The 144,179-nt window shown below is 42.1% G+C and overlaps 2 protein-coding genes across 2 annotated transcripts; both read right to left on the bottom strand.

The window, feature by feature from the left end:
* Positions 1–13,236: 13,236 nt before the first annotated feature.
* LOC136714163 (NACHT, LRR and PYD domains-containing protein 3) lies at positions 13,237–59,497 on the bottom strand. Its single transcript, XM_066691488.1, has 11 exons — positions 59,407–59,497; positions 57,925–58,043; positions 47,623–47,736; positions 40,485–40,830; positions 38,058–38,145; positions 34,749–36,609; positions 30,302–30,475; positions 24,948–25,121; positions 21,451–21,624; positions 20,994–21,040; positions 13,237–14,413 (listed from the first exon to the last, which is right to left on the bottom strand). The coding sequence occupies exons 2-11, from the start codon at positions 57,981–57,983 to the stop codon at positions 13,881–13,883; spliced, it is 3,570 nt and encodes a 1,189-aa protein (XP_066547585.1). The 5' UTR covers positions 57,984–58,043; positions 59,407–59,497; the 3' UTR covers positions 13,237–13,880.
* A 9,959-nt stretch (positions 59,498–69,456) lies between these two features.
* On the bottom strand, positions 69,457–142,750 carry LOC136714162 (NACHT, LRR and PYD domains-containing protein 3). The gene is made up of 13 exons (XM_066691487.1): positions 142,660–142,750; positions 141,976–142,094; positions 130,511–130,624; positions 122,317–122,430; positions 116,617–116,962; positions 112,076–112,163; positions 106,198–108,094; positions 98,945–99,118; positions 91,028–91,201; positions 83,689–83,862; positions 80,485–80,658; positions 80,027–80,073; positions 69,457–70,732 (listed from the first exon to the last, which is right to left on the bottom strand). Exons 2-13 carry the CDS (start codon positions 142,032–142,034, stop codon positions 70,203–70,205), a joined length of 3,891 nt encoding a protein of 1,296 aa, XP_066547584.1. The 5' UTR covers positions 142,035–142,094; positions 142,660–142,750; the 3' UTR covers positions 69,457–70,202.
* Positions 142,751–144,179: the final 1,429 nt, after the last annotated feature.

Here is a 144,179-nt window from a genome sequence, read left to right as displayed (position 1 = left end):
CGTCATTATATTCATAAACAACTGAAACAAAAAACAAAGGTAAAGAAAATCTGTAAGTGTAAATTCCCCCCTTAGGCCCCCCAAAAACTTAGCTATGGCACTGCGCCAAATGGGCACAGTGGGGTTCCCTCACATCACGTCCGTCAGTATTGGAGCTACGCTGTATCAAAACATAAAGATATGTTTCTCCATTTGAAGTTCTACCAAACACACACAAATGTAATGCTAAATTAAATTAGTAATGAATGCAGTCATTGCATGTAGCCCATGAAAAGGGTGATTCACCCGAGAGAGCACGTAACAATGTTAGCCAAAAGTATAAAACGTTGGTGCTAGCTATAACTTAAAGTTCATCATCAAGAGGTGATTTGTAGGAGCACTTTGCCTTTTAATTACCTTTTTCTAGATGCTGTATATATTTTTGTTTTATATACAGTCCATAGTAAAGAAAAAATGAGCTGAGATGCACCGTTTTGCAGTGTTAAACTGCAATATTTAGTTTGAATTCATAACGTTCAAGCAACGTGTTTGCTGCTGTTGCGCGGGGACTGTATAATCTTACAACTGACAATGAGGATAATGCTTTTATCCATTTTATACATTTATATTGTATGCTATTTAATTGTCTCGTTGTGGTCCTAGTACATTGTATTTATATAAATGCATTTTAACCAGATTAATTTACTACTGTAGGTCAGAATTGGGCTATAAAAATGAAAAGAAAAAGTAAAAAGGGAGATATTTCCAACTTTTTCAAAAAGAAAATGCTCAAGAGTGGACAGGAGGAGCAAGAGAGACCAGAAGACTGGAAGAATCCAGAAGATGAGGAAATGAGTGAAGGGGAAAAGAGAGAAAGCAAAATGAATGTGAGGGACGAAGATGAGGAGGTGTTAAGGTACAGTTGAAGCAACCCTTCGGATCCCAGTGAATCAGGCAGTCAGGCCAGTCAGCGTTTCAGCTACAGGGGAGACTGTTCAGCAGGAGACGAGCGCTCGGGAAGAGAAATGCACAGACACAGAAGTAGTCCAATCGTTTATCTTCCGTTTATTGAAAGTTTCACACAGCCTTTATACAGTCTAACAAACATCTTCAGTGACAGTTACGGGGCAGTCCCGATACGTAGTTACACAACATAATAGTACTGATTCATTGGCTAATGCGTTGGGAAGAAAACGTTTTGCAGTGTTCCCACAAGCAGGTGCACGTCATGCCTCATGCGCACTGCAAAACGTTTTCTAGTGTAGCACACACTCTTAGAAAAAATGGTTCTTTGGGGTTCTATATGGCACCGAAGGGTGCTTTGCCCATATTTATAGAACCATTGGCTGAGAGAGGCGCTATATAGAACCCGTGTGCAGACTGTCCGCAGCTGCCCTGCTCTCATTGGTCCAGATGGGTTTCTCTGCGGATGGACAAGAGCGGTCAACAGAATTTGCACGAGGCTGCCATTGAGTGAAGAGCTTCTAATTTCTGAGGTAAGTATGAACAGCGTTATATTTAAGTTTTTTTTTATTATAATTTGTATTAACATGGTTAAATTAAGCTACTTAATTAGCTAGAATATCGACTATGTAAACTCCCTTTCAATACACATTAGGTCAATATCTTGTTTACCTATCTATGGATAACGTATTAAAGTGAAAAGTGATCATATACGGCCTGACTTTAAGTTAATACTAAGTTACAAGATGTTGGTGAGATTTATTTTACAGACCTAATTATGAAACCAACCATTATTCAGAAAATGGACACAGTCTATTTCCTAGCATAAAAACGGTACGTGATGTTACTAGAATGACATATTTCTTAGAAACTGGCTGATCGTGATGATCCTGGGCAGGTATCGAAAACTATTCAGTTATAGTTTTGTGACGACTATTTTTAAGAATCGTTTTATTCGCTCTAGAAATGTTTGTATTCCCTCTTCCAGTATTCCCACCAGAAGTACTTGATGCTTCACAGAGGAAGGATCAATAATGTAAAAGGAAAGAAGTCTCACTTGCGTGCAACATTAATTCAAGTGCTTTTTGATGACATTGCAAAGCACACATGGTAAGATACACCACTGTATAAGTAACCTACATTTAATATTCTCTATTGGAGAGGCATGGTGATATTAAATTGCAGGTTTACCAGTATTGATTTCAATATATTAATGTATATGACATCAGAACAATACAGAGGCTTATTACATTACTTTCACAAACATTATTTATTCTACACACCTATTTAATATGAAATTATGGCACTAGGAGTCATCAGGTATAATACCTACATGGTTTTAAAGCTATTATCCAACGTCTTAAAATGCACATATGTCCGTGGTCCAAAAACTAAGTTTGCCAGTGGGGTTGGGAGGCGAAGATATTGATTTCCCCGATTGACATATGTGCATTTTAAGATGTTGGTTTAATAGATTTAAAAACATGTCAATGTGCAGTAGCACACTGCCTGTCCCTTTCTTTGTGTCTCCTGCCAAAGTGTAATACAAATAATTTACCCAATTATTTGAACCTATAGGCTTCACTGTAATTATCAAAGAACACATTTCCCTGTGGTATTAGCCTACATTGTTTGAATGAGATCAGGTCAGTTTTTGTTTGTGTTAAACAGCACAGTAACATAATGCTAATCATATTTTGGGCACAGTGGGTAGTACCTGTTCTTCCTCTCTCATCTCCATCATCTTCTCTTTTTCTTTCTCTCAGTCTCCTCTCGTTGTTCCCTGTTGCTTCCCTCCCCAAAGCTGAACTTTAATTGATAGTCTTTTCATTTTCGTCTGCGTCAGTAAATAGAGTAAACACGGCAAATGTTACCGGCCTCTGCTTGGATAATCTTGCAATGAAAATAAAAATATATAGTAGTACCTCATCATTTTAACATGCATTTCAACCCTACACAAACTGATATGAAAGAAACGCATATCATAATATCAGTCCGTCGTTGGACGGATGGAGTTTTAGCTGGTAGCTAGTTTACTCATTATGGACGCCACTGTTTAACGAAGCGCGACTGCGCACTGGAGCTATTTGTCACATGATGTGTGACTGGGTGGGGATGAATCATGGCAATGAAATACAAGCAGACGATTAGTAAACTTCTCTAGTTTCCTCATAACGCTTGGGCGGATTAAGGTGCCTGCCCTGCCCGGTGTGTTGACATAGTTGATAGTCATATAGATAGTCATACCCTACGTGCACACTGCCCGCTCGCTCAACTCGCAAGTCGCTCAAGGTGCGTCACACTGCCCGCCAGCTAGCGCGACAGAGCGACTCGCTCCCATTCATTTCCAATGAGAGCCGCGACTCCCGGCAACAGGGGGCGGGGCTCCGCTCGGACACAAAATCTCCCGGCGGCGACAGTGAGAGTTGCGCATGTGCAACTTTATGCAAATGAGCAGCGAGCGCGCAATGACGGAGGTCGGCGATAACCAATGGGAGGCAGATGTGCTATGCATATTGAAGTGTTGTTGTTTTTTTCATAAAAATATGTCGGTTCAGAAATATATATATATATCGGTTCTGATTTTCAGACACGCACTGCGACAGACACCATAGTACGATTTGACTCTTCTCATAATATTACTGTATGCCTTTTGAACATGTACTAAAAAAAACATTTAATATTTGACCCTTTAAAGTGTCCACTAATGCAGTGTGTAGCGAGTCTGCTTTGATGCGGGTCCTCACTTCGCTCAGGACCCGCGAGGTTTAACGGCCGTGTTTTTGTGATGGAACCGCATAACAGTCTGGCTCTGGCAGTTTGAGCGCTAAGTATAGGCATATGACGTTGCAGTCTTTTATATTCATATTCGTAGACGCAGACGCTTAAATGTATTGGAATATTGTTATCTTAAATAAAAAAAATTAAACATACTAAAATTGAAATGGATGAGGTGAAATACATTTTTAGATAGTTTAGACATGTATCATTGCAGAGACTGAGAGAGGGAACTTCTATGGTATAACGGGTTAACTGATCAATGGGGGAGCACATTACTTAGTTTAATGTATCATGTTAATTACGAATGTAATTATCGGTTCATTTGATTGTTTTGGTTATGCATGGGTATTTTAAAACGAACTTGTAAGAAAGGCATCGCTTGCAAATGAAACAGAAAACATGTGTTTTGTCTTCAATGTTTCCTTCCGATTCCAGTTTGAATCTATCTAGACTGGAGTTTTCCATTTAGCGGCTTGTAAACCTCAAAATATATCAACATATTTCCAAGTCTCAATGTCTACCTCACCTGTCTACAGTCTTTGATGCGCTTAAAAACCACACGCATTGGACAGCATTATAAGTGTCTTCTAACAACTATGAGATTGAGTGGCCACTGAGCGATTACGCCACAAATAAACACTTGTTTGATTTGTTTTGACAGCTGTGCAATGTACCCGTTTAGAACAAAAAAAGAGATTTGATGTTATTTATATCAATCATTTTAATGTTTTATGTTCATGTTCTCATTTAAATATACTTCTAAATTTGTGCTAGTTGTATTCGGTCGTTTGCCTTTCACAGCGTTTAAAGCGGTATCGGTTAAAACGAGGGGTTTTGGCTCCAATCACCAGTCATTTTAATGAAGAAAACATTTAATACAAAATCTGCACCATTAAATTGAGAAAATATTGATCGTCTAACGAAATCATTAGTTGATTAATAGACCCGATTAATCGAGGCAGCCCTAATAATAATTGATAGGCAAGATAATTATCTTCAGTATATCCTAGTTCTTCTCCAGCTGCCATACAGTGCCGCCAGTATACATGTGCGTTTTTAGATGCAATATAAATCTGCTGTTCTTACAATTATTAGTATTTATTTACTGACAGACGTCCTTATCCAGGCGACAAAATACTTGTGCATGTGGTAATTATTTGTGTGCATGTGTCTTCATGAGACGGAGTCAACAGCTGTAAAATAATGATACATTGTTTATTTTCTTTTGAAGTCCACAAGTAAGCAGCCATTAACGAGAGTGAAACATTGTAACGAACACAATGGGAATTGAATACGAACACCAAGAGAACTAATTCACCACACCTTTACTGTTTATTCCAACCAGTTAAGTCTGGTCGTTAGGATTTTTTATAAAGTAACATTAATAAACCATACTATTATGTATCCGGGATAATCAAGGCAGTGGTTCACATTGTGTAGGGAAAATACAGTATATTTTGCTTCATGTTCAAACTGAGCCCTCAATTACTTCAAAGAACATAAATGAGCTTAAACAAATTTATAAACCGGTTGGATATTTAGAACATAAGGAAGCAAACGAGAAGAGGCCATTCGACCCACCGTGCTCGTCTGGTGTCCAGTAACTAAGTCATCTAAGGATCCTATCCAGTCTGTTTTTAAATGTTCCCGAATTATAATATATAATATAATAAATATATAATAATAATAAGCCACACACCTCTAATACACATCCGTATAGATCAGCATGTCTTGAGTTAATGGCTTCCCTTTTTTTAAAAAAAAAACAATTACTCAAACTACCTTTTGAGTGTGGAGGAGAATAACGTTTTTTTTAAATGATAATATAATATATAATATAAAAATATCTACTTCCTTAACAGAATAGCACAAGGACAGAGAACCGTTGTGTTAAATACTGTTCATATAGGACTCCCGTATGTATTGGTTCAGAAATATACATCGGTTTAGAAATATGTATTGGTATGAATATATTATGTGGAATCCATTTTATATATATATAACTGAACCAATGTATATTTCCGCAAACCAGTAATTATTTCCTGAACGGCACCCCATATAATACATACTGACAAAAAGTAACACACAATGACCCCCAGTAATGTCACCCATGTGACATTAATACTTAATTAGCTTGGTTTTATTTATTTTGTTTAGCTTTATATTTATTACACGTATTTGTTTATATACATTTAACACGTTTGTTTGACTATCTTTTGACACGTGATTTTGTGATCTATACACCTATGACTTTTTTGGTTGTGCACGAGTTTTGTTTATTGATTGATTGCATTAAATGCCTTGTTAAGTATTAACTACCGCATTCCACTCCAAGCCTTCTTGCGTCTTTTAATTACATAATTATTGACCCTTTTAAAAAAGGGCTTGCTCAACTGGAGAGGGGAGAGCACGACCGAAGAGAAGCGGGGATTGCAACGAACAGAGGGAATAGCAGAGGACGGGCAGGGGAGAAAGGAGAGGGGAAAAGAAACGGAGAAACAAAGACGGAGAGAATGCCGAGAGCGAACGAGAGAAACCGGAACTGAAACTAGGAGGTTTCAAGAGACGCACATTTTTGTATTTGGTTATCTTTTTTTATATGCATTTTTGTATACCCCTGCCTGCTGCTATCCCTGCTGCTATAATTGGGTTTTAACATTGTTTTGTGGGAGTAAGTTTTGTTCCAGAGACTGTATTATTTTGGGGAGTGCTGTTGGTTTTAACTTTTGGATTGTCTTGGCTTTTAATATTTTTTGGACTTTATTCCTATTGGAAGTTTGAGTCCTAGTGCGCAATTAAAACACTAGGTGGTGTAGTCATTCATCTTTAGTTTTCCTGCCAGCCAGATCGAAATCTACCCCCTCACATTTGGCAGTAGATGGCAGGATCTGGGTTTCCACAGCAAAGTTGCAACATGGATGAACAAGGAGCACCAGAAGTAATGCCCCCAAGCATGCCAGCAGCTATGGTAATGCATTTATTTATGGGTTCCCCTTGGGTTCCAAAATTTAAAGGGATTTGTAGTGAACTTAATTTTGGGGAATGGGGAAATCCAAATTCAGGCTATGCTTAGACTACAAGGTTTAAATGAAGAGCAAAAAAATCGATTTTATTTTAAACACTCTAGATGGTGATGCAAAGTGGGAGGTGCTGATTTTTAGGACCGGCAGAGTGGGCTACTAGTGCACAGGTATTAACAGTGCTGCGAGGTTTATATGGCGACCGAGAACCAGTGGCCAATTTACATGTATGTTTTATTTATTTGTAGACAGCGCCGTGGGGAACAGGTGGGATCTTTTGCTCTCCGGCTCCGGGAATTGTTTAATAGGTAATGGCGCCGGGACTCTGAAGGAGTGGCTCTTAATGATGTCCTGTGAGAGAAATTTCTGGGAGGCCTGCAAGAAAGCATTATACAACAGGAATTGAAAAGGCAGGTGAGGAGAACTCCTGCAATGTCCGGTCTCCTGGTGGACCTGAGAGAATGATATCTGGAAGAAGACCTGGGATCCCCAAATAAAGAGGAGGGTCTGTGTTATGCCACTCAACACTCTGTGCCTTCATCAAGACCATTGGGTGATCTGGAGCAGTGGAAACAGCACATGTGCAGTGACTTATTGAAAGAAGTACAGAGCCAGACTGCTACTCACTAAGTCCATTGTGGAAGAAGTCTGCAGACAACTTTCTACTTCTCCTTCCCAGATAACTTGTGACTCTACCCCTATTGTTCCTACAATTACTCCCCTTGTACAGCCCCAGAGAACAACTGTCCCAAGATGGCAGTGGGATGCTAGGGGACTGCCATAGAGTGGCCATATAGGCAGGCAATGCCCTAGAGCCCGTAGGAATCCAGCTTTAAACTCCAACGCTCAGCTACTGTAGGGCAAGTAGCTGAGGAGACAACCCCAAGTGGGGTTGGATTATGGCCCTCTATTATAGGAAATTGTCCACAAGTAGAAGTGGAGAGATGTATGGAGTTAAAATGCCATGTTTGGTAGATGCAGGCTCACAGGTGACCTTGTTTAGCCAGTCTTTCTTTCAGAAGTGTTTGGGAGATCGCCAACTGGAAGAGGTCTTCAATGGCTTACTCTACGGGCAGCGAATGGGTTGAAGATCCCTTGTGAGGGTTACGTGGTCCTTGACTTGGTGGTGAGGGGTGTGCAGGTGAAGAAGGGAGTACTGATTGTAGACGATAAATGTATTGGAATTGAAGTAGGCATACTTGGGATGAATGTGTTTTCTGCTTGTTGGGAAGAGGTTTTTCAGGGGACTGACTGGTCTAGCAACCCAGAAGAAGCACCCTTGAGATGTACCCTGGGAGTGTGTCGAAGTGTGGCCGTTGAGAGATGGAATCATGGGGAAATTGGGCCAGGGGAGGCTGGCTAATCGAAATCCAGTAGAGCTCCCTCCCAACAGCGAGAAGACTGTGGGTAAGAATCTCTGGTTTACACTAATCGGACCTGCTGTGTGTTGGTTGAACCAGCTTCAAAAGATGCTGCATTTGAGGTTTGCCATACATTGGCCATAGTTCAGCAGGGGAAGGTGCCAGTGCATGTACAGAACCCTCACCCCTATCCAGTCTTCATTACTAATTGTGGCTGTTACCCACATAGAGCCCCATGAAGTGTGGAGTGACCACGATGTCCACTTGGAGGAGGTTCGAGCTGGAGTCCTAGAAGTGGATGTTCGGAGGATCCAGATGCCAACAGAAGATAGAGGAAATGAAGGTTCAAGTGGATGGCTTGGATCCGTCCCAGCAGCAGAGATGGGATGAACTGGTGGCAAGATGTTCATCAGTGTTTGCTGCTCATGACAAAGATTTCGGCTGCACTGATGCAGTATTTAATCAAATCCCCACTGGCAGTGCCCCTCCCATCAGGGAACCTCCCCGGCCTATTCCCCCAGCCCTGTACCAGGAGTTAAGCATATTGTTGGCTGATATGCTAGATCGTGGAGTAGTGCGAGAGAGTTCAAGTCCCTGGGCTGCACCTGTGGTTTTAGTCTGGAAGAAGGATGGTAGTTGGAGATTCTGTGTCGATTAAAATGCATTGACGCATAAAGATGCACCCACTACCATGCATAGAAGAGTCCCTTACCAGTCTAAAGCAGGCCCGGTGGTACTCGACCCTTGACCTTGCCAGTGGATATTGGCAAGTGGAGATGGCTCCACAAGATCGTGAAAAAACTGCTTTCACCACTCCACTTGGCCCGTTTGAATTTGACCATATGCTGTTCGGGTTGTGTAATGCGCCTGCAACTTTTCAGTGCTTAATGCAACGCTGCCTGGGGGATCAGGTATGTGACTCTTTGCTGATCTACTTAGATGACATAATTGTATATTCATCTGATTTAGACTCCCATTTACAACACTTGAAGAGGGTGTTTCAACGTTTGGCACAATATGGTTTGAAATTGCAGTTATGTAAATGTAATTTCTTCCAACAGGAAGCCAAGTATTTGGGTCACGTGGTGAGTCATGAAGGAGTTTCTCCCGATCCAGAGAAACTTGTAGTAATCCGAGATTGGGAGCCCCCAAAGACTGTGAGACAAGTGGTCGTTCCTGGGATTGTCAGGATATTATTGACGGTTTGTTCCAGGTTTTTCTAAACTGGCTACCCCACTTAATGCCCTTTTAGTGGGCACAGCATCTGGGAAGAAGACTGCCCCAATTATTTGGACCCAGGAATGTCAGGTAGCATTTGATGCCTTGAAATCTGCTTTAACATCTCCCCCTTTGTTGGCCTCTGCAGAGTTTAGCCAGCCTTTCCATGTATATACAGATGCTAGCCTGGGAGGGCTATGGGCAGTACTCTCAAGTCCAGGAAGGAAAGGAGAGAGTGATCGCATATGCTAGTCGGAGCCTACACCCTGCTGAGCGTAATGATCAGAACAATAGTTCTTTTAAATTGGCATTGCTTGCTCTCAAATGGGCTGTTTCAGAGAAGTTTAAGGATTATCTGTGGGGAGCAACTTTGACTGTTTGCACTGATAATTACCCTTTGGTCCATCTGAAGACTGCGAATTTAGGAGCTGTAGAGCAACGCTGGGTGGCGCAGTTAGCCAATTATAATTATGAAATAAAATATCGCCCAGGATTGACCAATCAAAATGCTGATGTACTTGCTAGGATGTCCCAAGATGCACAGATGGAAGCCTGTCTGGTCCAGGTTTGCCCTGCAGGAGAAGAGTTAGACCATGTCCAAGGAGTGGGATGGGGTGTGCCTCATTGGAAGGAATGGCAAAGACGGGATCCAGACCTCTTGTGGATTATTGACCAGGTGACGTCACAGAAGTTGCCTCCGGTTAGTTAGCGCCAGACTGCATCGCTCACTTGCCAGCGATTGCTAAGGGAATGGAAGCGTTTCGGCTTAGTGAATGATCTGCTGATCTGAAGGTGGCATGACCCTTCCATTGGAGAGGATCACCAACAGATTGTGGCACCCTCAGGACGGACTCGGGCTATATGGGAAGAGTACCATCAGGCCTCGGGACACTTGAGCTGGGAGAAGACCGTCTACTCTGTGTAGAAGTTTCGAATGACCCCGAATGAGAGAAGAGATGCAAGACTGGGTTGGAGAGTGCCCTTGCTGTAGCCTGTGTAAGACTGGGCCGGAGGTAGGAGTCCCCCTGAACCCCATTAGATGCTCTTCCCCCTATGGAAGTGGTTGCACTAGACTATCTTTTCTTGGGTCGCCCGAATGATGCCAAGCCTTATGTGTTGGTAATGACTGATTTATTTTCTAGATTCGCATGGGCTGTTCCCACATGAGATCAGATGGCTCTTACCACAGCTAGAGTATTGTATATTGTATATTGACTGACCGAGGGGCTGGGTTTGAGTCTGCGCTGGTAAAGAATTTGTGTGGGCTCTATGGATGTATGAAAAGCCGTACTACTGCTTATCACCCCCAAGGGAATGGGATGTGTGAACGTTTTAATAAAATGCTTTTGAGTCTTTTAGGCACCTTGGAGGAAGACCAGCAGCATAAGTGGGAGGAACACTTACCAGAAGTGGTACATGCCTACAATAATGCAGGCCATAGTTATGGTTATGCTCCATTTTTTTTTTTTTGGTAGACATTCACGCCTCCCTGTAGATATGGTAATGGCGACTGTTCCTGCTTCACAGAATAGTACTGGTGGTGGGGGGGGGGGGGTACAAATTCAGCATAAGAGATTAGCTTGTGCCTATGAACAGGTTGAGAAGGCTTCTAGACAAAGTCAAGAAAAAGGGAAGCGACTGTATGACAGTCGGGGTAAAGAGGCCCCCTTATTACCAGGTGCCCGAGTCCATTTTCGGAGAAGGGACAAAGATAAGTTGGGCCCCCTACTGGGATAGTAGGCTATAAATTGTTGTTGCCCCTTTAGCACCCAATCACCCTGTGTATAAGATCAGGCCAGAAGGGAAAGATGGCCCTATTCGGACCATACACCAAAATAATTTGAAAGTATGTAGATTTTCTCCCCCTGCCTGCTGCTATCCCTGCTGCTATAACTGGGTTTTAACATTGTTTTGTGGGAGTAAGTTTTGTTCCAGAGACTGTATTATTTTGGGGAGTGCTGTGGGTTTTAACTTTTGGATTGCCTTGGCTTTTAATATTTTTTGGACTTTTTTTATTGTTTTTAAGACTTGTTTTAAACTATAAGAATCCTCATAATAAAACAATTGTGCTCCCATTTGATTCTCGGTGTTGCAGATATATGCTGTGGACCCCTGTGATTTCCCTTTATTTTTTTTATTCATATTGGAAGTTTGAGTCTATAACTGGGTTTTAACATGGTTTTCTTTTAATAACTTAAGCTTTCTATGGACACTGGAGGTACTTGTTGAACTGTGAGCTGAGATCGCATTTGTATCTGGATACAAGCCAACCCTTCTGACTCTAGCAGTGGACTGGACCATTTTTGGGGGAGTGGGTTTTGTTCCTGTTGCAGAGACTGTATTTTTTTGGGCAGTGCTGTGTATTTTAACTTTTGGATTGCCTTGGCTTTTAATATTTTTTTGACTTTAAGACTCGTTTTAAACTATAATAATCATCATCATAAAATAATTGTGCCCCCCTTTTGATTCTCTGTGTTACAGATCTATGCTGTGGACCCCAGGTAAAAGAACCTGTGATTTCACTTTTTTTATTCATATTGGAAGTTTGAATCCTAGTGCTCAATTAAAACAATAGGTGGCGTAGTCATTTATCTTTAGTAATTCTGCCAGCCAGATCGAAATCTACCCCCTCACAGAAACACAGTGTCCACACTGACACACAGAAATGCACAATGACAGTTATACATACTGACTGACAGTAACACACACTGACCCACAGCATTCACTCTGACCCACAGTAAAACACACTGTTTCACATCACCGATTTGTGTTGGGGGAAGGGGGAATGTGACCTGATTTGGCTTATTCTCTTGGCTATGGGAATAATGGTCCGGACCTGGCTCCCGACCGTGGTATTGGCCAGTTGTGCAGGTTAATGTTTTTTTAATTGGAACCCCAAAAAGCGAGATGTTCCGAGAAGACCGCACGATGCATTGAGGTAAGAAGGAGCACGAGGGGCAGCATGGGGAGTGAGGGAGAGAAGAACAGACGGAGCAGTTCGGGGCAACTAGGGTCAGTGCGGCAAGCGTTGTCTGCTAAATGACAAATAATGTAATATAATGTAATGGTTGTGGGTGGTGGCAGGCAGGGCAATAGGCGGAGAGAGCACCATGCAGGGCTGCGGGAGGGTAGGGAGACGGCGGAAGCCAAAATGGGCTGCAGGAGAGGGGAAGAGAGAGGGCCGCATGGGGGCTGTGGGAGGGGGGTCAATGGTCTGCATGGGGCCAAGAGCACCACAGCCACAGCACCACAGCCACAGCGAGGGGGGGAAGCAAGCAGGGGGAAGCCAGAGACAAGGATGCAGGACAGGAACAAAGAAAAGCAAGAAAGCATGTAAAACAGTGGCGGTGGAGGACAGTGAGCAGGAGTCACCGTGGGAGGAGGGAAGGGACGTTTTTTTAAATATTATTAAGCAAGCTGGGGGGGCTGGGCCGAAGGAAGGATTAAAACGTCATCAGGAGGGGATGGCTGGTGTCCAGGTGGTGGGGGTGGGGGTGGGGGCGGGGGGCGCACAGGCCGAGTGTCAGTGAGTGTACCTGTGTGGAGGAAAAGACCTGAGGCAGGGGAAGACGTCGAGAATGCTGGAATTGCAAAAAACCCGGGCAGGCGAATGATGATCCAGTCCTCTGGAGCCAAGGAAGTAAAAGCGGGAAAGAGACAGTGGAGGTCCGAGGGCAGGAGAACGAAGCTGGGACCGGAGCTGGACAGCGGGGGAAGAACCAAGAATTGGGCTCCCGGTGCCGAAGGATCCGGAGGTAGAGACATGCAGAGGATCGGGGGCACGGCAAGGTGAGAAGGCGATGGAGGAACTCAGGTTCCAGGTGGAGAAAGGTGACGAATCCATGGTGAAGAATCCATTGGCGTAAGCAATCGTCCGGGTGAAAGGCAGGAGAGCAGAGCAATAGGCTGACAGGTGTGTGGCGGAGTGCTTCAATGATGCAAGAGAATGAAGTGTTGATGAGGGGGTATTTATACTCTTTGACTGGAAGGGAAACTTACCAGTGCAGTGCAACTTACATTTATACCCATTTATACAGCTGGGCATTTTACAGGAGCAATCTAAGTGCAGCACTGCCCCACCCAGCGTTTGAATGCGCAGCCTTCCAGTTATAAGTCTAGAGCCCTAAACACTACTCCACAGTGCTGACAATTCATGTTAGTAATTCCTAAAAACAAACACTAAATGATTACAATAAAATTACAATTACAAAGAGGTATAGAGTTCAGTTAAAAGACATCTGTTCAATTAAAAAACACTCTTCAGTGAAACACACTAACATTTTATTAATTGTATATTTATATTCCCCTCTGACATCATCTCCGCACCATAAACCCTGTGTGTCTGAATGGACACATCTGTCGTCCTGCTGTCGCTGCCTGTCCCTCCAGCTGACTCGCTGTGTCAGTGTTTTCATTGGTCAGTATTAACACCTCTGGGAGGACAGTGCTGCTGTGCAGCTGATGCGCAGGTGACTGTTACAACACAGTGTCACGCACTGTACTGAGGAGCTCAGAGGACAGACAGGCTGCAGACAGAGGCTCTTACAGGACACAGCAGCTACTCCAGCTGACACAGGGACACACTGGAGTGAGAGCCATAAATCCCAAACCCTGGATAGAGGGGCTCAGTGAATGTGCTGTGGAAGGTGTGCAGGAGGGTCAGTGTGTCAGAGGAGATGCTGTAAAATGACAGAGTGCCGGCTGGCCAGTCCAGATACACTCCTACTCTGTGGCGGGGGGGGACAGGTATGGCAATGCGATTGTTATTGTGCCGGGCTGTGCAACTGCAACTCCTGCAGTACAAACTCCAGGACTTGTCATTGTTTCCAAGGCCACAGTCATCACCACCTCCTTTCCTGCTGATTCCTTTATATGAGACTCCTATATCAGCCCACTCCCCACTCCACTCAGCCTCCCAGTAACAGCGGCCAGTCAGACCCTCTGTGCAGAGCACTTGGATATAGCCGTCAAATCTCTCTGGGTGATCAGGGTGTGGCTGATCCACCGTCCCCCGTGTGGCCTTTCTGTTCCCCTCAGACAGAGACAGGCGACTGTGCGCTGTGTTGGGGTCCAGTGTGAGTCGACAGGCATCTGCAGACAAGAGGGAGGAGAGAAGAGAGAACATTAGCACTGGAATCAACTGGAGCACAACTGGAGTCCAGTAATAATAATAATAATAATAATAATAATAATAATAATAATAATAATAATAATAATCAAAACAGAGGGAGAAGATGAACAGTGAGAATAGAGGAAATGGAGTGGGGGGTGAAGAAGGGAAAGGTAGGGGGACAAGATGAAAGGAGATGTGAAGGTGGTGAAGATAGGAAAAGCAGGAGAGGAAGGAGAAGTGATGAGGGAAAATGCAGGGAAGAGAGGAGAGGCAGGGAGGAGGAGAGATTGAGTGAGGAGATAGACGGAGACGATGCAGGCTGGTAGGGTGGGTAGAGAGAGAGGGAGGGGAGGTAAGTAGAGGGGAAAGGCAGGGACAGAGAGATGGAGATATTCAGGAAAAGGAGGAAAGTGAGAGCTGAGAAGGGAGGGTAGAAAAGGTGGAGAGATGGAGGGATGAAAGAGGACAGGATGGATGACCGGGGAGACAGGAAACAGAGAATGAGTATTTAGAAATAAAGGGAAAGAACGAGACAGGAGAGCAGGCAAGGAGAGAAGGGGTGAATGTGAAAAACTGGGGTAGAAATGAGAGAGGGAGAAGGGAAAGGATTTGCAGATGGAGGGAGAGACGGGTCGCAGAGAGGAGAGCGGAGAAAGAAGGGAATAGTGTAGAGAAGGAAGATGGACATATTGGGGGGAGGGGGAGAGGAGGGACACCAGAGTACAGAAGTAAGAAATTGAGGAATGGGGAGGAATATAGAGGAAAGAGGGAGAGGATGAAAGGTAAAGGAAGAGATGGAATGATGAGTGGTAGAGTGAGAAGGGTAGGGGAAGAAAAAGTAGGGAATATGAGGGTGAGAGGAGAGGAAGAGGTGCAGAGTATAGAGGGAGAGAGGAGGAGAAGAGATGATTAAAGAAAGGAAAGAAAGGAAAGGTGAAACTATTGAGAGGGAAAGAGGGAGAGAGATGGGAACTGAGAAAGAAACAAGGAAGCTGCAGAGAGAAAGCAAGAAGGGGACACAGTAAACAATAAGAGGGGAGGAATAGGAGAGGGAGAGGGAGAAAGAAGAGTGGTGATGGTGAGGAGGGAGACATGAGAGAGGGAGAGAGTGTTGAAGGAGAGGCAGAGAGGGAGAGAGTGGAGAGGGTGAGGGTGAGGAGAGGGAGAGGAGTGTGGTAGTGGTGCCTCTGACCTTCTCTCTTATTTGAGGATTGTACTGGTATGTAGCAACAATAAGCAACACACTGACATTTTATTGTCATCAATATGTGAATGTTTGGGAAGCTGAAGGACAGATCGAATTAATGATTAACTATTTACCACTAGAGAGTGTGGAGCAGAACAGAGAAGAGGAGAGAGAAGAGGAGAGAGGGAGAGAAGACTAGGATGGAGGGAAGAGAGGAGAGGGGTGATAGGAAAAAGAGGAAGGAGGGAGGAGCTTAGGCTGAGCGGGAGGGAGCACACAATGGGAAGGATAGAGGGAGAGGGAAAGAGAAGAACAGATCAGATAAGTGCCTCCCTTCATGATGAGAAGTGCTGATGAGGAGCTGAACAATACAGACCATGTGGCTCTGAAACACACTGACTGGCAGCTGTGCTGTGCAGTTTCCCTGTACTGTAACAGTGCACACCAGGAAGACTAGAGAGAAGACGTCTCCTGATCCCACTGGGGGAATGATAGGAGCACATGGCGCATTTCAGATTGACATCCTTTCAGAGGAGAAAGTAAAGAGCTCAAGTCTAAAGATAACTCTGCATGTTTTTATGTTTGTATTAATAATGTATTTATTTCATAATTTGGTGTGGGGGATACTGAACTGATATTGAAATGAGTATTTCAATATGAAATATGGGGGGGGGGTATGAGTAGAAAGAGACACCTGCACTGTATCTCTATCTGCTCACATTTGCCGTGTAGTCATGCAAGGAAGAATATTGAGAGAGAAAAAATGGGAGAAGAGAGAGGGACATAGGGACAGAGACTGCAGGGACAAAGGAGAAGGAGGAGAGGGTTAGGGTTAGACAGACAGAGAGAGGAGAGGGTGAAGGAAGAGAGAGTAAGTTAGTGTCATGCCCACAGCTTCATTCCCAAGTCCTCCACTACATGCCGCCCCAGTCCCAGTTTTCCCTTCTGTTCTCCTTGCCTTTTTTCCTCATTATTGAATAATTACCTTAACCTATCTCCTGTTTCTCTGCCCATCACCTCTGTGTGTTTAAACCCCATCCAGCTATACCTTTATCGCAAAGTCTTGTCTGCATTTAGCAACATTTCCGAGCCTGTATTCTGATTAGTGTTTTGACTAATAGTGTTTACTGACCCTTGCCTGTTTTATGAGACCACGTTTTCCAGATTCCCTTTGTTATTCCTTCTGACCGATCGACCAACCCTACGCCTGATATAATGACCAAGGTGTCTTGTTTTGCCTGCATTGCCCTGTTCACTGGTATTCGACCCACAACTGTTATTGACCTGTCTTTTGCCCGCACCTGAGTCCTCCAGTCCCCCAGCTGTTCCTATGACCCGAGTCATCACAGTTAGAAACAAGAAAACAGAGAGTTGAGAATAATTTGAGTCTGAGAGGAGAGGCATAATGGGGAATAATTACACTTACACAATTAAACATATGTAAAACACCTGTCTACATACTGGTGAAGAGAAGAACAGGAGAGAGAGAAAGGAGAGAGGGAGAGAGGAGAGGAAAGGACAGAAGAAAATAGTGGGTTTGGGAGAAGGGAAAGAAGAGCACATCTGCAGGGAGAGGGAATGCGAGGAAAGAGAATAATAATAATAATGTCAGTGTGACAGATGGCTCCTGTCAGGGCTGGGGGCTGGTGGGTGTGTGGTTGGATTGTATATACAGAAGGGTGACAAATTAAAGGGAAAACCTGAATAAATTAGTGGAGGAACATAACGAATGCAGATGCCTCCAAACAGGTGTACTGCATGGTACAATTAAGTAATTAACATCCTATCATGCTCTGTGGCATGTATAAAATGCTGAGCAGGCTCAGCTGACCTCAATTTTGGATCAAGATGGCAAGAGGAAAGGATCTAAGTGACTTTGTAAGAGGGGGGCATTATTGGGGGACAAAGCTTCAGGAGCTTCAGTCACAAAGACGCTCAACTGGCTCGTGTTCTCGAAAAGTGGGCGAGTGCATGTGTGGGACACCAAGAGAACGGAACAGGCCTGACTGCAGGACCCCTACAGTGAGGGGGTCCGGAGGCTCTGTTATGCTGTGGGAGGCATTTTCCTGGCATGGTTTGGGTCCACTTGTCCCCTTAGAGTGAAGGGTCACTGCAAATCATTACAAAGTTATTCTGAGTGATCATCTTTATCCTATGGTGACACATTTCTATCCTGATTGGAGTGGACTCTTACAGGATGACAATGCCCCCATCCACAGGGCACGAGGGCTCACTGAATGGTTTGATGAGGCTATGGCCTTCGCAGTCAACAGATCTCAACCCAATTGAACACCTATGGGAGATTTTGGACCGACGTGTTAGACAGCGCTGTCTACCACCATCAAAACACCAATGAGGGAATATCTTTTGGAAGAATGGTGTTCATCCCTCCAGTAGAGTCCAGAGACTCGTAGAATCTGTGCCAAGAGCATTGAAGCTGTTCTGGCAGCTCGTGGTGGCCCAACACCTTACTGAGACACTTTATTTTGTTTTGTCCTTTAATTTGTCACCTGTCTGTATATACGGGGCTGCACGGAAATTAATGTAACTTATGGACATCAGTGTTTACTGTGTAAATAGACATTGTTGTAGCATAATCAGGAAAAATGGGGAAATGTTTCAAATGTGCATGTATTTATTTCTTTATTTGATGCTGTAATTGCCGGTTTAAATGATAAAAGCAAAACGAGCACTTGTTATCTTAATTTCTGGGTGCACACAGGCATTATAATAACATCGATTCCTAACCTGCTAAGGGTTAAAACAAAAATGGTTGAAAACATACTTTGTGTAACTGAGAGCCTGGACACGCAGTCAGGCAGCTGATGCAGTAAGTGTTGCCCAGAAACGTTTTATTTTGTATTTTACTATATTTGAATGCAATATAAGGGGACGTACTTATTTATTTATTTGTTTAGCTCTGGGCCTTGGTAGTGGTAGTGGTAGCTTATGGGAGGAACTACAGAACCTTAAATGGATATAAGCTCAGCACAGAGCTCATTCAAGGAGAGAGTGGTGATAGGACAAGATCCTCAGTGTGTTTCAAAGTTAATTTGCAAAAATATCTTTATTAGTGAATAGTTTAAAATAATTCTCTATTGATTGTTTTTGTTTTGTTAATGATTTGATTTTTTTTGTCATCACCACATGTTGTTGGCCACCACTGACCACCTGGACATCCTTACACAGAAGTTAGACATTTCTCTAATTACTGGTCTTAAACAGAAGGCGTCTAAGGATGTGGAAAAATTACAACTTTAAAAAAAAATTCTGTCATAATTACTGACTTTTGAATGACCTGCAACAAAGTGTTTTGGATTATAATAGTTGCATTGACAAAGTCCATATATGCACAAGCAGTGGAATTTGAGAAATCTATGCTACAAGAATGCAACCAATGGCTTCCTCACAGAGAATTTCTGCATGGAAATACTTTGACAAAGTAAATGAAGATACTGTTAAGTGTATAATATGTGAAGTGCAATTAATATACACAAATCTACTGCTGGTATGTTAACCCACCTAAAAGCTAAACACCATTCTGCGACACTTACAATGACAGAAAAAAGAGCACCAAAACAGGTTAAGGTTATCAATGGTTTGGTCCCTGCATATTTGTATATTTTGGTGGTAAAGAATAGCAACGCATACATGCAAGGGAGAACTGTCTTGCATATCAGCTATCAAAGACTTCTCAAAGGAATTATTTCCCCAACATTCTGAAGAGAGAACTTGATGGACTATCCTTATCTGGTTTTAAACATGTCATCAGGCAATTAACACGACATGCTTCTGCTTTGTAAATAGGGCAAGTTAACTGATTGAATGATCATTTTATATTTAGTTTATTGTTTTAGTATTTGGAATGTTGTACCACATATTCATTAATGTGTTGACTGTTTGTTTGTTTCCAAGGACCCCCTTGTAAATGAGGCCTCAGTCGCAAATGGGTACATTTCCTGGTGAAATAAATACATAAAATAAACAAACACATTAATATTGTAACGATACAGGCTTTTTGTTTGCCATATTGCTGTTGGACTTCACCATTAAGGCAGCAATGATGGAGAGGACGCAGGGTAATCAGAACAGGAACTTTTATTGAACACAATCAGGCTGGAGGACAGCCTCACTCACTACCCTCCACACTCTCGCTGTCACAGTTCCTTAGCCCTGACCCTCTTTCCCCACTAGAGGCCGCCACTGTTCCCTTGCCTTTTCTTTCTCCCTTCACTGCTTTCCTTTGTCACTTTTCCAATTAACATTCCTCCAAACCCATGTGCACTCCTGTTCCTTTCTTCTGTTCCCATTGGCCCTGTACCTGCCTTCCCAGTTTCTGCTTCCATTCATAAACCCTTCACTGCCCTCACTCTTTGCAAAGTGTCGTCAGTTCTACCTGTGTCACCAAGCCTAGTTCCTTGTTCTCCTAGTTCCTCTCTCTCTCTCTCTCTCTCTCTCTCTCTCTCTCTCTCTCTCTCTCTCTCACGCAGTCCTTTCTCCCTCCCTCCCTCTCTCTTGCGCTCCGGTCTCTCACTCAGCCTTCTTGTTATTGACCATCGCCCGTGACCACGACTACGTCCTCGTTTAGCCCTTTTGTCCAGTCAGCTGCCTCTACTAGCGTTGCACCTGGGTCCTTAACTCCAGTGGCCTGCGGTCCTCCTTGAGAGACCGTGACACTCGCACACTCCCGATTCTACTCCACTCCTCACTCTGCTACCTCTCCCCTGGTGGGAAACGGGCACCCCTATTTATGTCTTCTGGCCCAGTGACTGTCTCCCCAATCACGGCGCCTCCCGTGTTCCCGCGCACAGCCAACCTTTAACCTCGAAACCCCACTAAACTAACTAACATGCAAACAACCCATCCCCAATGCACAGAACCCAACACACACGAACATGCACCACCCCCCCAGTCCCAGATCGCTACAATATTATTAAGCTACATACACAGCCAGCTATTGCAATTTATTTTGTATTCACTGGAACTTGAATGCACAGGTATGTTTCCCAACTAAATCTGTTGAGTGTGGTCTGGAAATGTGGAAAAGTAAATTGCTTAGTTAAGTAGATAGATAGTCTAATACATTTTGTATTTCACCTATGACCAGAAAACACACTGGTCAGAACGCAGATGATGGAGAGAAACAGACATTTTACATTATAGCTTATAAACAATGACTTTTAATGACAACAACAGGGAGAGACAGGGAAAGAGTGAGGGCAGATGGTGAGAGAGAAAATTCAAAGTTACTTTTCATCCCAATCTATTCCCATTTTCTTGCCCTTTTCTCATTTTCTCTCTCTGAGTCTATTTTTCTCTTCTGAATTAGTATTTTGGGATGCATTTTGATTCCTCAGTCCAAACAGACTTACATTTCTGAGGTCCTGGTTTGATCCTGTTCTCTCCACTGTGGTCGACTCTGTAAGAAATAAAAAAAATTTAAATGATTACATGACATTTTCTGGTTGTTTTTAATCCTGCATCTTAAACGGACCACAGAGAACACTGACTTGATGAAAAACAGGACAAAGGAATGAAATACAGTCTATGATGCACACTTAATTTTTACAGTGTGATAGTTTTCATTTTGTCAGTATGATGGATTTATCAAGACTAAACCACAGAGCAGCTCTGGGACTCCCACTTCCAGTCTGTCTGTTAAGAGACAGAGAATGATATTAAACAAACACAGAGCTGTGACAGACAACAGGTGTGAGGAGGACTAATGAGAGGAGAGGGAGAGACAGGGGGAGAGCAGGGGAGAGGAGCAGAGCTGAGAAACCACAGTCAGTGGATGAATATTCACACAATCACACAGCCTCTACATACAGCAGTTTCTCTAGTTTACACTTGGGATCCCTCAGTCCAGCAGAGAGCAGCGTCACTCCTGAGTCCCCTGGGTGATTGTAGCTCAGATCCAGCTCTCTCAGAGTTGAGGGGTTTGAGCGCAGAGCCGAGGCCACGGCTGCACAGCCTTCCTCTGAGACTTGACAGAGAGACAGCCTGTGGGGAGAAGGAGACACTCTCTCACTCGCTCAGCTCTGCAGTCACCACAAATCACTCAGGCAGTCTATTTATCTCTGAGCATGAGATTATCATGAACGTTTATTGACGACTCTTCCGTTCTCCGTCTTCACTCTCAGTCTGGTCTGGCTGTCCCTACATTAGTGCCAGTAGTCTAGCTACACTGTGTCCAACTGTAACCATCACTACAGTCACCTGCCAGTACTGAGGATTAAGGGAAATAGTGTTCAGGCTCAGTTGTGTTGCAACTGTAAGAGCAGCTTGTATTTCTATCATGCTGGCCTAACTACTCTCACATTAAGGGAAATATAATCTCAGATGGACAACAAAAATGTACTCCAATGTGCATGCAGATTTAAAGCAATTCAGATAAACAGCAGGAAATAATTTAAAACAAATCTATATAACCCTGTAGTATGACCCTGGACACATCAGGAACTAAACAAATCCTGTCAGTCTCTTCTCTCTGCAGATCAACACTGTGGTGCAGCACAACAAATATATTGTAGTGATCTCAAGCCTCACTAAGAGGCATGGGCCTTTTGGTGATGAGGTAAGATCGCTGCATTGTGGCGCAGGAGAATGGGGTTTGAGTCCCAAGTCGTTACAATACACACACACACAAATATATATATATATATATATACACACACACACACACACACACACACACACACACATCAGAGTCATCCCCAGGATTTTCTGTAACTGCAAACATTTGGATGGGTGACTTAGGGTATAATCGGAAATTGCGATTTTCTCGTCAGCTAATGGTGGCCCGGGTCTTGAAATCTAAATGTAAACACTGAAAATGGTGATATGTAGGGCTGTCAATAATGACTATTTTGGTAATCGAGTATTCTGTTGATTACTCTGATGATTAATCGAGTTATTCAGATAAAGAAAAGTTTGCAAAAAAAAGAGGAGATAGGAAAAATGGCGGTACACTGAAAGTACTCACTGCATGAGAGCACTTTTAAAAGGAGTCAAGTGAGGGATGTTTTGAACATTTCACTGCTTCCAAGGACAATAAAACTTAATTAAGCAATTGTTTTAGTATTGTAATCTTTTAATTGGGCACATTGTTCAGTGTTGCAGACAGTTATGACAGCAGAAGAGGGGGAGACAGAAGTTTATCGCGAGAATGCAGATGCGAGGGGGTGAAGGTACAGATTAAGAAGTTTCTAGTTTATTTCAGCTGGTCAACCTCAATGTCAGAATCCCCTTTTCAACCCAAATTACAGAATTGACACAAAAGAAAAATGCTAAGATTAAGAAATACACAGAAGTAATAGTCTTGAGATGTATTCAACACAGCAAACCCGACCATCTGATTTCTCAGCAGAGAAGAAAGATCACATCTGCACCGAGTCGAACACACGTGTTTAAAATCAATGCAAAGTAAGCAATGTACTTATTATTGTTATGATTAAATATTACTGGTAGTAATAATGACAACAACAACAATAATAATAAGTACATTTAAATATGCTTTTATATTTATTCAACACAGCTTAACCCAACGACCGATTTGTTTAGTTTTTGTTGTTTTGCCTGTAGTTCTGACGAGTTTCTAGACAGGTGCACTTTTAGCAAAACTGATGATATCTGTTGAACAATTATTTGTAAACATCTGTGTGTTTTTGAATTTAAAGAAGAACATTCTGGGGATCCGTATATATATATATATATATATATATATATATATATATATATATATATATATATATATATATATATATATATATATATATTTATTTATTTATTTATTTATATTTTTAAGTGTTTATGAGCCGGGTTAATTTTGAAAACAGCATTGTTTTGAGAAAAAAAAAATGGTGTCTGTATAACAGGTTTCTTTGCTAATGCACATTTCTGTATTTATTCCAAAAAGAAACACATTATTGAAAGTCTGGAAAACTTCAGTGTATTACGTTTCTTGTGATGTATAGGTTTCATATGATCATTATATTTATTTATGTAAAATGAAGTAATTTGCTGCGCTATACCAAGCGCTGTGATTTGTGTGAGAGCACTGTAGTGCTGATGAGTAGAGCGGTCGCTGTGAGTTCAGTACTCTGAGGGTTAAAACAGTAACTGACTATTTGAATGGTTTGACTGTTATTGTGTACTGTTATAACAGGAGTTAAAACACAGCACCAATACACCTAAATGGTATGTCACATTAAAAGGGAGTGAGGAGAGCAGAAATAAAATGGCAGTGCACACAAGGGGAGAAATATTAAATGTATCCTTGGTTGTTTTGTGAGGGAATTTGGGGGGCCATGTTTGGTGAGGATAAGGAGGGTATTACAGAGGCAATTTTTCTTAGGGTTTTTATGCAGCTCCAAATACCAAAATACTCCCAGTAGACCAAATATATTTTTCTCTGTTTCGAGAGTAGATTCTCTGTACTTGTATTTATTTTGCTCTTCGGTATGTATGATTTTGAATGACCCTTTCCCCTTATTTCCCTTATATGGGGAAATGGCTTGTGCTAAGGCAGGGGCCATTGAAGGAAAGGAAGAGGAAGATGAATGTGGTCAGTAGAACAGAGTAACACAACTACCACAATTTAATCAATGCCATGTAGATCCCGTCAAGAATAAAAACAACATGATTCAGACAAAGCTACAGTTGTTCGGATAAACGTCAAAAATGGAGTGTATTAATAACATCTGATATTATAACAGGTTCAGGTCCCTTGATCAATGAGCCAAGGTTGATTCAAAAATATATAAAATATTGCACCTTTCTTTTCTTTTCAGATAACAATTTACATCCAGTAATGTTTAAATTATATTCAGTAATATTATATATTTGAATGAGTACCTTACACTTTCTTATAATGAGTCTGATAAATCACTTTCTGTGGAAAGTCTTTTCTTCAGTGCAGAGAGAGACCCAGGGCAGAATGTATTGTCTGACTTCATATATAATACTTAATTGAAGGGTAATTGATAACATTGCAAAGGGTGTTTTAGACTAACGACAAACAAAATTTGAATAGAAATGAATTCCATGTAAATATGAATAGTCTTGAGAACATATTGGTCATTTCAGCTGTCTAGCGGTGTCTGTAGGAGAGTACAGCACAACAGAGAGAGTTCTGGATTGAGCATATATTCAAAATGTGTCTGTTTCCAGAGGAGAAATGCACACAGACTCAAGAGCAACAGTTACTTGTCTTGTCAGAAGATTATATTATACTGAAGAAAATAAAAACAACACAGAGTGGTCTCTATGAATGACATATTGAGTTTCTTGACTTGCTCCTCAGTGCACAGCGCAGTGTTCCTCACCCCAGTCTCTGTAGTTTACAGTTGGGATCCTGCAGCCCAGCAGAGAGCAGCTTCACTCCTGAATCCCCCAGGTCGTTGTCTCTCAGCTCCAGCTCTCTCAGCTGGGAGTGGTCTGCCCTGAGAGCTGAGGCCAGAGCTGCACACGACCGCTCTGTGAGATTACAGCTGCCCAGCCTGTGGAGAGAGAGAACATCAGGACATCTGCTTACAAAAACTTTTTGTTAATTTAAAACGCAGTAAAAGTTTTTGAAAATTACATTAAGAACACGTTTGTTCACCTATGTGCAGCGGCATGGTGGAGGGGGGGAGGGGTGATGACGATTCAGGGGACCCTGAGTGGGGGGGAGGCTGCGCGTCTTGTGGGTACGTAGGCCCATGCAGCAGGGATGTGCCTATTTGTCGCAATCTCCCCTCCCCCTATCCATGCTGCGTTACACAGCTTGGTACTTGGACCACACCACGGCAGCTGTCCAACCCCCGGACCACGCTTCGCCAGAACCCCCCCCCCCCACCTCCCCAACACAAGTGACTGTGGCAGCTCAGGTGCTGCAGGTTCAGGGTGTGAGCTGCTCCATCTGGATTAAATCCTCCTATTAGTGTGACAGAGGCGCTGTGCGGAGTCAGGGCTGGCTGTGCTAAACAGTGTGTTTGGCAGCATGTGTAAGACACATCCATTGTCCCATTGTCCCTCCTAAATAAGCACAGAAGGCAATCCAGTGAGCTGGGCCCGTATGCATAAAACATCTCAGAATTATTCCTAGGAATCACGCTAAAAGTGAGTTTAGGAGTAAAATTACTCCCCGCTCAGAGTAGGAGGTAGAAGTCAGTCATAAAGTCTGTTACACCTACTTTTAGCTGGGAGTAGGATCCAATCATTTGAAAAGCTTTTAGCTAATTTTCACGACAGTTTAGGTTAGAATACGGCTCACTGTGCGTCATTGTGCAGCAATTTTTTTTTTTAATTTGAGTTAAAAATTATCAGATATAGAATAGGTGTAATGTAAAACCCTTGATGAATATGGGCTAGCAATGATTATGAATTGATTAGGCTAGCATTGATTATATAAGCATAATCATCGATTATGAATGTGTCTTGTTTTGGGGATATTGCCGCAGTGGTGGGGAAATCAAACTGTCGGACGATCTCGGATGCTGTTCATGCTATTATGGTTTGATCATCACTGCTACATTGTTGCATTTTCCCTGAGGCCAGACACCGCAACATTGTCACTACCTGTATCTCTGCTGACAGTGATGAATTTCTGACAGTGGCGGACAAAACTGCATTGCTGACTCGTTCAGTAAGAAACAGTGTCAATTTGTGTTCAGTTTATATCGTCGCAATAACTCTTGATCATCACACCCCTGTAACACGTCTCTCCTTTCACTGAAGCTGTGGCGACGCTGTCTTTTCATTGCTGCCATCTCCAACTCTTAATTCATGCCTGTAGACAGGGGGGGATCGGGTACTTCGAACGACCCCCCCCCGCCCTCACTGCTGAAGGTCCAGAATTTAAGTCCGTTTTTTTGTATTCATCTACTATCATCCTTTACAGGAGTATTACATGCGCAGTAACTGATGTTATGCACTCTTAGCAAAATCTGTGAGGCCAACGACATCCAGCTGGATAGTGAGAATGGGGCGAAAAGAGCAGGAGAGACGGAAGAGAAAGCAGGCAGCAGCATCATTGTCGCAGAATATTGAAGACATTATATTGAACAAAGACTGCCAAACAGGGTAAGGTTGTTATATATACTGCCTAACCTAACAGTTGAGATCGCTAACGCTAGCTACGTGCTAGCTAACAGTTGTCAACCCCACAGGAGCAGAAGGTAGCTAATGTTTTCACTTGTGTGTCTGGCAGGATTACGCAAAAACTACAAGACCGATTTTCACAAAACTCAGTAGAGGGGTGTAGCATGGGTCAAGGAAGAACACAGTAAATTCTGACCATTATCCATCCAGTGGAAATAGCTAGCTAAAGTGACCGATTCAGAAGGTTTTTACCCTGCATATGTGTGATGTGTGTTCCTCTGTGTCAGAAATTTAGTATTTGAACCTCATAATTAAATACAAACTGAGGGGAAAAACTGCAAAAAGGTCCACTAGGCTGGCTACGGGCCTCTAACTAGTTAGTGGACTCCTAAATATTGGTCGAGTATTTTTAATTCTAAAGAATCTTTATGAATAGCTTTTACTTAGTGCTGGGCGATACATCGATATCAATAATTAATGAAGGTAATTACTTCTCTCAATAACGATATAAAAAGTTTAGATTAATTTACAATAATGTAGATATAGAATAAGTCGGTACAGCAGTCCAATTCACCTCTGTGACGCAGCAGGAACGTGTGGAGCATTGACAATATGCACGTGGAGAGGTATACGCCCACTAGGTTCCACTGGCTTAGGCGTCCGTGCCGTGCCATGCCGTGCCAGAGTCCCAGAGCTTTTTTTGGAAAACCAGGCCGTTGTGAAGTCCGTCCCTGTTGTGGGAGGAGCAGAGCGACTGTGGGTTTGGTTTGTGTTTGTGTTAAAAACAGACACAGAACAACACTACGAGCAACACAGCCTGACGTGGAAAGGACTTTTGTGTCTATTTTATTCTTTCTGCTCTACATGATTGTAAACAGCATAATAAATACACGTTTCTGTTAATTAGAAATAGCTAAACGTGTATAGACAATTTTATATTTAGTCATGTTACCGTAAGATAACTTTTCCATGTGCAACAATAAAATAAATATTTGCTATTTATTATTATTATTGTAATCATCATCAAAATATGTGCTAGTAGATATGTATTTTAAATGGCACAACTTGACTCCCTTAACTTATTACTCTTAATACAGATTTGTAACTACAAATAATACTTTTTGCCGTATTATTTCTAATTTACTTAGCAGACGTCCTTAACCAGGGCAAGTTACAGTTGAAACAAAATACACACGTTTCACGATTAATCATACAGTAACAGCAGCTACAATATAGCAGGTTAATTTAACTAAAGGTTTCAGTCTTGGCGTTTATGGACTTACGGACGCATTTATTAAACCAGTCCTTAATGTTTTAAAACGCAGAACTGCTGTATTTATTTATTCATTAATTTATCTTGTAAATGGACACGTTAACTTAATCGTGTTCACCTTCACACTGACTGTCTCTGCGGATTGTCCTGCACACCATTCACACAACACAGCCTGAACACCGGCCAGTTATTCATACACTATTAATAACATCGGCTCCTACCGATCAGATTATTATCCTTCAGTTGATTTTAACTAGTCAGGCACTGCACCGGTCCTGTGAAATCCAAGTTTTTAATGCACTGATATTAAGTGTAAGCAGTCATTGTTTCTGTACGTGGATCTCACTCTATGCTGCTAATAAAACTATAATTTCTTCGTGATCCCACACGGCACTTGAGATTATATCTTCCGACATAATGTATCTGATCTCTTCCCTGTCTGTCTGCAAGTCCAGCACACATCTCCGCTTCTGAAAGAGAAGTATTTCCTCAGTGGGTGACGGACGCTGATGGCCACGTCGGCAGCAGATAGTTAACCGGCCACAAAATCAGACGCGTCCAGACTATTAAACCAGTGGAAACACCTGTTTAAGCATTTGTACGTGTCTGTTAGTGGAAACAGGGCAATAGTGACCTGCCATAGTACAGATTTAAAGCCAGAGACCGTAGACAGACTTGTCTTTCTTGCTTATAACTTGTAAGACAACAACTATCCCAACTTCAACTGTGATGTGCCATTAGGCTAACAGTTATAATGCAAAAGATTAATTTTAATTCTATTTGTGTGTTCCTCCATTTCTGACAATAAATAAGAAACATTAAAGCTTTTGGTTTATTCAGGCAGGCTTGAGTCTCAAGCAAAAATGACCCTTTTAATAATTAACATTATTGAATTATTTCATATTATTTATATATATATATATATATATATATATATATAAAACTTCAGTGTATTACGTTTCTTGTGATGTATAGGTTTCATATGATCATTATATTTATTTATGTAAAATGAAGTAATTTGCTGTGCTATACCAAGCGCTGTGATTTGTGTGAGAGCACTGTAGTGCTGATGAGTAGAGCGGTCGCTGTGAGTTCAGTACTCTGAGGGTTAAAACAGTAACTGACTATTTGAATGGTTTGACTGTTATTGTGTACTGTTATAACAGGAGTTAAAACACAGCACCAATACACCTAAATGGTATGTCACATTAAAAGGGAGTGAGGAGAGCAGAAATAAAATGGCAGTGCACACAAGGGGAGAAATATTAAATGTATCCTTGGTTGTTTTGTGAGGGAATTTGGGGGGCCATGTTTGGTGAGGATAAGGAGGGTATTACAGAGGCAATTTTTCTTAGGGTTTTTATGCAGCTCCAAATACCAAAATGCTCCCAGTAGGCCAAATATATTTTTCTCTGTTTCGAGAGTAGATTCTCTGTACTTGTATTTATTTTGCTCTTCGGTATGTATGATTTTGAATGACCCTTTCCCCTTATTTCCCTTATATGGGGAAATGGCTTGTGCTAAGGCAGGGGCCATTGAAGGAAAGGAAGAGGAAGATGAATGTGGTCAGTAGAACAGAGTAACACAACTACCACAATTTAATCAATGCCATGTAGATCCCGTCAAGAATAAAAACAACATGATTCAGACAAAGCTACAGTTGTTCGGATAAACGTCAAAAATGGAGTGTATTAATAACATCTGATATTATAACAGGTTCAGGTCCCTTGATCAATGAGCCAAGGTTGATTCAAAAATATATAAAATATTGCACCTTTCTTTTCTTTTCAGATAACAATTTACATCCAGTAATGTTTAAATTATATTCAGTAATATTATATATTTGAATGAGTACCTTACACTTTCTTATAATGAGTCTGATAAATCACTTTCTGTGGAAAGTCTTTTCTTCAGTGCAGAGAGAGACCCAGGGCAGAATGTATTGTCTGACTTCATATATAATACTTAATTGAAGGGTAATTGATAACATTGCAAAGGGTGTTTTAGACTAACGACAAACTAAATTTGAATAGAAATGAATTCCATGTAAATATGAATAGTCTTGAGAACATATTGGTCATTTCAGCTGTCTAGCGGTGTCTGTAGGAGAGTACAGCACAACAGAGAGAGTTCTGGATTGAGCATATATTCAAAATGTGTCTGTTTCCAGAGGAGAAATGCACACAGACTCAAGAGCAACAGTTACTTGTCTTGTCAGAAGATTATATTATACTGAAGAAAATAAAAACAACACAGAGTGGTCTCTATGAATGACATATTGAGCTTCTTTACTTGCTCCTCAGTGCACAGCGCAGTGTTCCTCACCCCAGTCTCTGTAGTTTACAGTTGGGATCCTGCAGCCCAGCAGAGAGCAGCTTTACTCCTGAATCCCCCAGGTCGTTGTCTCTCAGCTCCAGCTCTCTCAGCTGGGAGTGGTCTGCCCTGAGAGCTGAGGCCAGAGCTGCACACGACCCCTCTGTGAGATTACAGCTGCCCAGCCTGTGGAGAGAGAGAACATCAGGACATCTGCTTACAAAAACTTTTTGTTAATTTAAAACGCAGTAAAAGTTTTTGAAAATTACATTAAGAACACGTTTGTTCACCTATGTGCAGCGGCATGGTGGAGGGGGGGAGGGGTGATGACGATTCAGGGGACCCTGAGTGGGGGGGAGGCTGCGCGTCTTGTGGGTACGTAGGCCCATGCAGCAGGGATGTGCCTATTTGTCGCAATCTCCCCTCCCCCTATCCATGCTGCGTTACACAGCTTGGTACTTGGACCACACCACGGCAGCTGTCCAACCCCCGGACCACGCTTCGCCAGAACCCCTCCCCCCCACCTCCCCAACACAAGTGACTGTGGCAGCTCAGGTGCTGCAGGTTCAGGGTGTGAGCTGCTCCATCTGGATTAAATCCTCCTATTAGTGTGACAGAGACGCTGTGGGGAGTCTGGGTTGACTGTGCTAAACAGTGTGTTTGGCAGCATGTGTAAGACGCATCCATTGTCCCATTGTCCCTCCTAAATAAGCACAGAAGGCAATCCAGTGAGCTGGGCCCGTATGCATAAAACATCTCAGAATTACTCCTAGGAATCACACTAAAAGTGAGTTTAGGAGTAAAATTACTCCTCGCTCAGAGTAGGAGGTAGAAGTCAGTCATAAAGTCTGTTACACCTACTTTTAGCTGGGAGTAGGATCCAATCATTTGAAAAGCTTTTAGCTAATTTTCACGACAGTTTAGGTTAGAATACGGCTCACTATGCGTCATTGTGCAGCAATTTTTTTTTTTTTAATTTGTGTTAAAAATAATCAGATATTGAGTCCGTGCCGTGCCATGCCGTGCCAGAGTCCCAGAGCTTTTTTTGGAAAACCAGGCCGTTGTGAAGTCCGTCCCTGTTGTGGGAGGAGCAGAGCGACTGTGGGTTTGGTTTGTGTTTGTGTTAAAAACAGACACAGAACAACACTACGAGCAACACAGCCTGACGTGGAAAGGACTTTTGTGTCTATTTTATTCTTTCTGCTCTACATGATTGTAAACAGCATAATAAATACACGTTTCTGTTAATTAGAAATAGCTAAATGTGTATAGACAATTTTATATTTAGTCATGTTACCGTAAGATAACTTTTCCATGTGCAACAATAAAATAAATATTTGCTATTTATTATTATTATTATTATTATTATTATTATTATTATTATTATTATTATTGTAATCATCATCAAAATATGTGCTAGTAGATATGTATTTTAAATGGCACAACTTGACTCCCTTAACTTATTACTCTTAATACAGATTTGTAACTACAAACAATACTTTTTGCCGTATTATTTCTAATTTACTTAGCAGACGTCCTTAACCAGGGCAAGTTACAGTTGAAACAAAATACACACGTTTCACGATTAATCATACAGATACAATATAGCAGGTTAATTTAACTAAAGTGTGCACGTTTCAGTAATGGCATTTATGGATTTATGGACACATTTATTAAACCAGTCCTTAATGTTTTAAAACGCAGATCTGCTGTATTTATTTATTCATTATTTTATCTTGTAAATGGACACGTTAACTTAATCGTGTTCACCTTCACACTGACTGTCTCTGCGGATTGTCCTGCACACATTCACACAACACAGCCGGAAACACCGGCCAGCTGTTCATACAATATTAATAACATCGGCTCCTACCGATCAGATTATTATCCTTCAGTTGATTTTAACTAGTCAGGCACTGCACCGGTCCTGTGAAATCCAAGTTTTTAATGCACTGATATTAAGTGTAAGCAGTCATTGTTTCTGTACGTGGATCTCACTCTATGCTGCTAATAAAACTGTAATTTCTTCGTGATCCCACACGGAACTTGAGATTATATCTTCCGACATAATGTATCTGATCTCTTCCCTGTCTGTCTGCAAGTCCAGCACACATCTCCGCTTCTGAAAGAGAAGTATTTCCTCAGTGGGTGACGGACGCTGATGGCCACGTCGGCAGCAGATAGTTAACCGGCCACAAAATCAGACGCGTCCAGACTATTAAACCAGTGGAAACACCTGTTTAAGCATTTGTACGTGTCTGTTAGTGGTAACAGGGCAATAGTGACCTGCCATAGTACAGATTTAAAGCCAGAGACCGTAGACAGACTTGTCTTTCTTGCTTATAACTTGTAAGACAACAACTATCCCAACTTCAACTGTGATGTGCCATTAGGCTAACAGTTATAATGCAAAAGATTAATTTTAATTCTATTTGTGTGTTCCTCCATTTCTGACAAGAAATAAGAAACATTTTAAACATCTGATTAATATTGTGATTATATATGTATATATATATATATATATATATATATACACTCACCTAAAGGATTATTAGGAACACCTGTTCAATTTCTCATTAATGCAATTATCTAACCAACCAATCACATGGCAGTTGCTTCAATGCATTTAGGGGTGTGGTCCTGGTCAAGACAATCTCCTGAACTCCAAACTGAATGTCTGAATGGGAAAGAAAGGTGATTTAAGCAATTTTGAGCGTGGCATGGTTGTTGGTGCCAGACGGGCCGGTCTGAGTATTTCACAATCTGCTCAGTTACTGGGATTTTCACGCACAACCATTTCTAGGGTTTACAAAGAATGGTGTGAAAAGGGAAAAACATCCAGTATGCGGCAGTCCTGTGGGCGAAAATGCCTTGTTGATGCTAGAGGTCAGAGGAGAATGGGCCGACTGATTCAAGCTGATAGAAGAGCAACTTTGACTGAAATAACCACTCGTTACAACCGAGGTATGCAGCAAAGCATTTGTGAAGCCACAACACGTACAACCTTGAGGCAGATGGGCTACAACAGCAGAAGACCCCACCGGGTACCACTCATCTCCACTACAAATAGGAAAAAGAGGCTACAATTTGCACAAGCTCACCAAATTGGACAGTTGAAGACTGGAAAAATGTTGCCTGGTCTGATGAGTCTCGATTTCTGTTGAGACATTCAGATGGTAGAGTCAGAATTTGGCGTAAACAGAATGAGAACATGGATCCATCATGCCTTGTTACCACTGTGCAGATTGGTGGTGGTGGTGTAATGGTGTGGGGGATGTTTTCTTGGCACACTTTAGGCCCCTTAGTGCCAATTGGGCATCGTTTAAATGCCACGGCCTACCTGAGCATTGTTTCTGACCATGTCCATCCCTTTATGACCACCATGTACCCATCATCTGATGGCTACTTCCAGCAGGATAATGCACCATGTCACAAAGGTCGAATCATTTCAAATTGGTTTCTTGAACATGACAATGAGTTCACTGTACTAAACTGGCCCCCACAGTCACCAGATCTCAACCCAATAGAGCATCTTTGGGATGTGGTGGAACGGGAGCTTCGTGCCCTGGATGTGCATCCCACAAATCTCCATCAACTGCAAGATGCTATCCTATCAATATGGGCCAACATTTCTAAAGAATGCTTTCAGCACCTTGTTGAATCAATGCCACGTAGAATTAAGGCAGTTCTGAAGGCGAAAGGGGGTCAAACACAGTATTAGTATGGTGTTCCTAATAATCCTTTAGGTGAGTGTATATATATATAGTGAATTTATTTGCCATATCGCCAGCCCTACTTTTACTCCTAAGAGTAGCCATCAGCCATCTTTGCTCTGATCAATACAGCTCTGATTGGCTAGAGCATGGGCACAGTGATTCAACCCATACATTTTGAGTGTGAGGAGTCAGTAAATATAGTTATAGTCAGAATTCAAAAACAAACTGGAAGAAATCATGCAGAGAACTTTGAGATTCACCATTAAGTAGTATGAATAGAATATTTTACAAGCGTTAGTTTTTGGACCTCCAATTACAGGAACGAACCTAAACGATACAGCTTACATCCAATGGGCTATCTGTACTGCCCACTGATTCTGGCACTATTTTAAATCAAGTTAGTCTGTGAATCAGTGTTTATTGCCTCTTGAACTCTTTTTAGTTACTTTGAATGGAGATGATTGAATATGTTCTGAATAGTGCTAAAGGAATATTGCTTTTGTTTCCTTATTTATCTATTTACATCAGCCTGACATTTTGAATGTGAACAAATGTTTACAAGCTTTTCTATCTTTTATCTGTTTGTAAAGAGCTAATGTTAGTATATTTTCACTATTTACGTTTGTCTAATGTAGTTTTGCACATAAATTGTACAGAATAAGAAACATTCTGTTTATGAGGTATATGATTCAACTGAATCAAAGCACTCTGTGAGATAACAACAGGATAACACCAACACTTACATAGCTCTTCTAGATCTCCTGATGACTGGCAGCAGCTTCACACAGCCTTCTTCTGTTCTACTGAACTTCTTTAAGTCAAAGTCATCTAACGACTCTTCTGATGTCAGCAGCACAAACACCAGTGCTGACCACTGTTCAGATGAGAGCTTTCTTCCTGAATCACTTCCTGAGCTCAGGAAGCTCTTGATTTCTTCCACTAGAGAATTATCATTCAGTTCATTTAAACAGTGGAATAGATTGATGCATCTCTCTGGAGATGGATTCTTCTTAATCATCTTCTTAATGTAATCAGCTGTGTCCTGGATGCTCTGGGAAACACTCTCTGGCTCTGTCAATGATCTTCTCCTCCAGCTTTTGATTGTCCTTGACAGCCGTCCTCCTCTTGTGGTGCTGTGTGTCAGGAGGCCTCGTAAGAGAGTCTGATTGGAGTCCATTGAGATGCCGAGAAGGAAACGGAGGAAAACATCCAGGTGTCCATTCTTACTCTGTAAAGCCTGACCCACTGCACTCTTGTACATGTCTGACAATTTCACTCTTTTTAAATATTTATGCATTTTGTTAAGTACATTTCGATTTTCATTTTTATGTGCAAAAAAGACATGTACAGCAGCAAGATATTCCTGAATGCTCAGATGCACAAAGCAATACACCTTTTGTGTGAATATTGCTGATTCCTCTTTAAATATCTCTGTGCAAACCCCCGAGTACACTGAAGCTTCACTTACATCAATGTCACACTCTCTTAAGTCTTCTTTATAAAAAATCAGGTTGCCATTTTGAAGGTGTTTAAAGGCCAACTTGCACAGTTTCAGGATATTGTCCTTCTCTGACTCTAACAGGTTCTGTGTGCTTTCCTCAGTTCCACAAAGATACTTCTTATTCTTGATACTGATCAGAAGGAGCAGGAAGTGTGTGTACATTCCAGTCAGAGTAGTTGGGATGACTCCACCGCTCGCCTCTCCCAACATTTGCTCCAGAACAGTGGCTGAAATCCAGCAGAAGACTGGTATGTGGCACATGATGTGGAGGCTCCTTGATGACTTGATGTGAGTGATAATGGCGCTGGCCAGGTTCTGATCACTGACTCTCTTCCTAAAGTACTCCTCTTTCTGCTCATCATTGAACCCTCGAACCTCCGTCACCTGGTGGATGCACTCGGCAGGGATCTGACTGGCCGCTGCTGGCCGGGAGGTTATCCAGAGGAGGGCAGAGGGAAGCAGATTTCCTCTGATGAGGTTTGTCAGTAACACATCCACAGACATTGACTGTGTCACATCATGGCACATCTGATTGTTCTGGAAATCCAAGGAAAGATGGCTCTCATCCAGGCCATCAAAGATGATCAAAACTGTGTATTTACCAGACTCGAGATCTCCAGCCTCTCTCAGTTCAGGGTGGTAGTAGCAAAGAAGTTCTATCAGATTATATCTTTCTTTCCTCATCAAATTCAGGCCAAGAAAAGGCAGAAAGATTATGAAGTGAATATCCTGATTAGCTTCTCCAGTTGCCCAGTCAAGGATGAACTTTTGCACAGACACTGTTTTTCCAATGCCAGCAATCCCCTTCGTCAACACAGTTCTGATTTGTTCTGACAGTTTTTCTTGGCCAGGTAAGGGTTTAAAAACATCATTGCATTTGATTGGAGTCTCTTGGGTGTGTTTCTTCTTGCTTGCCATCTCAATCTGCCTCACCTCGTGTTCATTATTGACCTCTCCACTGTTGCCCTCTGTGATGTAGAGCTCTGTGTAAATACTATTGAGGAGGGTGCGCTTCCCTGACTCAGCTACGCCTTCAAAGATACATTCAAACCTCTTCTTCAGGATGGATTTATGCTTCACTTGGACTGTTTTCAGTGATCCATCTGTAAAAGAACAAGGAAAGAATATATATTAAACTCAAACTCTGTGATTGTTTTAATACATTGAATTATAAAAAGAAAAGCATGAATGGATTATGCTTAAACTTTCAGTAATTTAATAGCATTTATTTTAAATAAAAAGTCTAATTAAAAGTGACAAACAGAAGAATGGAGAGTTTAAATGCACATTGTTGGTGTTCTGTACAGAAACAGATACACAATCAATGATACAGATACAAATCATACAGACACTGGAAAAACAGAAAAGGTTAAAGACCTGACAAAAACTGAATACACTTATGGACTTCTACTGAACAAACGTATTTATTTGATGCTGAATTGTAATATTGCAGTGTATCATTAAGATGTTTGTTCTGTCCTGAGATTCACTGAGCATTGGATACATTTTTCTATGTTATAGTTCAGAAATAATGGTATGCTACAACAAGAGAGATATGCAAACAGTGTGAATGTGTAAGAGATGACTAAAGAGATGAAAAAGCTCCACCTAACCAATGTTGAATTAAAGCCGATAGGCCTCAGATGTTTCTTGTCAAGATAAGTACAGCAGACGGGTAGGAGAGGGGTTGATAGATGAGTGATACAGTTTAGGAGAATATATCTGCCTAATTGCACAGTGACAGTAAACATGTCCTTCAGCCTGCAGCTGTAAGCTTTGTCTTTTGCATTGTCTTCTGCAACGACACAGGAATGTCTTTGAATCATGTTTATGAGAGTGACTGTCTGTATAAACTGCTCAGTCCTGCCTGTGTGCAGAGAGACCCTGTCCTGTCAGGGGAAACTCTGTCAGACTGCCTTCTGATTCATCTCCCTGCAATTGCTTGAATAATAAAGTGCTTTGGATAACTCTGAACCCAAATCTGAACAGGAGTCTTTATTCTGTGACACTAAATAGCTAAAAATACTTTGATACTATAGCCCACATGAACAGAAAATCTGTCTATATTGTTTAGACAGATAATAGATAGGCAAGTAATACCGGCATAATCCAATTTGTCTATGCATACATATAATTACAAATCTGTGTTGTTATTAATTGTTGGAGTACCTTATATAATTGCTTATAAGATGAGAAATGTATTCCCAAATTTATCCCTAAAAGGAAAGTGCATGGAGGAAGCAAAAATGCTGAAGAGATGCATTCACCCTATACTATCAGGGCTATGTTGGTATAACAGCTAACTAGCATTAACCTAAATCATTTTATTTCTTCAAAATATGTATCTAGTTTCAAACTAATGAAAATAATGTATCCAATTGTATTGATATTTATAATACAAAATTATGAAAGCTGATGAGTATGATGTATATGCTGATGTCATCACAGAAGCCAACTTACACGAGAAATTTGGCGAGACCACACACCTGCATGACCTGAATCAGTTCAGTCCACTACAGGAACAAAGCTGTATGATCTCTGAGACGCTCACCTGTTCTGGGCATCTCTGTGTTCAGGAATCCTGCTGGGTGGAAATCCTCAGGATGATCTGACAGCACAGTCACAGCTTTCCTCACAGCCTGGACAGAGACAGCAGAGACAGAGTCTACTATTAATGATTCAAGAGAGCTAACAGCAAAACACTACAACAGTGGTAGTTAAGTAAAATTACACCGTTCATATGTATAATCTCATTAAACTCATGCATTAAATAAATTGGAATAGTATCTATAGATTATATCACTGATAAACTTATGTGAGCATAGTTTATGCTCATTTCTGTAGTTCGGGGTCGGGGGTGGTCTTTATACCATCTCAAATCCCATGATTTATAAAAAATCTCTTGTAAGGGTTCACTTCTGTCATGGAAAGACAGACTAGGGGAGGATAGGACCCAAGTGCGGGGAAAAGGCGAAAACCGAAGTCGGACTGAAGGTCAAGAGCCGGCAAACAGGTGCGTGAGGGCAATAGGGTCGGGGATCAGGCAAACAGACTAAGGCAGGAGAATCAAGGAGCGTAGGTTGAAACATGGAAAGGCAGAGGTCTGATACATGAGGACGCTAACAAGAAATCGCATGCTCAGAAATGTAGCACTAAAGAAAACAATGACTTTGCATCGATGGTTGGAAACAAAGGGCTATAAATAACAAGGGGCTAATGAGTGGGGAATGAGGAGCAGGTGCGGTGAGAACTGAGAGACAGGGACTGATCATTCAATAATGAGGAGGAGAGACTGGGAAATGGCAGGGGCGACCTCTTTGGTGATTTTGGGAACTGTTAGGCAGGGAGTGTTACATGAGGGATTATTATAAATCATGAGATGTGAGATTCCTGTACATACGCAACCACACGTTTGTTCTCAATGTTTATTGAGTGCAGGGAGCTGGCAAGATATTATTTTACTAAAGACTTGATATAAATCTAAAATTAATAATAACTCAGCAGACCTTATCCAGGGCAACTTACATTTGTACCCATTTATACAGCTGGGTATTCTACTAGCTGAAGCACCTTGCTCAACAGTACAACAGCAGCTCCTCAACCCAGGATTTGAACCCACAATCTTTGAGTTATGAGTCCAGAGCCATAACCACTACTCCATCAGTAGGATTCATTTCTGGCAGTGTGGACGCTCAAATGTCAAATGTGTCTCATGTTGTCATGATTGAGAGAATGAAGTCAGTCTAGTAATTTCTCAGAATCAGTGAGAGAGTTTTATTCAGGCGTTCAGAGTTTTATTCATAATTTATTTTCTCTGGGTATTATTATTAATATCTCAGACATTTAGTTTTTAGTCTACAGGGATATGTGTAAAATATAATAATAACTGTGCTTATATGTATTTAAATGATCACTAAATTGTTTAACAAATATTTATTGATTTATTAATTGATTGACAATTAAATTACTAGAAAGACAGATTAATAGAATAAGCTTTTCCAGACTCACACAGCAATAAACATACCGGTAGAACAACCACAAACAAGAAAGAGACACCGATTCCTGAAATGAAATCTTCATCTAACCCCAACAAAACAAAATAATCTTTCCATTACAAAGTATTTACAAAATGTAATTTCTGCCGGTATGTGGACATGCTGAAGGTTATGTTTCGTATAAATTTATTATAATGTGTAATTCCTTGAAATAATGATGCTGCTGTTAAACAAATTACCTGCTTGCCAGAACATTTGAAATGGGGTGGGAGGGGTCCAGTAGTTATTCTGGGGTGGCACAGTGTTGACAAAGTGCCGAAGAGGGGGTGTGGAGTGGGATTGGTGCTGACGAGATGCAGATGCAGAGTTTGCCAGGTGTGCCGCTTATTCAGCTGCTTGACAGTGAAGCTAGTCCGTCCCTTAAAGCGTCATAATTTAGCTGAAAAAATATTTTGTTTGTCCTACCCTTGGTGTGACAAATCATGTGCTGGTGCCACCAGCTGAAAATGTTAGTAACACCAGCGCCACCAGTGGAAAAAGTTAGTCTATTAGAGCCCTGCTCTCCAAGTTGTGCTATTCTTGCCTATGCAATGTTTCCCAGGAATGCAACTCTTGCGTACCTTGAGGGATAACTGTATGTGTTTATAAATTGCGTATTTGTAGAAAATGTATGATTTATTTATATATTTTTTCATGATCTTACTAACAAAACAAACCAATGGAAGAATAATGTCTCAAACTAAAAACACAGCACTTGGTATCAAGTTTGCATTAGGTGGAAAAAAAAAATCTTCATTTGGGTTCTGTCAACTAAAGAACTGAGTTCAACCAGATGAACAAAAATTCTCACTTTAATAAGCCCTGCAATGGCAGTCAGAGAGAAGCTCCTAACCAGCAGAATTACAATGTCAGTCACACAGAAACAGTACATATTCAGTACAGTTCTGCTCTCCTATTGCAGGTGAGTGACTGGCGCTGCCTACCTGATCCACATCAGTATCATGGCTCCTGTGCTCCTGCACTGCACACAGGCTGCAGATCCAGCTCTGGTCAGTGTGACAGAACACCTCCAGAGCTCTGCGATGCTGTTGGCACAGTCTGGACTCCAGGTCTACAGTCGTGTCCTCCAGTCTGTGTGTCTGCAGGGCTGGCGCTGTGTAGTGCTGCCGCACGTGTGTCTCACAGTAGGAGGCAGCGCAGGTCAGACAGGATTTCACAGCTCTGCTCTTCTTCCCAGTGCACAGATCACAGGTCACGTGTCCAGGCCTGGCGTAGCTGTGAGCCGGCGTTTCCACATCACTGCTCTCCAGCCACCATTGTGTAAATGCGCTGAGTGAATTGAAGAGATCAGGTCAGTCATTTGTCAGTAATAGAATTGTATTGGTGCACAACTATTATTCCCATGCAACTTCACTGTCTGCATGTAATTATTAGTGATGACAGTTCTGCATTTTACTGCATGAAAATTTGTATTTTGTTTCCACTTCATAATACATAACCAGATGGTAAATACATCCTCTAAATTATTATTTTAGTATATAATTTAATACAGAATACAGAAAAATATCTTTAAATCCAAGTGCTATGACTTTCTACAGAAGCTGGTTCTGAGGGTCTGGACCAGCAGTTCCCACCCTGTGGTCTGTGAGGCGACTACAGGGGGCAGCGGGAAAGAAAATAATATCCTCACAGCAAATTGAGGACCAAAAAACACTGGCCAAAATGGTTTAATAGAGGTATGCAAAAAAATATAAAGAGAAAGAAAATGTTGTATAGCGCATACAAAAGGGATGGTGACCAAACAAAATATGTAGAATATGTTGAGCTGCAAAGAGATCTTAAGAAAAGGATCAGGAAAGCAAAGAGGGAAATAGAAAGAAACATAGCTCTTGGAGCTAAAACCAATGCAAAGAGCTTTTTTCAATATTACAACAGCAGGCGGTCAATAAAGGAGGAAGTGAAACAGATAAAGGGCAAAAATGGAGGTATCTTGGAAAACGAACAAGATGTGGCAAATGTTCTAAATGAGTATTTCACAGAGGTTTTTACAAAAGAAAAAACAGATGACATGCCACAGGTTGACAATCAGTCTAGTCAAACATTACATTACATTATTTGTCATTTAGCAGACGCTCTTATCCAGGGTGATATTCCAAATGACATCAACTGACAGCAAATGTCATACCAATCCACAAGAAAGGGGACAAAACCGAGCCAGGAAATTACAGACCAATCAGTCTCACCTGCATCACCTGTAAAATGTTGGAAAAAATTAGCATCAAAATGAAAAACATATTCTTGGAGATAGTCAACATGGGTTTAGACGAGGCAGATCACGTCTTACTAATTTGTTAGAATTTTTTGAACATGCAACTGCAGCTGTAGATCAGGTGAAAGCATATGATATGATATACTTAGATTTTCAGAAAGCTTTTGATAAGGTTCCACACCAAAGACTGATCATCAAATTGGAAGCTGTAGGCATTCAGGGTAATGTAAGTAGATGGATTATGAACTGGTTGATGTATAGGAAGCAGAGGGTGTCAATTAGAGGAGTCACTTCTAACTGGAGTGAGGTTGTTAGTGGAGTTCCACAGGGATCAGTACTAGGGCATTTGCTTTTTCTAATCTATATTAATGATCTGGACTCTGGGATAGTTAGCAAACTTGTAAAATTTGTAGATGATACTAAAATAGGTGGCTCAGCAGATACAATCTTGGCAGCACAGGCTATTCAGAGGGACTTCGATAGTATTCAGTTGTGGGCCGACACCTGGCAGATGAAATTCAATGTGGACAAGTGCAAGGTAACAAAAATGTCCACTATAATTACACTATGGGAGGTACAGATCTAGATGAAGTAACGCATGAGAAAGACTTAGGAGTCTATGTGGACTCCTCACTTTCTCCATCCAAGCAATATGGGGAAGCAATAAAAAAGGCAAACAGAATGCTAGGGTATATTGTCAAAAGTGTAGAATTGAGAACAAAGGCAGTAATGTTCAGACTGTACAATGCACTAGTTAGAGCTCATCTGGATACTGTGTACAGTTCTGGGCTCCACACTTCAAGACAGATATCGCTGCTCTAGAGGCAGTTCAGAGGAGAGCAACCAGACTTATTCCAGGTCTGAAGGGAATGTCCTACTGAGAGACTGAGGAACTGAACCTTTTCACCCTGGAACAGAGGAGACTACGTGGGGACTTGATCCAAGTCTTCAAAATCATGAATGGCATCGACCACATCAAACCAGAGGAGCTTTTCCAGATCTGCAGAGTCACACGGACCCGGGAACACAAATTGAAATTGGGATTCAAGGCATTCAAGTCAGAAAATGGGAGACACTTCTTCACACAGAGAGTTGTCACAATCTGGAACAAACTCCCAAGCGATGTGGTTGAAGCTGAACATTTGGGAACATTTAAAAACAGACTAGATAGGATACTTGGATCACTTAGATACTAATGGACACCAAATGAGCATGATGGGTGGAATGGCCTCCTCTTGTTTGTACACTTTCTTTTTTTCTGATGTTCTTATGTACATGTTTACATAAGTAGTGCAAACTGGGAGGCTTGACACAATGCACACTGGAAACAGATACATGCAGATACTATACAGAACACTTCAGAACTGACTCCTGATACAATATTCTGCCACACTTGGGTTTGTTGCTGTCTTTTAGGAACCAAGAGCAGCAGCTCCAAAGTGTAGAAATTGCATCAAGAAGCAACGACCCCCTCCAAGCTGAGACAGTGACCATCGTTAGGTCATCAGCAGACCTGGATGCCTCCATTGCCATAGCCTTTGTGTTGCCAGTCTCCTTTTTGTTTTGGCTACAATAGACAAGAGGGCCTTAACTTATCCTACATTTTATGGAAACCTTGTCTGTTAAAAAATGCTCAAAACTGGTTGTCCTCCTACAATCCAGGAGGAATTTATCAAAAGTTTATTCCTATTTGCTTGTCACGATAATCACTTTCAATCCCATTGTTTTTATGCTCTGGAAAGCTCTGGGAAACATTGAGACCACTTAACATTGATTTCTGAACTTGGAGTGGTCTCTTAATTTTTTCCAGAGCTATATATAAGGCAGCATTTTCAATATATCTTCAAAAAGAATGCAATGGAAATCACTTTTTGTAAGATTGTACTTAAATAGATTTTCAAATTATAGGCTACCTATTATTCATATTTCATCATCATCAACTTTATTTAAATAAGACCCTTCATTTTTAAAGCATTATGCTTAACATTAGGCCTACATACAAAGATGGTTAATGAAATATTCACTAAATACAGTCAAAATATCAACACAGTTATAAACGTGAACACACGTTCATAAATGCAGCACACAATTAAGGAAATTATTGCCAATTAACACTCAGATAATTCTACTATTTTATTCCATTGATTTACCATTGAAGTTGAACAAAACCTATTGTCAAAAACATAACATAAATTAAAGATAATTTAATGAAACTTTCAGCAAAACCAGGTTAAAGCATCTTAAAAAGAATGAGCCAGTAACCCCTTTGGTAGACAGTGGATTTCAAGTACTTTCTAATCACCATTAAATTTAATCATTATTTAGACAAAAAATAATATTAAACGTCCATGTGAAAGGCTGGCACGGCATGGCTGCTGCTGACGCCAGCTGATTAGGTGCTCATGTGCCACAGCTGTGTTGTCCACTCCCTCGAAAACAGGCTGCGGACTCACAGCTGCAGGCAATGAGCACTGTGACGTCAGCGGCAGCTGTGCCTTCTCTATTTAATCTCACTCCCTCCCTAGGGTAGGGAGCTAACCAATGAGAGCGAGGACTGAGTCTGCAACCCCTGACTGCCCGGAGCACCCTGTTTATTTGGCCCACCCCGGTTCAGCAAAAGGCTCCACGGTACCAGTAAGAATCGGGTAATGTTAAGTCAAGGCCCTCTTGGACTCCGAATGTAGCAAGACGCTGGTTCAGGATGGCCTGGCTCCCCGGGGCACCGGCAGGCGAGGCACTAAAGTGGCTATATAGTGTATTCATGGGGACATACACTGGTACCCCATGGCCCAGGTGACTATGATGATTGGTGGGGAAATGTATAAGATTAACTTGGGGCTCGCCCCTTGTTTGCCATTCCCGGTGGTCCCATGGCAGGATTGGTCTGAATTTCTATCCAATATCAAAGATCCTAGGCTCTCGCTGTCTGATTTGGCTGGGGCACAGTTGGGACGTGGCTCTGGGGGCCGATCACCCTTGGTGGTTACTGGCGATGAGCGGGGCGGGGACAGCCTTCCCTCTGACAGTCGCTCAGTAGCTGACAGTACTCTGTTGGACCCGGGGGATGGAACGAGTTCTGGGACTCCAGCTCTCTCCTTTCTCCACCGACACCTCTGGCGCAGCCCCGGATCCCTTCTTCTCCTGGGTTTCCGATTTCGCTCTAGACCAGTTCCGGGATGATGCCCTGGGTCAGTTATATGATTAGGTCACAGTTGTGGACGGTTGCACTCATATTCCCAGTTCCACATCGAAAAAGATGTATTATATAGAGTAGCCAAAAATCGTGGGGGGGACCTGGTCACGAAACAATTGCTGGTACCACGTTTGCACAGGCGCTTTGTGTTTCTCTCTGCACACAAAGTACCTATGGCGAGTCACCTGGGTCATGACAAGACCTTAAGCCCGATAACGGACCGATTCTTCTGGTCAGGCATCAAAAAGGAGGTAGAAAGGTGGTGTGCTGCCTGTCCAGAGTGCCAGAAGACCAATGCCAGTGCGGTACGAAGAGCTCCACTGGTACCGCTGCCTCTCATGGAGATACCATTTGAGCGCATTGGGATGGACTTGATCAATCCGTTAGAGAAAAACTCCGCGGGGTATCGATCTGTGCTAGTAATAGTGGATTATGCCACTCGGTACCCGGCGACGATCGCTCTACAGACAATGTCAGCGACTAGGATCGCCGAGGAGCTGTTTAAGGTCTTCACTCGGTTGGGGATCCCAAAGGAAATCCTGACAGATCAGGGCACTCCCTTCATGTCACGCGTGATGCGAGACCTCTGTAGGCTGCTGGGAATAAAGTCCATTAGGACCTCAATCTATCATCCCCAGACAGATGGCCTAGTGGAGCGCTTTAATAAAACACTGAAGAACATGATTTGTAAGTTTGTGAGCACAGACGCTCGGGACTGGGACAAGTTATTGCTGCCCCTGCCGTTCGCTGTACACGAGGTGCCCCAGGCGTCCACTGGCTTCTCTCCCTTTGAGCTGCTATACGGGAGGCAGCCGAGGGGCATCCTCGATTTAATAAAGGAGGACTGGGAGGCTACCGCCCCCTCCCGGACCTCTATGGTACAGCACGTCCTGGACCTCAGAGATCAGCTATTGGCACTGGGGAAAATCGCACAGTCGAATCTCTTACAGGCCCAGGAGCGACAACAGCGCTTGTACAACATGGGAGCCCGGTTGCAATCGTTCACACCAGGGGACAAGATACTGGTGTGACAAGGTACTGGTAGTCCCAACTTTAACATCTAAGCTGCTGGCTAAGTGGCAGGGATCCTTTGTGGTCACACGCTGTTTAGGGGATGTCGATTATGAGGTGTGTCGCCCGGACCGTCGGAGAGAAATGCAAATATACCATCTTAACATGCTGAAGAAGTGGCGAGAGGAGTAAAGAGTCTGAGCCTGTGGTTTCTGAGGTTCGCATTGATCCCAATTTAACAAACACCCAGAAACGGCAGGTTCGCTCTTTATTATGCCGCTTCCAGCATGTCTTTTCTCACCGACCCGGGCTCACCTCTCATTGAACACCATATTCACACAGCACCAGACACCTGCGTGTGTGTAAAACCCTATCGCACCCCCTATTACAAAAAGCAGGCTGTTAATGCAGAAGCGCAGAAGGTGTTGGACCTGGGAGTCATTGAGAAGTCACAGTCAGAGTGGTGCAGCCCTATAGTCTTGGTGCCAAAGCCTGACAGCAGCACTAGGTTCTACGTTGATTATAGGGAGCTCAATGCAGTGTCTAGGTTTGATGCCTATCTGATGCCCCGTGTGGATGAGTTGCTGGACCGGCTGGGCGCTGCTCAGTTTTTCACAGCTGTCACAGTCCATTTACCTTTTTATTGTCCAAAACTTATTTGTGACAGAGGAAGGTGGAAATGGACCGATATTTTGAAAGGAAGCGCAAACTATGACAGAGTTGACAGAATAAAATACTCTAAAGAGAGGCAGTAGAGGTGATTTATCCTACATTATAGCCAGGAATCACAGAGAAACAAAGCCACGAAAGGCAACAGAGACCTGGGATCATCCTCTGTGCATGGGCAAGTAGCACACAGTTCTGCTGGAGACAGGGCTGCTGGTCATTCTGCTGGCCACTAATCGCATACATTTTGTCAAACCTAGAATAGATAAACTAGCCTAAACAGTCATTATGACACACCTCTGTTTTGAGATTTCTCCTGCTTTCTATTTCACCCCTATGCACCTGACAGATCTAATGATCTTTTCATTGTTATTCTCTGTGATTACTTGTGTGAACTGTCTTGCATTGCAATGCTGGCTGCTCAGTCATGCCACGACTTACATCCTCTCATCATTCCACACGTACGTTGTCAACTTTGCATTGAGCAGTGCATGATTGGAAGCCCCAGAGCTTCATTCTGCAGATAGTGTGGTTAAGTTCAGCATTTGTAATACTAAGTTTACATGTAATTATGTATGTAATTATGGTATGTTTGGTTTCCTAGGATATACACTTGCGCAGTGTTGTTGATGTGGTTAATTTTTTTTATCGCCAGTCTGCGCCCCTATGACAGATGGCACCCAAGGCCTATGTCAGGAGCCAGTCGTGTGTTGGAGAGTTGTATATCAGGCCACTGTTCAATCTTCAAAGGGGATATGGTCAGAACCTCATGATGACCACTCTTTCAGAAAGTGCCACACAATCATCAGTGACAACACTGTTATTCTGAGTCTTTTACACAGATCCTGAAGCCACATACACAATACCCACTGATATGTTCATGTCTAAACAATGAGCAACAGTGCACCACGGGGTGCCCAGAACACACTCCCATTGCTCAGTACTGGAAGATACAGATTTACAATATAAACTCAAACCTCACCTTGTGCCAGGAGGGCAGGGGTCTTGACTGAATCTAACAGGGTGATTCATTGAGTTCTCACTCTTCAAGGACATACAGCTGGGCACCGGTGAGTCTGCTCTCTCCAGTGGGACCCTGTGAACACACACGGACACAGGCCTTCATGTAACCTCTGTCTACACAGCTGGACAATCTGGTCAAATTACAGGATAACAATGCAGTGCCTCAATAATACAGCAAGCCCACCGTGATGACAATGTGAAGGACTGCTGCTGTAAACCATCCTGACCTTTTCAATCTGTCACTAAAAGCACAACATTTGGCACTGCTGAAACTCTCATCCCAACACAGACAGACAGGATCACTTGCATTACTGTTATTGCTAAAAACACAAACCCTGAACAACAGGTTAGCTAGAAATACATTATCATTTAACTAAATACACAGCAAATTAAAGCAGTTTCAAAATTATTTTTTATCTATCCACATAACAGAAACTCAGACTCACATGTTGAGCAATCTTGTGTGTTTTTGAAAAATAAAAGTTGTGTTAATGCACACACACATGTGACAGGCATGACATCCTCTCTAGGCCTGATAGGGCATTCAACCCCCTATGGCTGAGGACCAGTCTTCTGGCACAGTGGATCTGTAGCTCTATTGGCACTGTGTGGATGAGACACTCAGCGCTGTCCCGGGAATCTGGTTTCTGTCCAAGCGGGAGTCTGATTGCACACACTACACACTTTACATTTTATTTTCTCTGTTTAAATCTGAAATCCAACACTAGAAAGTAGTTGACAGAAATAGTGTCATGTCTACATAGATTCAAAGTTTTTAGGGGCTCTCACACCGGACGCCTCCTTGCACTGCAGACCAGTTCACCATTCACGCTGCTTTCAGTCTGCACCCCATGTCACAGGCTGTGTAGACGTAGTGTGGACAGCTTTAGTGTAGGAACTGCAGAGTAGACTACTCAAAAATGGAAACAGTGTTGCGAGAATCTCTAATGGCTATTCGAATAATCGGGTCCAATAGTGTATTCGAAGACATCCATATTTGATAGTGACAGTCATATGCGAGGAAAACAAATCCAGTGATTTTATAGTTTTTCTGTTTTCCAGGAAGTTATGACACCCTGAAGGAGCACATGCTGGCATTTGACATCCGCCATTAATTGGCAAGTTTAAAATGTTTACATGATCGAAATGATTCGAGCGGTGGCGGGTGATGGTGTGACTGTGAGAGTGGGGTGGGGGGGGGGTCAAAAGCTGTGAGAGCAGGAGGGGTGGTTGACGGTCAGTAACCATGAGAACAGGGGACCGCTTTTTACGTTACACTTCTATTTTTGCCTCTTTCCGGGGGGTCCAAGTCTTAATTCGGGGGGTCAACACCCCCAATCCCCCCCGTAATTCCAACCCTGGCCTTAAATGTGCTGTAGAATTAGAGACTTCATTGCATTGTCAGTGCAAGTATTCAATCTTAAAATACACTGTTGTCAATAGGTAACTATGACTGCATAATTAATTCTGTCTATTTGTGTGAGTGTGTAGAACACCATTTATCTATGAGGCTGTTGCCAGTCAGTGTAAACTAACCAGGGCAAACACACACACACACACACACACACAAATGTGTTGAATGATGGTCAGCATGAAGAAACAGACCCTCACTTAGACCCTGAATGATAAACACTCATTGCACCACATTCAATTACAGTGCCTTGAAAAAGTATTCAACCCCCAAATTGTTATACACATTTAAGCCTGGGATTTGGATGCATTACATTGGGAATTTTGATCTGTGAGTCACACATTCTTCTTCACAGTCCCACCCAAAAGGATATAAAATAGTACACTATAAAATAATAATAAAAAAAAATGTGATTAAGTGTTAATCCCCCTAGGTCAACACTTGGTTGAACCACCTCTGGTAGCTATTACAGACACATTTTTTCAGATAAGTCTCTATTAACTTTGTACACCATGATGGAGCAATATTTGCCTAAAGCTGCATCAAGTTAATTGGCGAACAGTGATTTTTGGGGTAAAATTGCCCCCTATGTATTGTATATACCCACTGTATAATACTCTGCATGTTGGGAGCCTTTAACAGAAGTTGCAGAGTTAACATTGTCATATCTCACTGGAAACGTTGCTGTGGCAAGGGGGGCTGAAATTTGTCATAATTGCAGAAATAACAAATAACATACTCGCGCATAACTATTTCTGTGAAAGTCTAGAAACCTGAACTCACGGTCATCCCCTCTATTTTGGAAATGTCAAACCACAATCTCCCTATATTTATATTATATTTTGAGGAACAGCTCAGAGCTGACAACATAAACAATATACATGCTGCTCTTCAGACAAACCAGAAATAAGATGAGTTCCATGTCATCTACTGCTAGGAAAACCGTGCAGACATGTCAACTGAAACTCTCGAGTGTGTTAGGAGTTATGATATCAGACACATTCAATGTCTGCCTAGCAACTAAATCTGTAATACGTCCTGCCCTGAAATGAAAATGATGACTTTTTTCTTCCCGAGCTCGTCTCCTGTGGAGGATCCACCATCCTGTACTGAAGGCGCTGGGTTATCCTAGTCCAGGGGTTATCCTAGTCCAGGGAACCTGCAGGGTTTACTTCTGGTGAAGTGGTTGTGCTTTAACAATTTGGGGGCTCGTCCGGGATACATTTGGTGAGTAGTCTCTTTTCGCCTTTGTGCTGTACCCTAAGAACTGCTGTATCCAAAACATGATGGACTAGAGGGCTGTTCCAGTTAGGCAGTAGACTCTAAATGCCCTAGTGCTGTAACTAAGAGCTGCTGACTGACTGATGTATATTGGACTAGAGGGCTGTTACAATTAGGAAATAGGTGAGTAAGTAGACTCTATGCTTTAGGTGCTGTAACTGAGAGCTACTGAATACATGGACTAAAGGGCTCTTCGGAGCATGGAGTACCAACATATGGTACTGTAATATTGCGCTGTGCTGATGTGTGGCATCTGAAGATTAGAAAAAAGAAAACTGCAAAATACAATCTGGTCTAAGTCAAATGTCCCAAAGACAAATGGAAAGAAATATATAATAATAATGGTCTCTGTTGGAGTACCAGGATTGGTGGAATCAAGGAAACATAAGATAAAACTGACAAAGTTTCCATAAGTCTTTTTCAGAATAATATGAATTATGAGATAACCTTGCTCACAATGGATCAAGAAAAACGGAGGTAGTGAAATAATCAAGTGGGATTATTTGACATTTAATCTACATAATAAGAAACTTCATAAATACATAAATACCATCATAAATAAGTTGTAAGGGCTGTTTGAGACACTGCAGGGTCAATACCACATGCCACAGATCGGATATCTGAATTGTCTTACATTTATATTTAAAAATGTAACAAGAGATTAATACAGAATTATAAGGCTCTGACCACGAGGATGTTTGACTCTATACAGAGTGCCTCAGGCATCAGAAATAAGAATGAAAGAATATGATTCTATTATAAGAAAAATGTTAAAGTAATACAAAATGTACAATGAATAAACGATCAATAATAGTAATAAATAAATAGTCATGGTGTCTTCACAAGAAGAACCAGAATTTGTTTGTTAAACATCATGTTATGGACAAGCTCTGTAATGTCAAATTAAAGGAAAGGCTAGAAGGGAGCCTGGTGCAGCCCCAACAGCTTGTGAAAGCAGGAGAATGTAAACAAAATGTAAAAAAAAATAAAAGTTTAGTTATTGTTATAGCATATAATACCTGATATACAAGTTAACGTAGAATATGGGTTTAGGATGAGTGATGTAGGAAAAGGATAAGATACCACAGAAGTATAAGATTACACATACAGAATTAGTGAGCTCAAGTAATATAAACTATTTTTAAAGGAGACAAGTAAGAATGGAAAGGAAGTGAAACAATCATATATTAGATTAGATTTTAGAAAAATAGAAACAAAAGTAAAAACATTGTGTAACAACAAAATAAAAGAATTATGAATCGGAAGAGACTGCAACAATTTGGAGAAGGTTTCCTAGGAATATGGGAATCATTATTGAGATCAATGGCCTATTGGCTAATATTTTGTTAGGTAAATATATTACTTCAATAAACGAATAATGGAGTAAATCTGTATGAATATAAATAACACATATTGATAATAAACCCTGAATACATTTCTTGTAAAACATTAATAGGAGAAAGAATAACTGTTAGCATGCTGAGCAATGTTAACCAAAGTTGACGAGGGTTTGAGTAAGTTGAGTGAGGGTTTGAGTAAGTTGATGAGAGATTGAGAGTGATAGGGCTTGAGAAGCTGGAAGAGGAGTTTGGTCTGAAAAGTAATAATAATGTGTTGCTGTTTTAAGCACACGAGGTTCGGAAGGTAACTGAAAGAGAATACGAAGGAAAATATGGAATTTACTTGATGTAAATTACTGCAATGTTTTATAAATAATTCAATGAGACAGTCATAGTAAGATTAAAACAGTTATGAAACTGTTTGGCAGTTATCAGGTTCAGAAAATATCAAGCAGACTGAAGAAATAGGAAAGCCAAACCCCCCCGAATAGGAAGGGGAAAAGTGACGGTGTCTGTGAGCTCTGCTCCCCCTGGCAGACAAGCAGCCTGAGTGAGAGAAAGAGAGAGATAGTAATGGTTGTATTTTAATAATAATAACACTGATGTTGATAAGAATAATAAATAAAAGAAAACAATAATAAAAAATGAAAGCACTGGATGAGACAAGGTATTGTTCCTAATACTGTGAATATAATTACAAATGTATGTTTATGGGAGTGTTGTAAAACAAACTGAAACAATAATAATTGATAACTGTAAATATTGACCTAATAATTATTAACTATATTGTCTAAGGAGTGGCTGTAATGACTACTGATATTAATGAGATCTTATGAACATATCTGATATGCACATTACGCATCGTATCCGAATGAAACTGATATTTGACCCTTATGACTCGGACAGGACAAAAAACAATCTGAGATGCACCGTTAAAGCTCCAGGAAATTGCAACTGGCCACTGCACCTTCCATAAGAGAGCTCAAATATCTTCTAAGGCAAGGTTGCCGCATGTACACCCCTTCCCTGGCTTGTATGGGTCTAACACATGAATTCGAAGCTGTCCATTCACAGGTAAAAGCTGACCAGCCCAGCAGGACTGTCACCCATTTCAGCCAAGTGACTAAGTGTACATCAAAGCCCAGGCGGACAGGGCCCTACCAGGTGCTCCTGACCACCCACACAGCTGTGTAGTGCCAAAGTGAAACAACACTGGTGGAGACCAGAGGGATGCTCTCCCTTTCTCCTGGATCCTCTTCCTTGCTGTCTGCAGGACAATTGTCTGTGCCATAACAGCCTGGGAAAAGGTAATCTTCAGTGCCCAGCAAATGGGATTATCGCTGACTGAGGAAATCAGTCCAGAAGCAGCTGACATCATCATCAACCTCCAGATAAAGAGACCAGAGCAGGGTCGGAGCAGTTGCCCACAAGGAGCAGCTGGACGCACGAGTCCACAAATATCGGGTGATGTGCTGGTAACCTCTCCCCTTCCACATATTGACACTGACACTTACACTGATCAAATACGACTGAGGATTCGACAGCGACGACAAAGCCACCTGACCGGAACAAACACCTACAACCCCAATCGAGAAACAGCACTGAATTCTGATGATGGCTGGGGTCGGCCTCACCCTTCTGATCATTGCTCTGACAGCTCTACTGGAGCGATCCAGCTCGATTGAATGCCAACAACTCAACCACTGTCCCACAGCGGGACAACAGCCGCTCCACCTCCCTGACGAGAGAGAACACTGATCTCCAACTGTCCTATCAGTTTACTAAAAGACTAGAATATATCATGATCCCCATCCCTCTCACAGTTGAAGATGTCTGATAAAACTGCTGTTGATAACGTAACAGCTGAAATGGTTGCCATATGCACTAACTTGTTTTAAAAGATTTCTCTCTGATAGCAAGTGGAGGTTGTGTGCGCTCATTGGTAAAGAATGTTGCACCTATATACCTGACAACTCTGAACAGATTCATGATCTTACAGATCACATTCGTAGAGAAGTAACTAAGTAACTAAAATTCACCAGACCCCGGAGTGGTCTCTGTGGAGCTGGATAAGTGGCTTCCTAGGAAGCCTTGGTGCTCTTATAAGCCCAAGGACTGCTTTTATTCTTGGAATATTCATTTTTCTCTGTTTGTTTTGTGTTGATCAAGTGTTGCTGTACCCTGCATAATTATAATTTTGCTCTTATTGTGCCTTGTTCCCTGTATATGTGCGTGTTTACAAAAATGTTTGGCTTGCTTGGTGTCTTCATCGATGGACGCTCTGAACCCTAAGCGCTTCGATGCCCACCGGGCTCAACTGCTGAAACAATGACGAAATAACACGTAATGAACACTGGAAATCGTCTCGGTCTTGTCGGCCACTTGATGAGCGCCGATGGATCACAATGAAAGAACAATCACCAGAGACATTAACAAATTTTGGGATACCCTGAAGGACAATACTACTTCAAGAAGAAGTAGTTTCTTCAAATTACCTACTGGGACCATGGAATGAGAACTGTGCCTCTAAAAGATCAAACGTATGACAAGGAAATAAAGCCTCAGAGGTGGTGGAAACTGCTGTGTTTACAGAATCTGATCAAGAGGGCTTACTTTGTGATTAACATGTCCAAAATGTATTTTTATATCTAACGCAATTTTACGGAATTAATGTAACATGTTCATGTTTCACTAAAGAGGGCAACTGTTGGGGTAAAATTGCCCCCTATGTATTGTATATACCCACTGTATAATACTCTGCATGTTGGGAGAACAGAGTACAAGGATTTTTATATAACATATTCATATACTAACTGTTGAGGATAATTAAGTTTGGTAGGCATACTGATTATTTAACCTACTGTAACCATGTAACTCATTGTCTTCTTATTGTATTCTTATTGTAGGATTAGCCTTTAACAGAAGTTGCAGAGTTAACATTGTCATATCTCACTGGAAACGTTGCCGTGGCAAGGGGGGCTGAAATTTGTCATTATTGCAGAAATAACATAAATAACATACTCGCGCATAACTATTTCTGTGAAAGTCTATACCCTTGAACTCACGGCCACCCCCTCACCTCTATTTTGGAAATGTCAAACAACAATCTCCCTATATTTATATTATATTTTGAGGAACAGCTCAGAGCTGACAACATAAATAATATACATGCTGCTCTTCAGACAATCCAAAAATAAGATGAGTCCCACATCATCTACTGCTAGGCAAACCATGCAGACATGTCAACCGAAACTCTCGAGTGTGTTAGGAGTTATGATATCGGACACATTCCATGTCTGCCTAGCAACTAAATCTGTAATACATCCTGCCCCGAAACGGACTTCGGACATGTATAAAACTGTGTGCTGTGGCAGAAATAAACTGAAGACAAATGTTCTGGCATTGTGTCGGTGACTTTTTTCTTCCCGAGCTCGTCTCCTGTGGAGGATCCACCATCCTGTACTGAAGGCACTGGGTTATTCTAGTCCAGGGGTTATCCTAGTCCAGGGAACCTGCAGGGTTTACTTCTGGTGAAGTGGTTGTACTTTAACAGTGATGAAGACCAATTCTGAGGTCTTGCCACATATTTTCGATGGGACATCTATCTTCTTCATTTTAAGCCACTCCAGTGTTGCTCTGGTCGTGTGCTTTGGATCATTAACCTGTTGAAATACTGGTGTAGCAGTTAGGGCTCTAGACTCATGACAGTGCTGTTGTACCCTTGAACAAAGTACTAAAGATTGCTCCAGTAAAATACCCAGCTGTATAAATGGGTACAAATGTAAGTTGCTCTGGATAAGGGTGTCAGCTAAATTACAGTAATATAATGTTACAAAGGTATTTGTCATTTTTTCCTAAATGGAATATGACGCAAATTAAAGTTAATATATCGGAGCGTACAATTTTATCTTAAGATGCTGCGTGTGAGCAAGTCATTTTTCAATCATTTTGTGGCTTATTTGTACTTTTGTTTTTGTGAGAAAATAAGTGTCAGAAATAACTAATTTGTATAAAAACCCTTCATTTAATGTATTATATAAAGTAGCACTATATGTTTAAAGGTATGGCAGTAGCAGTTAACTACTCCTAGATGGATATTTAGGGGACGTCACACTGTGTTATTGTATGTTTTTATATAGGCAAAACAATCACCATTCGGCAGCGCAAAGTGCACTGATTATAATATTCACAGGTATAGCAGCATATTGTTGTGTTCTGCATAACTGCATAGAGTGTGTTTAAATATTGGATGTGTTAATGATACAGGCAATCTTCACAGATTGTGAAACTGAATTGCTTTGCATGTGTTACGACGAATTCAGTGACCGCTAGGATTCTTGTGAACTGGTGGATGCGCGCATGCGCCGGCAGCAATTTCCCCGCTATCTGCCTACGGGAGCGTGTGAATAACGTCAGTACTAAGAAGTGCAACTTTAACGACGCATATAAAGATCGATAACCTACAGTAAGGGTACATATACTTACATCATATAGTAAGTGTAAATAATATAAACACATCTCAATAGCCAATTTGTGTAGTTGCTGTTGTTTCTAAACAATCCATTCAGCATGCACAATTGCACAAAGATAACTATGCGCCGTGCAGAATCGCTAATCTCGCTCTGTTTGCAGCATTGCGCATGCGCTATGGACAATGACGCGCTTTGCGCCGCGGGCGAGTGATGACGCGCTCCCGTAGGCAGATAGCGGGGATTGCTGCCGGCGCATGCGCACATCCACCAATTCACGAGAATCCTAGCGGTCACTGAATTCATCGTAACACCTGTCAGTTCTGCGCACATCCTGCACAACGTGAATGCACCCGTGTACTTATTCGGTTGTATCAGAAGTAGACTGTCAAATGTGTTATGCATGTAGTTACTTTATTGCCATCATATATATTTGTTATTGTACGCCTTATGCTGCCATTTCTTGTGCACTAATCATGTAAAATGTAAATATCCGGTGTTTTATTAATACAAAAGGAACCGAGCTCACTTGACTATTGCAATATCGGAGTCCTGAGAAAACACGGACGTGAATCATGAAAACGACCCCGACTTACAAGCTGAGCAGTTTGTACACAAGACAGTGAACAGCAGCGCACAGACTGATACATTGTCACAGCAAACGAACCGAACCGATTTCGTTTTAAACGAACCCAGTGTATAGAGAATATATTTTGCATGATGTATTGGTATATAACATCTGTCATATGTGTGACAATAGTTAGCATTACATACGCCAACCTGTTGGTTTATCAATAATACTCAGAATTGCTGCGACTATATTATTTTAAACTTCTGCCATTTCTAAGGACCCGCTCCGTTTCTAGTTACGGTCACAAGTTCTTGGTCAAAGGTGGCTTAACCTTGTATTGTGGTCTAAAAAATGCGCCCCTATTCTGATTGGTCACATCAGTTATCTGACGCACTGCGTTGACACGCAAGGACTTGATGCTAGATTTGCCGGCAATTCGTTTCCTGCTCCAGTCACAGACACATTGCCGGCAATAACACATTCACACAGACCTGCCGGCAATTGTTTCAGTGTGAATGGGGTTTCGGAGTCATAGTTAGCCACAATGTAGTTTCGTTAAGAATCGCCCTGTCCGGCAACTAAGTTTAGAGAGGTGGCCTGATCTAGGCAGTTTTGTGGTACTGTACAATGGACTGCACTGAGCCCCGAGGGATGTTCAATGTCTTTTAAATGGTTTTGTACCCTTTCCCAGATTTGTGCTTCTTTATAATCACATCCATGACTTGCTTAGAATGTTCTTTCGTCTACATTTTGATTATTTCTTTTGAAAGTCTCAGCCATACTATGAGACTGTACAGAGTGATATTTATCCTCACCGATTAATCTAAAGCAGGTGATCCACTAATGTCTTACACAGACGAAGTCCATCAACAAATTGTGACTTATTGAGGTACTATATCACACCTGAGAAAATTTAGGCTTGCAATTACAAATGGTATGGGTACCTTTTTTATTTGATATTATTTTTAGTAAATTGTTGAAAGCTTTTGGATTTTTTCTTTTGATTTGACATGGTGCTTGAAGCTTTGTAGATAAGTGGAATAAAACGAATTTGATCAATGTCAAATTCTGAACAAAATGGTGAAAAAGTGTCAGGGGTTAATACTTTCTCAAGCCCTGTAGATGCTCTTTCAGACTGACAGGTACCCTATACACTCAGAGACCCTCTGCCCCTCGCATCTCCTCTCACCTCTTGGTCTCGGGGCCCATGGCTCCATCCTGAGCCTCAGGCTCCCCAGAGAGACTCATCTCAGAGGCAGCTCCCCTCCTCAGCAGCTGACAGAGGAGTCCAGATGCGGATCAGTGGACCTGGACACACACAGCACAGACACAGTGAGACACACACTGATCACACAACAACAAGCAGCATACACCGATCAGCCATAACATTATGACCACCTGCCTAATATTGTGTAGGTCCCCCTTTTGCCGTCAAAACAGCCCTGACCCGTCGTAGCATGGACTCCACTAGACCTCTGAAGGTGTGCTGTGGTATCTGGCACCAAGATGTTAGCAGCAGATCCTTTAAGTCCTGTAAGTTGCGAGGTGGGTCCTCCATGGATCGGACTTGTTTGTCCAGCACATCCCACAGATGCTCGATTGGATTGAGATCTGGGGAATTTCAACACCTTGAACTTGTGATTCATCAGACCAGGCCACCTTCCTCCATTGCTCCATGGTCCAGTTCTGATGCTCATGTGCCCATTGTAGGCGCTTTCGGCAGTGTACAGGAGTCAGCATGGGCACCCTGACTGGTCTGCGGCTATGCAGCCCCATACGCAACAAATTGAGATGCACTGTGTATTCTGACAGCCTTTGCTCCCCACGTGCATCAGTGAGCCTTGACCGCCCATGACCCTGTCGCTGGTTCACCGCTTTTCCTTCCTTGGACCACTTTTGATAGGTACTGACCACTGCAAACACCCCACAAGAGCTGCAGTTTTAGAGATGCTCTGACCCAGTCATCTAGCCATCACAATTTGGCCTGTCAAAGTCGCTCAGATCCTTACGCTTGCCCATTTTTCCTGCTTCTAACACATCAACTTTGAAGACAAAATGTTCACTTGCTGCCCACCCACTGACAGGTGCCATGATAACAGTGTTATTCACTTCACCTGTCAGTGGTCATAATGTTATGGCTGATTGGTGTAAATCACAATAATGCACCTCAATGCATAGCTCTCAAGTTTTCAAAATGTCAATACGTAAGAATTGTCACAATAAAACAAATGCAGTGACAGAAAATGCTCCAGCTGGCATGAGATGGGGTCATGAAATCTTGAATATTGGCCTACTAATGTTATCTTAAAAACATTGGACTGACTATAATGAAATAATTAAGATATTAAATGGAAAGAAGGTCCGTGCTGAACTTCATAGGATCTCCATTATTAAACAATTGTAATATATTTGAAACCGTCAACTTAAAAAAAAAAAAAAAACTATTATATATTATATATATATTAGTATGGTTTATTCAGTCAGTTTAGCCGGTTGATTGGTTATTTTAAGTTTTATGCCAGAGATTTTCAAAAGAACAAATGTTCGCACACAGAGACCTTTCTATTGTTGATTTAAACCTGTGTATTGTCTTTAAAATCAAGTGTCTTACATTGACCAGACTCCAGAGCCATCAACATTTTTGTACAATTTGAATATTTAAAGTACTTACCGGATTATTGATTTACTACAGGGAATCCAATATTCCGTCTCCTCAGCTTGTTTAATGGCAACAGTATAATTGTCTCTACCTTTTAGCTTTACTTTCAATTTCACTCAAAGAAAGATGAATGTTATTCAGGGATTCTTGAAAAACTGGATAAACCTGTTTTTGGTTTTAAGTTCGTAAGTTTGGGGGGAAGGTGCTGTGGAATAAAGGATTTAAATACACAGTGACATTACAAGGGTTTTGTAGAAATGAATTAAAACAAATATTTTAAACCAGTAATTCTAAATTGTACATTTTGTATCAAAATAGATAATTAATGTCAATGAATGATTATTTTTGCATGCGTGATTGTTTGAGATGGCGGTTGAAATGTGAACATTGCGTTAATGAAGGGAAAAGAGATCAGTGTACAGATTTAAACTGATTATATGTATTCCATTAAAACTGTATATATTGAACACAAACAAACAATATCGAATTGCAGTATATTGTCCAGTGGTTTGTGTAATATAGGCTATGCATTTCACCCAATTATAGAAATTGCAGTTTACTGTATTATTATGTAATATATTAGTAATTATCTGCAAATTGTATTAGTGTAACCTGACCAGATCTATAGAAAACAACTAAGTATTAAATGTAATTAATAAGATCAGTATTTACTAATTAATAAGGATTAGTTCCCTGTTGTGAACAGGAATTGTGGTTAATTTCCTTTTTTATATTCACTATACGTCGTGATGATACTGTAGAGTGGCACCGCACCCAATAAGGGGTTAAATGGGGGTAAAGGTGTTGTGTTGGCAGAGGCATGTGGAAGAAAATATATATTTGTGCTTTGTGTGCTGTGACCCTGGAGGTTTCTGGCAAGTAACTATTAATTTGCCTGCATTCTTTCCAATGAATTATGAGAACCTGTTATTTTTTAACTTCTCATTACGTTACTCTTTTTACATAATCAGCAACTTACATTCTCTACTTGTTTCTTATTAAAGTTTAATTGTTTCAGACCTATCTTTGTAATCTGCAAATGACCTTCCAAATCTAGCTGGCAATTTAGAGGATAATAATAATTATTCATTGGTAATAATTGTAATAATATTGATTGGTAGGCTTATTTTAGAATGCCAATGAAATTACTATCATAGTTATTTCGAAGTCCCATCAGACACTGTTTGTAAAATGTCAAACCCCTTGAGGGTATGTCCCATAATGGATATATAAGCTTAGTAATTCCTTGAAAAGTTTGGAAATACAGCATTATACTTGTTTAATACTTTCTTTTGCCATGTTCTGCTATTTTTTCCCGTGCACGTAATAAATTCTGATTAGAACTGACGACTCCAAATCTTTCTTCCAGCACAGGCACAGAGAAGGCATTAAAGGGAAGAGGAAGTGAAAGGACGGGGCAGAGTGTGTGAGCAGTACCTGAGAGTTGTGCGTAGTGTTGTGAATTTTAAATAAAGCAAGTTGTTGTTTGGCCTGCAAAAATGAGTTGTGGCTATTTTGTGGAAAACCTCCCCCAAGTGTTACACTGGTGTCAGAAGTGTGTGCCGAACCTGTGTCGGACCATCTCAGCATGGGGAGATGAAGGACCAGGAGCACAGCAATGAGTACCAAACCTGCAGAGATCCATCTCCAGGGGGGTCATGTGAGAGTAGCACGTGGACACATTAATACTGAGGGGGGTAGTGAAGCGATTCTGAAGCCTAGGTCTATGCCTTTTATTGAAGCACTGAAGTCGTTGGAGTGTGGTTTGGCTCCCTGCTCCCCGCCGTGGCCCAGAAACCCCTGAAGTGCTACAATACCTGGGTTCAATCAATGCCTTCTAAAACACACAATAGTCTCACACTCTTCCATTCAAAACATAGTTTTCCTGCTTGAACTAACTTGAAATCCCCAGCAACAAACTCTATATTATAGGGTGGTATAAAACAAACTCACCCTTATCAGTTTGTCCGCAACCAGGGATTTCAGGAGAGTCCGATGACAGGATCCTGTTCATAATGCATCAGTGTCATCATAAGATATCAGTGGACATTCGATGACCGTGATGCTTGTGCATTACTGTGATATGTAAGGAAAAACAGAAGAGCAACTCTTTCCCAGGTGACTGAGAATGTAAATGCAGGACGTGATCAGACTATCAGCAGTATCAGAGGGATATTATAGTAGGGTTGCAGTGCATAAACCCCTCATTACAAAGACAAATGCAAAAACCATAGGCACTGATCTACAGAGATGTGGAAAAAGTGATATGGTCAGATGAGTCATCCTTTACCATATTCTCGACAAGTGGGTGAGTGCATGTATGGCGACACCAAGAGAACGGGACAGGCCTGACTGCTTGACCCCTACAGTGAGGGGGTCCGGAGACTCTGTTATGTTGTGGGGGGCATTTTCCTGGCATGGTTTGCGTCCACTTGTCACCTTAGAGAGAAGGGTCACTGCAAATAATTAGAAATTATTCTGAGTGATCACTTTTTTCCTATGGTGAAACATTTCTATCCGGATGGGTGTGGTCTCTTCCAGGATGACAATGCCCCCATCCACAGGGCACAAGGGTTCACTGAATGGTTTGATGAGTATGAAAATGATGTGAATTGTATGTTTAGCATCAAGCTATCATCCTCAAGGTTTAAAATACATTATATTATGGACATATTAGAAATGGCTTATACAGTCACCTAAAGGATTATTAGGAACACCTGTTCAATTTGTCATTAATGCAATTATCTAACCAACCAATCACATGGCAGTTGCTTCAATGCATTTAGGGGTGTGGTCCTGGTCAAGACAATCTCCTGAACTCCAAACTGAATGTCTGAATGGGAAAGAAAGGTGATTTAAGCAATTTTGAGCGTGGCATGGTTGGTGGTGCCAGACGGGCCGGTCTGAGTATTTCACAATCTGCTCAGTTACTGGGATTTTCACGCACAACCATTTCTAGGGTTTACAAAGAATGGTGTGAAAAGGGAAAAACATCCAGTATGCGGCAGTCCTGTGGGCGAAAATGCCTTGTTGATGCTAGAGGTCAGAGGAGAATGGGGCGACTGATTCAAGCTGATAGAAGAGCAACTTTGACTGAAATAACCACTCGTTACAACCGAGGTATGCAGCAATGCATTTGTGAAGCCACAACACGTACAACCTTGAGGCGGATGGGCTACAACAGCAGAAGACCCCACCGGGTACCACTCATCTCCACTACAAATAGGAAAAAGAGGCTACAATTTGCACAAGCTCACCAAAATTGGACAGTTGAAGACTGGAAAAATGTTGCCTGGTCTGATGAGTCTCGATTTCTGTTGAGACATTCAGATGGTAGAGTCAGAATTTGGCGTAAACAGAATGAGAACATGGATCCATCATGCCTTGTTACCACTGTGCAGGCTGGTGGTGGTGGTGTAATGGTGTGGGGGATGTTTTCTTGGCACACTTTTGGCCCCTGTATATACATACATACACGTGTATATATACACACACACACACACACACACACACACACACACACACACACAAAAGAGTAATAGGGAGGCTGCTGCCAATACCTTGGGTTTGTCGTGTTGTCTTTGTTTTGTTGTTAATACTATTATTATTTTTTATTTTTTATTTTTTCTTGGCAGATGCCCTTATCCAGGGTGACTTACAACATAAGTGCAAACAAAGTGCAAAAATATAGTGAAGTACAATGCATCAATCATTACAAATTCAATTTAGCTAAAACAGCAATTCAAAATACATTTTACAAATTCCAATTTACACAAGTACAGTAAGTGACTTCCTACATCCTGGATGGTGAAAGCCAAGTGCTGTCAAGATGTAGGGTTACAGACGAGAGCTACGGGAAAGGGGGCTGCTGCTGCTGCTGCTGCTGGAAAGCAGAAAGTGTGCCAGTAGTATTGCAGGTTTGGTGTGTGGTTCTGGTAAATGAGTTGCAGGTTTTGGTCATTGTGCCTCAAGTTCCACTTCTAGTGTTTAAACAATTGGGAAATGCTGTAACACAGCATCACTCCTTTCAGAAATGAACTAAAATTCAATGAAGCAAATGTTCTAATTACTTTTTTGTCTCCTACTAGTTTTGTTACTTTAATAAAATGTGTAATTTAGTATTTATTTGAACCTGTGTCTGTGTTCATCTATTCTGATCAATTAGGGCTCTACTGCCCAATGAACTAGTATTTGCAAATATAGTTCGTTGTCACTTCGTGATCTTGGACACGACACAAATCACACTGCAGCCAGTCAGAGGGCCCAGTCTGCAATGAAAGAGTCACACACACACAATCACACACTCTCACACAGATAGAGAGAGAGACAGGGCTTCTCCTGCAGGACACAGGTGCCAAACTGCATGATGAGAATTAAGGCCACCCCTTCAAGAGCCACGGCTTTTACACCTTTTGAAATGATAACAGGGAGAAGAATGCAGCTGCCTCATGAAGCCGTATGAACGATCTGGCACAAGTCACAGGGAGAGATGAATTACATAAATGCACGACTGAGTTAAAAGATCAAAACACTCAGAGCTATTCATCAGGGCACCAATCAGAATCAGGGCATAATCAATGTCGGAAATCATTAATCTGCCAATGGGCCTCTGTTATGCGAAGCTGTCTGTTAGTGCTGTTGTGGGAATTGGCAATTTGCACTTCAGGACAGTCTGACTTATTTTTTTTATTAAAGATGCATTTTTAACCATGTAATATATTTTATTCTTACTCTTTAAAATGAATAAGTAAATACATTGGAGACAGGAACACATTTTGACAGGCAGTTTTAGGAAAATAAATAAATACATAGAAAATAGGCTACGGATCGGCAGGAGTCCGGGGACCGAGGAGGCCTAAGCGGACTTTTTCTTTTTTTCTTACCCGTGCTCAGTTGCCTGAAAAGAAAAACAGATTGCTGTGGAAAGAAACCCTGCTGATAAAGGGGGGTTAGACACAGCAATACAATTTAATAAGACAATGAATGTCTATATGTAAATAGTTTTTAATGCTCATGGATCCGTGGATCGAGTCCCAGTCATGAATGGCAAAAAAGGGAAGAATGGGGGTGTGTGTCCCACTAATTATAGCAGATGGAAGAGGGGGTCTGCTGGGGTGGACACACCTCTCAGGTCCAGTAGGCAGCTTTGATAAACTTAAATTCAGAGAGTTCCCATAAGTAGCTGCATAGCCTCTTCCCCCACCTCTGGGCGGTTTCTCAACTCGAAGGATAACCATATTCTTTGAGACAACCAACATGGGTTTAGATGAGGCAGCTCATGTCTTACTAATCTATTCTAATTTTTTGAACATGCAACTGCAGCTGTAGATCATGTGAAAGCATATGATATGATATACTTAGATTTTCAAAAAGCTTTTGATAAGGTTCCACACCAAAGACTGATCCTCAAATTGGAAGCTGTAGGCATTCAGGGTAATGTAAGTAGATGGATTATGAACTGGTTGATGTATAGGAAATTGAGGGTGTCGATTAGAGGAGTTGCTTCTAACTGGAGTGAGGTTGTTAGTGGAGCTCCACAGGGATCAGTACTAGGGCCTTTGCTTTTTCTAATCTATATTAATGATCTGGACTCAGGGAAAGTTAGCAAACTTGTCAAATTTGCAGATGATACTAAAATAGGTGACTCAGCAGATACAATCTCGGCAGCACAAGCTATTCAAAGGGACTTCAGTAATATTCAGTTGTGGGCCGACACCTGGCAGATGAAATTCAATGTGGACAAGTGCAAGGTATTACATGCAGGTAACAAAAATGTCCACTATAATTACACTATGGGAGGGATAGAACTAGAGGAAGTAACGCATGAGAAAGACCTAGGAGTCTATGTGGACTCCTCACTTTCTCCATCCAAACAATGTGGGCAAGCAATAAAAAAGGCAAACAGAATGTTAGGGTATATTGTCAAAAGTGTAGAATTGAGCACAAGGGCAGTGATGTTCAGACTGTACAATGCACTAGTTAGAGCTCATCTGGATACTGTGTACAGTTCTGGGCTCCACACTTCAAGACAGATATCGCTGCTCTAGAGGCAGTTCAGAGGAGAGCAACCAGACTTATTCTAGGTCTGAAGGGAAAGTCCTACTGAGAGACTGAGGAACTGAACCTTTTCACCCTGGAACAGAGGAGACTATGTGGGGAATTGATCCAAGTCTTCAAAATCATGAAAGGCATCATCCACATCAAACCAGAGGAGGTTTTTCGGATCAGCAGGCACACCTGGGGACACAAATGGAAATTGGGCTTCAAGATATTCAAGACAGAAAACAGGAGACACTTCTTCACACAGAGACTCGTGACAATCTGAAACAAACTCCTCAGCGATGTGGTTGAAGCTGAGCTGAAAATTTGGGAACATTTAAAAATTGACTGGATAGGATCCTTGGATCACTCAGTTATTAATGGACACAAAACGAGCATGATGGGTTGAATGGCTTCCTCTCGTTTGTAAACTTTCTTATGTTTTTAAATAATAAAGTTCTCCTCCTGAAGGTGGGTGGGGGGGCGAAAAAAAAAAGACTTGGGTAGGTAAACAAGAACACTGTAACACACACTGACACACAGTGTCCACAGTGAGACACAGTAACACACACTGACCCACAGCAACACACACTGACCATGTTGTAACTTTATTTAGGTCCTGCAGGACTACAGTTGCCAAGGATCTTAACAGAAGAGGAAAATGAGAATCAGGAATCCCTAAAATCGTATTTGGGTGGATCAGCAGCCACTGTGGTCGCTGGGCTTGCCTTGTCAGATGCACACTATGATATGTAGTAGTAGAAATTCTCCAAAGCAGATTTGGATGCAAGGATCTTATAATCAATGCTTACATGAATAAACTGTTAATCTTAACTCCAGTAAGGAAATCTTACGAGATGGCAGCCTTATGTCAGCTGTATGATGAGTGCAAGATCCAGATATGCAGTTTAAAGGCAATGGGTGTGGTTTCAAGCATGTATGGCAGTTTGCTGTGTCCTATTTTACTGCAGAAGATCCCTGATGACATCACTCTTGAGTTAAGTCACAAGAAAGAAATCGATGAAGAATGGAAGGTGCCAGAGCTCATGACTTTATTTACGAAGGATGTGGATAGTAAAGAGAGAGCCTCGAGTTTGTCTAAAGTAAACAATGCACATAAAGAAACTCAGATTAATCTGAAACCTCTCCAGAAACAAGGTGCATATTTTGAGCAAAGGGCAAACAGACCTGGTGCAGAGGCGATTCTAGGGCATGTGGGGGCACCAGGCAAAATAATTCCTGATGGTGATGCCTAGGATGCCTACCCCCTTGCGACGCCCCTGACCTGGTGTTCCACCTGCAGCTGCATTACACACAGCCAGCCCAAAACCAAGCGACAACTGCATATTCTGTGAAAGGCTGGACCACAAGTCAGAAAATTGTTCTGAATTTAGTGTAGCAGACAGAAGGAAAAACTGAAAAAATTGGAAGATGCTTTGTGTGCTAAGGACACAGACATAAAGCCAAATTCTGAAGGGTTAAAGGTGCTGTATGTCCTATCTGTGGAAGGAGACGTTACAAAAGTGTGTGTAATGAAAGTGAAATAGCTAATTCTGTTCCCAGTAGCACAAGTGAGGCTGTCAAATCATGTCATTCCAAGTGATGTCCCTGTGAAGACAAGCTACCAGAAGCCAAGGCCTGGGCAGAAGGCCCTGCTGACAGAAGGGTGGTGCGTTGTCTGCTAGATGCCTGTAATAAGAGAAGAGACGATCAACCTGCACACAATTAGCTCAGACACTCAAGTATTGACTAAATGCAAGTATTGTCTGTTAAATTAATCCTTAATAACATCCGTGATGGAAGACAGAGAGTGGAAATAGAGGCGCTGGAGACGCCACATGGCTGCACGGCCATGATGAAGGTACCAGGTGAGCATTTAAGCCAAGAACTAGAAAGGAAAGGGCTGCAGCTACCAGACTTCCCTGAAGGAAGTAAACAAGATTCTGAACTCACAGTGCTCATCAGGGGAGATAGTTATTGGCAGGTTGTGTCAGGCAGGGTGGAGAGGCTGGCAGGAGCTCTAGCAGCTCTTGAGAGCGTGTTCGGATGAACTGTGCAAGGACCAGTCTAAAGCATAATGACCCAGGGTGTTGAGATTATGTATTGCAGCCTCAATGAAGAAATAACTGCAAGCATTTTGGGAGCTGGAGTCGCTTGGCATTGCTGGAGAGTGAGATCTGAGGTCAGAAGCTGGTACAGATGTGCTGCTGAATGAAGAAAAGGTTTGACAGCCTACAGAGAAAGTTTAGGACGGACGCAATGCTGTATGACAGGTACAATGGAGTGACTCAAGAATATCTCGAACAAGGCATCATGTAGGAAGTAGCTGCAAAGGACACATTCAATGAAGCCAACTGGAATGTGACCTATTACTTACCTCATCACGCTGTCTTGAGACAAGCTAAAGCTAAAACCAATCTGAGAATTGTGTTCGTGCTCATCACATGAAGTTTGCTAACGGGACCGAATTTTAATCCTCTGTCTTGATCAAATTTCGACAGCACTGAATCGCTTTCATGGCAGACATCACAAAGGCTTCTCTGCAGACATCGCAGCCTGAAAGGCAGCACAATTAGCACAATGAAAAGCAGCTGCATGTTCTCCGAATGAAGAGTCATGTTTGGAGCTTCACTGAGTCCCTTTCTGCTTGCAGTCACCATTCGACATCATGTGAAGCAATATGAAGAGGCACATCCACAAGATGATGAGGGAGCATTCACATGGACACACACTGACCCACAGTATTACAAACTGACCCACTGTAACACACTGACACACAGCGTACACACTGACAAACAGTAACACACACTGACCCACAGTAATATACACTGATCCACACTGACCCACAGTAACACACACTGACACACAGCGTCCACACTGACAAACAGTAACACACACTGACCCACAGTAACACACACTGACACACAGTAATATACACTGATCCACACTGACCCACAGTAACACACAATGACACACAGCATCCACAATGACAGAAGTGAAGACGACAATCGGAGTACAATCCCCCAAAATATATTTATTAAAATCCGACGATTCAGCACTTGCATGTCTTCATCAGGAATAAGGAAACACAACACGTGCTTTATATACAAATCAGTTACAGATGGAAAGCAATCATGTGAGAATGTATCTTTAACACCAATTAGATAATTGCAATACATTGAGAATGTTTCAGCTTCATTCATATTCATTTGTGATAGTAATTCCTAAAAACAAACACTAAATTACATGGTTGTGATTACAATAGAATTACACTCACCTAAAGGATTATTAGGAACACCATACTAATACTGTGTTTGACCCCCTTTCGCCTTCAGAACTGCCTTAATTCTACGTGGCATTGATTCAACAAGGTGCTGAAAGCATTCTTTAGAAATGTTGGCCCATATTGATAGGATAGCATCTTGCAGTTGATGGAGATTTGTGGGATGCACATCCAGGGCACGAAGCTCACGTTCCACCACATCCCAAAGATGCTCTATTGGGTTGAGATCTGGTGACTGTGGGGGCCAGTTTAGTACAGTGAACTCATTGTCATGTTCAAGAAACCAATTTGAAATGATTCGACCTTTATGACATGGTGCATTATCCTGCTGGAAGTAGCCATCAGAGGATGGGTACATGGTGGTCATAAAGGGATGGACATGGTCAGAAACAATGCTCAGGTAGGCCGTGGCATTTAAACGATGCCCAATTGGCATTAAGGGGCCTAAAGTGTGCCAAGAAAACATCCCCCACACCATTACACCACCACCACCAGCCTGCACAGTGGTAACAAGGCATGATGGATCCATGTTCTCATTCTGTTTACGCCAAATTCTGACTCTACCATCTGAATGTCTCAACAGAAATCGAGACTCATCAGACCAGGCAACATTTTTCCAGTCTTCAACTGTCCAATTTTGGTGAGCTTGTGCAAATTGTAGCCTCTTTTTCCTATTTGTAGTGGAGATGAGTGGTACCCGGTGGGGTCTTCTGCTGTTGTAGCCCATCCGCCTCAAGGTTGTACGTGTTGTGGCTTCACAAATGCTTTGCTGCATACCTCGGTTGTAACAAGTGGTTATTTCAGTCAAAGTTGCTCTTCTATCAGCTTGAATCAGTCGGCCCATTCTCCTCTGACCTCTAGCATCAACAAGGCATTTTCGCCCACAGGACTGCCGCATACTGGATGTTTTTCCCTTTTCACACCATTCTTTGTAAACCCTAGAAATGGTTGTGCGTGAAAATCCCAGTAACTGAGCAGATTGTGAAATACTCAGACCGGCCCGTCTGGCACCAACAACCATGCCACGCTCAAAGTTGCTTAAATCACCTTTCTTTCCCATTCAGACATTCAGTTTGGAGTTCAGGAGATTGTCTTGACCAGGACCACACCCCTAAATGCATTGAAGCAACTGCCATGTGATTGGTTGGTTAGATAATTGCATTAATGAGAAATTGAACAGGTGTTCCTAATAATCCTTTAGGTGAGTGTACAATTACAAAGAGGTATAGAGTTCAGACAAAAGACATCTGTTCAATTACAAAACACACTTCAGTGAAACACACTAACAGGTTGCTAATTGTATATTTATATTCACCTCTGACATCATCTCTACTCGCTGTGTCAGTGTTTTCATTGGTCAGTAATAACTCCTCTGGGAGGACACTGCAGCTGCGCAGGTGACTGTTACAACACAGTGTCACGCACTGTACTGAGGAGCGCAGAGGACAGACAGGCTGCAGACAGAGGCTCTTACAGGACACAGCAGCTACTCCAGCTGACACAGGGACACACTGGAGTGAGAGTCATAAACCCCAAACCCTGGATAGAGGGGCTCAGTGAATGTGCTGTGGAAGGTGTGCAGGAGGGTCAGTGTGTCAGAGGAGACGCTGTAAAATGACAGAGTGCCGGCTGGCCAGTCCAGATACACTCCTACTCTGTGGGGACACACAGCTATAACAGTGCGATTGATATTGTGCCGGGCTGAGCAACTGGAACCCCTGCAGTACAAACTCCAGGACTTGTCATTGTGTCCAAGGCGACAGTCAGCACTGCCTCCTTTCCTGCTGATTCCTTTATATGTGATGCCTATATAACCCCACTCCCCACTCCACTCAGCCTCCCAGTAACAGCGGCCAGTCAGACCCTCTCTGCACAGCACTTGGGGCCAGCAGTCAAATCTCTCTGGGTGATCAGGGTGTGGCTGCTCCTCTGTCCCCCGTGTGGCCTTTCTGTTCCCCTCAGACAGAGACAGGTGTCTGTGCGCTGTGTTGGGGTCCAGTGTGAGTCGACAGGCATCTGCAGACAAGAGGGAGGAGAGAAGAGAGAACATTAGCACTAGAATCAACTGGAGCACAACTGGAGTCCAGTCATAATAAAAATGATAATAATAATAAAAAAGAAGATGGAGAAGAGGAGGAACAGTGAGAACAGAGGAAATGGAGTCGGGGGTGAAGAAGGGAAAATAGGAGAGGAAGGAGAAGTGATGAGGGACAATGCAGGGAAGAGAAGAGAGGCAAGGAGGAGGAGAAATCGAGTGAGGAGGTAGACGGAGACGATGCAGGCCGGCAGGATGGGTAGAGAGAGAGGGGAGGTAAGTAGAGGGGAAAGGCAGGGAGAAGAGAGAGATGGAGAGATTTGACAGGGGGATGGAAAAGAGGTAGACAGGGAGGAGTGAAGGAGAGGAAGTTGATAGACAGGAGCAAAAAGGAGGTAGATGGAGAGGAAGGAAGGAGAGAGGAGAAGTTGATGGAGGGGTGAGGCTAGTGAAAGGTCTTGAAAATGAGTTTAACATTAATAAAGGAAAGTATGAGCTGAAGAAATGTTGAGTAACTTCTCTCTGCAGCATTAATATTGCAGCCTGAGGACAAATCCTCATAGACAGACACACGGACACAGGACCGATCCTGGACATTCCCCCTCCTGTAATGTGGGCTTTGCAAACAGATGGACAGTTCAATGTGCTGACAGCGAGGAGAACACGTGCAGAAGGATGCTGTTCTGTGGAGGATGTGGACAGTGCTGACTCAGGGGGAGGATTGAGGGAGGACAGTGGTGGGGAATAGCATTGGTGGGGAAACCACTAACATACGACATGTTCCATGAAGCCTGTACAGTATATTAGATGCAGCTTCACTCTGTGGAGTCAGTGTGCTTGTGACTCAGAGCTCTGTGTGGAATAAACCAGATCAACTGAGGACCTCCGGCCTCTTGGGGGGTCTGTGCTAATTGTGTGCCTCTACACTAGACTGACGGAAAGGGGGAGAAAAGAGAGGGAGAGTGAGGAGTGAGGTGTAAATAGAGAGAGGTGGATGAAAGGAGATGGGGGATCATGAGAGGGTGGGAAGGATATATAGGGAAGAGAATGTGAAGAGGTACAATAAAAGAAGGGGAAAGGGAGTAGTTAGATGGATAGAGGAGAGGTGAGATGGAGATGGACAGGAGGGAGGAGGGGTAGATAGAGAGGAGAGGTGGGAGAGGTAGATGGAATGAAGAGAGTAAAGGTATCAGTAAGAGTAAACAGAGGAGGTATCAGACAGGAAATAAAATGTTTGGAAGAAGGAGAAACCAAAGAGGGGAGGAGGATTGAGAGCAATGGAGAGAGGAGAGCAGGGAGACAGGAAATGGAGAGAATGAGGATGTAGGAGTAAAGGGAAAGAATGAGCAGGCAAGGGGACAAGAGATGAATGTGAAAAACAGTGGGAGAGAAATGAGAGAGGGAGAAGCGAAAGGATTGCAGATGGAGGGAGAGACAAGGGTGGTAGAAGGGAGAGCAGAGAAAGAAGAGAATAGTGTAGAGCAGTGGTTCCCAACCCTGGTCCTGGAGTACCCCCTACCCTGCTGGGTTTTGTTCCAGCCGAGCTCTTCATTGCTTAATTGATGTAATGATTTGGTTACATTTTACTTTTTTTAAAGAAAGTTGGTTCCTTAATAAGATAATACGTTCCTTATACAATGTTATACTGAACTTAAACCCCATACTGTTTAAAATACTTAAAAGGCTCTGATTTAAGAAATTATTACTTCAATTAAGGGCTTAATTAAGTAATTGAGAGCTCAGTTGGAACAAAAACCAGCAGGGTAGGGGTTACTCCAGGACCAGGGTTGGGAAACACTGGTGTAGAGAAGGGAGATGGATATTGGGGGAGGGAGAGAGAGGAAGGACACCACAGTAAAGAAGCAAGAAATGGAGGAATGGAGAGGAATGTAGAGGAAAGATGAAAGGGTGAAAGATAATGGAAGAGATGGAAAGATGAGTGGTAGAGAGTGAGATGGGTAGGGGAAAAAAAAAGAAGGAATTTGAGGGTGAGAGGAGTGTCAGTGTGAGAGAGGAGGAGGGGAGCATGGGGAAGGAGAAAGGAAATGGGATGGTTAGAAAGGACAGTAGTGTGGATTAGTGGACTCTGGAGGGGAGGGTTGTGGGTTCAATCCCAGGTGGGGGACACTGCTATTGTACCCTTGAGCAAGGTACTGTACCTAAATAGCTCCAGTAAATTCCCAGCTGTATCAATGGGTAAAAGAAATGTGACATAATCAAGGCCCTGAGAAAATCTTGATTTTGCGGAAATCGTGAAATCAGCCAAACACTGCATTTATTTATATTTTTATTGTGTTAAAAAATGTACCGCATTTTTGTTCTATTTCCATTTATATACAAGTTATTTCATATTAACACGCTTTACCTACAAGCTCTGCACTCACAGTAAGTTACATACATACTGCGTACAGCAGTGCAGCCTAGAGTAGCCCTTGTGGTCATGTGACTTTGACACTGCAGCGTAGAAAAGTTGTTCTTGTCATGTGTCTTTTGAATTCTAAGCGGGACCACTGTACACTAAATTAACACAATTACAAAATGGATGTCTCAAAAAAGCAAAAAACGTGTCTGCAGTCGATCGTGCAATGCAATATCCAACAGGAGTCTTGCATAGCCACAGAGGTAAGCTCTTCTGTACCTCCTGTAACGTTAACTGTAGATCACTACAGAAAATAGTCTGTTGACCGGCATCTGGATTCCAATATTCACCAAAATAAAATGCCAAAATTGAATCCAATACAGCAACTGCAGCTCTTGCAAAGAAACAAACCGAAAACCAAGAACAACAAAACTCCCTAAATTTTGATCTGACAGAGGAATTTGTTTGTGCAAATATCCCCCTGGAAAAACTAGACAACCAAAGGCTTTGTGATTTTTTCAGATGGAATGTATCAAATGGTGGTGCGATTCCATCATCCAGCCAGCTGAGACATGAATACTTACCTAAAGTTGCAGAGTGTCTAATGCAGGAGATTAAGGAATTGTTGAAGCAGTCTGGCTTTGTGTCTGTAGTCACGGACAAATGAACTAATGCCCAAGATCAGTTTGTCTTATATGTGTTGATTGTTTTGCAATGACTAAACGGTGAATCTCACTCAGAATTGAAAACTGTCCTTGCTGATACAGTTTACCTACAGGCTGTTAATTACAATACAGTTGCACAGGCTGCTGTGAAGTGCATGAATAAGTTTGAAGTGGATTTCTGACAATGCGTCCTACATGTCCAAAGCATACAATCAAGTGCTTAAGGGATTACTGCCTAACTCCGTTCATCTTATCTGCAATGCTCACATTGTAGCTATGGCCAGTGATATTTGGAGAAACAATTTCCCAGAGGTTGACAGACTCGTTGCAAGTGTCAAAAAGGAGTTCAAGCACTGTCCGAGCCAAAAGTTCAATTTTAAACGGCATCTGCAAAGTGCCATCCAAGCTCTTCCTGCTAAACTGCCACCTGAACTAGTTCAAACGAGATGGGGAGCTGGTACCTGAAATTTTACCACAAGTTTGTGACAGAGGAAATTTAGATTACACCAAACACTGCAGCTTTAAATGAGCTGAAAAGTCTGCTTGATAGTCCTGCGACATTACAAATCCAACTTGACCTGATTGCCCAGAATGGAAAAAAGCTTGTTGATTTAATCAAATGGTTTGAAAGCCGTGAGATTAGTGTTCATCAAGCATACAACAAAGTTGCTGATGTAATTAAGTTACTAAGCACTTCAAGGGGAGCAACACAGCAATGATGAAGCGATTCAAAGTCAGTGCATTTGAACATTCACTGAAGTTTCAGATAAATTGAACAGCTACTTCAACAAGAAATATTGTGAAAAAACACCCCGTTTCACCCAGCCAGCACACAAGTACCTCAAAGCAGTAAGGGTGTTTGATCCTGTACAACTGTTCATTCTAAACGTGGACAGCCTACCGTTGGATTCCATACCAGGCTTTACCCAGCAGTGCAGAACTGAATTGGAATGAATTGCAATGGAATGCAGCAGTGATCTTTCTCTGTTTTTTGGAGGTCTGCAGAGTCCAAATTGACATTTCCTGGACTGTATGTAGTTATTTTCTGAAGAATCTTTTTAAAATGTTCAAGTTTTCATAAGTTTAATTCAAGTTCAATCACTGCGTTTTTTTCTAACTAACAGGAACTGAAAAACAACATCCACCACAGAGGACATACTTAAAAGTGGAGATTAGCGCCATCTGCCATCTAAAGTTCAAGGTCAGAATCTTTCCATATTATTTTTTGTGGTTAAATAAAAATACACTTCGTACACTTTGTATTAGTTCTGTGCATAGTCCGTGAAAAATTATACTTTACCCGCGAACCTTCCGTGAAAAAAAAAAAAGCCTAGATTTTCTCAGGGCCCTAGATATAATGTAACAATTGTAAGTCACCCTGGATAAGAGTGTCTGCTAAGAAATTGGGTAATAATAATAAAGGAGAAGGGCAGAGGGAGAGGAGAAGGGTGAGGGAGAGTGGTAGTGGTGCCTCTGACCTTCTCTCTTATTTGATGATTGTACTGGTATGTAGCAACAATAAGCAACACACTGATGTTTCATTGTCATCAATATGTAATGAAGCTGAATGACAGATCAAATGAAAGATTAAATGTTGTCCCACTAGAGAGTGTGGAGCAGAACAGAGAAGAGGAGAGAGGGAGAGGACTGGGATGAAGGGAAGAGAGGAGAGGAGTAACAGAACAAAAGAGGAAGGAGGGAGGCGCTTATGCTGAAAGGGAGGGATCACACTATAAGAATGATAGAGGGAGAGGGAAGAGGAGAACAGATAATCAGATTACTGCCTCCTTTCATGATCAAAAGTTTCCCTATACTGTAACAGTGCACACCAGGAAGACTAGAGAGAAGACGTCTCCTGATCACATTGTGGAAATTATAGGAGCAAATGGTGCTTTTCAGGTTGATATCCTTTCAGAGGAGAAAGTAAAGAGCTCATTTGAAAGCGGTAATTTTGAATAGATAAACTCCCGTCCCTGGCCAGACTGACAGCACATTTAATACAGTAGGGTAGTTCAGAGGGAAAGAGAGAAGGAGGGAAGGTGTAGGGCTAGAGGGAGAAGGGAGAGGGAAAGAGATGGGGTTGAGGGACAAGAGTGGAAAAGGAAAAGGGAAGTGAAGAGGGGTAGGGGGCAGATGGAAAGAGAAGGGAGAAGGAGAGACTGAGGGGAGAGAGAGAGAGAGAGATAGAGAGAGAGGGGGGAGTAGGGTAGAAGAGAGCTGGGGGAGTGAAGAATAGTTAGTCCTCAAGGTGGGAAATTGACACCAAATACGGGTAGTTTTTCTCTGTGGCCGGTAACTTTGCTTTATCTACCAGCCACTGTGGCAGGTGCATTGTAAGATGAAGTTTTTTAAATGTGTTATTACTTCACCCCCAGAGTACTACAGGGCTGATTATCAGCCTGTGCAGGCATGTTCCTAGAGGACTAGAGGGACGAATATCTGCCCAAACATCCGCCCACACTATAGCCTTAAAAAGGTTTTAATTGGGCTTTGTAATAAAATTTGTCAATGTGAAAGAGTTATAATTGTGTTTTTTAATTTTTAATTTTCGACACATCATATATTCATATATTATTATCATTATTTATTTTATTAGGAGGTTTGCATCTGATATAGCTCTCATCTGCCTGTTCTGATCGGCTCAGCAAGTTTCTAACTTTCCTTGGAATTCAATCTTGATCTTGTTGCAAACCCAGGTCTCTGGATCAATAATTAGATCAGTCACCTGTTTGATCATGATGCTAATTATTTTGTATCAGGTGCAGGGCTGAGCGACAGGCTGGCTGGTGTAGTGTTTATTAGACTGCTGCTGGCTCTACAGTTCAATATCTATACAGGACTGAGAAGATGCCCCTCACCCAGCGCTGCCCACGGGCACATGGAATAAAGACACTGCCAGGCTGCTAAATGCAACACAAACAGCCCTGTTGCAAAAGGCACTGTACTAGTGTTGAAAAGTGCATTTTCTGCATTGAAGGATGTATAGCGATGGAGCCATTTCAAAGCACTTCACGTTCCATAAAATGTTATATTTTAGTTTTATGCTATTTTTATAACTCATTATTTATGTTTTATAATTGTATAGGTCTGCTTAGGTATGTGCATACAGATTTATACAGATTATTTTGTAAAATTTAGTTTATTATTGTTTTTCTCATGTTTATGTATATGCATTAATTTAGAAAAAACAAGAATAACACTTAAATGTTCAATGTAAATGCAATGTTTCTGACCTGAAAATGTTGTGATGGTCATATCTAAAAAGTTCAAATCTAAAGTTTTCCCCAACTATTGTTTTTCATTTTCATCACACAGCTGTTTTATAAAGGAGACGCACATTGTGTGGGTGTGGCAGTTGTTGCAGTTCTAGTGTTAATAACATTATTATTATTTGATACATTGTATAACATTCTATTTTTGTCATTGTGTGGGCGTGTCTTCAGTCCCAGGGACTTGAATGGGGAAAGAGGCTGAACTTGCCTTTTTGGACATGTAGATGCAGCTGAAATAAAGACTATTCTTGAGTCTCCTACTGGGGATACAGGCTCTGTTGTTATTACAGTAGGAGGTGGAAGAATTACTGCTGCAGTATTTCCAGTTATTTAATTTGTCTTTTGTATTATTTACACAAACAGGAATGGCCAAACATTAAGTCAGCACTTTTTACCTGTCTGTAACTGTCCTGTGTGTATCTGTGTACAGTGTACAAAACTTGTCCCACTGTTAAAATTCAACTGGGACAGTGGGGAGAGTATGAGGAGAGAGACTTGCACTGTATCTCTATCTGCTCACATTACCCACATAGTCATGCCACGGAAGAATATTGAGAGAGGAAAACTGGGAGAAGAGAGAGGAGCAGACAGACAGAGACTGCAGGGACAGAGGAAAGAGAGGAGAGGGAAGAGAGGGGAAATTAGAAACAAGACAACAGAGTTGAGAATAATTTTAGTCTGAGAGAGGTAATGGGGAATAATTACCATGAATTATCTTAAAAATTAAACGTATGTAAAACACCTATCTACACACTGATGAAGAAAGGTGGGTTTGGGAGGAGGGAAAGAAGAGCACAACTACAGGGAGAGGGAATGTGAGGAAAGAGGGAGAATGAGGCAGAGAGGGTAATATTAATACAACTAATAGTAATGTCAGTGTGAGAAGAGGCTCCATATAATAAAGTGCTGGGGGCAAATTCTTGTCTGTTTATTCCTTCGGGACAGTCAGCCTGTCACAGTCAGTATGAAACGTGCGTTTATGGACGCATTTATTAAACCAGTCCTTAATATTTTAGAGGGAAAACAACATCTGCTGTATTTATTTATTCATTAACTTGAAAATGGACACGTTAACTAAATCGTGTTCCCTTCACACTGACTGTCTCTGCGGATTGTCCTGCACACATTCACACAACACAGCCTGAACACCGGCCAGTTATTCATACAATATTAATAACATCGGCTCCTACCGATCCGATTATTATCCTTCAGTTTATTTTAACTAGTCAGTCACTGCACCGGTCCTGTGAAATCCAATCTAATGAAACTGTAATTTGTCATGATCACACACGTCACTTGAGATTATATCTTCCGACACAATGTATCTGATCTCTTCCCTGTGTCTACAGTCCAGCGCACAGCTCCGCTTCTGAAAGTGAATCATGTCCTCAGTGGGACGGACGCTTACGGACGCGTCCAGCACCAGCAAGTTAACCGGCGTCCGGACGCACAGTGATCCGCGCAGAGAGAAGAAACACACACGGACGTGGACATTTACAGGACACGTTCGTGAAGTGCAGATGTCCGCAGTTATGCGCAGATCTGCGCTGCTCCACCAGTGGGACCAGTGGATTTCTGAAGATCTGTGCAACAAGAACAAGACAACAAACTGCTGTTGCTATTCGTGTTCGTGTGTCGGAGAAACACACAAAGCGCAGAGAAAAGAGGATGAGTGTGAAGACATGGCCGTGAGAGAGAGCTGCAGCTGAGCACCAGTCACAGCTCTATCCATCCCAGTGTGAGCATCGCATTGTAGGGGTCGATATATAGCGCATACCTGGGTCAATTACAGATACTCGGGCTTAAAATCATCGCGCATAACCCCAGCATTAGCTAGTTATGCTTAGGTCAGACTACACGATTTTAAGCCCGATTTGAGAGCGATTTGCACGACAGATCGGCACTGATCGTCACAAGCAGCTGGTCGGGGTCCCGCTGCCGATGGTCGTGCAGTGAGAGACGGGCTGATGCGCCGCTGCCCTGCGATCCGATCGTAAGATGGTCGGAGCCGCTACGATTTTATTAATCATGTTTAATATTTACGACTCGATCGGCACCGATCGTGGACAGTGACGTGATCAGCAGCCAATTAGGGCCGAGCTGACTGAAGAAGAGAAAATAAACAGAAGAATAAACATGACAGGAGAATACGATTGTCATACGTATTTATTAAAATGCTTCAAATACCAATGGTTGTTTCGGCGGAGGTTATTTAAAAATACTCTAATACAGGGGAAATAATATTTTCAAATACAAATACCAATTAGTTTCTGTAATTGACCCAGGTCTGCGCAAAATATCGATCCCTACAATGCGCTGATCATACTGTGGGATGGATAGAGCCTGTGTGTCGCTCACCTCCAGCTCTCACATTAGACAGGATGTTGCCCTCGCCTCCCCAGCCATGTCTTCACACACATCTTTCTCTCCGCTCTCTGTGTTTGTCCGCACAGCATCGGCTTTAGATCGTGTTCTTGTTGCGCAGATTTCCACAGTCCTGCACAGATCTGCAGGAATCCACTGATCCCATTGGTGGAGCAGCGCAGATCTGCGCTACACAGACGTGACCTGTACATGTGCACGTCCGTGTGTGTTGACCTTCTCTCTGTGCGGATCACTGTGTCACCTCACCCTCCTTGCACACCTGCCCCGCCTCCCTCACACCGTGTCTCCAGTCTTTTTTAAATGAATGACACTGTCAAAATTTGTCAACAGCCGTATCTGACAAATAACAGTGTAGTGACACAGTCCTGATTAACACCAGAGTGGACTGTATGTGTTCAGCCATGGAGACAGAGATGAAGGAGAGACAGGGAAGAGAAGAGGGCAGATGGTGAGAGAGAAAGTTCAAAGTTACTTTTCATCCCAATCTATTCCCATTCTCTTGCCCTTTTCTCATTCTCTCTCTCGGAGTCTATTTTTCTCTTTCTGAATTAGTATTTTGGGATGTATTTGATTCCTCAGTCCAAACAGACTTACATTTCCGAGGCCCTGGTTTGATCCTGTTCTTTCCACTGTGGTCGACGCTGTAAGAAATCAACATTTTGAATATGATTACATTACATTTTCTGGTCGTTTTTAATCCTGCATCATAAACAGAGCACAAAGAACACTGATGTGATGAAACACAGGACAAAGTAATGAAATACAGACTGTGATGCACACTTTTCATTTCTACAGTGTGACAGTTTTCATTCTACCAGTATGATGATTTATCAAGACTAAACCACAGAGCAGCTCTGGGACTCCCACTTCCAGTCTGTCTGTTAAGAGACAGGGAATGATATTACACAAACACAGAGCTGTGACAGACAATAGGTGTGAGGAGGACTAATGAGAGGAGAGGGAGAGACAGGGTGAGAGCAGGGGAGAGGAGCAGAGCTGAGAAACCACAGTCAGTGGATGAATATTCACACAATCACACAGCCTCTACTTACAGCAGTTTCTCTAGTTTACAGTTGGGATCCTCCAGTCCAGCAGAGAGCAGCGTCACTCCTGAGTCCCCTGGGTGATTGGAGCTCAGATCCAGCTCTCTCAGAGTTGAGGGGTTTGAGCGCAGAGCTGAGGCCACGGCTGCACAGCCTTCCTCTGAGACTCGACTGAGAGACAGGCTGTGGGGAGAAGGAGACACTCTCTCACTCGCTCAGCTCTGCAGTCACCACAAATCACTCAGACTGTCTGGCAGGAAAGACTGTGGAGATTTATCTCTGAGCATGAGATTATCTTGAACATGTTTACTGACTATTTACTGACGACTCTTCAGGTCTCTGTCTTCACTCTCAGTCTGGTCTGGCTGTCCCTACATTAGGTTCAGTAGTCTAGCTACACTGTGTCCAGCTGGAACCATCACTACAGTCACCTGCCAGCACTGAGGATTAAGGGAAATGGTATTAAGGATCATTTGTGTTGCAATTGTAAGAATAGCTTGTATTTCTATTATTTATCATGCTGGCCTAACTACACTCACATTAATTAAAATAAAATCTCAAATGGACTAAAAGATTGACTCAAATGTGCATGCATTTTCTTATTTTTCCAAAATACGTATAGGTTACATCAACATGAAAAAAACTAATAAACTGTGTAAACTGGTGTAGAAATTGGTATGCACATATGTTGGCAAACATACAATTAAAAAAACAAACAACCAGTTATAAAAATAGCATGAAATTAAAATACAATATCTTATGCAACATGAAAATGCTTTGAAATGGCTCAGTCTGTCTATTACAGCTGCGTACATCAATGCAGATTTTGAAACAGGGTTGTTTTTGTTACATGTTGGGCATCTGCCAAGAAATAATAATAATAATAATAATAATAATAATAATAATAATAATAATAATAATAACAGTCTAATAAACACTTAACAAATCAATGATGGCTCAAGACTGTGTAGCAAGCACTTATTTAATGTATTTTTTTTTTCTGTATAATGACTGGTGTGTGTTACATGCATGTTCTGTATATCAAATAAAAGGACATTAAATTTCCATATGGAACACTTGCAATACATTATATATCTAAGCAATAATAATGCATTAAAACATGAATGTGCCTGTGTGAGTGTTAACTACCTGCACTCTATTGTTCTCAAGAAAATGTTTGAATGGTTATTGAATTCTGGACAAAGTTTTATTAATACTAAGATATTTATAATACTGCTCTGGCCCATTTCATTTTGAGTGAAGATTGTTTATATTAATGAAAGGAATGTTAATATATGTTGTGTGTTCAGAATATTATTATGATTATTTTTTTGCATGGTATCAAATTGGTATCGAGAATCGTGAAACTGAATTGGTATCGCATCAAAGTTCAAAATTCTAGTATCGTGACAACCCTTGTAATAACAACAAAAATAATAATCTGTATATTAAAAGATGCTTTTATATTGATATTTATTCAACACAGCACAACCCGACTGGTCGATTTGTTTAGTTTTGTTTTTGTTGTTTTGCCTGTAGTTTTGCTTCTAGACAGGTGTGCTCCTTACAAAACTGATGATATCTCTTGAACAGTTATTATTAAACATCTGTGGTGGTTTGTATTTTAAAAAGAACATTCTGGGGATTTGTATACTGATTTTTTTTTAAGTGTTTATAAGCCAGGGTAATTTTGAAAACTGTTGTTTTGAAAATAAAAATGGTGTTTGTATAATATAGGTTTCTTTCCTAATGCACATTTCTGTATTCATTCCAATATAAATGCATTATAGAAATGAAGAACTTCAGTTTCTTACATTTCTTGTAATGTATAGGTTTCATGTGATCATTATATTTATTTATTTAAACTGAAGTAATTTGCTGAGCTATACCAAGTGCTGTGATTTTTGTGAGAGCGCTGTAGTCCTGATGAGTATAGTGGTCGCTGTGTGTACTCTTATAACATGAGTTTAAACAAAGCACCAATAGACCTAAATGTTATGTCATGTTGAAAGGGAGTGAGCAGAAATACAATGGCAGTGCGCACAACGGGAGAAATATTACATTTGGTTGTTTTGTGAGGGAATTTGGGTGGCCATGTTTGATGAGGATAAGGAGGCTATTACAGAGGCCATTTTTCTCAGGGTTTTTATGCAGCTCCAAATACCATAATACTCCCGGTGCTACAGATATTGTTCTGTTTGGAGAGTACATTCTTTGTATTTGTATTTATTTTGCTCTTAAAGTATTTTTTTGAATGACCGTTTTCCCTTATTTCCATTATATGAAATTGAAGGAAAGGGTATATAAGGAAGATGAATGTGGTCAGTAGAACAGAGCTGTTGAGGGAGATGACTGTCATGAGTGCTGGAGCCCCAACATTGATCCTGTTTTAGGGTTTTGTGGTTTTATTTTTCAGTTCCATCGATGATCATAATACTTAACACCAAACACATGGCCTACCACAGCTAGTAACACAACTACCGCAATATTTCATCAATGCCACGTAGATCCCATCCAACTTTCAATAACTTTACCTTCAACAATAAAAACTACATGATTCAGACAAACCTACAGTTGTTCCAATAAACGCCAAGAATAGAGTGTATTAATAACATCCAACATTATTACAGGTTCAGATCCCCTGATCAGTGAGCCAAGGTTGATACAAAAAGATATTCAATATTGCACCTTTTCTTTTCAGATAACAAATTTAAATCCAGTAATGTTTAAATTTTATTCAGTAATATTATATATTTGAATGAGTACCTTACACTTTCCTATAATGAGTCTGTTACATCACTTTCTGTGGAAACTCAAAGTCATTTCTTCAGTGCAGAGAGAGACCCAGGGCCGAATGGATTGTCTGACCTCATATATCATTCTTAATTGAAGGGTAATTGATAACATTTCAAACAGTGTTTTAGACTAATGACAAACTAAATTTCAGTAGAAATTAATTCCATGTAATTATGGATAGTCTTGAGGACTGGTCATTTCAGTTGTCTAGCGGTGTCTGTAGGAGAGTACAGTACAACAGAGAGGTCTGGATTGACCATATGTTCAAAATGTGTGTTTCCAGGGCAGAAATGGACACGGACTCAAGGGCAACAGTTACTTGTCCAGTCAGAAAATTATATGTATACTGAAGAACATAAAAATTACACAGAGTGGGCTCTAACAATGACATATTGAGTTTCTTGCAGTGTTCCTCACCCCAGTCTCTGTAGTTTACAGTTGGGATCCTGCAGCCCAGCAGAGAGCAGCTTCACTCCTGAATCCCCCAGGTCGTTGTCTCTCAGCTCCAGCTCTCTCAGCTGGGAGTGGTCTGCCCTGAGAGCTGAGGCCAGAGCTGCACACGACCGCTCAGTGAGATTACAGCTGCCCAGCCTGTGGAGAGAGAGAACATCAGGACATCTGCTTACAAAAACTGTTTTGGTAATTTAAAACACAGTGAAAGTTTTTCAAAATTACATTAAGAACACTTTTGTTCCTCTGTCTCTTCTCTGCCTCTAACTACACAGCTGTGTCCAATAGGCTGGATGAGCCAATGCCTTTGTCAGCTGTTGCTGGGAGCCCTCGGGGGAGAGGGGCTAGAAGTCAGCTGAGGAGAACTCTGAACACAAGCAACTGTGGCAGCTCAGGTGCTGCAGGTTCAGGGTGTGAGCTGCTCCATCTGGATTAAATCCTCCTATTAGTGTGACAGAGGCGATGTGGGGAGTCTGGGCTGGCTGTGTTAAACAGTGCGTCTTTGGCAGTATGTGTAGTAGGGTTGGCAGTGCTCCGGGTTTGCTGGCTCCAGCTCTGGAGTGGCTCCAGAGGTTCAGCTCCAGCTCCAGGCGGGCTCCGGAGCTGATGGAGACCCTCTGCTCCAGCTCCAGGCCGACTCCAGCAGCCCCAGCTCCAGCTCTTGAGTGGCTCCGGTACAGCTCCACACTGCTGCTTCAGCTCCAGCTGTTTTTAACCAGCTCCAGCTCTGGAGCCACAAAAACAGTGTAAACTAGGATGGGATCATTATTTATAACGTTTCCTTTTTTACTTCTTTTATGTAAATAACTGTTTAACAAAAGCAAAATATTAATATTATCTGTTTAACCATTCAAACATGAAAAAGTTAAAAATTGTAAAGATGTCTGCGGGAATTAGGGTTGCCAACCGACCACTATTTTAGCGGACTGTCCATTATTTGTCCAACAGTATGTGGACACCCCTGAGACCAAGTAGAGGAAGATTATATGGTCTGATGAGACCAAAACAGAGCTTTCTGGCCTCAAAGCTAAGCACTACATTTGGTGCAAGCCTAACACCTCACATCATCCTGAGAACACCATCCCTACTGTGAAGCATGGTGATGGCAGCATTACACAAAATGGATGCAGCAAAGTACAGAGAAATCCTGTAAGAAAACCTCCTGAAGTCTGCAAGAGACCTGGGACTTGAGAGAAGATTAATCTTCCAGCAGGGCAATGACCCCAAACATACAGCCAAAGTCACACTGGAGTGGCTTAAAAATAAAAAGGTCAATGTCCTGGAGTGGCCCAGTCAAAGCCCGGACCACAATCCAATTGAGAATATGTGGAAAGAGTTGAAAATTGCTGTTCACCAAAGGTCCCCATCCAACTTGATGGAGCGTGAGCAATTTTGCAAAGACGAATGGGCAAACATTGCTGTGTCCAGATGTGCAAAGCTGGTAGAGACTTATACATGTAGACTCATGGCTGTAGTTGCTGTCAAAGGTGCCTCTACCAAATATTGACTGAAGGAGGGAATACTTATGCATTCAATTATTTTCTGTTTTGTATTTGTAATTAATTTAGAAAAAAATGCAGATCATATTTTTCACTTTGACATTATGGACATTTTCTGTGTTGATCAGTGGCAAAAACTCCTGATTAAATAGATTCTGATTTCATGTTGTAAGACATGTGGAAAAGTCCAAGGTGGTGAATACTTTTTAGAGCCACTGTAAAATCAAGCCACACAGCAATCTCCTTAGACAAGCATTGGCTGTAGAATTAACTTTACTGAGAGCTCAATGACTTTCAACGTGGCACCATCATAGGATGCTACCTTTCCAACAGGTCAGTTTGTCAAATATCTGCCCTGCTAGAGCTTCCCTGGTGAACTGTAAGTGCTGTTATTGTTAAGAGAAAATGTCTAGGAGCAACAACAGCTCAGCCGTGAACTCACAGAAAGGGGCTGTTGAGTGTTGAAATATGTAGGGCATAAAAATATTATTTTGTTGGTTGCAACAATCACTTCCGAGTGCCAAACTACCTCTGGAAGCAACGTCAGCAGAATAACTGTTTGTTGGGAGCTTCACGAAATTGGTTTCCATGGCCGAGCAGCCGCACAAGCCTAAGATCTTAATTCGCAATGTCAAGCGTCGGCTGGAGTGGTGTTAAGCTCGCCATCATTTGACCCGGGAGCAATGGAAATGCGATCTCTGGAGTGATGAATCACGCTTCACCATCTGGCAGTCCGATGGAGGAATCTGTGCTTGGCGAATGCCAGGAGAAAGCTACCTGCACGGATGCATGGACCAACTGTAAAGTTTGGAGGAGGAATAATGGTCTCAGGTCTCGGCCCCTTAGTCCCACTGAAGGGAGATCTTAATGCTACAGCCTACAGTGACATTCTAGATGATTTTGCAATTCCAAATTTGTATCAGCAGTTTGGGGAAGGCCCTTTCCTGTTTCAGCATGACAACCCGTGCACAAAGTGAGGTCCATACAGAAATAGTTTGTTGAGATTGGTGTGGAAGAACTTGACTGGCCTGCACAGAGCCCTGACCTCAACCCCATCCCACCTATGTGATGAACTGGAACGCTGACTGTGAGCCAGACCTATTCACCCAACATCAGTGCCCAACCTCACTAATGTTCTTGTGGCTGAATGGAAGCAAATCCCCTAAACAATGTTCCACCATCTAGTGGAAAGCCTTCCCAGAAGAGTGGAGGCTGTTATTGCATCAAAGGGGGACCAACTCCATATTAAAACCAATGATTTTGTAATGAGATGTTTGACAAGCAGGTGTCCACATACTTTTGGCCATGTAGTGTATGTACTTTGACCCTCTGTCCAGTATTTTTGGAAGAAGTCCCCCATCGTTGTCTATTTGCCAGCACCCCCTGTAGATTGACATTTCCGGGTCAGGTATTTTCGTATCTCAAAAGTGGCAAACAAGGTGCAGGGGGCACTCCCTGGCAACCAACTTTTGGACAAAATAGTCAGGATAGCATTTGAGATGGCTATAAAATGAGGTTAATTGAGGCAGATTAAGAATTTGGTTGGAATAAAATTATTTGGAAATACTTAAAACTTTACAGTTAAAATTGACTTACAGAATCACTTCTTGAACAGAGTGAGAAAGTGAAGGGGTCATATAATTACAATTAATAAAAAATAATGTATTATGTACTAATAGATGGAGTGAGAACTGAATTTATTTTATAACCGCCAACACACAGCTATACCTACAGTGAGGGAAAAAAGTATTTGATCCCCTGCTGATTTTGTACGTTTGCCCACTGACAAAGAAATGATCAGTCTATAATTTTAATGGTAGGTGTATTTTAACAGTGAGAGACACAATAACAACAAAAAAATCCAGAAAAACGCATTTCAAAAAAGTTATAAATTGATTTGCATGTTAATGAGGGAAATAAGTATTTGATCCCCTATCAATCAGCAAGATTTCTGGCTCCCAGGTGTCTTTTATACAGGTAACGAGCTGAGATTAGGAGCACTCTCTTAAAGGGAGTGCTCCTAATGTCAGCTCGTTACCTGTATAAAAGACACCTGTCCACAGAAGCAATCAATCAATCAGATTCCAAACTCTCCACCATGGCCAAGACCAAAGAGCTGTCCAAGGATGTCAGGGACAAGATTGTAGACCTACACAAGGCTGGAATGGGCTACAAGACCATTGCCAAGCAGCTTGGTGAGAAGGTGACAACAGTTGGTGCGATTATTCGCAAATGGAGGAAACACAAAATAACTGTCAGTCTCCCTCGGTCTGGGGCTCCATGCAAGATCTCACCTCGTGGAGTTTCAATGATCATGAGAACGGTGAGGAATCAGCCCAGAACTACATGGGAGGATCTTGTTAATGATCTCAAGGCAGCTGGGACCATAGTCACCAAGAAAACAATTGGTAACACACTACGCTGTGAAGGACTGAAATCCTGCAGCGTCCGCAAGGTCCCCCTGCTCAAGAAAGCACATGTACAGGCCCGTCTGAAGTTTGCCAGTGAACATCTGAATGATTCAGAGGAGAACTGGGGAAAGTGTTGTGGTCAGATGAGACCAAAATCGAGCTCATTGGCATCAACTCAACTCGCCGTGTTTGGAGGAGGAGGAATGACCCCAAGAACACCATCCCCACCGTCAAACATGAAGGTGGAAACATTATGCTTTGGGGGTGTTTTTCTGCTAAGGGGACAAGACAACTGCACCGCATCAAAGGGGCGATGGACGGGGCCATGTACCGTCAAATCTTGGGTGAGAACCTCCTTCCCTCAGCCAGGGCATTGAAAATGGGTCGTGGATGGGTATTCCAGCATGACAATGACCCAAAACACACAGCCAAGGCAACAAAGGAGTGGCTCAAGAAGAAGCACATTAGGTCCTGGAGTGGCCTAGCCAGTCTCCAGACCTTAATCCCATAGAAAATCTGTGAAGGGAGCTGAAGGTTCGAGTTGCCAAACGTCAGCCTCGAAACCTTTATGACTTTATGAGGATCTGCAAAGAGGAGTGGGACAAAATCCCTCCTGAGATGTGTGCAAACCTGGTGGCCAACTACAAGAAACGTCTGACCTCTGTGATTGCCAACAAGGGTTTTGCCACCAAGTACTAAGTCGAAGGGGTCAAATACTTATTTCCCTCATTAACATGCAAATCAATTTATAACTTTTTTGAAATGCGTTTTTCTGGATTTTTTTGTTGTTATTGTGTCTCTCACTGTTAAAATACACCTACCATTAAAATTATAGACTGATCATTTCTTTGTCAGTGGGCAAACGTACAAAATCAGCAGGGGATCAAATACTTTTTTCCCTCACTGTATGAAGTTACATATTTTGTTAATTCAAGAAAACTGGACTTAATATCTGGGTGAGTTTAATGGAGGGGGGGAATGAGTGGAGCAGCTCCATGACCTCAGGTCCAGCTCCAGCAATGCCAGCTCCAGCTCCGCTCTGGCTCCGGAGCACAACTAACAAAAACTGTCTAGCTCCGCTCCAGATCCAGGCTCCGGAGCCGGTGCAAGGCCAACCCTAATGTGTAGGACACATCTATTGTAACTTTGTTCTTCCTGAAGGAGCACATATGCATAAAACATCTCAGAATTACTCTTTTTACTATTTATTAAAAGTTAGATTAGGAGTAAGATTACTCCTTGCTCAGAGTAGGAGGTAGAAGTCAGTCATAAAGTCTCTTACACCTACTTTTAACTGGGAGTAGGATCTAATCATAGGAAAGACTTTTAGCTCATTTTCACAGAACACAGGTGGAAGCACTGGGGTATATTCATGAAGGGTTTGACACTGATTCGCTATTTCAGACACTTTCTGTATTTAATAAAATACAAATTAAAGTTAACATACATTTGTCACTGCCTGTGTATGAGTGGAGCATTTTTCATTCATTTTACAGCTATTTTTTTACTTAAAAAAAATGTAACTTTATTTATTTATGGGATCTTTTGTGTTCCACTGTCAATGCCGGACTCTTCCTGAATGCGGTTTCTTGGAAGCACTGCAAACAAATGATTTCAAATGCAATTGTCTTATATTTATAGCACATGACAATGCATTAGCCTATATATATACACCGATGAGCCATAACATTATGACCACTGACATTTGAAGTGAATAACACTGATAATCTCATTATCATGGCACCTGTCAGTGGGTGGGATATATTAGGCAGCAAGTGAACATTTTATCCTCAAAGGTGATGTGTTAGAAGCTGGAAAAATGGGCGAGTGTAAGGATCTGAGCGACTTTGACAAGGGCCAAATTGTGATGGCTAGACGACTGGGTCAGAGCATCTCCAAAACTACAGCTCTTGTGGGGTGTTCCCAGTCTGCAGTGGTCAGTACCTATCAAAAGTGGTCCAAGGAAGGAAAAGCGGTGAACTGGCAACAGGGTCATGGGTGGCCAAGGCTCTCTGATGCACGTGGGAAGCGAAGGCTGACCCGTGTGGTCCGATCCAACAGACGAGCTACTGTAGCTCAAATTGCTGAAAAAGTTAATGCTGGTTCTGACAGAAAGGTGTCAGAACACACAGTGCATCGCAGTTTGTTGCGTATGGGGCTGCAGACCAGTCAGGGTGCCCATGCTGACCCCTATCCACTACCGAAAGCGCTTACAATGGGCACATGAGCATCAGAACTGGACCACGGAGCAATGGAAGAAGGTGGCCTGGTCTGATGAATCACCTTGTCTTTTACGTCACGTGGATGGCCGGGTGCGTGTGCGTTGCTTACCTGGAGAACACATGGCACCAGGATGCACTATGGGAAGAAGGGAAGCCGGCGGAGGCAGTGTGATGCTTTGGAAAATGTTCTGCTGGGAAACCTTGGGTCCTGCCATTCATGTGGATGTTACATTGACATGTACCACCTACCTAAGCATTGTTGCTGACCATGTACACCCTTTCATGGAAATGGTATTCCCTGATGGCATTCGCCTCTTACAGCAGGATAATGCGCCCTGCCACAAAGCAAAAATGGTTCAGGAATGGTTTGAGGAACACAACAATGAGTTCAAGGTGTTGAATTCTTCAGATCTCAATCCAATCAAGCATCTGTGGGATGTGCTGGACAAACAAGTCCAATCCATGGAGGCCCCACCTCGCAACTTACAGGTCTTAAAGGATCTGCTGCTAACGTCTTGGTGCCAGATACCACAGCACACCTTCAGAGGTCTAGTGGAGTCCATGCCTCGACGGGTCAGGGCTGTTTTGGTGGCAAAAGGGGGACCTACACAATATTAGGCGGGTGGTCATAATGTTATGGCTGATCGGTGTATATACATACAGTATGCTAATGCATTGTTTTACATTGTTTTTAGCAGTGTAATTCTGTTATTAATGTTTCTGTTTCCCACAGCTTTATGAATAAAAATGGCTGCTTGAACTTCGAAAACAAAGTACAAACTTATCAAACACGTTATTCACCCCATCTCCCCCTTCATTAAAAAACAAAAACTGAAAAATCTGAAATCAGGAAAACTTTAATCCGAAAATTCTAGGTAATAAAACAGATTTCATATAGCCCTAAACATTGTCACCACCTGTATCTCTGCTGACAATGCTGCATTTCTGACATTTCCTCTAGGCCTCTCCTTTGGGTAGTTGAGCTTCATCATCATTGAGCTCGTCAGCAGCCTGACTGCTGACTGTGTAAGACAATGTGTCTGGAGATTGTAAGCTATTCTAAGCTACAGCATATTTCTCTACCATGGAGTATTCTCTCCATGGGAGACTATCTCCCATAACAGCCTGTAGTTTAACCATCACACTGTCACACAATCACACAGTCTCCACTTACAGTAGTTTCTCTAGTTTACAGTTGGGATCCCTCAGTCCAGCAGAGAGCAGCGTCACTCCTGAGTCCCCTGGGCGATTGGAGCTCAGATCCAGCTCTCTCAGAGTTGAGGGGTTTGAACAGAGAGCTGAAGCCAGGGCTGCACAGCCTTCCTCTGTGATCCCACAGCCTGACAGCCTGGAGGGGAAAGGAGATATGTTGGTTATCTTTCAAGTCGGAAGCACTGCCCAAGGGGGAGGGGTTTGTGCGCACTTCCGCGGGAACCCGATCGAAACGTCACTCTATCAAAGCTGCCATTGGCCCCTGCGCTCGTCACTCAGAACAGGACCCTTCCCACTTCCTGTTCTATAAAACGTGACGTCTGCGCAGGTTCATCCTCTTTTGCCTCTTCGCTTGACTCAGGAATGTAAGCTCTCTGTGTCTGTGTTTGTAATAAACATTCAAACTGCGTATTTCGACTGGCTGGCTCACTTCATAGTGTTGTTCACCACCGTTTTCGCTACACATCGTCTCTGTCTTGTGTGTGTTTAGTTATTATTGATAGCTAATCCCGATTCTGTCCCGTCCGCGCACCGGAGGTCCGGCTGCGCTTTCGGTTTCAGTTTCATTCACAAGAAGAGCCTTTTAAAAATAATAGTCGTGGTTATATAGTGCTATATATATTCCGACTGCTTGCTGTGTTGGTTTTTTGTCCACAGGGCTTTTTCCTCCACAGCAGGAGCGTTAGCAGCGGCAGCTTGCACCCACACTACAGCCCGCGGCAGCGGCTGTAGGAGATCTTGCTCTCTCGGTTCGCCGAGAACGAGCACTGCTAGCCCTCCCAGTCCGTGCGTGCGTGCCTTGGTTTTAGATCCCCTCGGCCCCGTGGACCCCGGACTCCGCGTCACCCGGTGTCCCCGGAAACCCCGGCACACATGGTGTGGTTAATCCTACGGGCCTACGCGGTGCTTGTATTCCAGCACCTGGTGTTGGCTATACACAGTGTTCAGTCCGGCAACAGCAAGGTTTGCGTGTGGTTGGCGTTGCAGCGCCCCTGTGTATATAAACGTTGCCTGGTGGAGACGCACTTAAAGCGGCAGGCCCGCTAGGCGCTCCACTTGTTGTGTGCCCCTGGTGCAAACACTGATCGGCGCCTCTGCTGCACGTTTCCCTGTGCACGCGCGTGTGCGCTCCGCGTTCGGCGATGAGCTCCTCTCACCCCCGCCACTGTGCCGCCTGCGGCCACCGCACCTTGCCCGCCTGGAGTGGGGAAGTCTTATGCCCCGTCTGTCTGGGCACCGACACGGCGCGACCGGAAGTCCGCCATCTTACCGGACACTGGTCGCTTCCACCCCTCCTCCTCCGTTGAGCGTGGATGCCCCTCCTGCTCCCACGGGACAGGACAGGGAGTTCTGGGCAGTTATTCAGAGGGCTGTGGCGTCTCTTCAGCTCCTCTGGCCCTCTGATCCTGCCCCGCCGCGTTCCAGATTTGAGAGGGGTCAGCGTGATGCGCTCTCTGAAATACGGAGAGCCTGCTGGCCTTGTATGTGGCCCAGCTGGCAGAACCCTCGGAGCAACATGGCGCATCACCCATCACCGCATCAGCTGGTCACAGTGATGCGCCAGGGGGCAAGGGCGACAGGGCAATCCTTGGCAGCCATTGTGGCGGCGTGCCGCCAGTTTTGGCTGTCTCAGGCACAGCTGGTCCCTGAGGCAGACAGGACTCGCCTCATGGACGCCCCTATTTCGCCGGGCTTTACTTTTGGCCCCTCTGTGGAGGAGATGATCTCGCGCACCCTCCAGGAGAGGGAGCAGTCCCTGCAGCTGGCCCGAGTGTACCCGGTGGCACCTCAGGCTCAGCAACACAGGCCGTCTGCGGCAGCTCACGAGCGGGGAGGCCCCCCGACCGCGGCTCCCAGGCCACAGCCCAGGCCACAGGCCGGACCACAACCCAGGTCACAGCCCTGCCCACCTGCCGATCTCCGCCAGCGTCTCACTGGCAGGCAGGCGCCCCCCCAGGCTCACCGCCCTGGCCCCCGGCGGCCCATGGCAGCTCGTGGTAGGAGGGGAACCGGCCCAACCCCGCCTCCTCCACCACCTGAGCCCCGTCCCTGAGGCGTTCCAGCAGCCTCTGGCCCACCTTTACACCCCCCAGCAACTCTCCAATTGGCAACACTGCACCCAAGACTCTTGGGTGCTCCAAATTATATCAGTTGGCTATTCACTGCAATTTCAGACATGTCCACCCCCCTTCCAGGGCGTGGTGTGGACGCAAGTGAGGGACCCGTTGCAGTGTGCGGCGCTTCGCGTCGAAATCGACGCTCTCTTGGAGAAGCGAGTAATCCGCGAAGTGCCCCCGCCGGGGCAGCACGAGGGATATTATTCCCCATACTTCCTTGTGCCCAAGAAAGATGGCGGTTTCTGCCCCATCTTGGATCTGAGGTACCTGAACCGCCACCTCAAGGTGCTGCGCTTCAAGATGCTCAACCTGCGCACCATGTCTCAGGCCATCAAGCCCGGCGACTGGTTCACCACGGTGGATCTGAAAGATGCTTACTTTCACATCCCCATTGCACAGGCGCACAGGAAGTTTCTACATTGCAGTGGTGGTTCAGGTCTCTCAGGATGCACCCTCGCCACGATCGAGCATGCCGAGTCACAGTCAATCCGGCGTGCTGGAAGGCGCTCCGTTGGTGGCGGAGCCCTCACAATTTGACGGTGTGCCCCTGGGCCCAGTTTACCACCGAGCAGTCATGACGACAGACACCTCCAAGCAGGGTTGGGGAGCAGTCTGCGACGGACGTGGAGTCCGAGGCAGGTGGACAGAGCCCACACGGGCCCTCCATATCAACATCCTGGAGTTACAAGCAGTACTCCTTGGACTGTCTCATTTCCTGCCAGTCCTGCGGGACAGACACGTGCTGGTCCGGACGGACAACACAGCGGTGGTTGCCTATATCAACAGGCAAGGAGGTCTCCGGTCGCGCAGACTGTACTGTCTAGCACGCTGTCTGCTTCTGTGGGCGCAACCACGGTTCCACTCCATCAGAGCAGTTCACCTCCCAGGCCTGTCCAACACGGCGGCGGACCTCCTCTCTCTGGGAGGCCCCCTGGTCTCGGAATGGCGCCTCCACCCGCTTGTTGTACAACAACTGTGGAGCCGGTTCGGCAGGGCGGACGTGGATCTCTTTGCCTCGGCAGAGGCCACACACTGCCCACTATGGTTCTCCGTCCAAGACCGCTCAGGAACCCTAGGGATCGACGTGCTAGCTCACAAGTGGCCGCGCTGTCTCCTTTACGCGTTCCCACTGTTCCCCCTTCTCCCGGTGCTCCTGGAGAAGGTCAGGAGAGAACGAGCGACAGTTCTGCTGATAGCCCCGCGGTGGCCTCACAGATTCTGGTTCGCGGACCTGATCGCCCTCCTCCACGGAGAGCCTTGGCAGCTCCCAGTAAGAGCGGACTTATTGTCCCAGGTGCAGGGCACGCTTTGGCACCCCAATCCGGGCCTCCTCCAGCTCTGGGCCTGGCCCCTGAGCAGGAGCGATTGATTGCCTGGGGTCTGTCGGACGCGGTAGTTGCCACTATTCAGTCGGCGAGAGCTCCCTCTACGAGGTCGCAGTATTCCTACCGCTGGCGGAAGTTTAGCACCTGGTGCCAAAACAGCGGTCAAGACACAATTAATTGCCCCATCGGGGTCATATTGCAATTTCTACAAGAGCTGTTGGACCAGGGCAAGTCCCCATCCACGCTCAAAGTGTATCTGGCGGCCATCTCGACATGTCATGTTTGGATTGATGGCGAGCCTCCTGGGTCTCATTTTCTGTCTGTGCAGTTTCTGAAGGGAGCTCGACGGCTACGGCCTCCTCAAACCCTTTCACTGCCCGCATGGCGCCTTGATGTAGTGCTGGATGCACTTTCCCAAGCCCCATTTGAGCCACTGAACTCAGCTGAGCTGAAGCTGGTGTCATTTAAGACTGCGTTTTTGCTGGCAATCACCTCTGCAAAACGCGTGAGCGAGTTACACGCCCTGTCCGTACACCCATCGTGTGTCCGTTTTGCGGGAGATGGCTCCAGGGTCACACTACGGCCTAACCCTGCGTTCCTCCCGAAAGTGCTGTCTCCATTCCATGTCAACAGGCCTATTGAGTTGATGGTTTTTCATCCTCCACCCTTCGCTTCAGAGCAAGAGAGACGGCTTCACCTGCTCTGCCCTGTGCGGGCCCTCAGGTGCTATTTGGAATGCACTAAGGATATTCGGCGCTCAGACCAACTGTTTGTGTCTTATGGAGCCCGGACACAGGGCCAGGCGCTTTCAAAGCAGCGCCTTTCGCATTGGATTGTGGACACCATTACCATGGCCTACGAGTCCACCAGGACCCCGGTGCCTGATCACCTGGTGGCCCACTCGACTCGAGGCGTTGCCACATCGTGGGCCCTTTTTCAAGGTGCCCCCTTGGCAGACATTTGTGCGGCTGCAGCTTGGGCCTCGCCGCTTACATTTGCCCGGTTCTACAGGTTGGATGTGACGGGACTGGTCCCTTCCATTGGGAACCCAGTTTTGGCTGTAGTCGAGCCCCAGTAGCCTGCAGGCTCTGGCTCCTGCCTTTCCTCTCCCAGTCTGCCCCTGTAAGTGCATCCTGAGGGAGCTAGTGAACCGTGTCTTTCCCTTCCACCAGACTATGCCTTCCAGTTGAGCACCCACGCGAGCTTTCACAGCTGCTCCTGGATGTACAGACAGCCCTGTTGATGTGTTCCAGGGGCTTGTCGTGTGGCCTACAGGCATGTTGCCTTAAGAGGCCGCCCTGTATATAGTTAATTCATTGTAATTGTGTTGCGGTGGTGCATGAGTTTGGCCTGTACCCTGCTCTGTGTATTGGTCAGCAGGTCTGTGGCCCGCTCTGGCTGTATTATGCCATAGAGCAGGGGACCGCTGCTGTTGTCCTCCAGCGGAGGGCACTTGAGTTCTCCAGTGCCCCGCTGTGTACATAGGTCATTTATTCGCACGGTAGAGCTGTAGTTGTCCTGCATTAGCTGCGCTATTCGACAAGTGTCAACTGCTCCTGTGTTCCACGTGTGGTGCATGAGCCAGCTCCTGCACCCCGTGATGTATATATGTGTATATATGTATTATGTGTTAAACAGCAGGACTGTGGCTCCATTCTAAAATTGTAGAATGGAGTTTACTGCCACTGTTCCCAGCTGACGGCACTTGAGTTCGCTGCCTCGCTGTGTATATAGTTAATTTGTTAACACAGAGCTAATGTTGCCTTGCGTTAGCCGGTCTAACCAGCAGGCGTCAACTGCTCCTGTGTTCCATGGGCGGCGCATGACTTCGTTCCTGCGCCCCGTGGTGTATATAGTTAATTGTACGAAATCTAAATTGTCAGCACAATGGAGCTCTTCCACTCTGTACTGTTTAGTTGAGTTGGATGCTCTTGTGCTGTGCGCTGACAGCATGAAGGTCTTGCTGTCACGCGATATATATGTATTGTGTATTGTTCAGCTCGGCTACTCTGTTGACTAGCCAGCTATGTATTATATTGTATTTTTCTCATTGGGTCTGTGGCCCCGCTCCTATTGGATCAGGGGTCCACTGCCATGATATTGCGCGGAGGACGCACAAGTGCTTGATTGCCCGCGCCAGACATTGTGCAAGTAGATTACGGCCTCGCTCCTAGCTGCACTAGTAGAGCAGCCAGCCTTGCTCTTGTAAGCGGAGGGCGTAAGAGTTAACCTCTGTAGCCCCGCTTTGTATATGCTGATTGCAGACAGTTCCCGGTAGAGCGTGACTACGGTCCTCGCTCCTGGGCGGCTCAGATGCGGCCCTACGGGGCCCCTGAGGTTACTGTCTGGAGTTGTGTTGCCGAGGTCCCCTAGCGGTGCACCTCGGGGCAGGCTCCCTTATCAGCTCGCTGCCTCCTCCCTTGCGACGGTTTTGTTATAAAGTAACCCCTCCCCCTTGGGCAGTGCTTCCGACTTGAAAGATAACGATAGGATAGGAAGCACTGCCCAAGGGTTGCAAGGTCGCGCGGTCCAAGCTCCCGGCAAAAGAGGATGAACCTGCGCAGACGTCACGTTTTATAGAACAGGAAGTGGGAAGGGACCTGTTCTGAGTGATGAGCGCAGGGTCAATGGCAGCTTTGATAGAGTGATGTTTCGATCGGGTTCCCGCGGAAGTGCGCAGAAACCCCTCCCCCTTGGGCAGTGCTTCCTTTTTCAGATAACTGGGGTTGCATACACAATCTATCATTATCATGCATTTTTCCTCGACCTTTAGTTATGATGTTTGTTTGTACTAACAGAAATGGAGGCTCCATACAGAAGAGTAGCAGCTGAGCATCACACTCTTATTTTTTGAACAAATGTTTTTTTTATTGATAGAAACAGACATTAACAATACAAACAATATATTTGTTTTAACCTCCTTCCCCAATGCCCCTCCCTCTCAGCGGTTTTAAAATCCGTCAAATAAACATAAACCAGTCATCCCTGCCAGGAGCAGCTTCCTGGAATGTGATCTTAAGACTAATTTGGAATCATCAGCCAGTAGGAGAACCTCAGGAGAGAGAGGCACCTCCACACCCAGAAGAGGACCCATAACAGAGACCACAAATCGCCAAAGAGTAGCAACCTTTGCGCACTCTCAGAACACATATAAATAGGTCCCTGTCACTCCCAGTCACAAGCCTGGCACAAAGGGGCTGCACTCATTTTCGTCTGAAACTTCATGAGAGGAGTAGCATAGAATGTGTGAGCCAAATAAAAGTAAATGAACTGCTGTCAGATTTTTGGATGAAGTAAAGATATTTTCCAAAATACTGCTCCAGTCAGGGATAACAGCAATCGTACTTAACTCCCTGTCCCAAATGGGCATGATCAGAAGGGTCTTGATATTGTAGACTAACAATTTCTTATATATGTGAGAGACAAGCCCTGATCCAGGAGAGCTACAAAATAAATCTGCCAAAGGATGAGAATGCAAAGGAGCATCCCAGGGAAGCCCATGTGCCTGGAAGAGAGTAGTATTCTTTCAAGACCTGAAAGGAGCAGAGGGCATTATCGTCAAAGATTTCCCCAATATATGATAATTGCATGTAGACATCAGAGAAGCCCTTAGACTGCATTTCCTGTTTTGCCGCTCACTGAAGCACTGCTATTGGTCAGCAGTCTCTGATCGCTGTTCTCTGCTCTGTGCGCGACCGAAGCGCTAGGTTCCGAGTATAAGCAAAGATCCTCTATTTAAACAAGATAGATTATGTCAACTCCCTGTTTTCTTCCGTCTTTGAGCCGCAATGTATTATGGGAGTAACACAGAGTTCTGCTGGGGCTTTTCTCCCTATCTGTATAATGGAAAACCTGCCCTATTTCATATTCAAAGCTTTCTATTTAAAAAAAATATATATTTTAACACCATGTGTTAATTTAAACGCAGTGAAAGTTTTTCAAAATTACATTAAGAACAAGTTTGTTCCTCTGTCTCTTCTCTGCCTCTAACTACACAGCTGTGTCCAATAGGCTGGATGAGCCAATGCCTTTGTCAGCTGTTGCCGGGAGCCCTCCTGGGAGAGGGGCTAGAAGTCAGCTGTGGAGAAATTGGGTCTCTGAACACAAGCGACTGTGGCAGCTCAGGTGCTGCAGGTTCAGGGTGTGAGCTGCTCCATCTGGATTAAATCCTCCTATTAGTGTAACAGAGGCGCTGTGGGGAGTCTGGGCTGAATCTGCTAAACAGAGGGTCTTCTGTCCCCACCATTATTGTGTATCTGTTAACATGGAGTGATATTAGTGCACAGGGGCTGCATAGTGGTGTTGTCGCTTTAAGGGGGGTACTAAGGTACAGCATATTTCACTACCATGGAGTATTCTCTCCATGGGAGCCTATCTCCCCTCACAGCCTGTAGTTTAACCGTCACACTATCACACAATCACACTCTCCCCACTTACAGCAGTTTCTCTAGTTTACAGTTGGGATCCCTCAGTCCAGCAGAGAGCTTTGTCACTCCTGAGTCCCCTGGGCGATTGTAGCTCAGATCCAGCTCTCTCAGAGTTGAGGGGTTTGAACAGAGAGCTGAGGTCAGGGCTGCACAGCCTTCCTCTGTGATCCCACAGCCTGACAGCCTGGAGAGGTTAATATAATAATAATATCACAAAAGTAATCAAGCCATATAGAAGAAAATCAAAAAGACTGTTCCACCCATCCCTTCAGAATACTTTTCCTGACCACCCTGCCAGGAGCAGCTTCCTGGAATGTGATGTTAAGACTAATTTGGAATCATCAGCCAGTAGGAGGACCTCAGGAAAGAGAGGCACCTCCACACCCACTCCCAGAACACATGGAAATAAGTACCTGTCACTCCCAGACACAAGCCTGGCTTAGAGGGTCTGCACTCATTTTCATCTGAAACTTCCTGAGAGGAGTAGCATAGAAATTGTGAGCTGAATTGAAATGAATGAGCTGATGAGCCACATTTTTGCATGAAGAAAAGATATTTTCCCAAATACTGCTCCAGTCATGGGTAACAGGAATTGTACTTAACTCCCTGTCACAAATGGACATAACCGGAAGGGTCTTGATACACTAACAATTTCTTATATATGCGAGAGACAAGCCCTGATCCAGGATATCTTATATGGAACGCCAAGAGGCTGGTGTTTCCGTATGCAACCACATCATCACAGCACTCAGCTGGAAAGCCCAATAATAAAGTTGAACATTTGGTAATGCAAGACCACCAGCAGATTTAGGGCATTGCAAAGTTGCTACACGAATTCTAGTTTTTTTTAATTGTTCCTGAAAAATTTGGAACACATTGAATTAACCACAATGTGGCAACATAGAAAATAACAAATTGATATGCGGCAAAACATTAATTTTAATTACCGATATTCAGCCATGAAGAGTGATCTCTAGTTTAGATAACATACTACCAAAGTTTTCTTTCTTGATGAGTGACAAGTTTTTGTAAATTTTAATTCCCAGGTAAGTAAGGCTATTTCCACATGTAATTGTTGGTGCCAGAGACAGAAGTGGTGGATCTGTTGCAGTTACATTTAAAGGAAGGATGACAGATTTTGACCAGTTAATAGAAAAGGAAGCACAAAAATGTAACAAGTATAATGCATTTGAAGGGAATTGGATAGATCTGGGAGATATAGCAGCACATTGTTTGCATAGAGAGAGATATGATGCCTAGTGCCCTGAATGTCTATAGGAGTCAACACAGAGCTTTGCCTGAATGCTTGTGTGAAAGGCTCCAATGAAATAGCAAAGAGGAGAGGGCTAAGAGGGCAGCCTTGTCTAGTTCCTCTTTCCAGAGGAGACTCTGCAGACATCACAGCCAGTTAACACACAAGCACTAGGGGTGCTATACAGAGTGACTGTTTTGTGGAGTTACTACTTCATTCTTGGATTCTTTTTTGTATTATTTTTAGGGGGGCAGAGAGAAAATACAAGGGGCGGCTGACGTTTTTTGTCGGCCTGCTTGACTGCACCGTTACTTCATAATCACATTATTTTTAGGGGGGCTGAGAGAAAATACAGGGGGGCTGAAGCCTCCCTAAATAAGGTCTAGCGAAACCCCTGAATCTCTGTCAGAGGGGTGCTGAACTCGCCAGGGTCACAAACACATAGATCAGAGCTGCCATCGACATGGGACAGTCACATGATTCTAAGCGTCACACTGTTGATGCAATTCATCTTACATGAATACACACATCCAGCATGAGAAGCATGACATCTCAATTTGAATTAAATCTTTCAGATACAGGTCCATGTAGTTTTACATTTACTAATTTAAGTGCAGATTCAAGACAACGGTTGGCTTCTCCTTTAGAACATGATATTAAAAAATAGCCTGATTGTGGAGTGGAGATGGTATGGACTCTTTGTGGAGTGTTTATTTACTTGATCAAGTTCTGGAGATCTAATTGTAAGGATTGATTAATTTTAAAAATGTTCACTGTGTCTCTGAAGACTTGCCAGCTCTGTGCCTGAACTCTGCTGGTGTCTCATCACACACAGGTAGCAGAGCATCACACTAGCTTATCTATGTTAGTTCACCATAGGATGTCAGTCCTATTAACATAGTTGTACTGTACACAGCACAGAAGTTTAACATTATTACCACTATCATGAAGTATTAAAATGATTAATCCAATTCAAGCTTTTCTGTTGTGTTTACTCTGTGTATTAATTATAATGAAAATACCTGGTTGTATTTTTTTAACAGGCAACATGCAAGTTTTCACATAACTGCACACATTGGTAGAAAATCAACAGTACATTTTAATGTATTACAGTCTGGTGCAATAATAATAAAATTGTGCAGCCAGGAGGGTGAAGCCATAGCCTACATGTGTACAAACTAAGTGTCTAAGAACAAGGATTTCACATATAAATGTAAAGCTTATAAATATCACAAAATCAAATTGTGCATTTGCATTAACATTTTCATTTCATTTTAATGATCGTGGGTCAATTAATTATTTGCCGGGGGGAGGGTTATGCAACTTCCAGAATGATTAGTTATGTTTTTATGTCGTTTTTGTCAGTTTGCAACAGATTTAGACAGCTTCAAAGTTTACGGACTTGCAAATTAATGTATCACTTACATTTGTTACATTTGATAGAGCGATGTAAAACCAATCCGCCCCCCGCAGGAAGGGAAACAATGATAGAGCTGGGTTGTCGATGGGAAATTGACTTGTTTTGATACCGGGATACAGTATTTCGCAGTGATAGTTGCTCCAGCCCTGCAGATACATATATCCTTTAATGTAGGTTTTGATATTATTTTGTAGCCTTGTGTCATGGTTTTCTCCCACACTTCTTCTACTCACCAACAGAGGTCATCATCACCAGAGTTCTAACCCTGGGGTGTCAAACTCAATTTCACCACGGGCCATATGCTCATTTCAAGTTTCATTCGAGGGCCGCATAAATATTTGCTCGTCCCTATTTATAATTCACTATCATTTGAACAAAATTCGCAAAACTCTCAATTTAATTAGTTAGCATTATACTTTATTCAAAACACTGTCAATGTCCGGTGTAATGTCTTGTGCTAAAGTGATCTTCATATGGAGTGTAGATGCCAGTCGTGAAGTTTTGGGGGATTTGTTGAGCTTCATCTGTTAAAAAAAGCTGTTCGCACAGGTATGTGCTTCCAAACACAAGAGAGGACTTGTGTAGTGTGCAGGCGGGTCTGTTGTACCATGACTGGTAATGAGGGGTAAAACTCTGCAGCACCAACGGAATTGAACTTCACCTTAAGTGTGTCATTGCATTGCAATTTTGATCAATTCCATGTGGATGTCCTCTGGAGCATTGTTCACATCAACACCAAATAGGTTGGAGAAAGGATGAAAACTGAATTGCTGTTTGTTAAAATCCAAGAAGAATAAAACTCTTTACACAACAAGTTCAGTTTTGCAGCGAATCCAGTGCTTGGAATAGTGACGTTTGTGAGAGAATCAGAGATGGCTTGGCAAGTCGGGAAATGGAAAATATTTCCTTGCTGTATTTGCTTCTCCCATAAACGTAATTTAACTGAAATGCTTTCACACTGTCATACATCTCTCTTCACGTTTAAGGTGTTAAGATGCTCAGTAACATCACATATAAATGCAAGATCGCACAGCCAGCTTTCATCCTTGCACATTTGATACATTTCTCTACATTATATTTCAATAACTAGCATAGATTCTCAGTTAACTGTGATCATCGCTGTTTTAGAGAAATGTCCGCCATAATTGATTATAATTTCTAAGGAAAGACTGGTTTTATGCAACGTTCTTAACTGAGTGTATATCGTTAGTAGGACTTATTATCATACTATAAGACAAAGACTTTGTCTATGTTTATGCAACCGGCCCCAGGTTACTAATGTTTGTCAGTGCTTAAAACAAAAAGTCTAACCGAATCACTAAAGCTCCCATGGTCTCAATCCAAACAACAGAACCATTAAAATTGATTTTCATTGACTTCCTCCACTTAGAAAAGAACAAGGGAGGATACAAGTATATTCTCGTCATAACTGACCACTTCACATGATTTGTACAAGACTATCCAACGAGAAACAAGACAGGAAAGACTAACTGACTAAGTCTTGAATTACTTTATTCTGAGGTTTGGATTTCCAAAATGTATACAACATGACCACGGAGGTGAGTTTGAAAATCAGTTGTTCTCTTGACTACCACAACACTGTAAGGTAACAAAATCAAGGACCACACCATTACCATCCCCAGGGCAACGAACAAGTAGAACGCTTTAATCGTACTTTGTTGTCTATGACCCCTTTCACACTTATTAGGCCAGCCCTGGGCCACATCAAATTTAGTCCTGCTTTTTTTTTTGAGAAACCGTTCACATTTGCAGTTTTAGGAGGCCTAAGTGTGTTCACATATGCGGGCGAAAAGGAGGCCTGAACAAAATGCATGCCGGGAAGTAAACAAATCTGCTCAAACAAACCAGTTATGCATTAGGTCTGCTTACAGGTGTATGCAATGTATTTATAATCACAACTTATTAATATTGATGTATATAGGCTATTGTTCGGTTTTATATTTTCTTTGAAAGTAATCTTAACCCTTTGCGGGCGAAGCTTTCTAATATAATTAAAAATGTGCTGGTTCAATGGGGAATCGAATTAATATATTTCCCTTTTCAAATGTCTATCTTCAGTTCTGCAAGTCTAAAAGTTCTGTTATACAATTCACCTGAAAGCGAAGCACATTTAGTAGGAATTAGGGCTGGGTAATTTGGGGAAAATATCTGAAGACTCTGTATAGGATGTTGAAGAAAGTGTTTTGTGATAATTATATAATGTTTTATATTAATACTAGCATTAGAAGTAGTTTGTATACAGACTGAGCAGATTAGATTTAGCAGGACAAGTAAAGGGTCAACAAGGTTGGTTTGTTAGAATCTCCTGTCAGTAATGAAAGATTATGCAGTGCTGAAATAGCCTACAGATGTCTGCTGAGAATTTGTTTATGACTTAATCGTTTTTCAAGATAGGCAGAAATTGTTTCTGTTAATGGGCGATTGACACTAGGTAAATGACGACCGTGGGATCGCATCTTCCTAGTGCACATCAAAGACAGACATCTGCTTTTTGTATCCATCACCTCTTCACGGGAGGACAGATCGTAAACGGACCTGGACCTGTATCTTCTGATTGGATGAACAGCCATAAGATGTTACGTCATTTTTCCTATAAAGTTGTACTCATGTTTGTAAACATTAAGTTCTCACTGAAGGAATTATTCCTGACGTGGGGCTTCCGATCCGGCCTGATTAAAGTTCTATTTGCTTTATCTCCGCGACTTCTCCACTTATTTCTGAGACGGTTCTACAATATCTAATTGCGATTTTTCTGACAGATATTGCGATTGCGATTCGATTTGCGATTTAATTTTGTAAAGTCAAGCTTCAGCTCAATATTCTCAATAGTGTGCAGCACACACTCTAAATTAGAGTACAACATGCCTTTAACTGTAGACAATAATCATTAAACACTTGTATATATATTTTTAACAAGAGCAGAGTGCCTCACAGATAGCAATGCATTTAACAATAAATGAAATATAAATCATAAAGCAGAAATTATAAAAACAATTCATCTCAAAGTGATTATATTCAAACAATAACATCTAAAAGACAAAAGCAACACTTAAAGATAATAAACAAGCATAAACACGGCCTTCATTCTGTCCCGTGTGGTCTACAGGGAAGTCTGCAGTTTGCAGACAGCGAGTCTTCATTGTAAAGTGCAGTGAGACAAGATACGGTGGCTCGTCCTGCTCAACCACAAGTCCCAGTTTTTACCTCCAACGCTGGCATTTGTGATTGTACTGCGCTCTCCTACACTCAGCACATCACCACACTGACACGCACCTGCAGATTCTTCCTGAGCAACATACATTGAATCCGTCCCTTCCTCACCAAGTTCTCGTCTCAGCTGCTCGTCCAGTCCCTGGTCCTCTCCCGCCTGCACTACTGCAACTCCCTCCTGGCCGGCCTGCCTGCATCCACTACCCGCCGCTCCAGCTCATCCAGAACTCTGCGGCTCGTCTGGTATTCTCTCTGCCCTGTTTCGCACACGCTACTCCACTGCTCCGCTCCCTCCACTGGCATCCGATAGCGGCACGCAATTCAGTTCAAGACACTGACCCTCATCTAGCGCTGCCTCGAACAGACTGCACCAAGTTACCTGCAGACCCTCCATACATCCACCCCAGACTGCTGCAGTCTTCCAGTGCCAGAAGACTAACCTTGCCTCCTCTCCACTCCCCTTCCTCCAGTTTTATACCTTTTACTGCACTGTATTTTTGCACTTTGTATTGCGCTTATATTTTGGAAGTCGCCCTGGATAAGGGCGTCTGTTAATAAATAAATAAATAAATAAATAAATAAATAAATAAATAAAAAGAGGCTGTACTCCTTCATTCACCACTCTGTTGACATGTATGATACACGTATAAATCAGAGTATTTATTTTGTTTTCCTTTTTGTTTAGGAGAGTCATCCTCTCCCACGGGTGCAGCCATCTTTGCTCTGATCCCGCCCCTCTACATGAGAACTCGATAAAAACAGCCCTCTGATTGGCTAGAGTGCGGGTGCAGTGATTCTACCCGTACATTTTCAGTGTGAGGAGTCGGTAAATATAGTTCAACATTGTAGTTGGAATTTAAAAATAAAATGGCAGAAATCATGCAGAGAACTTTGAGATTCACCATGAAATAGTATAGAATATTTTAAGTTTTAAATTATACAATTTTAAATAGGTTTTTGGACACCCGATTACAAGAACGAACCTAAACAATACATCTTACAGCCAATGGACTATCTGTATTGTCCACTGGCACTATTTTAAATCAAGTTAATCTGTGAATCAGTGTTTATTGCCTCTTTGGTTACTTTGAATGGAAATTATTGAATATGTCCTAGGAATATTGTTTTTGTTTCCTTATTTCTCTACTTACATCACCTTGACATTTTGAATGTGAACAAATGTTTACAACCTTTTCTATCTTTCTAAATAACTAATGTTAGTATATTTTTGCTATTTACATCTGTCTAATTTAGTGTTATACCTTAATTGTACAGAATAATAAACTTTGTTTATGAGGTATATGATTCAACTGAATCAAAGCACTCTGTGAGATAACGACAGGATAACACCAACACTTACACAGCTCTTCTAGATCTCCTGATGACTGGCAGCAGCTTCACACAGCCTTCTTCTGTTCCGCTGAACTTCCTCAAGTCAAACTCATCTAACGACTCTTCTGACGTCAGCAGCACAAACACCAGTGCTGACCACTGTTCAGATGAGAGCTTTCTTCCTGAATGACTTCCTGAGCTAAGGAAGCTCTTGATTTCCTCCACTAGAGAATTATCATTTAGTTCATTTAAACAGTGGAACAGATTGATGCATCTCTCTGGAGACTTATCCTTCTTAATCATCTTCTTAATGTAATCAGCTGTGTCCTGGATGCTCTGGGAAATGCTCTTTGGCTCTGTCAAAAATTCACTCCACGAGCTGCTGATTGTGCTTAACAGCCATCCTCTCCATGAGCTGCTGTGTGTCGGTGTCAGTAGTTCTCTGTGTGAGCTGCTGTGTGTCAGGAGGCCTCGTAAGAGAGTCTGATTGGACTCCATTGAGATGCCCAGAAGGAAACGGAGGAAAAGATCCAGGTGTCCATTCTTACTCTGTAAAGCCTCATCCACTGCACTCTTGTACAAGTCTGACAATTTCACTGTCTTGTCATTTGTATGCTTTTTGTTAAATAGATTTAGATTTTCATTTTTATATGAGAAAAAGACATGCAAAGCAGCAAGATATTCCTGAATGCTCAGGTGTACAAAGCAATACACTTTTTGCTTGAATATTGCTGATTCCTCTTTAAATATCTCTGTGCACACCCCAGAGCACACTGAAGCTTCACTGACATCAATGTCGCACTCTCTTAAGTCTTCTTTATAAAAAATCAGATTGCCATTTTGAAGGTGTTTAAAGGCCAACTTGCACAGTTTCAGGATATTGTCCTTCTCTGACTCTAACAGGTTCTGTGTGCTTTCCTCAGTTCCACAAAGATACTTCTTATTCTTGATACTGATCAGAAGGAGCAGGAAGTGTGTGTACATTCCAGTCAGAGTAGTTGGGATGACTCCACTGCTCGCCTCTCCCAACATTCGCTGCAGAACAGTGGCTGAGATCCAGCAGAAGACTGGTATGTGGCACATGATGTGGAGGCTCCTTGATGACTTGATGTGTGTGATAATGGCCCTGGCCAGGTTCTGATCACTGACTCTCTTCCTAAAGTACTCCTCTTTCTGCTCATCATTGAACCCTCGAACCTCCGTCACCTGGTGGACGCACTCGGCAGGGATCCGACTGGCCGCTGCTGGCCGGGAGGTTATCCAGAGGAGAGCAGAGGGAAGCAGATTTCCCCTGATGAGGTTTGTCAGCAACACATCCACAGACATTGACTGTGTCACATCATGACACATCTGATTGTTCTGGAAATCCAAGGAAAGACGGCTCTCATCCAGGCCATCAAAGATGATCAAAACTGTGTATTTACCAGACTCAAGATCTCCAGCCTCTTTCAGTTCAGGGTGGTAGTAGCACAGAAGTTCAATCAGATTATATCTTTCTTTCCTCATCAAATTCAGGCCACGAAAAGGCAGAAAGAATATGAAGTGAATATCCTGATTAGCTTCTCCAGTTGCCCAGTCAAGGATGAACTTTTGCACAGACACTGTTTTTCCAATGCCAGCAATCCCCTTCGTCAACACAGTTCTGATTTGTTCTGACAGTTTTTCTTGCCCAGATAAGGGTTTAAAAATGTCATTGCATTTGATTGGAGTCTCCTGTGTGTGTTTCTTCTTGATTGCCATCTCAATCTGCCTCACCTCATGTTCATTATTGACCTTTACACTGTCACCCTCTGTGATGTAGAGCTCTGTGTAAATACTATTGAGGAGGGTGCGCTTCCCTGACTCAGCTACGCCTTCAAAGATGCATTCAAACCTTTTCTTCAGGATGGATTTATGCTTCACTTGGACTGTTTTCAGTGATCCATCTGTAAAACAACAAGGAAAGAATACATATTAATTAATTATGCTTTCAGTAATTTAATATTATTTATTTTAAATAAAAAGTCAAATTAAAGCTGATAACCAGAAGAATAGAGAGTTTAAATGCACATTGCCGATGTTCTGTACAGAAACAGATACACAATCAATGAACAATCATACAGACAGTGGAATAACAGACAAGGGTGGAGACCTGACAAAAACTGAATACACTAATGGACTTCTGCTGAACAAACGTATTTATTTGATGCTGTATTGTAATATTGCAGTGTAACTTTAAGATAGATATGGAAACTGTATGAATGTGTAAGAGATGACAAAAGAGATGAAAGAGCATCAAATACCCAATGTTGAATTAAAGTAGATAGGCCTCGGAGGTTTCTTGTCAAGATAAGTACAGCAGACAGGTAGGAAAGGGGTTGATAGATGAGTGATACAATTTAGAGAAAATATATTATTATTATTTTTATTTCTTGGCAGACGTCCTTATCCAAGAATACAATTAAGTACAAGGCATCAAACATTACAAATTCAAATTTACATTATACAAAGCAATTCAAGGAATAATACATTTTACAACTTCCAATTTACACAGGTAAGTACACTAAGTGAGGTCATACATCCTGGACGGTAAAAGCTAAGTGCTGTCAAGATGTAGGGTCACAGTCAAGGGCTATGAGAAACGGAGCAAGGGGAAAATCAATCAATAATACAAGTATTAGTAACGCAAGAAGCATGATAAAATGCTGTGAAGTGCTATCTTACAGGGGATTAAAGGACTAATATTACAAGTACTGTCTGAAAAGATGAGTCTTGAGTAAGCACTGGAAGGAGGTCAAGGACTCCACCATTTAGGGGCCAAGGATGAGAAGGAGCGGGCTCTGGTGGAATATATCTGCCTAATTGCACAGTGCCAGTAAACATATCCTTCAGCCTGCAGCTGTAAGCTTCCGTTGTCTTCTGCAATGATAAAGGAATGTCTATGAATCGTGTTTATGTGAGTGTCTGTCTGTATAAACTGCATAAACTGTATAAACTACAGACTTGACCTGTCAGGGGAAACTCTGTCAGACTGCCTTCTGATTCATCTCCCTGCAATTGCTAGAATAATAAAGTGCTTTGGATAACTCTGAACCCAAATTTCAACAGGAGTCTGTATTCTGCAACATCAAATACCTAAAAATACTTTGATACTATAGCCCACATGAACAGAAAACCTGTCTGTATTGTTTAGACATTTAATAGATAGGCAAGTAATACCGGCAAAATCTAACTTGTCTGTGCATACATATAATTACAATTCTGTGTTGTTTACTGTGGGTTAAACTTTAAATTGAATAAATTATATTAAAATTATAGCTTTGGACATTTTTAAATTGTACCGTATATAATTGCTTATAAGCTGAGAAATGTATTCCCAAAAATTTGCCCTAAAAGGAAAGTTTGGCTTATGTGTGGAGGAAGCAAAAATGCTAAAGAAACGTTACTGGCATTCACCCTATGCTATCGTGGCTATGTTGGTATAACAGCTAACTAGCATTATCCTAACTCATTTTATTTATTCAATATATGTATCTAGTTTCAAACTAATGATACTATTGTATTGATATTTATAATTATGAAAGCTGATGAGGATGATATACATGCTGATGTGTGAGTTGGCTTCTGTGACGACAAATAATTTGGCAACAGCGAAGATGAAGATTCAGCAATTAAAGGATTATAAAGTTAACTTTTTATTGCCTTCAGAATCTTGTGATCTGGATCAATAAAACATGTTTTTGTAATGATCCAGATTCTAGTAATCAGTCAGTCTTTCAGCAGCTTCACTGAAGGCTTAAACAGTTTCTTTATCGTGATGTCTGTGCTTGGTATGCATTCATTCATTCCTCAATTTTATTACATTTGGTGGATTCTAAATGTAGCACTTTCAAACCACTGTTTCAGGTGCACTAGTCCCTTAACTTACATCACAATCAGACAGGTATTTTCAGGAATTTCTGGAGCACCATCGCATTTTAGGGAAATGTCCTTTTCCACAAGCCCTGGATCAAAAGTGATTAATCTGGAAAGGTACTAAGCGGCAGAGTGTCCCTTCATTTTGTATATGACACTTTGTGGTATTTCAATCACTACACTATGTTGTTAGCTGGTTATTACACTGAGGGAAAAAGTATTTGATCCCCTGCTGATTTTGTACATTTGCTCACTGACAAAGAAATGATCAGTCTATAATTTTAATGGTAGGTGTATTTTAACAGTGAGAGACACAATAACAACAAAAAAATCCAGAAAAACGCATTTATATAAACACATTAAAAAGTTATAAATTGATTTGCTTGTTAATTAGGGAAATAAGTATTTGATCCCCTATCAATCAGCAAGATTTCTGGCTCCCAGGTGTCTTTTATACATATAATGAGCTGAGATTAGGAGCACTCTCTTAAAGGGAGTGCTCCTAATCTCAGATCGTTACCTGTATAAAAGACACCTGTCCACAGAAGCAATCAATCAATCAGATTCCAAACTCTCCACCATGGCCAAGACCAAAGAGCTGTCCAAGGATGTCAGGGACAAGATTGTAGACCTACACAAGGCTGGAATGGGCTACAAGACCATCGCCAAGCAGCTTGGTGAGAAGGTGACAACAGTTGGTGTGATTATTCGCAAATGGAAGAAACACAAAATAACTGTCAGTCTCCCTTGGTCTGGGGCTCCATGCAAGATCTCACCTCGTGGAGTTTCAATGATCATGAGAACGGTGAGGAATCAATCCAGAACTACACGGGAGGATCTTGTTAATGATCTCAAGGCAGCTGGGACCATAGTCACCAAGAAAACAATTGGTAACACACTACGCCGTGAAGGACTGAAATCCTGCAGCGCCCGCAAGGTCCCCCTGCTCAAGAAAGCACATGTACAGTTTGCCAGTGAACATCTGAATGATTCAGAGGAGAACTGGTTGAAAGTGTTGTGGTCAGATGAGATCAAAATCGAGCTCATTGGCATCAACTCAACTCGCTGTGTTTGGAGGATTAGGAATGACCCCAAGAACACCATCCCCACCGTCAAACATGGAGGTGGAAACATTATGCTTTGGGGGTGTTTTTCTGCTAAGGGGACAGGACAACTGCACCGCATCAAAGGGATGATGGACGGGGCCATGTACCGTCAAATCTTGGGTGAGAACCTCCTTCCCTCAGCCAGGGCATTGAAAATGGGTCGTGGATGGGTATTCCAGCATGACAATGACCCAAAACACACAGCCAAGGCAACAAAGGAGTGGCTCAAGAAGAAGCACATTAAGGTCCTGGAGTGGCCTAGCCAGTCTCCAGACCTTAATCCCATAGAAAATCTGTGGAGGGAGCTGAAGGTTCGAGTTGCCAAACGTCAGCCTCGAAACCTTTATGACTTTATGAGTATCTGCAAAGAGGAGTGGGACAAAATCCCTCCTGAGATGTGTGCAAACCTGGTGGCCAACTACAAGAAACGTTTGACCTCTGTGATTGCCAACAAGGGTTTTGCCACCAAGTACTAAGTCGAAGGGGTCAAATACTTATTTCCCTCATTAACATGCAAATCAATTTATAACTTTTTTTAAATGCGTTTTACTGGATTTTTTTGTTGTTATTCTGTCTCTCACTGTTAAAATACACCTACCATTAAAATTATAGACTGATCATTTCTTTGTCAGTGGGTAAACGTACAAAATCAGCAGAGGATCAAATACTTTTTTCCCTCACTGTAGCTACTCAATTAACACAAACGGTGAAACTGAAAATCCAAACTAGAAGTATCAATTAACATATTGGTTTAAAAGAAAACAAAAATACTAAACAAAAAAATAAATAGATAAAGATGGAACTACAGCTATTAAGTCTACTGAACCAGACCACACACTGCATGACCTGAATCAGTTAATTCAGTTCACTACAGGAACAAAGCTGGAGGATCTCTGAGACGCTCACCTGTTCTGGGCATCTCTGTGTTCAGGAATCCTGCTGGGTGGAAATCCTCAGGATGATCTGACAGCACAGTCACAGCTTTCCTCACAGCCTGGACAGAGACAGCAGAGACAGGGTCTACTATTAATGATTCAAGAGGGCTAACAGCAAAACAGTACAACAGTGGTACTTAAGTAAAATTACACAGTTTATATTTATAATCTCATTAAATTTATGCATTAAATAAACTGGGATAGTATCTTTGAAGATTGTATCACTGATAAACTTACGTGAGCATAGTTTATGCTCATTTCTGTAGATCATCTGATAAACTGACAGCCTGGGTGGGGGTGGGTCTTTATACCATCTCAAATCCCATGTTTTATAAAAAATCACTTTAGATCACTTCTCAAACATGGGGTCACCTGACATGAAACAAATGACCGCACCTCGCCAGCACTCCCCTCCCCCGGACCACACTTCATTTGTGCATCTGCCTTCCCGGACCACAATTTGCCCGCGCCTACCCCCCCACCCTGGACTGGACTATTGTCGGCAAATAGCTAATACATATAGTGTTGGCGTCGCAACAGTTTTCATGTTTGAAAATTGAGTCGTGAGTCGTAAGAGTTTGAGAACCCCTGCTTTAGAATAAGGTGTCACATCTGTCATGGTTAAACACACTTGGGGAGGATAGGACCCAAGTGCGGGGAAAAGGTGAAAACCGAAGTGGGACAGAAGGTCAAGGGTCGGCAAACAGGTGTGTGAGCAATCCAAAGGCGTTGTCGGGGAAATAGGCATAGGATCTGGGATCAGGCAAACAGACTAAGACAGGAGAATCAAGGATAGTAGGTAGAAACGGAAAGTCAGAGGTCCGATACATGAAGAGGCTAACAAGAAATAACACGCTCAGAAATATAGCACTAAAGCAAACAATGACTTTGCATGATGGTTGGAAACAAAGGGCTATAAATACAAGGGGCTGATGAGTGGGGAACGAGGAACAGGTGCAGTGAGAACTGAGAGATAGGGACTGATCATTCAATAATGAGGAGGAGAGACCGGGAAATGGCAGGGGCGACCTCTGTTAGGCAGCGAGTGTTATATAAGGGATTATTATAAATCATGAGAAGTGAGATTCCAACATAGGCAACCACATGTTTGTTCTCAATGTTTACATGAGTCCATTCCAGGGCACAGGGAGCTGGCAAGATATTATTTTAAAGACTTGAAATAAATCTAAAATTAAACGAGAAATATGTTTACTGGGACAACCTTCTCATTTTGTTTAATTTAAAATGCATACATAAATCTGAAAAATAAATGCAAGGAGTTAAGATGATTAAGTAGGTTTTACTAAAACATTTCAACTCCTTTAATGTATGACTAATTTAATTACACAACACAGAAATAAAGAAAAATATAGGGCACCAAAGAGTCACAAATACAAGAACCAAACACAAAGTGCACCAATAATTTAAATTTAATAGATTTTAAATTATTTCAAAATTACAAAGTATTTCTCTCACTGTCTTCTCAGAAATGTGTAACTCCAAAACATTAAAATTGTTTCAAAGCATCCAAGAGCAATCAAGAAAGTGAAGCGTCACCATACATTCGGTCTCTCTTTGCCCAAGCTGCGCAGACCACAAACGCAGTCATGTGTAGCTTGGGTTTCTGGGGAGACACCTGGAGCGCTTGCCAAGCCAGTCCACTCTGAATTTGAAGTAACATCTTCGCCTCTGGCTTCTGCTTGAATTTCGCATTAAAGAGCCTTGATATTAGGTGCGTTTACACTGCCATTTCTGATCTGGATCAAATGAATAGGTAGCATAGAGTGGACGCTCAAATGTCAAATGTGTCTCATGTTGTCATGATCGAGAGAATAAAGTCATGTTCAGGCACTTAACTTCTCTCGAAGTTCCAACATTTTTGAAATTTAGTATTCAGTCTACAAGCATATAAGTGTAAAATATAATAACTGTGCTTATATGTATTTAAATGATCAGTACAATTTTTACAAATATATATTGATTTATTAATTGATTGATAATTAAATTACTAGAAAGACAGATTCATAGAATAAGCTTTTTCAGACTCACACAGCAATGAACATACCGGTAGAACAACCACAAGCAAGAGAGAGACACCGATTCCTTATCAGGGGCCACGTTTAAATCAGCACAAAGCAAAACAAAAGCACAAAACAAAGGCTCTGAAATGAAGTCTTCATCTAACCCCAACAAAACAAAACAACATAATCTGTCCATTACAAAGTATTTACAAAATGTAATTTGGGTTGGGCAGGGGGCAGAAGTTTTCAGTGATGCTTCAGTGTGTGGAATTGCTTCAAGCATGGAATTTAAAAAGTATTTATTTTTCACTCAATACTTTCTGCCGGTATGTGGACATGCTGAAGGTTGTGATTCGTATTCATTTATTATAATGTGTAATTCCTTGAAATAATGATGCTGCTGTTCTGTAACATATTACCGGCTTGCCAGAAAATTTGAAATGGGGTGGGAGGGGTCCAGTAGTTATTCTGGGGTGGCACAGTGTTGACAAAGTGCCGAAGGGGGGGTGGGGGGTGGGACTGGTGCTGACGAGATGCCAACGCAGAGTTTGCCAGGTGTGCCACTTATTCAGCTGCTTGATAGTGAAGCTAGTCCGTCCCCTAAAGCGTCATAATTTTGCTTCAAAAATATATTGTTGTGGCCCGCCCCCCCTGCCCTGGTCCTGCCCTGGTCCTGCCCTTGGTGCGACAAATCATGTGCTGGTGCTACCAACTGAAAATGTTAGCAGCACCAGCGCCACCAGTGAAAAAAGTTAGTCTAGAGCCCTACTCCACGAGTTGTACTATTCTTGCTACACAATGTTTCCAAGGAATGCGACTCTCGCGTATCTTGAGGGATAACTGTATGTGTTGATAAATTGCATATTTATAGAAAATGTATGATGTAGCATTAAGTGTGGGGTGTATTTTGATAAGAGCATTCATAGCTCTGAGCTGAAGCACTGATCTAAAGAAGACCTATCCCCCCAAAGTTATCAGATTTCCTTGGATCATCAACGTGTGAACTGGTCACAGTCTTGGGAGGATGGCACCAAGAATGGGCCAAATAGCTTGGAATCCCTGCTGTGAGATGTCTGCGGAAGAGGGCCTGTAGGTAATAAAAAATCTTTGAAATGGATGAGAGCCGAAATCCCAACAGAGAACTACGAACCCGGGCCAACTGGCATTTCCAAAAGATGGCATGGATTGACATCAGTAATAAATCAAGCCCCCCTCCAATAGGACACTGGGGGCTGAAACCGAAATCCAATCTCACAAACTCAAGAACCAATCATCTATTGATCTGACAGGACGTATAAAGGGTAGCGCATGGCATCTCTCTCTCGCTCTCTCACCTGAACCAGTAACTCGCTGCCGCAGCTCAACCTGTAGCTCTGTTGCCCGAACCGGAACCAGAAACCAACTAAGTCTTTGCCGGCAACAGAAGAGTTAAACTGGGAGAAGGAGATTGAGCCATACGAAGAATTCTTTTAAAGGACTTTATTAATAATAAAGAATAACTCTAGAATGTGTAATATCATTTAGTTTTGCTTAAATATAAATGTGTGCTGCATTAAACTGTTTTGTTTGACAATTTTAGGAATAAAACCTGTCAACACCGAGAAATATCTTCTCATTCCTGTTTAACTGTTTAGTCTGAAATTGACACACGTTAATAGACACTAGATTATAGGTGACCCTGCCTATCCTTAATCATTGAATAATAATCAGTTAAGGGAAATTGTGGTAACAAGTAATAATAAGATCTTTCTCGGCACCTAAACGTAAATGAGACTGATATATATATAACAAGAAGTTACCTGACATAAATACTAACCTGCGTAGTTATTTAATGTCCGACTAACAATACTAATGAGAGTCTCACCTTCATCTTACTAACCGGTATTGTAGTCAATGTGTTTATAACCTTTTTTGTTTAATGGTTTGTGTGATATCATATGCGTTCCCTTGATTTTGGTCACGGAAGTGATTTATCTTTGATTTGTTAATCTAGAGTTGAATTTTAATTCATTTTTCCCTTTTGTATAATTAGTGTAGTGCTACATTTAGTCTTTGTTTTTGAATAAATTTGACAATTTATATCTTTGGAATTGGTGTCTGCGTCCAATTATTACAGAAATTGAGTTCTACAAGATTCCAGGATTCGTGATAAGGTGATACTATAAATTCACTTCTTTAAGTGTACCTTACGCTACAATTATTTATTTATATATTTTTTCATGATCTAACTAACAAAACAAACTAATAGAAGAATAATGCTTGTTCTCAAACTAAAAACACAATACTTGGGTATCAAGTTTGCATTTGAGTTCTGTCAACTGAAGAACTGAGTTCAACCAGCTGAACAAAAAGTCTCACCTTAATAAACCCTGCAATGGCAGTCAGAGAGAAGCTCCAAACCAGCAGAATTACAATGTCAGTCACACAAAAACACTACATATATAGAGGAGTTTTGATGTCCTATTGCAGGTGAGTGACTGGAGCTGCCTACCTGATCCACATCAATAATATGGCTCCTGTGCTCCTGCACTGCACACAGGAGACAAATCCAGCTCTGGTCAGTGTGACAGAACACCTCCAGAGCTCTGCGGTGCTGCTGGCACAGTCTGCGCTCCAGGTGTCCAGTCGTGTCCTCCAGTCTGTGTGTCTGCAGGGCTGGCGCTGTGTAGTGCTGCCGCACGTGTGTCTCACAGTAGGAGGCAGCGCAGGTCAGACAGGATTTCACAGCTCTGCTCTTCCTCCCAGTGCACAGATCACAGGTCACGTGTCCAGGCCTGGCGTAGCTGTGAGCCGGCGTTTCCACATCACTGCTCTCCAGCCACCGTTGTGTAAATGCGCTGAGAGAATTGAAGAGATCAGGTCAGTCAGTCATTTGTCAGTATTATTATTATTATTATTGTCAGTATTACTGTATTATTCCCATGCAACTTCACTGTCTGCATGGAATTATTAGTGATGACAGTTCTGCATTTCACTGCATGATGATTTGTATTTTGTTTCCACTTCATAACACATAACCAGCTGTTAAATAAATCGTCTAAGTTATTATTTTAGAATATAATTTATTACAGAAAAATAACTTTAAATCCAAGTGCTATGACTTTCTACAGAAGCTGGTTCTGAGGGTCTGGATCAGCAGTTCCCACCCTGTGGTCTGTGAGGCGACTACAGGGGGCAGCGGGATCTATATCTATATATCTATTTATTTATTAGCAGATGCCCTTATCCAGGGCAACTTACAGATTTCACAAAGTGTTTTTTAAAGTGTTATTTTTATTATTTTTATTTCTAGACGCCCTTATCCAGGGCGACTTACAACATAAGTGTAATGAACAGAAAACACAATAAGTGCAAATGAGCTGAAACAAGCTGAAACAAGCTCCAAGGAGGAGGGCAGTCAGAAACACAGATGTAGTTACAGGATAATTATTAAAAGTGCTCAAAGACAAAAGTTCAGCTCAAAATAAATAATGAACTGATTTGCGAGAGGCAGATATGCTCAAAAGAATGCTGTTCTGCAGGCCTCATCATTGTATATATTTGTATACATATTGTATTATTATAATTATTTTTTGTTTCTTTTCAATGTGTTCTCTTTAATGTTTAAATAGTGACTCTAAGTTGTATTCAAGTGGAGGGGCTGCAAATAAGGAACATGTGCTTTGTTTGATATCTGAATCACATTGTGTAATGTGGAGGCTACCGTAGGTAGCAGGGTTTTTCCTGGCTCAGAATAGGCCTTTGGGGGGTGACTATGCACGACAGTAAGCATGATCGGTCCACGTACAGTAAAGGCAATGAGTTACCTTATGACAGAAATCTATGCATTTTCTTGTTATTTCTGACCATTTGATAATCAAAAATGTCTATCATGCTTGATTAAATGAAACCCCATTAACAAACCTGTTTAAAAAAAAATAATGTATTCCAACATTGGAAGGGGGGAGGGGAGTGAGTTTGAGTGAGAGGGGTCTGGGGTGTGGGGTTGGGATCCTGCTTCAGAGCATTTCACCCTCCTCTTTTCATTAACTAAATAAAAGGATCTGACAAGGCCATGGTAGTATATTAGACTACCAACAGCCAGAATAACTATATACAAGTAAAAAATTATAATAAACAGGGATTCCAAACATCTGGCTTTTAAATATTGTCACTTCAGGCATTACATAGACACAGGCTATTCTTTACAAGAGCTCCTGGCTATTGTGATGCAGTAACTCATCCCAGCCAGCATGCTGCCATGACGTTTTATTCTAGCACTGTCAGACTCAGCATCTGTGATTTGTTTTCGAAGGGTAAGGCGTTTTATTTTTTGTGTTAGATTCCATTTTTCTACTTTGCATTTGTTTTTCTTGCTGAATCGCGTCTTTCTGCTCGGTCTGTGATTCGCATCTATTCTGTCTTCCCTATGTGCGCTCTGTGAGCTCTCACACAAACACACAGCTGAGCACAGCCTAACTGCTCGGATATGGGCGTGTCTGGAATCACTGGAAAGCTACAGCCTTGCCCTGTAGGACAATGACAGATCCGCTGGCCAATGAGGGACAGGATTCGGGTAACAGGACATGGAATGCTATTTTCTTTTCAATTCTTATAATTTTCGCGTTGGTGATTTTCCTTTGGCGCTTGCTAAAACCTCTCTGGGGGGCGCCAAAAATTCCTCTATGCAGGAAAAACCCTCTGTAGGGGACCCAGATGCAGAGCGAGGGGAATCCGAGGACAGATCAGAAGTCAGTGGCCGGTAAACAATAGTGTCAAAGTGAAATCCGAGAGGCTTGGCCAAAGAGGCAGGCGAGAGGTCTGGGATCAGGCAAACAATGCAGAGAAGGTAATCGGGAGTCGTGAAGGAGTAGCAAAGGTCGGTAATATAAAGGCAACAAAGACAAAAAGCTTGGAATTGATATGGGAGCATAAACAACACTTTGCCAGAAATGGAGGATGTGAAGGGATTATATAGAGAGGATGTAGGGCAGGGAAACAAGGGTCAGGTGAGGTGATTAGTGCAGGTGGGGAGAAGCAATAATTCAATAATTGACAGGTAATACTAGAGAAAAGGAGCAAAGGTGACATCTAGTGGATACAGGGGGAAGTATAACAAGGGAATGTCAAACAGGAGAGGTGACACATTGTGGATCTGAATAAATTAGTTTTTACATTTACATATGTAATATATACCTGAACATTTTTTTAAACAGCTGCAGTTTTGGAGATCCTCTGACCCAGTCGTCTAGCCATCACAATTTGGCCCTTGTCAAAGTCGTTCAGATCCTTACGCTTGCCCATTTTTCCTGCTTCTAACACATCAACTTTGAGGACAAAATGTTCACTTGCTGCCTAATATATCCCACCCACTGACAGGTGCCATGATAACGAGATTATCAGCGTTATTCACTTCACCTGTCAGTGGTCATAATGTTATGGCTGATCAGTGTATATTTGTTGACACTTTCTAATAATGAACATACACTCACCTAAAGGATTATTAGGAACACCATACTAATACTGTGTTTGACCCCCTTTCGCCTTCAGAACTGCCTTAATTCTATGTGGCATTGATTCAACAAGGTGCTGAAAGCATTCTTTAGAAATGTTGGCCCATATTGATAGGATAGCATCTTGCAGTTGATGGAGATTTGTGGGATGCACATCCAGGGCACAAAGCTCCCGTGCCACCACATCCCAAAGATGCTCTATTGGGTTGAGATCTGGTGACTGTGGGGGCCAGTTTAATACAGTGAACTCATTGTCATGTTCAAGAAACCAATTTGAAATGATTCGACCTTTGTGACATGGTGCATTATCCTGCTGGAAGTAGCCATCAGAGGATGGGTACATGGTGGTCATAAAGGGATGGACATGGTCAGAAACAATGCTCAGCTAGGCCGTGGCATTTAAACGATGCACAATTGGCACTAAGGGGCCTAAAGTGTGCCAAGAAAACATCCCCCACACCATTACACCACCACCACCAGCCTGCACAGTGGTAACAAGGCATGATGGATCCATGTTCTCATTCTGTTTACGCCAAATTCTGACTCTACCATCTGAATGTCTCAACAGAAATCGAGACTCATCAGACCAGGCAACATTTTTCCAGTCTTCAACTGTCCAATTTTGGTGAGCTTGTGCAAATTGTAGCCTCGTTTTCCTATTTGTAGTGGAGATGAGTGGTACCCGGTGGGGTCTTCTGCTGTTGTAGCCCATCCGCCTCAAGGTTATACGTGTTGTGGCTTCACAAATGCTTTGCTGCATACCTCGGTTGTAATGAGTGGTTATTTCAGTCAAAGTTCCTCTTCTATCAGCTTGAATCAGTCGGCCCATTCTCCTCTGACCTCTAGCATCAACAAGGCATTTTCGCCCACAGGACTGCCGCATACTGGATGTTTTTCCCTTTTCACACCATTCTTTGTAAACCCTAGAAATGGTTGTGCGTGAAAATCCCAGTAACTGAGCAGACTGTGAAATACTCAGACCGGTCCGTCTGGCACCAACAACCATGCCACGCTCAAAATTGCTTAAATCACCTTTCTTTCCCATTCAGACATTCAGTTTGGAGTTCAGGAGATTGTCTTGACCAGGACCACACCCCTAAATACATTGAAGCAACTGCCATGTGATTGGTTGGTTAGATAATTGCATTAATGAGAAATTGAACAGGTGTTCCTAATAATCCTTTAGGTGAGTGTATGTATGGGTCAGAGCATCTCCAAAACTGCAGCTCTTGTCGGGTGTTCCTGGTCTGCAGTGGTCTGTACCTGTCAAAAGTGGTCCAAGGAAGGAAAAGCGGTGAACAGGGTCATGGGCGGCCAAGGGTGGCCAAGGCTCACTGGTGCATGTGGGGAGCGAATGCTGGCCCGTGTGGTCTGATCCAACAGACGAGCTACTGTAGCTCAAATTTCTGAAAAAGTTAATGCTGGTTCTGATAGAAAGGTGACAGAACACACAGTGCATCGCAGTTTGTTGCGTTTGGGGCTGCGTAGCCGCAGACCAGTCAGGGTGCCCATGCTGACCCCTGTCCACTGCTGAAAGCGCCAACAATGGGCACGCGAGCATCAGAACTGGACCACGGAGCAATGGGGGAAGGTGGCCTGGTCTGATGAATCACGAGTTCAAGGTGTTGACTTGACCTCCAAATTCCCCAGATCTCAATCCAATCGAGCATCTGTGGGATGTGCTGGACAAACAAGTCCGATCCATGGAGGCCCCACCTCGCAACTTACAAGACTTAAAGGATCTGCTGCTAACGTCTTGGTGTCAGATACCACAGCACACCTTCAGAGGTCTAGTGGAGTCCATGCCTCGATGGCTCAGGGCTGTTTTGGCAGCAAAAGGGGGACCTACACAATATTAGGCAGGTGGTAATAATGTTATGGCTGATCGGTGTATATAATGTTTACAGAAAATATTGCACTGATATTCACTGTAATCAAGGTAAATGTCTCTCCAGTCTGTCAATGTTCATCTTTTGGAATAATGTTTTGAATCACAGTCACTTAATATCTTTAAAAATGTTTTTGTTTTTATTGCAGAAAGGGAAACTGGAGTTCACTAGAAGAAATCCTGGTTTTTGCAACAGGAACAGAGTATCCTCCGACTCTAGGATGGAACACTAAGCCATCTATTGAATTTATTTACAGCAATGACCTTCTTCCAACTGAAAATACATGTGGCAATATTCTGTGATTACCTATAGTGTAGAATGGATATGAGGACTTAAAAAAGAACTTGGACTTTGCTATTCTCCAGGATCTGGGCAGGCTTAAAAGACAAATGAGTGGAATCACATTTGTACTAAAAAATAAAGCATGACTCATTTGATTGAGGTATTCTAAGGATCTAACAACCATTATTTTAGACAAGCCTGTATGTGTTCTGTTAGACAAGATGTCCAGATTGTCAGAGAACTTGTTACCTGACATTTTGTTTTGGTAATTGTGATTTTTCTTCAAATCTTCAAAGGGGATATGGTCAGAACATCATGATGGCCACTCTTTCAAAAAGTGCCACAGGATCATCAGTGACAACACTGTTATTCTGAGTCTTTTACACGGATCCCAAAGCCACATACACAATACCCACTGACATTGTCATGTCTAAATAATGAGCAACAATGCAACATGAGGCACCCAGAACACACTCCCATTTCTCAGTACTGGTACATATGGATGTACAATATAAACTGTAACCTCACCTTGGGTCAGGGGGGAAGGGGTCTTGTCTGAAGTTAATTGGGTGAATCATTGAGTTCTCACTCCTCATGGACACACAGCTGGGCACCAGTGACTCTGCTCTCTCCAGTGGGACCCTGTGAACACACATGGACACAGGCCATCATTTAACCTCTGTCTACACAGCTGGACAATTGGCTCAAATTAGAGGATAACAATGCAGTGCCTCAATAATACAGCAAGCCCACCATGATGACAATGTGAAGGACTGCTGCTGTAAACCAGCCTGACCATTTCAATCTGTCACTTAAAGCACAACATTTGGCACTGCTGAAACTCTCATACCAACACAGACAGACAGGATCACTTGCTTTACTGTTATTGCTAAAAACAAAGGCTGTACAACAGGTTAGCTAGGAATACATTGTCATTTAACTAAATACACAGCAAATTAAAACAGTTTCAGATTATTTTTTTTCTATCCATATGACACAAACTCAGACTCACATGTTGAGCAATCTGGTGTGTTTTTGAAAAAGAAAAGCTGTGTTATTGCACACGCACATGTGACAGGGCTCACAGTACAGAAACAAGTCTGTTACAGTCATGACATCCTCTCTAGGCCTGATAGGGCATTCAACCCCCCATGGCAGAGGACCAGTCTTCTGGCACAGTGGATCTGTTGCTCTGTTTGGGACTGTGTGAATGAGACACTCAGCTGTGTCCCGGGGACTCCAAGCAGGAGTCTGACTACACACACTACACACATTTTAATTTCTCTGTTTAAATCCTATGTTTCTGCCATCCTCCTCTACTGAAATCCAACACTAGTATGTAGATGACACACAGACATAACCACACACCCGTGGGTTAAATAGTGTCAGATGTTTTAAGGGGCTTTCAGAACTCACTCTTGATACAATACTCTGCCACACTTGGGTTTGTTGCGGTTGAACCGCATTTCTTTCCCTGTGTGTCTGTGGGAACAATGTCACTGTCTCACGGTCTTACTGTGCTATTGTATTGTGCTATAGTTCAACCCTGATATCTAGAAGAACAGGGTCTGATAAGAAACAGTTTTCACCAGCAATTTCGGCTGGATACATTGTACAAACCCCCCTTATATTAAACATTACGTATGCATTAATTTTCCCCGGTTTAGCCATATATAGGTCTTCCTGAGCAGTTATCAGGTAGAAACTGAGCTTCCGCTCATCATGGGACAGACATGTGAGCCTGTTATCTTTCTCTCCTGTCTGGTCTGCATAAAAGTGCCTGTAGTTTGTAACTTCTCTAAGACTGTTCTTGAGATTGTCTCTCGAACCTCCTCCATGCAGCTATATGTAATAAAAACCTTTTGATTGGAGGTGCATCTCTCTCTGGATTTCTGCGACTCTTCAATTGGCATCACAAACAGGATGGTGGCTTCGGTGTCCCAGACTTTGGTGCCAGTACAGAACAAAACAAAGGGTGAGTTTAGGATTTTCAATAGCACCCTGTACATTAGTGTTCTGTACAGGTATCAAGAATAAAGAGTGGAATAAGTCAAGAGATTTTCTTTGTTTCCAAGTTAAATGGTCCCGGGTTTCAGGGCTTTTGCCCTAGGCGCCAAAATCCTGTGGGAATTGGTGAGGTCATATGGTGGCTATTGTATTCACTGCAGTGTGCGGTTTAGGCACTGCAGTTGGGATACAGAGACTGCAGTGTGATTGCAGGTGCCCAAGCTGACCAGCGAATGCCACTGGAATGTGAGGTTTTTTGTTTTCCTTGCAGTACTACAGTTCATAGTGTATTGATGTAATATGCGTATTATATTAACAAAGTGTGACTTGGGTAATATGGGTTTGCGAGTTGGGTGTTAAGGCAATTACAGCTGTCATTGTTAAAGGTATTACTCGTGTAGCATGAAGTGGATTGCATATTTTGCAGTCAGGTGATAGAATACAGGAAAGACTGGGACACGATGTCAAACTGGGAAGGACAAATCGGTGGTGGATTATCTGTTATGGAATCATGAACAGGATTGGAATGGCAAGCCATCTGATCAGAGGAGTTGGTTTAAAAGCAAGAAAAAGAAGAATAAAATAGAGGGAAATATATTATAATTGGAACTAGGGGTTACAAATAAATAATATATGAATAAAATGTATTAGAGCAATATATACAGAGACATATATAGAAACAGCAATCCGAGGAAACAGCAATTGCTCTGTGAAGGTTTTTTAGATTTGGGAATCATTAGATATAATAGAATAATCATATAGTAAAATGGTATGATATATGTATGACATATGTTGATAAATAACTTACTTAGATAAATAACTGTTTAGCAAGGAATAGGGAAGATTTGAAGGTTTGAGGAAGTTGAAGGCTTGGGTAGCTGAAGAAGGAATTTGTTTTGTGGGAAAGGAAAGTGCTACCGCTTTCAGAACACAGGTTTTCTGGAAATGAAAGAGGATGAAGAATTAATTCCAAGGTCTGTGAAAAAATACATACGAGTTGAGAGAGAGGGCAACTTTGTGACTGACTTTGTAAATGTTATAAATGTTTCTATCATGTTATAATAGAAGACTTTCATTATAACTCCTTTTGTATCTGTCTCCACAGGCAGGAGCCAGCAATGACAACTAACCCTCACATTCATCCCACAGGTTCCCCACCCAAATTACATGGCTTATCAAATTAAATGGTCTTTCCAATCATTTCACTGGTTAGGACATTCTCTGGCTGTAGGACTCAGACCGAAGCGAGGGAAATGTTTTTCACTATTCCTGTTCCCCTCCTTGGTTCCTCCTATCCCACACTGCCTCAGTGCACGTAGCCAATAGCCCACCATCCTTGTCCACTGTAGACAGTGTCTATGGATGGACAGGAGGGAGGGGCGCACTGGGAATATTGGCCTCAGGTAAAATCATATTGTGAAAAAAGACAAATAAATAATGACATTAACTTTGTCTCTTCCAATAGGAGGGAGGCCACAACCAAATGTTTAAATACAAAATGAATGGACTCTATTCCAAGGATGTATTAATGTACTAATTATAGTATGAGTCTTTCTTCTTTTTTATTCAGGTCGTGGGCACACGACAAGGGGGCAGGAAAGTATTATACTCAATTATTTTGGGTACAATGGGGACAAGCCATGCAGGACCCTGTTCTGTGTGGTCTGTCCTAGGAACCCCCTAAGGTAGAGTTTACACAATCAACACTTTAGAGATCATCATCACCCTCCTGACTGGGAAAGCTTTGCAATGGGCATCTGCAGTGTGGAATCAGTGAGGTGCCGTCACGTGTTCCCTCAGGGTCTTCCTGTCCCATTTCTAGGACATGTTTAACCACCCGGCAGAGGGAAGGGCTGAGGGGACGAACAACTGTTTTCCCTCAGACAGGGCACCTCCTCGGCAGCCGATTATGCCCTCCACTTTCGTACCTTGGCTGCAGGCAGTGGGTGGAATGAGAGTGCCTTGCTGGTCAGATTCAGAAGGGAATTATCCAAATGGCTGTTTGTCTGGATCATCTCCGGGCTAGAAGGAGACGTCCAACTACCACCTTTCCTCTTCAGTCCACCAGGTTCCCGCAACCGTCACTGTCCAGCCCAGACCATGATGAGCCGATGCAACTGGGGCACACTCAGCTGACGACCCCGGAACGTCAGAGGAGAGTTAATCTACGTCTGTGCTTGTATTGTGGCCATGAAGGACATTTCCAAGACACTTGCCCTGTTCGTACCAGCTCATCTTCCACTTTCTCAGTGAGTACAGGACAGTGTCCACTTTTTACTATGGCTCAGAGTGAGATTTGTGTCGAGCCCAGGTGGGATAATAACACTGTGTCTGTATCTGCTTTACTTGACTCTGGATCTGCCGGCAATTTCTTCCACCGAACAACGATAGAGCAACTGGGCATTCCCCTCATCCCCTGCATACCTCCACTCCAAGTAAAGGCTGTAAACAATCAACCAATATGTTCCAGCCGTGTTTCTCACCAAACCAAGACCCTCACCATGCAAATCGGCATCCTTCATCAGGAGGAAAACTCTCTTCTCGTTATTGATTCCCCCAGTCCAGAGGTCATTTTGGGACTCCCTTGGTTAACTCATCACAATCCAACCATTTCCTGGGCCAAAGGCGAAATCATCAAGTGGGGATCACCTTGCATTTCCAGATGCCTGTCTATCCCGTGTGGAGCCACACATGTTGAAAGTCCTCTCCTTTCTTCGCCTTTCATCTGTCTTTTTGAATACAAAGACCTCTCTGCAGTCTTCAATAAATCCACAGCGGCTTGTTTACCATCTCAAAGACCAGGAGACTGTGCCATTGAATTGCTGCCAGGGTCAGCCTCACCCAGAGGACACGTAAATCCCCTGTCTATTCCAGAGTCCAAAGCAATGGACGAATACATTCAGGAAGCCTTAGAACTGGGAATCATTCGGCCATCCACCTCTCCTGCTGCTGCCAGTTTTTTCTTTGTGTCTAAGAAGAATGGAGGATTGCAACCCTGCATTGATTACCAGGGTCTGAACGACATCACCATTAAATACAGATACCCTCTTCCCCTGGTGCCAGCTGTGCTGGAAAAAGTCTGGGGCGCACGCTTTTTTACCAAACTGGACCTTCACAGTGCCTGCAACCTGATTAGAGTCTGTAAGGGGGATGAGTGGAAACCATCTTTTTGACAAGCAGTGGACAAATACCTTGTTATGCCCTTCGGATTGGCCAATACCCCCTCAGTGTTTCAAGCTTTTGTTAATAACGTCCTGAGTGAATACCTGAACAGTTTTGTCATTGTTTACATTGACAATATTCATGCATCTGAAGACCCTCTTCACCACAGCGCCCATATTAAAGCATTCAGACCCCTCGCTTCACTTTGTCACGGAGGTTGACGCTTCGGAATCTGGTGTCAGGGCAGTGTTGTCACAACGCCATGGCCAACCTCAAAAGCTCTTCCCTTGTGCCTTTTTTTCTAGGATATTGTCCACTGCCAAGAGGAATTATGACATCGGGAATCGAGAATTACTGGCCATCAAACTGGCGTTGGAGGAGCGGCGACACTGACTGGAGGGCGCTCACCACCATTTCCTTGTTCTCACAGACCACTGCAATCTGGAGTACATATGTTCCACAAAAAGGCTCAATAACTGACAGGCTCGATGGGCACTATTCTTCAAGAGATTAAATTTTACCTTCGCTTACCAGCCAGGTTCCAAAAACACCAAGGCAGATGCTTTATCTTGGTTATTCAGCTCCGACAATGTTTCCACAGATCCTATATTATCGCTGGCTTGTCTTGTAGCACCTATACGATTGGACATCATGGCACAGATCTAGCAGGCACTGCCCACCTACCCGATGCCTCCCGACTGAACTACGTGCCTGACCTATGTCCCTGCTTCAGTATGTCCACAGTTACTGCAATGGCTACATTCTTCACCCGCCTCACAAGTTTGTTGCGCTGTTCCTCCCGTGCACGTAATAAATTCTGATTAGAACTCCCGACTCCAAAACTTTCTTCCATCACAATTGTTAAGATAATCCTGTCAATCCCATTGTTTTTACCAAAGAGACATGTTCTTATTTGGTGAAGAGAGAAGCTGCTCTGAGGAACAGACAGTGCGCTGTGCTATCCATCCTGCTGACCAGCCCTGAGCCCCCCTTCCAACACTGCCATGCTTTCCCTTTTGGAACAAGTACAGATTGTCACACTAGAAGTATACTGTGCATATTTACAGTACACGTAGGTACTTTTATGGTGGACTTAACTGTAATTTTTCCATTAGGGCTCAGGCACATTCATGAACATTTAAAAAAGATTTTATTTTAAATGATATCACCATTCAAGAAAATAACACTGTAGTGTTGGAGCAGGGCCGGCTCTGTCAGTTTTGCCGCCCTAGGCGAGATTTGGGGATGGTGCCCCACCTCGAAAAAAAGATTTCAATATTGCATTAATTTCTTATAGTTACAACAATTTGCTTTGTTTATTGCTGTAAATAGTGATATTGTGTTTCATATACTACTACTAAGAATAATAAATAATAACAATACTAATAACACACACACTAGCACTGATACTAAAAACAATGGCTAAATTATTAGCTCTGTGTGTGTAGTATGTGTGTGTATGGCAGAATTTTAAATATACCATCTCAAAAAGAATGCAATGGAAATCACTTTTTGTAAGATTGTACTTAAATTGATTTTCAAATTATTATTCATATTTCATCATCAACTTTATTTAAATAAGACCCTTCATTTTAAATGCAGGTATCTTAACATACAAAGACATAAAGCTGGTTAATTAAATAGTCACTAAATACAGTCAAAACATCACAGTTATAAATGTGATCACATGTTCATAAATTCAGCACACAATTAAGGACATTATCGCCACTTAACATTCAGATAATTCTACTATTTTCTTCCATTGACTTACCATTTAAGTTGAACAAAAACTGTGTTCGAAAACACTTTAAAAAGCTCATATCTCCATTAAAATTAAAGATAACTGAATGAAACTTTCAGCAAAACCAGGTTAAAGCATCTTAAAAAGAATGAGCCAGTAACCCTGTCACGGTCTCCCCTGTTTCTACCTTAGTTCACCACCAGAGGTCTCCCTCTCCCGAATACTAGTTTAGTGCTTCTCCTTTCCTTTATCCAGTCAAACCAGTCTTTCCACATTCTTCCCTACCAGGTGCACCTGTTCTGTCCTCCTCTCCTATCATTGGTCAATCCTTCATTCACCTTGTTCAATCCCTCTCTCCTTCACAGTACTAAAACCCCTGTTTCCTAGATTCATTGCGAAGTCTTGCATTCTCTCCTGGATCATTTCTAAGCCTTGTTTCTTGATTGCCTTCCTCCCGAGTCCAAGATCTTTTAAAGATTTTACGGATGATTGATTTTAGAAAAGATTTTAAAAACGAATCTTAATTGTTTTTAAAGATTTAGTTACTTTTAAATCACATTGTTTAGGGTTTTGGAATAGTTTTGTTATATTTTGTTGTCAAATACATTGACCGTTTTGGGTTTAATTTAAAATGCATTGGACCTTTTTTGTTTGTTTTTTATTTTTTCCTTTTTAATTGTTTCTTTAATTTGTTCAATGCATTTTCAGTTATTTTCAATGTATTTGACTCTTTTTTTGGTGAGCAGTTTTTGCTTTTATCACGTTTGTTTTGTTGATTTGAGCACGTTTAATTTGAAGTTAATTGTTTTGTTCTTTGTTAAATCACAGATTTTAAATTTTTTTAAGTGATTTTAAGGACTGATATTTTAAATGTTTTTAATCATAAGTATTAAAAAAATTGAATTGTTTTTATTAAAGTAAATGTAAAATACTTAAACCTAATAAACAGTCTTGATTGCCTTCCTGTGTATTTCCTTCTCTCGTTTACCCCTTTTGGATCTCCCTACTAGCCTGTTCGCTTGATCGTTTGACCTGGACTGTCCCTGTTTATGCTCTCTCGTTTTGCTCTTATTGGATTATCTGCTTCAACTCTAAAAGCCTGCACTTGGATCCTTTCCTTTGGTCCTAGAGGACGTCACAAACCCCTTTGGTAGACAGTGGAATTCATTTAAATAACTACTTTCTAATCATTTAATCATCATTAAACTTAATCAGTATTTAGATAAAACATAATATTAAACATCCATTTACCTTTTTATTGCGTCCAAAACATTTTTGTGACAGAGGAAGGTGGACCAATATTTTGAAAGGATATTTTCCCTCTTCCTCTTTTCTTTTTTCACCCCTGTGCACCTGACAGTTTTGATTATCTTTTCATTCTTATTCTCTGTGATTACGTGTGTGAACTGTCTTGAATTGCAATGCTGGCTGCTCAGTCATGCCACGACTTACGTCATTCTGCACTTACGTTGTCAACATTGCACTGAGCAGCACATGGGTGGAAGCCCCAGAGCTTCATTCTGCAGACAGTGCTGTTAAGTTCAGCATTTGTAATACTCCTTTTACAAGTAAACAAGTTTGTTCACCAGTCTGCACCCCTATGACAGGAGCCAGCCCTGTGTTGGAAAATTGTATATCAGGGTACTGTTCAATCTTTTAGTCTTTTATACAGATCCCAAAGCCACATACACAATACCCACTGATATTATCATGTCTAAACACAGATCAACAATGCAACACGAGGCGCCCAGAACACACTCCCATTTCTCAGTACTGGTACATATGGATGTACAATATAAACTGTAACCTCACCTTGGGTCAGGGGGGAAGGGGTCTTGTCTGAAGTTAATTGGGTGAATCATTGAGTTCTCACTCCTCATGGACACACAGCTGGGCACCAGTGACTCTGCTCTCTCCAGTGGGACCCTGTGAACACACATGGACACAGGCCTTCATTTAAATAGTGTAATGTCTAGGTAGATTAGACGTTTTAAGGGGCTTTCACACCCCACGCCTCCTTCAGTGCTGTGTAGACAGTGTCATAACTTTAGTGTAGGAAACGATACGCAGAGGAGACTACTCAAATATGCAAATATGGAGACAGTGTTGAGAGAATCTCTAATGGCTATTCGGATAATGTGGTTCAAAAGAATATTCAAAGACACTACTGGTCAAAACTTTTAGAACACCCCCCCATTTGTCCAGTTTGTATTGAGATTTAAGCAGTTCAAGTCCAGTGAATAACCTGAAATGGTACAAAGGTTAAAAAAAAAAAGTTGAGGTTACCAAAAACTTAAAAATAATGTACATTTCAGAGTTATATACTGTGTTACTACACCCTCTTAAGCATTATTTGGCAGTGTTCTGTCCATATGTAACGGTGCTCATTCGGGTTATAAAGAGCACGTTACAAAGTTACGTAACTCCTCAGTAAAAAAGTAGTACAGGGTTAAACCTCCCGCGGTGGGAGAGCTGGTCTTTTGGCGTAGAGGGTTTAACACTGTAACAAACGTTTAATTATATTCCTTCCCATTAATGGAACTTCTATTTTTTCAATTGCCACAAATTTCAAACTAGATGCTGATCCATGATAAAAAAATGTATAATGTCTGGCTATAGCATTGTCCATATTATTATTGCAAATAGCAGCTTTATGTTCTGATATGCATACATTAAAAATTCTCTAGTTTGTCCTATATATGTTAGCCCACAAGGACATTTGAGCATATAAATTACATGAGTAGAGTTGCAATTGATAAAATCCTGAATTGAGTATTTATGTCCTGAATGTGGATGTGTAAAATATTTAGTGGTGTATGGATTAGAACAATGAGTGCATCTGCCACAAGAATAATTCCCTTTCAGTTCATCTTTTAACCAGTTCCCGCTCGGCATAGGTGACCTATACATCGAGGAAACAACTCTACCCTTTACATTGCTGCCACGCTTCAAATAAAATCTATAGGAGAGGTAGAAAAGGATTTTAGCTGAGGATCACATTCCAGCATCTTCCAATGTTTTAAAATTATATGTTGAATAGTATTAGACAAATAATTATGTTCACTTACAAAAGTAATACCTTGTTCCATTGACAATCTAGTTTTTGACGCTTCCAAAGGGGGTTCTCGTTTTAAAAGCTTCATTTTATTAATATTAGATCTATAGCTTTACATTCATAATCAGACTCATTGCCACATATTCTTTTAAGACGTATGAATTGACCATAGGGTATATTTTTGATCATATGTTGTGGATGATCACTCTCAGCATGTAAAATCGTATTTCGGTCAGTGGGTTTTCAAAAAATTGACGTATTAAATGTACCACCAGTATTTATAGAGATATTCAAATAAAAAAAATGCAATTCAGTTTGACTATATTCCATAGTGAATTTCAAAGTGGGATAAGTATTGTTAATATAATTGCTAAACCCCATCAAATCATCAACAGAACCAGTCCATAGTAAAATTATATCATCAATATATCTTTTACAAAAGTAAACATTTTGTAATAGTGGACTGGAGGAATTATCATCAATATATTGTTTTTCCCAATAGCCCAAATATAAATTTGCATAGTTTGGGGCAAATGACGAACCCGTGGCTGTACCCTGAGTTTATAAATAATACTTGTTACTGAACAAGAAGTAGTTGGACTTCAAGACAAATTCCGTTATTTTTTATATAAAATTCATAGGAATTTCATCTTTTTGGGGTTCAAAATAATATGATAATGCCTCCAAACCACCTCCATGTGGAATATTTGTGTACAAACTTTCAACATCAAAAGAAACAAGAACAGATTGTGGAGGAGCTAAACAATTGGAAAGCAACTTAATTACGTCTCGAGTCTCGGACAGATGAGTTTAATGAGTTCTTTAATAAAATAACCTTCAAATTGACTTAATGGCTCAGAGATGGACCCATTACCCGATACTATGGGCCTACCAGGCGGTTTTATAGGATTCTTATGTATTTTTGGTAACGTGTAAAACACTGGTGTTATAGGAAATTCTACTTTCATGAACTTAAATTGATTTTTATTAATTAAGTTGCTTTCCAATGCATTTTGAAGGATAATGTCCCTTTCTTGTTTTAATTGTACAATTGGATCAGCAGTTAATAATTTATAAAACCCGGTATTATTTCATTGTCGCATTATTTCACAAACATAATCCTTAGTATTCTGAATAATAGCCCTTCCTTTATCTGCAGATTTAATTATTATTTCATTGTTTTCTCTCAAATCTTGAATAGCTTTTCTTTCCATTTGACTAACATTGTGATACCTAGATGTTGGACATTTGTTTAGAATTCTAGCTATATAACTTTCCACTAATCTACTAAATGTACTTAACATTGCATTTTGTGTCCCTACTGGGAAAAAAGTTGATTTAATTCAGTCACAATATGTTTTTTAGTATCAAAATAATGTTTAATTTGCAATTGTCTAAAAAACGTATAACAATCCACTTTCAATTTAAATGCATTAAGGCCATTAGTTGGAACAAAAGATAAACCTTTACTTAAAACAGTCTCCTGTGCCTTATTCAAATTACACCCCCCCCCCCATTTCAGAATGCATATAAAAACCAGAGAATGAAAATCGTTGAAAAGCTGAGAGTCTCAGCTTTCATGGGATACCAAACACTTGGCAGACAACACAACAGTGAAGAGTACACATGGGATTAAAGAGAAGCACACGGATTTGGTGCCCTTTTAAGGCTACCAGAGGGGTTTGTCAGCTTAACCTAACAGCGTTTATCATAGAGTGTAGAAGCTCTCCGTGAAGAGGTTACAATGTGCGCTGTTTTCACATTACTACTATTAACAAAAAAATAAAGAAACAGCCGATCCAAATACTACATACAGTATATTAGTAATAAAAAACACCTCACATACAGTAAACAAAAAGCTGTGTCTAAACTAAAGGCTTTTTCTCTGCATATTGGTGTGAAAAGCCATCTTGTCCTATTGAGTGATAGTGAGCAGCGCCTGTCAGGGCGCAGCGGCACCGAGATTTTCTGTCCCTCCCCTTCTCTAAAAGCTGAAGCCCAAATGGTGGTTTCACGGACACCTCTAATGAAGGCGTTTTGTACCTGAAGTCAGGACTTTTGACAAAAATAGGTTTGTTTTAGTGATGGGCATTCCGGCTCTTTTCAGTGAGCCGGCTCGTTCGGCTCAGCTCACCAAAAAGAGCCAGCTGTTTTGGCTCCCAAACGGCTCTTTAAAAAAATATGGCGTTACAACGAATACAATCTGAACAGCATAATAGAATTGCACCATATCAAAGAAAAATAAATAACACTTTGCAAAACTGCAGTGAAGAGCCTTTATTAATTTTTTATATAAACTGTATTATGTTTTATATTAATAATAATATGCAGACCAAGCAAAGTAAATGTATTAAGCTAGCAACAACCACTAAGGCAGTTGTTCAGGGCATACCCTCTAGACATTCCTGTCAATAACAGAAAAGATCAAACTGCGAGGGCCCACATCTGTTTGTTAAAAGTCTGTTTGTGGACTTAAATTGCTTCCCCCAAATTGGCAGGAACTGTCCTTGTTAATGATTGATTGACAGTTGTTGAATGAAGACCCGTGGGATCAAACCTCCCCAGTGTATATCAAAGAAAGACATCTGTTCTTTGGATCCCACACCTCTCCCGAGGAAGACTACCATGAACATTACAAGGGTCATAAATTTGACCTCAGGACAACACTCTGGGAAACCTGTGACTGACCTGCCCACAGACCCACATGTCATGCATCATATTGTGGGGGAAAAATATAGAAATCATATTCTGCCTTTGTGCTTGGTGTGATGTTACTCCTCAATTGGTTATCAGCAGTTCACATTCCTTTCTTGCAACGTATTAACTGCAAATTACCTTTTAATGTAATTGGCAATGTAGAGGTTAATGATTATTATTCATGAGTACTGATTATAATATTGATAAGATGGGAAGGCTTAGTTTAGGATGCCAATGAAATCACTGCTAGTTTTTAGAAATGACCATTCAGACACTGTTTGTAAAATGTTAAGGCCCCTTGGGTGTAACCCCAGAGGGGGTATAAAAGCTTTGTTCCGTCTTAAAACTTTTGAAGAGCAGTGTTATGCTAGCCTTAAATCTTTTGAGTTGTGTGTGACTTGTTCTTCCCGTGCACGTAATAAATTCTGATTAGAACTCCCGACACCAAAACTTTCTTCTACCACAGTCTAAAAGCTGTTCACTTCTGCTGTTCAGAGAGTCTCTGCTGGAGAGCTTCCATGTCAGGCCCTTCCAGGCCAGGCATGTTAAATAAATACATGTTATCATCTGTGCATCAAGACTGGGGTCTTCATGCAGCATCCCACAAATTGAAATAAATGTAAAATAGAAGGATGCTATTACACATGTATATTTAAAGTATAACTTTTTTAATGTATATAAACAAAGTGCATATAAATGTAACAATTCAAAACGAATACAATCTGAACAGCATAATAATAGAAAATTGCACCATATCATCATTTTCCAGCTGTTGTTTTCACAACTGTCCCTCCTCTCTCCCTTCGGCTGCTAAGTGTGTGACAGTGAGTTGGCTGGGCCCTCCCTCTCACATCTTTTCATTGGTTGACACTGCGGGGTCTGATTGACAGGAACAACAAGCGAGAATGCGCTTGAGCATTTAGGCCTATATTATTATTATTTTTGTTGTTTTTTGAATTAGTTAATTCTATACATTTAAATCTTTTCATTATTCATCTTATTTTTTATATATTTTTATAAATAGATTAGACTCTTCTGATATGCGAGCCAGCTCGTTCGCGAACGACCCATCGCTAGTTTGTTTACTGTAACACGTGTGCTGCTAGTCTGAACATAAAACGCCTGTGTTGCCACTGATATGGGAGGTGGTCGTACCTGTCTACTTTCAGTTTTTAAACAGACCTTTAATCTCTGTAATTCACAAGGTTTGAAATACAACATACGCCGTATGTTTCAGGAAAATATTTTTTTCGAACACGAACCGCCATTTTCCCTCGGCAGTGGAAACACCCGTTTAAGCGCCCGGGCGCCAGTGGAAACGGGCATATGAAAGATTTCGGAAACAAGTAACGTAGGACATGCAGTTTGTATGTTAGTGCACTGTATATAGTTTATTGATGTATACATTCATATAAAGATTATCCTTGAAAAAACTTGAGCGAAGGATTTCTTATCCATCTCATACAAAATTGGAAGCAAAAAACATGATATTGTACCGCAGCTGCGTGGAGGTCTTATTTGATTATAATAGGAAGGATCCTGTCCACACACTGCATGTAAAAATGCAATCAAAACCATGAGAAATTACCTTTATTTATTAAAAAAGAAAAAATCAGATCTTGAAGTGCAAAGGGTGCTCTTGTGTTTAAAAACACAACCAGACGTTTCACAGCTCATGCTTTTATCAGTGCATGGATAGCGCAGCTCACAGAGCTCGTTTTAATGCCCTTTGATTAAATAACTTAAATCGTTTGAAACTTAATTACTCGTAACCGCCTCGCCTGTTTGTAATGTCTGGAGAACTTTAAAATGAGCTTCGTGAGCTGATTATTATTTTTTTAAATACATAAATGTAATGGTCATTTGTGAGAACTTTGGACTCTTTTGCATGCATTGTGTGGACAGGATCTTTCCTCATAATTACATTTTCACAAACGTTTCTTATTTATATTACAAATAAGACCTTTCTAAATGCATTCCTTGTTGTAATATACAGTGACATAAGCCATAATACTAACTGAAATCATTATAGTACACAGCAGAACAATATACACTCACCTAAAGGATTATTAGGAACACCATACTAATACTGTGTTTGACCCCCTTTCGCCTTCAGAACTGCCTTAATTCTACGTGGCATTGATTCAACAAGGTGCTGAAAGCATTCTTTAGAAATGTTGGCCCATATTGATAGGATAGCATCTTGCAGTTGATGGAGATTTGTGGGATGCACATCCAGGGCACGAAGCTCCCGTTCCACCACATCCCAAAGATGCTCTATTGGGTTGAGATCTGGTGACTGTGGGTCCAGTTTAGTACAGTGAACTCATTGTCATGTTCAAGAAACCAATTTGAAATGATTCGACCTTTGTGACATGGTGCATTATCCTGCTGGAAGTAGCCATCAGAGGATGGGTACATGGTGGTCATAAAGGGATGGACATGGTCAGAAACAATGCTCAGGTAGGCCGTGGCATTTAAATGATGCCCAATTGGCACTAAGGGGCCTAAAGTGTGCCAAGAAAACATCCCCCACACCATTACACCACCACCACCAGCCTGCACAGTGGTAACAAGGCATGATGGATCCATGTTCTCATTCTGTTTACGCCAAATTCTGACTCTACCATCTGAATGTCTCAACAGAAATCGAGACTCATCAGACCAGGCAACATTTTTCCAGTCTTCAACTGTCCAATTTTGGTGAGCTTGTGCAAATTGTAGCCTCTTTTTCCTATTTGTAGTGGAGATGAGTGGTACCCGGTGGGGTCTTCTGCTGTTGTAGCCCATCCGCCTCAAGGTTGTACGTGTTGTGGCTTCACAAATGCATTGCTGCATACCTCGGTTGTAACGAGTGGTTATTTCAGTCAAAGTTGCTCTTCTATCAGCTTGAATCAGTCGGCCCATTCTCCTCTGACCTCTAGCATCAACAAGGCATTTTCGCCCACAGGACTGCCGCATACTGGATGTTTTTCCCTTTTCACACCATTCTTTGTAAACCCTTGAAATGGTTGTGCGTGAAAATCCCAGTAACTGAGCAGATTGTGAAATACTCAGACCGGCCCGTCTGGCACCAACAACCATGCCACGCTCAAAATTGCTTACATCACCTTTCTTTCCCATTCAGACATTCAGTTTGGAGTTCAGGAGATTGTCTTGACCAGGACCACACCCCTAAATGCATTGAAGCAACTGCCATGTGATTGGTTGATTAGATAATTGCATTAATGAGAAATTGAACAGGTGTTCCTAATAATCCTTTAGGTGAGTGTAGATGTCCGCTGCAGGACTTGTTCAAACTTTAGCTCTTCAGGTTTAACCATGAACTGATCGGCACTTGTTTTGATAATCACAAAACATGTAATAACACCAAGCTCTTTGGGAAACCCAAGTTCCCAAGTCCCATAACTCTGGCTGCTTTCATCCCTTTTTGATTTCACTGATAATGTAGTTTATCTTTGAGGGAGAGAGACTCGTTTAGCACTCATCATTAATACAGAACTGCAAACGAGTTTGACTGTAGTGGGTTGATTTACTTCAAAATTGATCATTTAAGTAAATGTGACATACCTACACTAAAACGAATAACTTATGCGTCAACAATTACGAATTGAAAATAATGCCAGACTCTGTACTCCATTAAATCATCTGAATAATCCGTTAATTCAAAATAAGAAAAGTTCCCATTTATTTTCGATCTGACGGGGGAGGGGGTTTCTAATGCAATACACGTTTATACTACTTTACATACATTGTATATGTGCATTAATCATGCAGTTCCCAAAGTTGTATCAGAGTTTCACTGCTCGCAGTTGTACTTGGCAGTTGCTTTGATTTTCCTGACCAGGTTTGATGACACTCGCTTTGTTAGATATGCGGCATTTGAAATTTGGAATGGCAGAGCTGGCTGCTATATTCTCAGATCATTCACATAAACAACAATAATAATACCCCGATATATCATGAATTCAAGTTTTTTTGGTAATATGATAGAAATCGTATAAGCAATCGCGTTTTGCATTTGCATACGAAAAAACTAAACAAGGCTTTTCCACCGAAAATAAAACTATATTTACCTCGGCGTGTTACCCAAATTGGCACAGGGACACAGAAGCTGAAACCCGACCAGGTTACAACTCTACACCTCCATTCCTTTTATGCGATAATAATCAAATAGTTTGGATAGTCTGATATATTTTCTTTCATGTGCTTCACTTAAAATGATCCCCGGTGTTTCTAAATCGCAGTATCTATTTTTCTTAGTATTACAAATCTTATATAGCGCAGTAAAACTGACGTGACGGGTGGCAGTGAAATGCGCAGAACAGTGTGTCCGCTCTGCTGCGACATTCCAATCTGAACACTTTCGGTGCCGTTTCTCGCCAAACGCTGGACTCGCACCATTTGACAATGTTTTGGGGTGTCGTTCACACAAATCGATAACAACGTATCAACTATCCCATCCAAACGTTAGACAAGGATCTCGTATTATGATAAATGTGGTAGTTATTTAAGGGGTTACATCTTGTTAAACAAAATTATTCAATTTCCAACAGTACTTAAAGAAATGAGGGAAATTATTTATAGGCCGCTAACTCAATTATTCCAAATGACACTTAGAACAGGGGATGTGCTGACTGACTGAAAGACGGCAAATGTCATACCAATCCACAAGAAAGGGACAAAACTGAGCCAGGAAATTACAGATCAATCAGTCTCGCCTGCATCACCTGTAAAATGTTGGATTAAATGATTAGACAGAAAATAGAGGAGCATCTTAATGAAAACCATATTCTTGGAGATAATCAACATGGGTTTAGACGAGGCAGATCATGTCTTACTAATTTGTTAGAATTTTCTGAACATGCAACTGCAGCTGTAGATCATGTGAAAGCATATGACATGATATACTTAGATTTTCAAAAAGCTTTTGATTAGGTTCCACACCAAAGACTGATCATCAAATTGGAAGCTGTAGGCATTCAGGGTAAAGTAAGTAGATGGATTATGAACTGGTTGATGTATAGGAAACTGAGGGTGTCGATTAGAGGAGTCGCTTCTAACTGGAGTGAGGTTGTTAGTGGAGTTCCACAGGGATCAGTACTAGGGCCTTTGCTTTTTCTAATCTATATTAATGATCTGGACTCTGGGACAGTTAGCAAACTTGTCAAATTTGCAGATGATACTAAAATAGGTGGCTCAGCAGATACAATCTCAGCAGCACAGGATATTCAAAGGGACTTGGATAGTATGAAGTTGTGGCAGATGAAATTCAATGTGGACAAGTGCAAGGTATTACATGCAGGTAATAAAAATGTCCACTATAATTACACTATGGGAGGAACAGAACTAGATGAAGTAACGCATGAGAAAGACCAAGGAGTCTAAGTGGACTCCTCACTTTCTCCATCCAAACAATGTGGGGAAGCAATAAAAAAGGCAAACACAATGTTAGGGTATATTGTCAAAAGTGTAGAATTGAGAACAAGGGCAGTGATGTTCAGACTGTACAATGCACTAGTTAGAGCTCATCTGGATACTGTGTACAGTTCTGGGCTCCACACTTCAAGAAAGATATCGCTGCTCTAGAGGCAGTTCAGAGGAGAGGAACCAGACTTATTCCAGGTCTGAAGGGAAAGTCCTACTGAGAGACTGAGGGACCTGAACCTTTTCACCCTGGAACACAGGAGACTACGTGGGGACTTGATTCAAGTTCACAATCATGAAGGGCATCGACCACATCAAACCAGAGGAGCTTTTACAGATCAGCAGGGACACACGCACCCGGGGACACAAATGGAAATTAGGCATTCAAGACGGAAAACAGGAGACACTTCTTCACACAGAGAGTTGTCACAATCTGGAACAAACTCAACAGCGATGTGGTTGAAGCTGAACATTTAAAAATAGACTGGATAGTGTTCTTGGATCACTTAGATATTAAGGATCACCAAATGAGCACGATGGGTCGAATGGCCTCCTCTCATTTGTAAAATTTCTTATGTTCTCCAGATGTTTATTTGTTCTATGCCTTAATTTCAGAGTACATTGAGACATTAAATGGAGTACATTTCAATAAAAACTGGAAAATGTTAGGTGTTTTGAAAAACGTTTGACCGGTAGTGTACATTTTTCATAGTTGCAGTCATATGTGAGGAAGACAAATCCGGTGATTTTATAGTTTTTCTGCTTTAAAGGAAGTAAGACAACACATCCTGAAACCCTGAAGGAGCATGTGCTGGTGTTTGACATCCGCCATCAATTGGCAAGTTTAAAATGTTTACATGATCGAATTGATTTGGAAGAATAGTGTAAACCTTACACTATATCAACACAAAGACCATGATTTACACCTTAAATGTACTGTAGATGTAGATACTTGAATAAATTATCAGTGCAAGAACTCAATCTTAAATAACACTTGTTTACAAATTGAACTTTCTGTGCTTCAGTTTATGATGTGTGACTGCATAGATACCTATTGACAGAGTAATTCTGTCTATTTGTGTGAGTGTGTAGAAAACCATTTATTTATGAGGCTGTTGCCAGTCAGTGTAAACTAACCAGGGCAAACACACACACGTGTTGAATGATGCTCAGCACGAAGAAATAGACCCTCACTTAGACACTGAATGATAAACACTCATTCCACCACATTCAATTACAGTGCTTTGAAAAAGTATTCAACCCCTAGATTGTTATACACATTTAAGCCTGGAATTTGCATGCATTAGACTGGGAATTTGTATTTGTGAGTCACATGTTCTTCTTTGTGAGTCCCACCCAAAAAGAAAGAAATAATAAACAAAAATAATAACAAAATAAAAAACTGAAATGTGATAATTTATTAAGTATTCATCCCCCTAGGTCAACACTTGGTTGAACCACCTCTGGCAGCTATTACACGAATAAGTCTCTTAACTTTGCACACCATGATGGAGTAATATTTGCCTAAAGCTTCATCAAGTTAATTGGGGAATGTTGATGAAGACCAATTTTGAGGTCTTGCCACATATTTTCGATGGGACACTGACTGGCCCACTAAAGGACATCTATCTTCTTCATTTTAAGCCACTCCAGTGTTGCTCTGGCTGTGTGATTTGGATCATTAACCTGTTGAAATATGATCTTCCTTTGCAGTTTTTTGGCAGAGGGGCAAAGGTTTACATCCAGGATTTCTCTGTATTCGTTCTCCCATCGATCCTGACAACACTGCCAGTCCCTGCTGCTGAAAAGCATCCCCATAACATGATGCTACCACCAACATGCTTTACGGTGGGGGTGGTGTTAACTGGCTGGTGTGCAGTGTTTGATTTTCTTTTGGGATTTTTCTTTTGATTTGACATGGTGTTCAAGGCTTTGTAGATCAGTGGGAAAAACCCAAATTTAAATCTATTTCAAATTCTGAATCTCAGACAACAAACTGGTGAAAAGGAGTACTTTCTCAAGGTCCTGTAGATGCTCTTTCAGACTGACAGGTACCCTATACACTCAGAGACCCTCTGCCCCTCGCATCTCCTCTCACCTCTTGGTCTCGGGGCCCATGGCTCCATCCTGAGCCTCAGGCTCCCCAGAGAGACTCATCTCAGAGGCAGCTCCCCTCCTCAGCAGCTGACAGAGGAGTCCAGATGCGGATCAGTGGACCTGGACACACACAGCACAGACACAGTGAGACACACACTGATCACACAACAACAAGCAGCATGAATCACAATAATGCACCTATAGCTCTCAAGTTTTCAAAACGTCAATGCGTGAGATCTGTCACAATAAAACAAATGCGGTGACAGAAAATGCTCCCGCTGGATGAGACTGGCTCCTGAGACCTTGAATATCGGCCTACTAATGTTATCTTAAAAACATTAGACTGACTATAGTGAAATAATTCAGCTAAGACACGGAAAGAAGGTCCGTGCTAAACTTCATACGATCTCCTTTATTAAACAATTGTAATATATTTAAAACCGTCAACTTAAAAAAAAAGGTTATTATATATGCAGTTAGTATGGTTTATTCGGTCAGTTTAGCCGGTTGATTGCTTATTTTAAGTTTTATGACGGACATTTTCAAAAGAACAAATGTTCGCACACAGAGACCTTTCTATTGTTGATTTAAACCTGTGTATTGTCTTTAAAATCAAGTGTCTTACATTGACCAGACTCCAGAGCCATCAACATTTTTGTACAATTTGAATATTTAAAGTACTTACCGGATTATTGATTTACTACAGGGAATCCAATATTCCGTCTCCTCAGCTTGTTTAATGGCAACAGTATAATTGTCTCTACCTTTTAGCTTTACTTTCAATTTCACTCAAAGAAAGATGAATGTTATTCAGGGATTCTTGAAAAACTGGATAAACCTGTTTTTGGTTTTGGTTTTGTTTTTAAGTTAAGTAGTTCAGTTCGTGTCCTGTTTGGCGGGGGAGGCGCTGTGGAATAAAGGGCTTAAATACACAGTGACATTACAAGGGTTTTGTAGTAATTAATTAAAACAAAATGTTTTAAACCAGTATTTCCAAATTCCGATTATTTTTGCATGCGCGATTGTTTGAGAGATGGTGGTAGAAATGTGAACATTGCGCAAATGAAGGGAAAAGACATCAGTGTACAGATTTAAACTGATTAAATGTATTCCATTAAAACTGTATATATTGAACACAAACAAACAATATGTAATTGCAGTATATTGTCGAGTGGTTTGTTTAATCAAAACTATAGGCTATGCATTTCACCCAATTATAGACTATGACATTATTATTATGTAATAATATATTATTCATTATCATTCATTATTAGTGTAACCTGGACAGATTTACAGAAAACATTATTAATTAAACATTATTATTAAATGTTATTAATAAGATCAGTATTTACTAATTCATAAGGATTATTTCCCTGTTGTGAACAGGAATTGTGGTTAATTCTCTTTTTATTTTCCCTATACGTGATGAATATACTGTAGAGTGGCACCACACCCAATAAGGGGTTAATGGGGTAAAGGTGGTGTGTTGGGGAGAGGCATGGAGAAGGGATAAAAGTGAAGAGGAAGTGGAAGGACGGGGCAGAGTGTGTGAGCAGTACCTGAGAGTTGTGTGTAGTGTTCTGAATATTAAATAAAGCAAGTTGTTGTTTGGCCTGCAAAAATGAGTTGGGGCTATTTTGTGAAAAACCTCCCCCAAGCATTACACTGCTGTCAGAAGTGTGTGCCGAACCTGTGTCTGACCATCTCAGAGTGGGTAGATGAAGGAACTGGAGCACAGCAATGAGTAACGACTGCAGAGATCCATCTCCAGGGGGGGACATGTGAGAGTAGCATGAGGACACATTCATATTGAGGGGGATAGTGTAGCAATTCTGAAGCCTAGGTCTAGGCCTTTTAGTGATGCAGTAAAGTCGTTGCAGTGTAGTTTGACTCCCCGCTCCCCGCCATGGCCTGGAAACCCCTGAAGTGCTACAATACCTAGGTTCAATCAATACCTTCTAAAACACACAATAGTCTCACACTCTTCTATTCAAAACATATTTTTCCTGCTTGAACTAACTTGAAATCCCCAGCAACAAACTCTATATTATAGGGTGGTATAAAACAAACTCACCCTTATCAGTTTGTCCGCAACCAGGGATTTCAGGAGAGTCCGATGACAGGATCCTGTTCATAATGCCAACTGAAGAGTAGCAGAAAGCAGGACAAGACTTGCTGTGTGTAGTTGAAGGCTAATTCTTTATT

Source organism: Amia ocellicauda, chromosome 18 (genome assembly GCF_036373705.1).
Source record: "Amia ocellicauda isolate fAmiCal2 chromosome 18, fAmiCal2.hap1, whole genome shotgun sequence".
NCBI classification, from domain to species: Eukaryota; Metazoa; Chordata; class Actinopteri; order Amiiformes; family Amiidae; genus Amia; species Amia ocellicauda.
This window is presented reverse-complemented; position numbering and strand designations above follow the sequence as displayed.

Excerpts from the sequence above, each read along its gene's own strand:
- LOC136714163 (XM_066691488.1), bottom strand. The coding sequence starts at position 57,983 with ATGAGTCTCTCTGGGGAGCCTGAGGCTCAGGATGGAGCCATGGGCCCC. Across the intron at positions 36,610-38,057 it reads CACAGAGATGCCCAGAACAG|ATGGATCACTGAAAACAGTC; the intron begins GTGAGCGTCTCA and ends GTTCTTTTACAG. Across the intron at positions 21,625-24,947 it reads TGTAAACTACAGAGACTGGG|GCTGTCTCTCTGTCAAGTCT; the intron begins GTGAGGAACACT and ends TTCTCCCCACAG.
- LOC136714162 (XM_066691487.1), bottom strand. The coding sequence starts at position 142,034 with ATGAGTCTCTCTGGGGAGCCTGAGGCTCAGGATGGAGCCATGGGCCCC. Across the intron at positions 122,431-130,510 it reads CCCTTCCCCCCTGACCCAAG|GGTCCCACTGGAGAGAGCAG; the intron begins GTGAGGTTACAG and ends GTGTGTTCACAG. Across the intron at positions 80,659-83,688 it reads TGTAAACTACAGAGACTGGG|CCTGTCTCTCAGTCGAGTCT; the intron begins GTGAGGAACACT and ends TTCTCCCCACAG.